Consider the following 120,613-nt stretch of genomic DNA (forward strand, 5'->3'; position numbering starts at 1 on the left):
TGCTCGGCCGCATGACGACGGCCGGCGCGCAGGACGGGGGACAAGTTGGTTGGGAGGGGGAGGATACGAAGATCGGGAGCCAGGGTGGCAATAGGACAAGTAAACGGGGAGATTGGAATGGGCAAGATACCCACTTGAGTAAATAACCACTGACCCTGACAGGTAAGGGAAAGTTGGGCAAGCGGCGAGTCATGATGGATAGCGAGACGAGAACGGAGAGGATGGAAGAGGCCTGTGGAAAAGCTTAGCGGTAGAGGTAGTGATAAGGAGGTTGAGAGAGAGAGAGAGAGAGAGAGAAAAAAAACTTTATTTACACAGGAATTCGGGGCACGCCCCAGGGTCCCCGCAGGACCCCACTGCACTCAAGTGTTTATGTTCCGAAGGTCCATAACACTGGCAGCAGGGCTGGTGGCGATGGTCTGCACGGCCGGGTCCTCCGAGCGCAGCACGGTCTCCCAGTCCTCCCAGGTCTTGAGGTTCTCTAGTCCCCGCGGGGGAGGGTCCGCCGGGCAGAGGGAAATGATGTGCAGGGAAGAGGCGAAGGGTTCTGGGCATAGAGCGCATGCCGGAGTGGGGAAGGAGGGATGATAGTGGGCTAGGTTAAGGGGTGAAGGGAGAGTGTGTGTCTGTAGTCTGCGCCAGAGTGTTGCGTGTTTGTTATCTAGGGAGGGGTGGGGCGGGGGGTAGAGCTGGTGTAAGGCTCTGTATGCCTGGGTCAGCTCACTGAATGAGTGCATGCGCTCCTTCGTGAATCCGCGATCAGAGGCTAACTCAGCCCGGTTTAAAGAACCTCGGGCTTAAAGGTATTTTACTCTAAGGAGGTTGAGAGCTGCCTTGTAGAGGCCCACAAGGGCAGTCTCGAGAGCGTTAAGTTGCGTCTGAGTGAAGGAAGCGTAGGGTGCAAAGTACAAGACCTTGCTGAGGGCCAGCGCGTGGGCAACTTGGCACGCATGAGCCTCGTGGAGACTTGAGCGTAGTGATGCAAATCTATCGGAAAATTGGCTATCGACAGTATCGATAGTTTCTTTTAAACTATTTAAACAGTTTCTTTTAAACTATGGATAGTGTAAAAAAACTATCGATAGTATTATCAAGGTTCAAGGTTCGTTTATTGCATGTTTATTGTTTATCGACAGCCTACTATCGATGGTGTATTACTAGCGATAGTCCCACTATAGTATTACTAGCGATAGTACCGCTACAGTATTGCTAGCAATGGTACCGCTATCGATAGCAAGACTACCGATAGTTAGTTTATGGGCGTTTAAAGCCCCAAAGCGACTCAATCGCTGTGGCTATGACTATCGATAGTGAAACTGTCGATGGTAAAACTATTGATAGTAACAATATTGATAATATGCATTTGTTGGCCAGCGATAAAATCAAAACATTTGCGATACCTGATTGGTTTCAATGTCTCATGAGGCTTAACGTTCCAAAGAGACACAAGCTATGAGGGATGCCGTAGTGGAGGCCTGCGGGTAAATTTCAACCAGCTGTGGTTCTTTAATGTGCACTGGGACAGTTCGGAAAAATACCTGGAACTGCGTCCGATGAAAGAACAAACAGCACAAATTGCGCTGGCTTACACGACACCATCGTGCACTGCAGACGTCGTCTTGCTGACGTAACCGCTGCAGGAATACTTTTCGCGCTCTTACTTCGCAGCTAGGATATTCACACGCTAACATTTTACCCAGCAACTTTACGTAGGGAACATCTGCAGAGCTCGGTGACGCGCAGGCCGCAAGAACGGGCGAGTACTGTCAGTTACTCGTGCCATCACCTCCATACCACACACTCGGGAAACGAAGTTTATGATGCGGTTGGTACGCGTGGTTTATTTTATAGTATCGATTGTACTTTACATAACGAGTAGTATCAATACGGTATCGATAGTACTCTCAATAGAACTATCGAAAGTACTATCGATTATGCACAATCGATATTCTTTTTTGCCATCGATAGTTCGATAGCGACTCAACTATCGATACTATCGATAGTACCATCGATAGCTTTGCATCACTAGGGGAACCCCGAAGGCGCGGTACTTTACCCGCTGCTCTTCAATTCGGCTATGATGCACCTGCCGGCGCAGCTCAGTGGTGTCGCCAGCGTGAAGCACGCCCTGTACGCCGATGACATCGTTCTGTGGGCCACGCAGGGCAGCACAGAGGACACTGAGATCACCCTGCAAACAGCGGCGACGATAGTAGACCGCTACGCCCGACACTGCGGTCTTCAATGTTCCCCTCAAAAAACGGGATTGGTGCACCTCCACCCCTCTCAAAAGTGCACAACTAAAATATCTCTTTCTATTGAGAGTGGTCCCATACGCGACACTAATGAGATACGGCTACTCGGACGCTACATCCACAAACATACGGCCAGACACTACATTGGCCAGACTGCATGGGCCGCATGGTCCGCCGGGTTTCCAACAAACACGGGGTGTTACGAAGTCAGGATGTCTTGCGGCTGGAAAGGCCTTCGTAACAAGTCGAATTTTCTATTCAACTCCTCATCTCCACCTACGAAAACAAGAGAAGGATTCCTTGAGGTCATCCTTCACAAAATTGTTAATGCCCTTTACCTCCTCCATAAATACTTCAAACAGCCGGCTTATGGCCCATGCGGTGGTGAATACTTTCCGGGAGCTCCGGGAGGAGCACCTTCCAAACTAATACACGCGCTTGCCGCAAACGGAGTCGGGTCGCCGCCTTCTTCCTCGAATCCTCGAATCCACAAGACGCGGAACTTCAACAGTTGAAGTTCCGCGTCTTGTCCTGTGCTTTCCTCTCTTCGTCCCTTGTCGTTTTACGTGGTTGCAATATGCCTTCCCTTCAAATTGTCTTCTTTGCCCGGGACACATCACGCTCTTTATGCAGATAACATTACAATCTAGGCCACGCAAGGTAACCTGGGCCACATGGAATCCTGCCTGCAAGCAGCGGCGACCCTAGTTGACGACTACGCGGCCTACTGCGGACTCCAGTGCGCCCCATCTAAATCAGAATTTCTGCACATACGTCCCTCCCCTCGGGACACAACTCCGCTTTGCATCAGCCTCCCCTCGGGACCGATCCGGGAGTCCAAGGAGATCCGCGTCCTTGGTCTCATACACCATCAACGCAGGGTCGACACTACCCTAGCCAAACTTCGCACAGTGGAAAACCAGGTGGGCCGCATGGTCCGCCGGGTCTCCAACAAGCGGGGAGGATTACGAAGCAAGGATGCACTGCGGCTTGCCCATGCTTTCGTAACGAGTAGAATCCTCTACTCAACCCCCTACTTGCACCTGCTCAAACATGATGATGACCAACTGGAGGTCATCCACCGGAAAGTGATCAAGCGGGCTCTCGACCTCCCGGTCACCACGTCCAACAAGCGACTTCTGGCCTTGGGCGTGGTAAACACATTCCGGGAGCTTCGAGAAGCCCACTTAGTCAACCAATACACGCGTCTTGCACAGACCACGTCCGGTCGCCGCCTCTTGGACCGGCTACACATCAAACATGACTACCATATTGAGGAAAGGGAGAGAGTGCCAGAACCCTGGAGACGCGCCCTCCTGGTCCGACCCCTTCCCCGCAACATGTCCAGATATGACCATAGCGGTCGTCGCCAGGCGCGCGCGGAAGCGTTGGCGCGATACTATGGTAACCAACCATACGTGTATTACGTGGACGTTGCCGGCCCACACCACGGGGTGTGGTACACGGCCGCAGTCGTAATGGGCTCACTTTCAAAGCCTACAGCGCAACACACGCGGAGGAGATTTCCATTGCTCTGGCTCTCACTACTCCCAAGTCTAAACACATCATCACCGACTCGCGAGGGGCCTGTCGGAACTATCAGTTGGGCTGGGCTCTCCCGCTTGAAAGGCGCATATTGGAATATAGCTGCCGATGCGAAGATCCAACTCCACGCAACCTGATTTGGGCCCCCGGTCACCAGGGCCTCCAGGGAAACGAACAGGCCTATCAGGCCGCCCGCGCACTCTCTCCCCGGGCTATCTCCCTGTCCTTGGACGCCTACTCCCAATCAGACAATCTGGCCCTTACATTCAAACACATCACCGATTACTACAAGGAGGAGCATCGACGCTACCCGGCCGATTGTAAGGGACTGGATCGCGCTGACGAGCGCCTCCTCATCAAAATTCTTACTGACACTGTACTGTGCCCGGCGGTACTTAAACATTTCAACGCATCCTTTGATGGCACTTGCCAGTTCTGTGGGGAGGTGGCTGACACCTTCCACATGGTTTGGGCGTGTCAATCAAACCCATATATTCCCCCCAACCCCACCAGAGAGGACTGGGAGGCGGCCCTGCTCGGCTGTCAGGACCTAAAGACCCAAAAGGCCTTGGTTCACCGGACGCGGGCGGCGTTGCTTGCCAATGGGGCCCCAGAATAGGGGCTCCACCTAGTATTGTTAGGGGTAAGGGCCAATAGGGCCTACCCCAATCACCTCTCTGTAAATATTTATTGCACTATAAATGTTTTTCACCACCACCACTCCCGTGGAAGGCAGGTTTCATGTCCCAGAACTGCGGAGACGCGCCCTCCATGTGGGACCTCTTCCAGCCAACATTTCACACGAAAACCATATTGGTCGGCAGCTGGCACGAGCACAAGCCTAGTCCGACATTATGGCAACAAAACAGGTGTATACTACATGGAAGCCTCCGACCATCACCACGGGAGATGGTACACGGCCGCGGTAGTTCACAACAGCAACACAGTTAACGACCTCACCTTCAGAGCCCGCAGTGCGGCACAAGCAGAAGAGGTCGCGACTGCTCTCGCGGCCTCACATTCCCATTCAAAATACATAATCACCAAATCGCGAGACGCCTGTCGGAACGTCGAACAAGGCTGCACTCCCTTCCTAGCCTATCGAATCTACCAAAATTGCATACGGGATACGGACCTTGCACACCGTTACCTTATATGGGCCCCTTCTCATACCAGGTTGGCAGGAAACCAGGCAGCAGACGCAGCCGCCGCGCGCGCTGTCTCACCGGGCTGTTTTCTCCTCCCCAGCCGAGCAGGAACCCGACTTTAATCCGGTCTATACGTTCAAAGCTATTACATCCTACTAGAGATGTGAAGGCCTGAAAAAAACACTGCAATTTTGGAAAAAAACCGGTTTTTTTCGTTTTTTTCAGACGAGGGAAAATGGAAAAAAACATTAAAAATTTCACAATGCAATTTCAAGGTTTTACGATTGCTTGCTTTTAGTTCAGGTTTTTGTTTTTGCTTTGAAAACAATTACAGCGTGCATCTTTGAACGATTGGAGGGCAGTCGTCATCGCCGGTGCAGGTAATGCCTTTTAAAAACGTTCGTGCTACGAGTACGTGGGTTGAATGCCAGGTCACATATAAGATCCATGCTTGACTTAAAAACACACTAATACTTGAACTCACGGCTGAAGTAGAACAAAACGGCTGCAAACTCTATAGCACTACACACACGGCATAAATAACATAGGCTGCTGTGCACGAAAGCGGTTTTAGCCACATACAAGCCTAGCCTCTTGATTTCCAACATAGCAGCGTACAGAACATCCGCAGGAATTTGGTACAGGACAGGGGTCTTCAGCGAAGCACGTGACCCCATCTACCTGGTGGCAAGGCCTTTACCCCAGTCGCTAACTTGTTTGGCTTGCCGACTGCTGCAGATACCACCATCATCCGCCAGATGCGAACAAGCTGGTCACGTTTCGGGAATGTCCATACAAGGATTCGCAACAGGCTTTCAGGGTAACGCGTTCGAAAGCTTGTGTATGTGCAGGCGAACCTAGCTGTGGACACAGCTTCAATCCATGCTGCTGCGCGTAGTGCCGCATCCAGCGACAGTGATTCTGAGTCCCATATGGAGTGACTTATAGATCAGTTTTCATGTTCCCTTTCTCGGTGCAATAGAACAAGAAGTTCGTTCCACAAATATGATATTTATACCTCCATATTCGCATGAAGTGCAAATCATTTATTATCTTCTCGGTGCAATAGAACCAGAAGTTCGTTTCACAATATGACATCTATAACTGCATATTCGACTGAAATTCGGAGCATTATTATTGATTGCAAAAAAATCTGTTTTGTCATGTTTTGCAAAATTTCCAATTTTTCATGAAAAAAACCCTGAAAAGAACGGTTTTTTTCACGCCATTCAAATTTTCCTGAAATTTTACATCTCTACATCCTACTATCAAAATAGTCATCGCCTTTACCCTCGCCCATGTAAAGGCCTCAAGAAGGCGGATGAGCGGCTCCTTCTCCGCCTCCTCACCAATACATTGCTATGCCCGGTAGCACTAAAACATTTTGATCGCTCCTTTAGCGGCAGCTGCCCGCACTGTACTGCGGTGTCTTCGGACACCTGTCACATGGTGTGGGCCTGCCCCTCCAGCCCGTCCATTACCCCCATCCCCAACCCAACCCGGGAGGACTGGGAGGCAACCATGCTCGGCTTCCGCGACTCACGGGCCCAACAAGCCTTAGCCGGGCGAGCCCGGGCGGCGGCCACCGCCGCTTGGGTCCCAAACTAGGGACCTCCACCTAGTGCTTGTAAGGATCGGTCCCTTACGGGCTGATCCAAACATATCTCCTGTCCCTTCCTAATTAACGACTTCATTACCCACCACCACCGCCGCGCTTGGTAAATTGGTTTTTTGGGGAAAGCAAATGGCACAGTATCTCTCTAACATAACTCGGTGGACACCTGAATCGCCCCATATGGGAAGGGAGGAAGGTGGGAGTGAAAGAAGAAAGAGGTGCTGTAGTGGGAGTCTTCGGAATAATTTCCACCACCTGGGGATCTTTAACATTCACTCACATTGCACAGCCCACGGGAGCCTTTTTCGTTCCGCCTACATAAAAACGCTGCCTCCGCGGTCGGGTTCGAACCCGGGCACTCCAGCTCGGTAGACGATCGCCTCAAGCACTGAGCCACCGCGGCACTCGCTTGCTGAAAAAAATCAAATCCTGAACCATCTGAAACTCCTACTGAATGGAGACACCATCTACAGCCGTTGTTTCAGCTATGCAGCACACGAACTGAACTTTTTTGCGCTGTTTTTACAGTCATTACTGTTTTTGACGTCACCACTGAGTCCAGCGAAGCACTGGTTCCGGCCACGCAGCCCAATTTTGGCTAACTGGTTTTACCGTGTTGAAATGGCATAACTCGGCATTTTTAGAAACGATCTATTAAAGAGTTGTCGGGCTAAGAAATATTAGCTGACCATGAACACAAAAATGAAGCCGATGGAAGCCATTTAAGGGAAGTTCAGCACTAATTTGAGTTGGCTTATATTCATCGATTAGTTTAGTTTATGGTGTTTAACACCCCAAAGCGACTCAGGTTATAAGGGACGGCCCAGTGAAAGGATGCGGAAATTTCGACCACCTGAAGTTCCTTAACGTGCACTGACATCGCACATACACGGACCTCTGGAATTTCGCCTCCATCGAGATTCAACCACCGCGGCTGGGATCGAACCCGCGTCTTTTGGGTCGGCAGCCGAGCGCCATAACCACTGAGCCACAGCGGCGACTATATTCATTGATTGTCGCAATCTAATAATGAAGCGAGCTTTTGTAAATTAAAAAATGGTAAACGATGAAAAAGTGTCTGAATTTGGATTTGGTTAAACCGATTATACTGCCAAAGCAAGGAGCAGTATTGATTGGCGAAGAAGATGCACAGCGTGATATTTGGATGAAGATTTATTTATATATTTATTTGCTGTTTTTGTTACGTTCTATATAAGTTATTCTAACCTTCACCGCTTTGTTTCCTCCATTTTCATTCCTATCTCCTCAAAATCTCTCAAAATTCATTGTACGCTTTCCCAGACTCCCCACCTTTACTTACAAACCGCTCCAGATAAGACTGGATAAATTTTTCTCGTGTTTGGATCTGCATCAAAATCAGTCAAATCCCCCTCCGTGGGCAAGTGCCTTTGCTCCAGAGGCAGCAACAACACCAGGCGTGTTGAGTGCTCGCGCGGAGCTGCCTGAAAACCTGATTTGTTCGGACCGCCGCAGCTTCGAATCCCCGCCGTGGATATTGATTTGATTCCTTCTTAAGCCTAATATGTCGCTGCTGTTGCTAGACAACGGCACAAGATCGAAAGATAACAATATTCTTGATCGGTGTTGGTGCGCGTATGATTGCTTTCGCACCAAAACTGATAATGCCACCACGTGCCGTTTAAACACGGAAACTTCCATCGCACTCATATGTGACTCTTCCAGGTTGCCACCAGCCATAGTCAGTTTCACACCAGCAATCATGGAGTCCATTATTATCTTGGAAGCAAATACTTGCCCTCGGTACACCCAGTTCTTTACGACAATGCTCGGCCGCATGGGAGCGCGCACTGATGCTTTCAGACAAGGAAACTGGTCGCAGCTTATTCCCAAAGATCAGAATACCAGACTACCAGTAAATTTCCACAGGTTCTTTACCTTCCTTGCACCGGAGGTGCCCCCGCCAGAGACGGGTTGGTTTCAACTCGAAGACTGAAGCTCTTCGCACTAGGGGTGCCCGTCAGAGACGGTCTTGTGTTCAGTTGAGACGCAGGGGAAAGGCGAACACTTCAAATTTTATGTACAGTATTTACAATAGATACAGGTTAAGGCACTAGACACATTAAACGGCAAAAAGGACAAACCAAACAACAAAAAGGTGGATCTGGCTAATACTAGGGGAGGCCCCTACTCGGCGTTGCCGAAGATGCGTTGCATCTCACCTTAGCGCAGAACCTCGCTTCCAGCTCCGGGGCCCGGTTTTAAAGCCCTAAAGGCCCGGCCCACATTCGGTAACTTCCAATCATGTTGCGCTCTTAACATGGTTGGTTCATCCAGGGCATGGCCAGCCCTCCAGCTTCCGTAAGGTAGAGCGCTCTCTCCACCACAAAATAAAACAAAAACACAAATATACATTCGTGCCAGAACGTGCTCTAATCGGTTCCGCGGGGCGGGTGGACACCCGTACTTCCCGGCGCGTTCGCGAGCGGCCGCGTTCCAAGAAAGGAGACGCTCCGTTTTGAGTGCCCCCAGCCGCGTTCCAATGACCCCCGCGAACGCTACCGATACCTTACACGCCCTTCCCAAGATTCTACAAAGGGCTCAAATGCCACTTTTAGAATTACAAACAAAAGGGATCGGTGTCTGACACGAAACTACCCTTCGGGTGACATAACATAAACAAAACGTACACATTCAAATGCGCGTTTCACACCTGTAAAACCAGCGCATTCACCGAAGTCCAAGCTGTCGCGCTGCGACCAGTTGCACGAACAAAACCAAAAACAACAAAATGCACACGGGCACCAACACAACATCACGCAAAATGCACACTTAAATACACACAGTGGCATGCCTGCCGTTCGCCGTAACACAGCGTCCAAGTTGGTGCGTTGCACCCAGTTCGCCTGCATGCACGCCGTCGTCCTGCTCGCGAATGAGCACACAGACACAGACACTCGCGACTGGAGCGTTCACAGCACTCGCCCAATGCTCACGTGAGCCTCCTTAGTCGCACCGAGCGTCCCTGTGTACATTCGAGCCACCACGTGTTGTCAGTAACACAATTAACGCCTAAACGGTAACTCACTCATTAGGCTGGTGCCACAACGGGGCGAGAGCTCGAAAGCCGGTGCCCTCCTGGATCAAAAACGTCGCGGTACTCGATGGGTCCAAATCCCTGACCACGCGACGTCCTTGAGGGCACGCTCTCTCCGGCGCTCTGCCCGGTCGGCCCAGCAAGCCCGCCTCCGTTCCCTGGCTCGCATGGAACGCTCTTTCCATCAATGACGCTACGGGGCCCTTCATGCCCTATGACCGACACAGTGTGCGGTTCCAGCAACGCTAGACTTTCTCCTGTCACTAGGTCCGCGATCTGACATCTGTCGTCGCTGGCCGTTCCCTGCTGAGCTAAATGCTCTTTTCCGCAGCTTGCTTGAGACTGCGTTTTTGGAATTGTGAGACTCACTTCCAACAACCCTGAGCACGCGTCCGCGTCCCTGGTGTCATTTGGGATTGAGCTAACCTGGGCGGCCGTGTCGTCGGCGTGCGCGTTCACCGCCTCTGATACCGCGACGCTGCGTTCCGTCAGGCTGTTTTCTTGAACTGCGACTCCAGCTTCGCAGAAATCTGGCTCACCCTTTACCTCTGCCCGGCTGTCCTCTTGACCTGCGCCCGGCAGGCATATGCCGTTGCCTTCCCGCACTGGCGACCTCTCTGCTCGTGACTCGGAGCAGTTCTCCCTGGCTAGTTGGCTAGCTCTCCTAGACTCCTTGATCTTAGAAATCTCGAGCTCTACCTGCTGGCGTCTCGCTTCTAATCCCCCCAAGACATACTTAACATCCTGAGGTTCTTCCTCGCGAAGAAGCGCCTTTCCGCCATTTACTTTCGCAAGTTGAGCCTGAAGGTCCGCCAAGCGCGCCTTCGCTAACTCAACTTGGTACCTCACATCGAGCGAGGGCCGGCTTGGATAGCTTTCCATACCGCCTTCCGTACCCCTCAGCTGTCCTACCGGCTCGAACACAGGGACGTGAACAATGCGACCAAGGAAACTCACGGTTTCGATGCGTCGATCCGCATTGCCAGCTCCTTGGCGTCGGAGTCCACCGCCACTTTCCCCGGACGCTGCGATGAGCTGTCGCACGCCGCTGCTCCGCCGCCGGTGATCGTCGAGTTCCCGACGCGCTGCTTCCTTGACCGGACGCAGTCCCGCGTCGCTGGACTACTGCCGTGGTCCTTGCGTCCTTGCCGCCGTGTCTCCGCAGGTCCGTTCACGAACGCTGACCTGTCGCCTTGTCGTCACCTTTCTCCCTGCCTTGTCTTCTTCCTGCGCCGTCTTCCGATGGCCGCAGGATCCTGTCGACTGCGCCAGTAAATTTCAGGTTCTTTTTCTTCTTGCACCACAGGTGCACCGCCAGAGACGGTTGGTAACTCGAACTGAAGCTCTTCGCACCAGGGGTGCCACGTCAGAGACGCTCGTGTGATCAGTTGACGCGCAGGGATAAAAAAAAAGGCAATGACTGAGGTTTATGTACAGATATTTACAGCGTACAGAAGTTTAGACACTCGAGACAAATTAACGGCAAAAGGACAAAACAAAAGGTGGATCTGGCTAATCACTAGGGGAGGCCCCTAACTCGGCGTTGCCGAAGATGCGTTGCATCTGACCTTAGCGCAGAACCTCGCTTCCAGCTCCGGGGCCCGGTTTTAAAGCCCTAAAGGCCCGGCCCACATTCGGTAACTTCCAATCATGTTGCGCTCTTAACATGGTTGGTTCATCCAGGGCATGGCCAGCCCTCCAGCTTCCGTAAGGTAGAGCGCTCTCTCCACCACAAAATAAAACAAAAACACAAATATACATTCGTGCCAGAACGTGCTCTAATCGGTTCCGCGGGGCGGGTGGACACCCGTACTTCCCGGCGCGTTCGCGAGCGGCCGCGTTCCAAGAAAGGAGACGCTCCGTTTTGAGTGCCCCCAGCCGCGTTCCAATGACCCCCGCGAACGCTACCGATACCTTACACTACCACAACAAGAACAGACTAGAGGAACAAGAAGAACAGGAACAGACTACCAGTAACGCTGCTTTATCCCGTGTGGTGAAGACGAGGAGAGAGAAGAACACCCGGCAAGTTTTCTCGGGCTCGAGAAAAGCACACTCTTTATGCCGACGATATCACCCTGTGGACCACCCACGGCAGTGACGGCGACATAGAGAACACCTTACAGGAAGCAGCCACCCTCACCCAAAATTACGCACGGACCATCGGACTGTCTTGCTCCCCAGAGAAGTCCGAACTGCTCCTCATCCGGCCTAACAACCACCGCTGTCCCCGCTCCCCCATTGCCATTGAATTGAATGGTTACCCGGTACCTGAGGTTGGCACCCTCCGTGTATTGGGCTTGCACATCCAGAACGATGGCAAAAACACCACTACCCTCAAGAAACTCAAGCAGGTTGCAGGCGCGATATCGCACCTCATCAGCAGGGTTTCGGGACATCATAGAGGCATGAAGGAGCGCGACCTATGTCGCCTCATTCATGCCTTTGTCCTCAGCCGTGTACTGTACACTACCCCATACTTACAACTATCCAAACATGACATAAACGCTTTGGATGCTTTGATTCGCAAGGCATTCAAGGTAGCACTTCATCTTCCCCTCAACACACCCACAGACAGATTACTAGGCCTGGGCCTCCACAACACGATTGGGGAACTGGTGGAGGCCCACCGACAGGCCCAATACATCAGGCTCACAAAAACTTCCACAGGTCGGTATATCCTGGACTCCCTCGGAATCAAAATACCGGCCAACGACCCAACCCTTCTCGCCATCCCACGATCCCTTCACCGAGAGCTTCTCATCAGGCCGCTCCCGAGGAATATGCACCCGTCCCACCATGAGCAGCGCCGCAGAGCCCGTGCGAAGGCACTCCATCCAGCGTACGGCCCCCAGCCGGACGCCGTATGGGTGGACGCTGCCTGCACGGGTGATGAAGCGACAGCAGCTGCGGTGGACTCCTCTTCATCCACCCTCCTCACACTACCTCTCCCTCCAGATACGTCCCCAGAGGCTGCAGAGGAAGCCGCCATTGCACTTGCTATAACCCGCACGGAAGCCCGGTATATTTTAACTGACTCTAAAACTGCGATTCTAAATTTTACTCGAGGCCGAGTTCATGTCCCTGCTTTTGGCATACTAGACTCGCCCGATGCACCCCCGCCCCGCCAAGTGGAGCTGATATGGGTGCCTGCGCACTCCGGGAATCCCGGAAACGAGGCCGCCAACCTTTTAGCCCGAGGTTCTTTAAACCGGGCTCAGGTGGCCTCGGATCGGGGATTCACGAAGGATCGCATGCACTCATTCAGTGAGCTGACCCAGGCATACAGAGCCTCTCGCCAGCTCTACCCCCCGCCCCACCCCTCCCTAGATAACAGACACGCAACACTCTGGCGCAGATTACAAACACATACTCTCCCCTCGCCCCTTACCCTAACCTACTATCATCCCTCCTTCCCCACTCCTGCTTGCGCCCTATGCCCAGAACCCTTCGCTTCTTCCCTCCACATCCTTTCCCTCTGCCCGGCGGACCCTCCCCCGCGGGACCTAGAGAACCTCAAGACCTGGGAGGACTGGGAGACCCTGCTGCACTCGGAGGGCCCGGCCGTGCAGACCATCGCCACCGGCCGTGCTGCCAGTGTTATGGACCTCAGGAACATAAACACTTGAGTGCAGTGGGGTCGTGCGGGGACCCTGTGGCGTGCCCCGAATTCCTTTGTAAATAAAGTTTTCTCTCTCTCTCTCTTCTCGGGCTCGAGGCATCGCGCGTTGCGGTGTAGAAGAAGAAGAACCATCCCCCCACATGGGTATGTGCCATTATAAAGAGGTGAAGAAGAAGATGAAGAAGAAGCGTACGCGGCAGCCATCATGACGACGTCGAGCCGGCAGCAGTGGAAAAGCCCGACCGAGTTCCTGTTCGCCTCCGTCGGCATGATCGTGGGCCTCTCGAACCTCCTCAGGTTCCCCTTCGTCGTGTACAACAACGGAGGCCGTGAGTACAGTGCGGCAGTAAGCATGCATGCTGTAAATTGCGGTCAGCCCTCGAGAGCCGCAACTTTCCTATTCACGACATTAGAGAATAGAAATGTTAACAGAAAATCATCCCCGATATCCGAAGACTGCACATCGAGACTACAGAATAGACACTGTAGCAGCCTGCAGGTTAGACAGAAACGCGCCGAAAAAGCAGGCACTGGGGACCACCAAAGTACAGAACGTGCCCTGTGCGTTTCTTTCATGGTGAGCTGCATACTCTCGTCCAAGGTAGTATTCTGAAGGCATGGAAGAGGAATGGAAATGCAGGTGAACATTTGCAATGCTTGAGAGCTCAGATCGATAGTCAGCAGAAAAGTGTTCGATCAATTCTTTCATGCGTTGGCATGGATCGCAAAGCCGCAACTCGAAAATTTATTTTTTTTTTTCTGACGGGGGCTCGAAAATGATGTTTCGCGGCTTTTGTTTGGTTTATTTGGCTTTAACTTCCCACAGCGACTCAGGCTATGAGGGACACCGTAGTGAAGGTCTCCGGAAATTTCGACCACCTGGGGTGCGCGTTAAAGAACCCCAGAGGGTCGAAATTTCCGGAGTCCTTCCCTACGGCGTCCTTCATAGCCTCAGTCGATTTGCGACGTTAAGCCCAAATAAACCAAACCAAAGCCGCGAACTGGTAAGTCTGGGACACCGCAATTAAAAGGATGCAGTACACATCTCACCGTCACCACCACCAAAAAAGCATCATTTTTGAGCAGCACGGCGAGTCAAACGCAATTCCTGGCGTGCTTCTTCCAGATGCCAATGATTTGAATGCCACGGTTTTGTGCCCCACGGAATTCGCCCGCCTTTCCAAAGAAGTAGTCTCAGAAGTGCAAAATATGGTTAATGGGTATAAAAGTAACATATCTCCACTCCAGGTTCATTTTAAAGCTCAGAGTTTTGAAAACCTGTGAATCAGACGGGGGATGTATAACAAGATCCGATTGCAAGCAGAGTACGATCTTCTATTCGGCCCAATATTTAGTCTCCAGCGGCGACAACCGGTTTTCCTGAAAGTAAGAGGAGAAGGTGTATTAGAACGAGATAAAATTGCAGCTCAAACTGGCAAATCAGGAGTTGGAAGCTGCAAGCCTCTCGCACGTAACAAAGGGTTGTCACTGAAGTGCGATCCTCTCTTCCCATTGAGTTTAGTACCAAAAGTGGCAAAGCGACACACACCATTGTAACGCGTGAATGGCATGGACAGTCGTCCATTTAGTGTTGACGCCGGGTGCAGCTTTCACTGTGTGCCAAGTAACTATGCGCAAGCAGTACATGCTTGAATGCGCCTCACCTATCGGGACAGGGTACCAGTATTGGGAGGCTCCCATTAAGGTGTTCGAAGTCCCGACCTCTTTGCACTCAAAGGCAGCGATCGGCGCTTTTATTCGTTACAAATTATAATTGAACTGTAATTATATTTGAGAGCTCATGTAAAGGTACTGCGTCCAATATTTCAGTTTTCCTTTAAGGGTAAATTAATGCAATATCTATTCAGTTTAATTTTCGGAGACAAGCAGTAAATGAAATCCCATTACACTCTGCCCGCCAGTAAGAGTACCGTCCGGCACCAATCACTAACACATAATACAACAGAACCACTTTGGCCACTTTCCCGTGGCTACTCTGTATACCTATAACTTGCGGGAGGTTGAAAAGATAGGCGTCAGGTGATATAAAATTAGTACCTCGCACTGAGAAACAAACGCATAACCCTTGCGTATTGCTCTTTCTTCAGAACGTACATCAGCTCTGGATGCAACTTTCGTGCAAAGTGCGAGTATACTTTGCATCGTGAAAAAAGGCAATACTTTTGTGGCGTTCCCAGTGGTCTTCATGATGGTGTACGTGTTCCTAATGGTGGTCGTCGCGGTGCCCATGACTTACCTGGAAATCTTCTTGGGCCAGTTCAGCAGCTGCAGTGGACCAGGAGCCTTCAGAGGATTCCCCATGGCCAAAGGTCGGCGCATATGCGTAAATAATTTGTAGAGGGTCGGCGTACTTGTAATTCTATTGAACGCAACGTTATTTTCTTGTGGTCGTGATAACGAAGACATTAATGCTCCTCAAAACGTATCTGGTGGGCAATTTGCTACCTTAATTGAACCTTGATGCATAGGCAGCTACCGCAAAGCTACCTGTCTCTGTCACGTATGTGCTGTAATTTTGCTGTCTTAATTGTGGCTCCAGCGGTGCAAACGCTTTTCAGGTGTTTAGAAAGTTCTCAGAAATATTCTGGCAAAAACTGTCCGCAGCAAAACTTGAGCCTCAGGAAGCGCCAAATATTAAAATGTTGGATTTGGGGCATTGTGACGAAGACCAACGCCAACATCCTTACTTTCTAGCTTCAATTTCCGCACCGGACCGGTGCTTCCCTTCACCAGTGGGCGTCACTTTCCATTCCTGTTTCGGATATCTTTTGCGTAACTTGGTTTTGGTTGTACTCGGTGGAAGACAGCATTTGTTTCTTCTTTGTTCGTTTTCCTGGTAGCTGGGATTTTCAGCGGAGGCAGTGATGTAGTCAAGAGACGCGACGAATCTCGGCACATCACCAGAAAGTCCTAACGTCGGTACCACATCTCGCGTAATTTAAGAAAAGGGGACAGACACAAACTTTGGAACGCAAACAATATGATTTGTTTCCTTGGCTTAAGGAGATGTCTTCCAGCAAGTTTCAGCTGCAGGAGTTGAGTGGACGATAATTTTAAGAGCCGCTCGGCATTTACGTCTGCATCGAGTGACTTAAAGGTGTACTTGCCCCAATTATTGTGACGTCACCGAACTCAGCGGTTGTCTGTATAAATAACCAGTGCTTCGCAACTGGTTATTCTTGGCGACGTCGTCAAGAATTTTGTAGACCCAGGTTGGCCGGTCGATCATGACGTCGAAGTGCACTTCAGTGCTGGTGCCGACCGGCACTGAAACTTCCGCGACAAAATCGTTTTTATTAATTTTGAGCGGTACGCACTAACAGTTTCAGCAAAATTTGATGATTCTTATGACCATAGGCCTCTTTCAAGGCAAATAAACCGACACCTGAAAACTTCGTGTCTCCATTTATTTAAGCCGACGTACGTGGCTCATCGTTACATCAGCAATACATAATGGAAGAAACGGTGCGCGAGAAATAATAATCAGATAGGTTAACGAAGTTCGAGCGCCTTGTAATACAACGACAAGACGTGCGGAATTTTAGGGATTAATTGAAAACTTACACTCGGGATGCCGTTTAGAAGCGTGAGCTTTGAAACCATCTTCAAAAATCGGCCACTCCTTGCTCACAACAACCACAGGGAACGGTGCCACCATCTTTAAACAAAGGCATTTATAGCGAGCACCTTTTAAGTTCTTCTTCATTTTCAAAGGCTCATATTGGTTTATGAATGGCGTTCTCTACATAGCTCCTAACTAAACCACGATGTTCAACAGATTGGCATTACTCAGCACCTAAACGTGTGGTCGTCAGTAGGTGAAAGCATTTCCATAATGGATGCGCATCAAGTTTTACAACCATACAAGCACACCAGAGATATGCATTCAGGTGCTTTTCACCTTAAAAACCAAGCAATTACCATAATGGTTGTTTGTTTGAAGATAGGAAGACTACAGCCTGCTAGAACTGCGACGCACAATGACGAGGTTGTTATCCCTGCATTATTTCGGTTCCAGCATTCGCCTAGGAATCATGAAGAGGCGCGTGGGTTCGAAGGAAAATGCCAGTTTGTGATATCTACATGAAAACCAAGTGTTAAAAGAGAGCTTGATCTAGGCTAGTGCAGCACAAAACAGCTTTTCAGCACTTTCTCAGAGTAACAGAGCGGATTCCAGTGCGCCGTAAAACCTCCATAAGGAGGCATAGAACGGCGTAGAGATATGTGTTTGGAATGTGCTGCTTAAGTGCATCCGTGGCAGGATTTTGGGGTGAAACCATCCGTTCCGTACAGTGCACAACGTGGCAGATGATGATCCTGACCTCCTTTCAGGTATCGCCTGGAGCATGCTCTACATCAACCTGTCGTCATGCGTGAGCTACATGAATACAGTCGTCCACGCTTTTCTTTATCTCTTCTACTCCTTCTCACCAACACTGCCGTGGATAAGCTGTAACAACTCCTGGAGTGACGCCAACTGCTTCATAAGGGATTACAGGATCGTAAGTGAAACCATTGCCTGAGCTCTTCAGAAATGACACGCTTGTCGTAGTGCACTGTACTATACTGTTTTTTACGTGGCAATATCTTCGTGCATGGGTCATTCTTGCAAATGTGCTTCTCTAATCATTCAGCCTAAACACAGCTGTGCTGTATTTTTAAGCATGATATGCTTTTAGCTCCCGTTGTCGGCAGTGTGGTGACGTCACACCGAGACCGAGAGCCAACATCCGGGCACTGAATTCCACTCATCCGGGCTGTTTTCTCCTCCCCATCCGATCAGGAACCCGATTTTAATCCGGTCTATGCATTCAAAGATATTCCAACATATCAAAATTGTCATCGCCTTTACCCTAGCCCATGTAAAGGCCTGAAGAAGGCGGATGAGCGGCTCCTTCTCCGCCTTCTCACCAATACATTGCTGTGCCCGGCAGCACTAAAACATTTTGACCCCTCCTTTAGCGGCAGCTGCCCACACTGTAGTGCAGTGTCTTCTGACACCTATCACATGGTGTGGGCCTGCCCCTCCAACCCCGCTATTCCCCCCATCCCCAACCCAACCCGGGAGGACTGGGAGGCGACCCTGCTCGGCTGCCACGACTTACAGGCCCAACAAGCCTTAGTCGGGCGCGCCCGGGCGGCGGCAACCGCCACTGGGGTCCCATACTAGGGAGCTCCACCTAGTGTTTGTAAGGATCGGTCCCTTACGGGCTGATCCAAACATACCACCTGCTCATTCGTAATAAATGTTTTCACCACCACCCACTGAATTCCATTCATCCGGGCACTGAAACGGGAGCACCCGGGCACCAAACGAGATTTAACGAGACTCTAAGCCCTCCTACAGGACCGGCATACAAGCGCCGGTAGCTTCGCTCCGAACTGGTGGTGGCGTTCCTCCCTTCCTTACGGTGCGGTTCGGGTGTCCACCGAGATGACAAAGAATTTCTGTTCCATTTCCTTTCCTCAAAAAGCCTTGCGTTCAAAGGGCAAGCCATCGCGCCAAACGGGTGGTGGCGTTCCTCCCTTCCTGTACGGTACGGTTCCGGTGTCCGCCGAGATGACAGAATTACTGCGTAATTTCCTTTCCTCAAAAAGCGTCGCGTTCAAAGGACAAGGCATCGCGCCGAACGAGTGGTGGCATTCCGTGGACTGCATGGCAGCGCTACAACACGCTTTCGCGTTCCACTCCTAAAGGCGAAGCTTAAGCGTCATTAATTAGCAGTTAATTTTATTTAGTAATTAATCAGTAATCAGTCACTAATTAGTAATTTGTCATTACTTCGTCATCAATTATGTGCGACGTAATCCAGTGGTGACGTCACCAGTGTCCCATAGGCAAAGTGGTGCGGAAAACGCTTTCGCCTCTACGCACTTAGCAGTTTCGAACGCGCTGCATATACATTCTTGTGAGGCCTGCGTCTCGTCGTGTCCGCGTAGGCTTCGTGTTATGCCCGTTTTCATGCTTACTCTACTCTTGGTTACGGGAGAGGCAGATATTTTTTTCAACGCTTGCATGGATGCTTCTATAACATGTTAAGTTAGCGTGGAAAAGAACTCCGCAAAATCGTGTAGCCCTCAGACCATCACAAAGAAGTTATCGTTCGAAATACTTATCGAGCTTTTCTCCTCATGCTGCTAGACACTGAAGGATGCTATCGGTTCACCAAAATAAGTTTAATGGTTCCTAACGTATGCATTAGAGTGGTGCAAAGAAACTGTGGTAATGAAAGCAATACTGCGGAATTTAAGTTTTGATGCCGGCGGCAGGGTGCCGGCTGTCACGCCATTAGCCTGTATGAAATGCACCAAAAAGATATCCCTGTTCGCATCGACCTACAAACCGGCGACCGCAATAGCATGCTGTGCAATCTGCTCAACACCATCCATCTTGCGAACGCATGCCACGCCACTGAGAGTGACGTTTAGCCAAAGTTTGTTTTGAACAGTTCTGCTATTCGGGCCAATTCCGTTTGTTCTAGATGCTAAATGAAAGATCCCTTGAACCGTTTGCTGTTTCTGTACACGGGTAGCACATATTGTAAGGACAAAATGTCGAGAACAGAAGCTGCAGCTGTCCGTAATAAGCTTGTCCTACCATGTTCCGCGTCAATGCAAAAGGAGTTTCTCGCGCCACTTTAGCTTTGCCTGCTTCATCCCGTCTGCAGGTGCCGTGCTTCCGCATCAACGCCACCCTCGCGCGTAAGTACTCCTCGAGCAACTACACCGAGAAGGACGCCCTCGCCGTGCCGGGCATCGGACCAGGCAACACTTCCGTGATGGTGCCCGCGAGCGAGTACGACGCCATGCGCAGCACCTGCCTCAACGCCACGCAGACCTCCACTGAGCAGTTCCTGCTGTGAGGAACCGCTTACGCACTCTGTCTTCGTACTGTTACATTGGTGTAGCTTTAGCCTCAGGGTGCTCGTCAATATTGCACTGTATACGCGCATCTTCTCTGAAAAGAAGTAGTCCGATTATTTCTGAAGCGCGAAAAAAAAGAACCCGATGTTCCTATTTATAAGGGATTTTCCTCTCGGATAGAGCCCCAAGTAGTCTGGCCAAATTTGTGTAATTTTTTTGCGCCAATCATCCATTTTTCAGTACAAAATTGGATATTGTGTTTACCTGAATAAATTTCTATGCGCACCGGTTTTCCAGAGGATAATTTTTCGAAGGAGATTCTTGCAAATAACAAATAGCTACGAGACCGTTTTAAAAGATGAATTAATTATTGGGCTTTTGGTGGTGGAGAGTTATAAAAACGGTGCTCTAAGTTTTCATCAAATACAGGCGCGCCAATTACATTCCTTGTTTAGCACCAAGATGGGTCTCTCACTCACAGACACAACATTGACAGCGTAAATGCCTTTTCATCCCGCTATCGGCAAACGCGTCGGCCCGCTGTCGTGGCTTGCGAACCTTGTGGGGGAAGAATTTTGGTAACGCGCTGCCGCTGGCAGATCTTGTCATCGTCGTCATTCGAGAACCTTCGAATCCACGCACTGCGTGCTTCCCTTTACGGCTCGCCGTTTGGTTAGGTACGAGCCAAACTGCAGGTATCGTTCGGACGGAAATTTTGTAATAATTCGGGGCAACGCTCGTCGTCGGTTTCGAACAACGTTCGCCTTGGTCGACTGCGAGTGGTAGCTTAAAGCGGGGTGTCGTGTCTTTCAGCCAATAATGCAAGTACAGCAACCCAATCAGTCGTGAAGTTCTTTACAACTAAGTGTGCCCTAATCATCCGACGGCTTCGTCGTCCTCAATGTAGACACTCGCGTAGATGCACGCGCTTCTAGGCAGACGTGTGCGATACGCATAACTCCTCTGTCTTAATTCAGCATTGCAGATATGTAGTACACGAGGGGCGCTGTATCGTTCCTGATAGCGGCGCTCTCTGACAAGGAAGCGCCGATCCAAACTGATGGAGCACCCTGTTCTCTCTTTTGACACAGTTGACGGCGGAACGTCAACGCCGCTGGCACAGCAACTCTTGTCAGGCAAGAATCCGTCTGTCGGACAGTGAGCAATTTCTCAGGGGTAGTAGTAAACATTTTCATCTCGACGGCGACGCCAGACGCACGCGCCTCGGGTCGTCTGAACCCGAACCTTGAGATACACTGGTCCACATACTTTCGATCGCAGGCGCGGCGGTCGAATTTCGATACAGGCGAAATTCCAGAAGCCCGTGTACTGCACGATATCGGTGCACGTTAAAGAACCCCAGGTGGTCCATGTGGTCGACATTTCCGAAGCCCTTCACTATAGCGGCCCCATAACCTGAGTTGCTTTGGGACGTTAAACCCCCCTAAGCCATACACCATTCTTCCCGTATTGTTCCCTTAACCCACTTTGCAGACCCATGCCAGTTACATACGAGGGCCTCGACTGGCACGTTGAAATTTTTCTCTGGGGTGCCTCATTGAGAGGAAAGCACGGACTGTTACTTTCTCCCCGACCGAAAGCTTGATGGCATTGAGACTTGTGCGAAGTCGTCTGCCGAAGAACTGGTTGGCTCTAATTTCCTTTGTAGTGCATGGGCGGTAAATAAGTAAAAACACTCGTGCAGTCATTTCTAGAGCGTCTCGCTCTCGCCTCTTTCAAAATGGTGACTTCACTGAATGAATAAGCCTCTCACCGAGGCAGTTGGTAGTCGGATGGTGGGGCGCGGCTGAGGTGGGTCGATCTCCCAGGTTCCTGATGAAGGTATTGAATTGAGAGGAGACAAACTGTGGTCCTTTTTATCGTCCTGACCATGACCACTTCGACCTGCGGCCAGTACGAGTGTGCGTTCATTCATCCGTTAACATATGAAAGCAGTTCGTAGTCACACCGGTGGAGCGTGCGCCGCAGCATCACGGTAGTGGCAAAAATTGCACGATATTGATGTCGAAATGACAAATGTAGCATAGCAAATATGTTCTATCCAACAACGCACCTCGAAGCCCCAAGCCTACTGATGGGCCTCAACACTATCTGCCGTTGACTTGTGGTGCATAAACATCCAGGCATCGTTAGAGTTAGATGACTTGACAAGTACACTGCTTTGGCCACCGTGTCATCTCGACAGTTATTGCAGTTCACAAGCGTCTACCAGAGAGAGAAAAACAACTGGAGGGTACACTTAAGCCCCACCATGAAGGTATGAGCGATAGCGTTAATTGGTTTATTCACATACGCCCGTAAATGGTCACTCGCTACTTTACAATGTATAGATCGCAGGGGCTCATCATATCCCCTTCTATCCCCGTGGTTCAGCGGTTAAGCGATGCGCCACTGCCCTACGTTGCCAGGTGCGGCCACCAGTGAGGCTTGTCAAACCCAGGTCGCTCTTCCCGTGCTACCTCTCGCCACCAGTCAAACTGCCACCTGCTACGGTGGGCACTTTGCTCACATTCCGATGGGGAGGTCGGGATGACGCCACAAAAGTGGCCCACCTGCCATCTAGTTTGCTTCTCTGGTCATTTTTCTTGACTTTTTTTGCTCATGGCCAATGAGGCCGACGACGACGTCGGCTTTTCCATGCCACGGGACTATTTGCGCTGTCGCGTTAAAATGTTTGGCAATTCCTCCGAAGCTTTCCAGGTATGACAACTCAGACATACAATAGCCCTTCGCTTTTATCGAGTACACATGAAAGTGGTGAACGATAGGAGCTTCGACTTATTATCGCACCGAACTAGAAAGAAGAGATCAATAAATTTACGCTACCAAGCGAAAGCAGAGCTGTGTGGACCTCTTTTAGCATCAGGCGCGCCAACTAGACCGAACATGACCATGTCCCTGATTTCTCCATTACACATGCTGGCAAGTTTTCAATACCAACTTGCGCCCTAAAAGTAGTAGTTAAAAGGCATATTTGAGAAAAATAGCTAAATGACTAAGTATGCAAGCGCCGTAAATGTACAGGACAATCATGGACACACATCATAATAGAATGAAATGATACCAATATAAAAATAATGTACGCACAGGTAATATACATTCGTGCAACTGCGTGTAGGGGACTTTTATTTCTTGTAATCTTAAACTGAGACTTGAGGCCGCGCTACATGTGGCCAATAACAATATGCGGTCGGGAGAGAGCGAGCGACCTCGACCTGGGCGACTTGAGCATGAAATATTCCGCCCACTCTTTCCTCAATTCATCTCGCTCATTCTTTTGCGCTATCATTGATGAGCTCCATCTATTAACGTTAACCGCGTACCTAATAAACCTGTCACACTATTCGCAGGAAAGAAATCCTACACCTAACCTCAGGCATTGAGGAAATCGGCACCCTTCATCGGGACGTTCTCCTCGTGAGCGGCATCCTCTGGTTGGCGGGCTTTTTTACGATCTTCAAGGGCATCCGAAGCTGTGCGAAGGTACGGCTGCTCGATAAGGCCTACAATATTCCTTTTAATAAGCCTTGCCGGCAATCTACAAACCAACCCTCACCTTCGACATACAGTCTATGCCGTTGATATCATGTCTCGCGAGAACCACCACTGGCAGACACATCCTACACGCTCTCGGTATCCGAATACAAGCCACGGACCCCACACAGCTCCCGGTCTCCCGCAATTTTAACCGCGAAGTACTTGTCAAACCTCTCCCTATAAACACTTACCACGAACCCCGACGCAGAGCTCGCGCTCGGGCGCTCCACAAACACTATGGCATGGAACCGTAAGCCGTTTGGGTAGATGCCGCATGCACAGGCGAGGACGCGGTTGTAGCCATCACAAACCCTTCCCTCCAACCGATTGCCAACCTTCACATATCCCCCGCTGCCACTTCGGAGGAGGCCGAAGAGGCCGCCATTGCCCCGGCCATCACAAGCACGGAGGCACGATATATACTATCTGATTCTAGAACTGCCATACTAAATTTTGCTCGTGCGAGAGTTCACGTCCATGCATTTCGCATACTGAACTCCCTCGCCGCATACCCGCTCCGCCACGTGGAGCTGATATGGGTGCCTGCCCACTCCGGGAATCCCGTAAATGAGGCCGCCAACGCTTTAGCCCAAGGTTCTCTTAACCGGGCACCGGCGACCTCCGATCGGGTTTTCGCGGGAGCGCATGCACTTATTCAGTGAAATGACGCAGGCCTGCAAAGCCGAGCGTCGACTCTACCCCCCACCCCATCCCTCCCTCGACAATTACCAACAGACACTTTGGAGGCGACTCCAAACACGCACTTTGCCCTCCCCATATATACGCTCGCGCTATCACCAAGTCCACACAAGCCCCTCCTGTACCCTCTGCCACCAACCCAAAGCCACTCTCGCCCATATCCTTTTCCTCTGCCCGGCGGATCCTCCCCCGCGGGGCCTGGAGCACCTTACCACTTGGGAGGCATGGGAGACCCTACTGCGCTCCGAGGACCCGGCCAAACAAGCCATCGCCGTAGGCCGGGCTGCCTGCGTCATGAGCCTCCGGGACATGAACGTTTGAGTGCAGTGGGGCCGTGCGGGGGCCCAAGGACTTACGTGTCCCAAACTCCCCAGTTTCAAATAAAGTTCTCACCACCACCACCACCGAAGAAGGGTGTTTGTCACAGGCGGGCGTACGGGATGACGACGACGACACAGAAGGCGAAGCGGACACCATGGGCAACTAGTCTCATACAGCAAGCGCTTTAATCATATACCTAGAAGGCAACAACACGAGCTTGCACAAAGATTCGGAGTCAACGCGTTTCAGGAACCATATCTGTCAAATTTTGGCAAGCGTTCACTTTCAAACTATTCTTTAGGCAGTTTTCAAGACTGATTTTGATCATTTTTATGATGCACTTACATCTGTGACCAGAGGGTGCTTGGCACAATGTATTTTCCTCTGTTCAAGGCAGGGCCAAAGACGTTCTAAGCATTTGCCAAGGAATAGGCCACGGGAAAGCTTGTACACATTGTATAACCGGTTGGTACCCGGAGGTACGGTGGATCGAACACCGCATCTCCCGCATGCGAGGAGGATGCTCAAACCATTAGACCTCCGCTGTGGTCGAGTTTTTAAGGCAGGTTTTGAAGCTGATTCAGGTGGACTTCACTGCACCTCTGCAAATCTGTCAGAACCCAGCAGAGTTTTGTCTTGCCGTAGACGTAACTGAACGGAAGGCAACGGTGATTGTGATGACAGCTGACCTTTGATTTCTGGCCACCATTCCAGGTGGCACTGTGCACTTCGTATACCACGTACGCGCTGCTGCTCGTGCTTCTCCTGTCCAGTGTGGTGCAGCGCGGCTCTATTCGGGGCCTCGCCGCATACTTCTCTCCCGACTGGGAAAAGCTCCTGGACCTCATGGTACATCCTGCATGTCGTGTTTTCTATCGTTGCTGAGTTGCTGGCAAGCCCGATGAACGGGAAACCTAAGCGGTTTCATGTATTAGGAAAGGAATCACTAAGAGCAAGCGTGTTATCAGAGCTTAGCTTACTCTTGGATCCAATAATTCAGTGTAGAAATGCAATACGCAATTCAGAGATGAAAAAGCACTGCGGGAACTCTGCACAATATTAATGCTCATCCTTTGGCGCGGTAAGGAAAAAGATCAGCGGCTCATTACGCAACTTCAAATTTCAACCTTTTTAGTTGTGGATAACGTGTTTGGCAACACTGGATGCTAATGCCTCCACGTACTGAGCAGAAGCTTTGCCTCGGCCGCAACGCATGACACCGCTGAACTCTCTTCTTAACTCATAAACGAGTAAGGCGGAATCTTTATTAGCAAAGGTCATAAACGACTAAGAGTGTGTCTCTATTAGCAATATAAATGTTGAAAAGAAATTGCAGCGACTAGGAGATGATTTGTGGCGTTTGGATGCAGATTAGCGGAGCAATGGTAAATCACTGAGCATAAACCATACGTTGTGAGGCGATGAAACGCTTCACTGCTAGTGCTGAGCGGTGTTGCTGACACGAGCTTAGTCGCAGGACTGTAATCGACGTACATTGGCTTCGCTGAACCACCACTGCGAATCGAATTTTCTTAGCATAGAAAGCTTCAGGTGTCCATTGGAAAGCTGTCACCTGCCCTCTAAAGGCATTAATGTTACGGTTCCTTACGGGAAAGCTTGAATGTTGGACGAGCAAAATAGGCACAATGACTCCTCACACATCGGTAGTCCTCTCACATTCGCTCGTTCGGGTGGGAATTATGTAGGTGGAGGTGCATGATTAGGACTCATTTCTCTTCGTCCCGTGACAGACGTGGCGAGCGGCGTCGCAGCAGCTTCTCTTCAGCATGGGGCTGGCACTGGGCACGCTGACATGCTACGGCAGCTACAAGCGCTTCCAGTGGCCCCTCTCAATGTAAGCGGGCTGCTCTCTCAGGGAGTCAAGAAGACGTTCCCCTACGCTGGTGCGTCATTTAAAAATTGCTAGGGAGATGTTCTGGTCCTCGCAAATTTGCCGGTACCAGTTTTCGCGAATAGAATAAATTAAAATGGAGAAAAACCGACGTATAGTGCTCTGTTTACACTGCTTGGAAGAACGCGTGCTTTGCCTTGTTTCCTGTCGAGAGGCCGGAGCCCCATTCCACAACCAGAAGCTTGTTACCAGGCGGTTGAAGACACTTCAGCGTCGTCTTTTTCACGTTGCTGGCGAACTGCCCCTCTTTACTCGTCTCGACAACCTCCATCGCATGCTTTGATCCCTTGCTTGCGAAGTGTGCTGACCTCGCGTGCAGAAACAACAATGAAGCCTTCTTTTGAGGCTCGTCATTTTCGGACGCTCGTCGCATGCCACTCGCACTCATATTTCCATGCCAGAGCTCATGTATTGCTCGCCCTAATGGTCGCACGCTAAGCTGTCCGGCGCGCACTCTCCAGCATTAAAGCGTCCAGTGTCCCCTTGCGATGAAGACGCCATCGTGCGATGCGTATACACTTCACACGACGAAGACGCATGGCCTTCACCACCTCAGTGCCCAAGTTAATCAAGGCGCAATCTATATCACAGGTCTCGGGCCCAGAGTGCGACGCTGAGTTATGGTTTTTCGTACAGACCGTAGCTTAGTTTTCTAATTACTACCGTGATCTTGGGAACTAGTTCCCGGACGGCTCTGAAAGAAGCTTCCAACATGGCGGTCTTCACTTTGACAGCCATGTACGTAAGAAATGCTGACCCTGTACTTCCGAAAATTGGACCCAGTTCTTCCGACGGCCGTACTGTTGGAGCCCTGGAATGTAATTAATAAACTTAATTTTTTTCGCGAAAGAGTGTAAGAGTGTTTTATAAGAAACGTTCTCGAAACCACAAGTTGTGACGATTAAATTCCTTCGATAGTACTCTGTTTTGAACCTCCGCCGTAACCACAGGAATAACTGGTGATTGTAAGGGTGCGCTGTTAATTGAGAGTATGACAAATCTCGAAAAACACATTGTATAAGTAGAATTGAAAAAGTGGCAAAGCATTCCGGCCCGTGTAACTGTTGTGCGCACATTGCTCTGTCTTCATCATATCTCTACTGTAAAACAAAAACCTTGAATAAGCGCCTGCAATTCGTCGTATGTGACGAAGGATTGTATTTCATCACACTGCGAAAACAGGAACTGGATCGAATAAAGCTCCATTAAATTTACCCTCGCAAAAAATTTCGGTAACACACCTCTGGACTTGTCATGACCTAATCGGCGCTGGCGTTGCTTTCTGTCGACACTAGTGGTGTGAGTTTGTCACCGGTCAGTTTATGCCGGGTGCGCAGGAACATCCTGACGCTGATCGGGGCAGACTTTTCCTTCAGCTTCTTCTCTGGATGCATGGCCTTCGCCCTATACGGCCACGCCACCGTTTTATACGGCCTGGAGCTCGAAGACGTGGTTACCTCAGGTGGGTGTTCTCTTTGTGCAAACACCACTCAGCTTTCTGCATTTCTCAGTACCGAATCATAGAATCTCGCAGCGAACTGCTGTGGAACTCCTGCTTAAGGTACTGTATTTACCTCGCGGTCACCAGAAATATGGGAAGCTAAATGTTGCATAAAGCCTTTTCCCGCAAAAATATTAGAATACTGACTTCTATCTTTGACCGATAATCTTCACAATCTGTATATTAATGCAGTAAATGGCAATGTAACAACGTTCTGGACTTATTTCGCCTCACATAAAAGTAGTGGGTGTACTTACTGTGACTTTTATATTATTTGTTTCTTTTGGTCTATAGCAAACACTGATGTTTACTTGATGTAAACACTTATTGTCAAGTTTTCAAGTTGATATTGTTTCGTGGCGGTCACAACGCCGCGGACGGAAGAAGACGAGACTGAAGTGGTTCTTAAACTAAGTCTTTACTGGGCTTGGTTCCGACCACAAATAGCTTGGCGGCAATCATAGCAACAAATAAGCTCGGTGGTCGTTTGAAGACCAGAATTCCCGATGCTCTCGATCGCTAAACCACCAGCGATATTATTTTTGTATTGTTAATGATGCCTTGATTAAGGATGCACGATGCAAGTGCTTTCTACCGTTGCATGCGTTCCGAAATGGATTTCAAAGCCTCTGAAGTGTTACTTTCTACTCCTGACCAACACCTTCCGTCTCGACAGAAATAAATGTCTTCGTGCATTAGATGGACAGCTCCAAGTAGCTGGCTTCGTTATTCAGCTGCTGATCACAGGGCCATGGGACCGAATCCCGGCTGGCAGCAATTCGATAAGAGCGAGATGCGAAAACGCCCTTGTGCTGTGCGACGTTAGTGCAGGTTAAAGAACCTCTGGTGGCCTAATTTACTCCGTAGCCCTCCACCACGGCGTTCCTCACGGCACATGTTGAATCGGAACCGGGACATGAACCCTTACATATCTACCAAGTGGTGTGTCTAGCTTTTGTGACACAATCAAACCAGGACGGCAACTTTGCACAATGAGTATCTGGTGGCCAAATCGAGAGCGACTTGTGGCTTCCTTCCAATAAAGTTGCCTTTTCTGCTACGGTTGACTACACTTCAACAAAAGAGTAGGTGCTCATTGTATTATTTTATCGCTAGCTGAGTAGTATTTCTCCTGGGGTCGTTTGTTCTTTCAGCGATGTTGTAGCATTACTTACAGATACTGTTCGAGCTGAGACCATTTTGCGGCCCTGCTATACGTGACTTGTTTTAGTAAATAACCGTATGCGCATTTGGGAGAAGGTGAATACATTTCTCCCTGAACCCATACGCATCTCCCCATCCTGATTAAACAAGCAAGCAAATGATCCTAGGGGGCCCACACAGAAGAGAATGAACGGGAAAGGATTTCGCTGCTATTTAAACACATTTTTTACTCGTGTAAGCTCCAAACAGCCAGCGCCCAATTGGCCCCTGGTGATGTTAGTAAAAAGCTTCTTGCAAGCACCGTGACATCGAGCTGCCTACCCTTGACCTCGTTTGACGGGACCTCATTCCATTCTTAATTTCATGGTAGTTTGAGGTGCCATGTGACAGGGGTATGCCATCTGAATTGGCCGCCAGGAGGAAGCGACGTTTTTGGATCGCGACAAGCCTGCTCAGTCCACCCAAGCAAAGTTTCTCAACAAAACGTTGGTGCAAAAGTGGCACTGTTGGCGTTTAATGTTGACAGCATGGTTACAGTCAGGATTTTAAAGCCATCAGGCCACCTTTCTGCTACTACGGGATATAAGCTAACGCTAGTTGAAAACGAGAGACGAGTCATGTCATAATACGCCACTGGAGATGTATGCTTCTGGTTTTCGCAGATTTTCTTATTCATGTTGGGCATGCAATCCCTCTGACATTGTTTCTCTCTCTACGCAGGATACGATTACGCCTTCGTCACGTACCCCGAAAGTGTCAAGCACTTCAGCCACCCCCAGCTGTGGTGCATCGCATTCTACGCCCTCCTATGCATGCTGGCCTTCGATGGCGTGGTAAGGATGCAGGGTTAGGCCACGGTGCTGCCATGCACCGTACACCCGAATATAGCGACTGCAGGAAAAAGCCCTCTGCCCTTATTCAGAGCGTTAGAGGGGAGTTAAATAGGTCGCACAAGGATGTGCACCAAAAAGGAAAAAAAAGTTCTCCCTTGCTCCTACTGACCACAATGAAATGGACCCGCCATGAGGCGGATGTCTCCAAATATTGCGAGCTCTACAGGACCAAGACGTCTGCCCCTACTGAAAAATCCGGTATGAATTTTAAACCGGAACCGCATACCGGGTTATTGTACAGGATTTGCGATACCGGATTACCGGAATATCCTGTATAAAACAGGACAGTCCTGTATAATACAGGACTCTCCTGTTTTGTACAGGATACTCCGGTAATCCGGTATCGCAAATCCTGTACAATAACCCGGTATGCGGTTCCGGTTTAAAATTCATACCGGATTACAGGACAGTCCTGTATTCTACAGGCTAGGCCCGTATTATACAGGAGGGCCCTGTATCACAGGACAAAGGCAGGAATAAAATGCTTCAAATATATTCCACTTGGACTAAATCTGCCCAAAAACTGGGGCCATAAGTGTACATGCCAAATGCTGCAATATACAGAGCCTCAGAAACTGGTAATCTGCGATTATCAGTGACTCGTATTGCAGTCGATGTGCAATTGTGTTATTTGCTCCCAGCTTTTACCAAGTATTGGTAGCTTGGTGAGTATTATAATGCATCAAAAGCTCAAAAAGATGTTTATTTTTTTCGCATGTCTTGAACCAGCTCACTGAGGTAATAATTTAACTCTTTGCGACGATCTACCGGCGCTGGTGTCTCTACAGGGTGCTGGCCAATGAAGTAGTGAAAAGCACATGCAGAAAAGAAAATATGATTGGTAGTACATAATGCCCCCACCTTATCATTTAATTGGGCACTGACACACAACATAATGCGTTGAGCACTGTGACATGCAACTTACGGCCAATGGCTTGTAGCTTTTCAGGGGTCATTGGCTTCCTGCCCACTGTCGAGGCTTCTGACTTGGCAAGCTTGGCAAGCTTGCCCTGTAAGCTTGCCCTGTAACGCTCCTTTCCAGGAGTTGTGGAGGCGTCCAAAGGCTGCGTCCTTGCAGAAACGCGAATCTTTGGGTGCCAACAAACTGCTGCCCACGTTGCCGAAGGAATAAAAATTCCATTCCCGAGGTGGACCTGTATGCAATAATTACAAATCCATTCCCCAGTAGCACAAACGGGGCTCTGAATTGCGGGCCCTCGTGGGCCCAGACAAGCCACAGACAAGCAAGGCGTCTCAAGACGCCAGGCCGTGAGCATTGGCAATGCTCAGTATCGTGAATGCACCTCACGCCTTCCATATTTGAATCAATAATGTATTGAAAATCTGCGTCGTAACATTGTTGGTGTGTAAACAGTTTGCTCGGACGATTCCGATGCTTGCGTGGTCATCCTCCATTATTTACGGCACATACCGCAGCATCGATGCTATGCTTGATGTTTGTTCAACGGCTTGAGCCGCTCCCCCTCAGGACGCTTATCGATGATTGCTCTCGCACGTGTACACCACATGCCTCTGTAAAGAATACAAACTATAAAACTAATTTTAGTCGTGTTATCATGAAGGACAAGCAATTCCGGTATGTAACTGAAAGAAAATTTTGCGCTATTTCGTCCCTTTACGCTGTGCAATCTACAAAGTTTTAGTTAAAAAGACACTGGACAGTTGGAACGTTTCTGTTGACGCCGAGCATATACCCGAGTCGGAGGCAGTACTTAAAGAACAGAGTGATTTAAAATGCGTACTTACGTCCTAGCAGCACGACGTCGCCGTCATAAAATCCGCCTTCACCTCCGTGGCCTCCACCGGTCAAATGTTCCCCACTCACGTCTTTCGGAGCGAAGTCATTCATCACTGAGACAAGGATGATAGGGTTCCACCTTATTTGCACTGGACGTACAGGCGCGAGCAAAAAATATTAGCACAGATCATTGGGGATCAGAATTTGTATATCTCACCACGCGGCGCTGCGGTACGCAGACCTGTCTAACGGGCCGTTTCCATGTTTGCAGCGTAGGGGGGGACGGCATGAAGTAAGCTTTATCAAGCGTGCACCGCCCGAGCGTTGAAGTGCCGACCCTACGTGACTGTGCTTGCGGCATTTATTTTGGCTCGGTTATCATGAGCAAAGATGGCCTCTTTTTATTACCTTTTTTTTTCATGTCCGCGATGGTTTGTCAAAAGGAACTCGCGGGAGCAATAGATGATAGCGCTGCTTTTAGCCAGTAATTTTGCTGTCCGTGGCAGTCCGCTGAACCCCCCTAATACTGTAGAATGGCAACGGCCCGGCACTCTCGTTATCAGCCTCTTCGCCACCCGCAGCGCCACGCGTTGTCATTCCGGCGCTCCGATGTTCGGTCGCGTGTGCTAATCTTTTTTACCCGCGACTGTACGCATGAAAGGCGTTGTCATCTTTGATCATGGATTGATCAAGGCAACACGAAGAAAGGCGCAAAAAATTGTATAACACAAATTCAACGCCAACGAGCGAGTGCCAGCGTGTTTTCGCAGCTACCTTCATCGCTTGACACTCGACCCAGCCGCAGGAGAGAAAAACCTGTTCCAAACTAACGCAGGAAAGGCGGGGGAGGACTTCTGCATAAAGTCACCGCGCTGCGACCGGGCACAGTGAACTAGCAGAATCGGAACCTCCTCGCCACTTCATGGAAGCCTCGCGGGGAGCGTGGTCGGGAGGGCGGCTTAAAATGCTCGGTCGTGGGTTGTAGAGTGAGCGCTTCCGCGCCGCTTCGGGAACGGCACTAGAAGGGACAGGACAGACACAAAGGAGCCCAAGGGGAAGGAACAAAGGCCGATAGAAAAGCCAGGAATGCGCAGGTTTTTTTTTTTGCGACCGGACCCAGGAAAAGCAAAGGCGGTGAGGAGAGAAAAGAAAAAAGCTTTAAAAAAAATTGCGCAAAGACGGGTTACTCGTGTAAGGTTTCTACAGGTGGTTTTTGTTTTTATTTTGTTCTCTCGAGCGCTGTATCTTTTAGCTAGCACGAAGCGTCGCCCTTAAGGGAACACCCCAAGCTGCCGGCTCCGTTGAATTAACCTTTTCTTGTTCGTCAATAGAAATGTTCTGGGCGATTTGTGATTAGTATGTTCCTGATAGAGTGAAGGGTCGGGCCGCTCGCGATGACGCTTGGACAAGTTGCGTTATCAATGGGCGATAACTTGAAGAAGAAGTGCAAAGAATTCCTGCACGAAAACCAAGAATTTTCTTTCTTCATCGATGCGTCGCTAGAGGCTGCCGCTAGCGAACATTAAGAAAGCTGCTGCAATGAACGCGACAGTAACAAACCTTTTTGAGCCTCTGGCGCAGTCACCGGAGGCTCGCCATGTTTATCAGCCAGTCTTGAAGTTCTGCACTGTTAAATCCAGAGTAATCTTCGAAGGACTTACGAGGGCTGCTGGCGGATATATACTAGCCGTTTGCCCGCACACAGCCGCCCTGGCTTTGTCAGGGTGCTGCACGGGAAGCCAATATGGCGGTTGCCCGCAATTCACCTTCATGCAGCCCCCGCCTTTCATGCACAAACTGCATGTTTTGCCACTGCGAAGCTCACGCTTAGCCCTTTTCTTTTCCTAGTCCTTTCAACAAAACCGTGTATGTGTTGATTATCGCACTTATGCGCACGCTGCCCCCCCCCCCGTTCCCCTAAAAAATATCTGCTGGCGTACAACAGTCAATCTGCAGACCAAGCACCAAAACCGCAGCACATATCGCTCTGAATACAGGCTGGTATGTCCGGTTTGAGCTCCGTACCGGACTAGTCTATCCGGTTTGAGCTCCGTACCGGACTGGTCTGTCCGATTTGAGCTTCGAACTGGGAATGGACTGCCCGGTATGAGCTCCGTACCGGAGCGGTCTGTCCGGTTTGGGATCGATACCGGACCGGTATGAACCGGTATAGCCATCAAACCGGAGGGCCGCCCCGGTGGCTTAGCGGTTATGGTGCTCGGCTGCTGACCCGAAAAACGCGGGTTCGATCCCGGCCGCGGCGGCTGGAATTTCTTTGGAGGAGAAATTCTAGAGGCCCGTGTACTGTGCGATGTCAGTGCACGTTAAAGAACCCCAGGTGGTCGAAATTTCCGGAGCCCTTCACTACGGCGTCTCTCATAGCCTCAGTCGCTTTGGGACGTTAAACCCCATGAACCAACCAACCATCAAACCGGACGGGTCTCGCCGGTATGAGAGTGATACCGGACCGGTATGAAACCGATATGTTCCGGTAAAATCCGGTTTGCCGCGATACCGGATTTTTCAATAGGGGCGTACCTGATTGGCTGCGGAGGTTTTCCTCAAGTATATAACTCTCGCCTTCGAGAACATTCGGAACGTGTTCGACGTACCTGAGATTCGCCACTCACAGCTACGAAACCAACTTGTCTTCTATACATCCCTGTTTTCGCAAGCATGTTCGGTGCTTCACCTGCTCGCGTTAGGTATTTGAGCCGCTCGGAAACCTCAGAGTATTCTCCACTTAACACTGCTTGACCGGTATCAAGTAATTCTGAAAACTGGTGAAAGCCGCTGTAGAAACTTGCGGCCCACACAAGGTTACCTTAGAGTATGCCGCGATAGCGTTAAATTGCCCATACAGTTTCTTTGGGATCCTCTGGTTCACGCCGTCGCCGACATCGACACGCTTGTTGTCAGCAAGTATTGGTTCACACATAATCGCCCATATTAATTGGTGACTCCTATTATTGACGTTAATTAGTGCCGTATCTAAGTACTATTCTAATGCAATTCGCCTACGCTGCGTTGTGAGGTGCTCGCACAAGCTGTCCATTTATCCCACTGTACGAATGCTCCTCAGTGGTTGGAAGCTGCGTGCCCGACTCCCGACGCAAAGGAAAGCGGTTCGGTTCCACTAAAGTGCCTTTTTATTGCGAAAGCAATACTACTTGCACTTTCACGCCTTTGCCGTGCCGCGGCGGTGACCACCATTGACCTTTGCGAAAGCAATACTACTTGCACTTTCACGCCTTTGCCGTAGCGCGGCGGTGACCACCAATGACCTTCATTTGACCTTGATTGATTCGATTCGATTAGATTGGATTAGGTTAGATTAGATTGGACTGGACTGGACTGGCTTACATTGAATTGGATTCGATAGGAGTGGATTGGATTGGAGTGGATTGGATTGGGTGGAGTGGATTGAATTGGATTGGATTTGATGGGAATGGTTTGGATTGGATTGGATTGTATAACCGATGCATCACCACAAGTCTAACCACAAGCACCACCACCAGCTACACTACCAGCTGTACCATGGCGTAGGTGCGGATATTGCTTTCGCAATTACCGGGCTTAACCAAGCTAAGCCACAGCGATTTTTTTTTTCATCTCTCAGGAACTGCTTTCTCACATCACTAACCTGTCAGCCAATCGGGATTTTCCATTCAAGCCTACACCAATTTTCGGCTTTCCGCCGAACGGGACCTTTCGTGCTATCGCATTAGCACACAATGCGTCGGGTCGCAGCACACCCCAGCGTCCCGAAAAGAGCCCGCAATGTTAATCGCCCTCGTAAGAAGATGTGATCATTGTCACGTATGCGTCGGTTCAAAAAACCTTCTTGACTTGTGGAATTCACATTTCGTAGCAAGTTAAACGCATAGCACTCTTCCACATCCCGATGCGGCAGCTTGCGGTGGCCATGGAGTTGCGCTGACGAGACCAAGTCCGCCGTTCAGTTCACGCGTGCGCTGGCCACAATTCTGTGCAGTCGAAGTGCTATACCGTCTATCTTTACGTAGCATGAAACTGCTCCGCTACCCTCGATTTCTCGAATGAGCTACAACATAAGTAGGCGTGAGTAGGTAACACTTTCAATAAATAGTAAACTCGTTTTTCTTGCGCCAGCGCTTTTTCAGAATTTCTGATGAACTGAAGCTTATTTTGAGTCCCAGTGCATGGAACAGGGCACAAAAAAAAGGTCACAAATACAGTTTCCTTGGCTCCAATTTCCAAGCGTATTATTATGTGCGCTGCTAAATGGCTATAGCAAAGAACCCATAATATAATGCTATTCCTTAACGCCATTCTTATAGTGCTAGGAGACAAAGGCGAGTGGTGTGTATTACTGAGACTGGGGAGCGCTATAGGTTCCAGACAAGGGAACAACACACACACAAAATGAACAATCCGAGTTGTGTATTTCTTGTTCCCTTGTCTGGAACCCAACGCTCCCCAATCTGAGTATGCACCACCAACTAGCCCCCTACAAATCTTTATTTTGTGTATTAGAGAATAAAGCCGGACAATATTCAAGAATAAAACCAGAAGCGTTGCCGTGCGAAAATGCCGTGTGAAAATTACTTCAGTATGAAGGCTGCGGCAGCCGGCTCACGACTGTATCAATACGCTGCCGCACTCTAGCGAGAAATATTCTCCTTTTTCTTAAAGCAGTGCTTTTATCGACTGGAAGAGGTCAAAGAATGAAATACGGACCCCATAAGCACCTTTTCAAGCCAAACTGAAATGACGTCAAGACGATTTATTTGTGCGCGAGAAGATTCCCATGTGTAGGCAGCTTTAAGATTCGTATGTATGCAGTGATCATGGAGTATTTTTCGGTCTTAAGGTGAGAAGTATGAATCCTCTGCCGGTAAAAACTTAATTTTTAGAGCCAACTTTTGCAGCAATAAATGGTTGCTTTGATCCTAAAACTTCGTGGTAATTATAAAGAGTCACGCAGTAGCTGTCCCTGCTGTAGCCGAGAGCGATGAGGCAGTAACGGTGACGAGCAACGTAGACACTTTATTGGCACGCCCGTGCCGAGCCGAGAATGCCGAACGCCCGTGGAACGCAGCGCTTATATAGCGCTGGGCGACGCGCTATCAATGTGACGTCACACGCGCTTCGCATGACACCACAGTCCCTAGTTACCTTTTAGCCCTGTTTATAGTGAAGACAATCATGACTCCGCGTTTGCTTTACCCTTACCTCGTGCTTTCTATTCCGCTGCAGGCGGCCTTTGTGGAGGTGGGAGTGTCCACCCTGGTGGACACCTACCCGTCGCTGCAGGGGCGACGCCTGCTCTGCACGGCCGCCGTGTGCGCCACCCTCTTCACGCTGTCAGTGCCTGCCGCCACAGGGGTGAGTGCAGAGGGCAGTGGGGAATGGCTCCCAGCATGCCATTTGCGATCTGCGTCCCATATCTGGCTACCCCTTTAGTTAGCCTGTCGTAAACAGTAGAAGGAGATGCTAAATCCAGGTAGACTAAGATACTCGAGCCCCGGATTGCAACTGCGCACGTTATTTCTTCAAAACAGAGCCCAGATAAGCAAGAAAATTACGTAAAAAAATCCAGGGACACTTTGGCTCTCTAAAGTGCTGCAAGGCGAAGGTCTTTCCTGACGCACTGTTTGGCATTGACTGCGAGATTGTTTGTGCTGTAGTAGTGCTTTATTTGACTACACATTACAAATACACACTTTGACTGCCGAATGTGACGGCTCCTTTAGCACGACTCTCTCTGTGCTTCGATGAGTTCGGTTGTATCCATGGCTCTGTTCGCAGTAATGAGGTATGTAATGTGGTCTCCTACGGACGCCTTGCGCCCCCTGTCAGAGCGGATGACAACTATTTTATTAGTTGTCGTGTGCTCCAAAAAGGGGCGTCAAACATCCGTGAGTGACCTCATTACTTCGAATCCGCGCACTCTGACGTCATAACCATTTCGACCAACCGAAAAGCGTGACACTTCTGCTGACAACCTTCTGTTGACATTGATGAGGCATTAAAGGCTTTCGCCTTAATAAGCGAAACATTGCTGCGACAGCCATCAAGAATTGCGATAACTGCGATCCGTCATATTCTCGCTGCGCCGTTCACGGTTTGCTCATCGCTTTAACATCCTGACGAGATATGCGAACAAAATAGGCTTCAAGCAGCGCGTCGAGTGACATTTATGCACGGGAATGGGAAGCGTCGCTCGTCTCGCACGCCACCCAGTCGGTCTACATGAAGTCGTCGTGCGCAGAAACTTCAGACACCAAAGTGGAGTACACGGTCATAGTGTTGTTATCGCTCTTTGAGGAAGGTAAGGCCACCATAAGGGTTGGTTCATAAACGGTGGTAAACTGCGTACCATGGGAAACAGTGGGTATGGTGGCGCCTGCTGGTAATAAATACTCCTAGTAATGACCGCTTGCACAACAGGTCAGGCGGTCGTGTCCAGCATTCTCAGAGAAAAATTTCGAAAATTACGAAATTGTAAGATATGGTTATGGAAATATTGAAAGTAACGGTCCATTCTTCTGATATGTAGGGAGGTATGTACATGATCAACTTGGTCGACTCCGTCACGTACCTGGACCTGGTCCCGTGGGTCGCGCTGGCAGAGATGATCCTCATCGTATACGGATACGGTGAGGGAGAGGAATTTCTTAATATTGTTTCTTTTTTTAGACGAGAATGAAACTCGCACCGCTTGTATCATTTAAACGGGCTCTAAGTACGGATAAAATGGCCTGAAACGATGGACTACCGCTATATAATGACAAGAGGATGAATTCCCTGAAAACGGATGTTTAATGAGCTGGAAAGCGTGCAAAACAAGATGCAGGTACCGTCACTAGCGGGCCGCATGTATGGCTAAATGGCATGGACGTTTGGGGAATTTTTTTTTTTGTATCGTAGAACAAAAGTTAGTGGAGTTCCTCGGGACGAATTACTAAGGTAACTTTATTGATTCGCAAGAGGCCATTACTATAGGAAGGCTACCACCGAAAGAATTACCAGGATAACCTTATTTATTAGTTAGCCTGCTTAGGCTGTGGCCATTACTGTGGGCGGGGTTTAGTTACAAATTATCTTGAAAAACGAAGGAATTAAAAATAAACACTCTAATACACAATTTAAAATTCAAAAAGGGAGTGAGAATAAGCAACATCAGTGGATACCTTGATGAACACTGAACATACCAATGATTCGTTCAAAGAACCATTTATCCATATAGCAGCAGTGGAAGAATACGCAGCCAGAAATTAGCTGCCGCGGCAAAAACCCAGAAAATGGCTGCTGTGGAAGGAGGATTATATGACGAAAGCGAAGGAATATGCACCTGAGGGTATTTACAAAGCAGGATGCAGGGCTATATTATTAAATCAAAGCAACGACAGCAGTCGCTCATTCATGCGCCAAGCCCGTAAGCCTAGTTCTGCGTTTTTTTTTGCCTTTGACGGTACAATCACCGTTTGTTTCCCGAACACAAATTAGCTTTTGTCAGAGCAGCAGTAGCAGCACGTTATTACTAATATGTTCAACGCATCAGTCATTGCGCTATATGACTTAGTTGCTCTTGCGCCGTAAGCACTCAGACCATCATAATCAGTCATTATTCTGTCTAAAGGGCCAAGGAGACAAAGTATAGGTACAGAGGCCACTACTCGCTATAGCCCTGGCAGGTGCTCGCACACTGGCGATGCAGTGCAGTTAAGGCCCTATTTTGTAGCGAAAGCTACATTGGCCACGAACTTGCGATTTCCCTGTGGCGGTGCTCCGAGGAGGCACAGAGACCGACCTTGAGCCGTTGCCTAGCAACCGCCGCAGCTGGCGGACGCCGCGCGCTCGCCGCGCCATCTGGCATGAAGTCACACCACGCGCCTCAGCTGGGAGGAGCCGCCGCCGCCGTTTGGTCTGACGTCTTACCGCCTGCCTTGTCGTTGCGCTGGTCCCCGCTCGCTTCGCCATGCTATGTCGCATGCCTGATAACATGTCGGAGGATTGACAAAGCTATGCCTTAGCTTTCGCTACGTATATCCTGGCATAGCCGAGCTAAGCCACTGCCAATTTTTCCTTTCAAGCCAGTGAAGGCAGCGCATGACAGCGAAAGCTGGAGTGGATCAGGAGGCAGCGGTCCTTCTTCCTTTTCCAGGTGCAATGCGACTTATTGAGGACATGCAGTTCATGACGGGAGACGTGCCGTCGACCTACCTCGTCGTCTGCTGGCGCTACATCTGCCCCTTGGCACTCTTGGTACGCATCAAGACAGATAAGCGACTCGCGCATTCTCAGTTGTTTCTTCTCGGTTGCGGCTACGGATCACTTGTGGCCTGGCTTTTTGAACAGTATGTTTCTCACTTGAACTGACTGTTGTGTATATTCTGCCTGCAGAAAAGGGCAAACACCTCTCCCAGGCACCACAGTGATACCGAAATAGTGCGAGGCACTTTGCAAAACAAGCGCAACTTTTAGTCCTCCTACACTTCTATGCACCCAACCGGCTCCTGGAAGGGCCTGTTTTTGTCAGCAAACGCATCAGAACATTTCGTGCCGCGCACTTAACTGCGAGTCATCATGGCTGTAGTACTGTGGCTACGTAAGCGCCCAAAATAGTACCTCCCAATTAAATCCCATAAAGGTACCGCCAGGCCGGAAAGGTAATTAGGTTTGGTTTATGGGGTTTAACGTCCCAAAGCAACTAAGGCTATGAGAGATGCCGGAGAGGTAATTAGGCACTGCTTTGCACGCCTTATTGTTACGAGTCGAATCTCTAGTATTTAAATGGCAACCTTATCGCATTCCAGTCACCTCGGCAAGCCGAACCTGCCAACAGAGAAAAACAACCTACAAGGTACGCGTCGTTTAACCGCGAAGAGACGCCACGTTTTGCGCAGGCACGTTGCCGTCGTTGTGGCGGCAAACCGAAACTTGAAATGAGGTAAAGAATTTCTAGACAGTCGAAGCGTTCATAGTTCATTACTGTCGGCGCAATTTCCCCGCACAAGTAAAGCGTACGGAACACATGCGCGTGTTGGATGGAAACAACACAGTCCGTTGGTTACCCGCATTCAGCCAACTGAAACCGAATCTTGTTGTGCATTCCATAATCAAGGCAAGCTAGTAGTCCGAGAGAGGCGCAGCGTACAGAAAGGGTTAACTGCCAAAGGTTCTCTCACTGCACACGTTTTATAAAAATAGACAGCGGTCACTGACTTTTACGTGTGAGAAAAGCCTCCTTTTTACTCGAGCCATGGGCTTCCAGGTAGTGGCTTTGCAGCACCATTTTGAGGACCCCATATACTTTTTCTCATTGCCATCCCCATCACACTGATCACCGTGGTTAGCATGATACGTGCAGCCAGGCTTACTGATGCGTTGAATGTAGAGACTTGGTCAGGCTCACATTCGTGCCAAAGCATCGGGCTGGGCAGTAAGCCTGACTCGGAACTTGATTCTGCTGAATCATGTTCAGAACAGCCAGAAACACCTGCTGCTACTAGAACGTTTTCCAGCAACACGAAGCGAAAAGTTGCCAGGATGCGACTTACATCTTATTCGGTATAAAGCAGGGTACACATGTGCGACAACTTGAGCGACGCGCCGCACCGATCGTCGCGTGCGAACTGCCTCCCCACAGCAAGCAGGGACGCACGGAGCGGTGAGCATCGCTGCGCCGCTCTACCTAAGCTCCGCCCACAACCGGTGTCGCACTTCGCCGCCATGCAGCCATGCCTGAGTGCTGCTTGGGATGGTGTACAAATATCACAAGAAAAGACAAGATCGCCTTGTTATCAGAAAGTCTGCTCGAGCAGCGACAAAGCCTGCCTGCTTATGTTGTGAGCTTTCGGCAACGGCACCGCTCGCGGGCGCTCCGGGCGACGAGCTCTGCTGCTGCCTGGCTGCCGTGGTCGTCGCTAGGCCTATAGCCTCTTCCGTATCGAAGCCGCAGCGGCCGGCGCTTCGGAAGTCGCCTGAGCTGTAATAAAAGGCCTACTCTACACATCGCTTTACTTAACAGCATCATCTAACAATAAAGTAATAGTATGGTCAATTTCCGCGACGCCTTCAGCAGCGAAGCGAGCCGGACCACAACGTCGGGCCAGCGGCAGCTGCGAGGCGGTTGTAGCAAGAAGTTTGCTCGTATCACAGTCGTTACCTTTACCAGCAGCTTAGTATTGGTCAGCGATCCTCAAAAATGACACGTTTTTCACATTTCTTATCCAAAGATTTATTATCTAATTCAAGAACACATTTTAGCTCGTTTTAATGACGCCGGAAGACGGGATCCAGGCTGCCCGGCTGGCCGGCCGGTATGCTCGGCGTAATTCACGTTCGCACAAGAAAATGCAAAACAGCCATGATACCAGACGTGATGCTTCCTAGATTCGAGCCACGACAATATGCCTGTGCAAAAGAGGATATTTCGTCAACGACACCGCTTACAGCCACGCCGGGCGACGAACTGCGCGCTGGTCCCAGGCTGCCCTAGTCATCGCTAGGCCTAGCTGGTTTCGCATCGAAGCTGAAGCTGAAGGCGCTTCGGAAGTCGCCTGTGCTATAATACAAGGCCTTCTATACACATCGCTTTACTGCGAACTCGTCTCATAATAAAAGATATGTTCGATTTCCACGACGCCTTAAGAAACGGAGCTAGCAGACGGCAGGCGAACCGCACCGAGTAGCAGCAGCACCGAAGCGTCTGGGGATGAAATTTGCTTGTATCGCCGTCATCACTTTTACCAGCAACTCGGTATTGGCCAACGACCGTCAGAAATGATGCATTTTTGACATGCATCTACCCCTGGGCTTGCTATGAACGTGAACAAACAATACTAGCGCGTTTTTCAGTCGCCGGCGGTCGGTATCGAAGCTGGCAGACCGGCCCGGCATGGCCGAGCGCCCTGAGCCTCGCGCTCTACGTCATCATGACGCTGCCGCTCTCCGCGCTCGCACTGGCTCCCGATTCCCGTCGTTGCGTTTGCCGCGCGCGGCTCGTCGTTGACATCCAGCAGGTTGGACTAGAGATGCAAAATTTCAAGAAATTTTGAATGGCATGAAAAAAACCATTCTTTTCAGGGTTTTTTTTTCATGAAAAATTGGAAATTTTGCAAAACGTGTTAAAAACAGATTTATTTGCAACAGCACAACGATCAATAATAATGATCCGAAGTTCAGTCGAATATGCAGTTATAGATGTCATATTCTTAAAACAGATTTATTTGCAACAGCACAACGATCAATAATAATGCTCCGAAGTTCAGTCGAATATGCAGTTATAGATGTCATATTCTGAAACGAACTTCTTGTTCTATTGCACCGAGAAGATAAAGAATGATTTGCACTCCAGGCGAATATGGAGATATAAATATCGTATTTGTGGAACGAACTTGTTCTATTGCGCCTACAAAGGGAATATGAAAACGGATCTATAAGACTATAAGTCACTCCGTATCGGATTCAGAGTCACTGCCGCTGGATGCGCCACTACGCGCAGCAGCATGGGTTGAAGTTGTGTCCACAGTTAGGTTCGACTGCACATACACGAGCTTTCGAACGCGGTCCCCTGAAAGCCTGCTGCGAATCCTTGTATGGATGTTTCCGAAACGTGACCAGTTTCGTTCGCAGCTGGCGGTTGATTATGGTATCTGCAGCAGTCGGCAAGCCAGAGGAGTTAGCGGCTGGTTGGTGCAAAGGCCTTGCCACCAGGTAGATGGGGCCACGTGCTTAGCTGAGTCCCAGACCCCTGTCCTGAATCAAATTCCTGCGGATGTCCTGTACTCTGCTACGTTGGAAATCAAGAAGCTAGGCCTGTATTTGGCTAGAACCGCTTACGTGCACAGCAGCCTATGTTATTTATGCCATGTGCGTAGCGCTGTAGAACTTGCAGCCAATTTGTTCTACTTCAGCCGTGAATTCAAGTATTAGTGTGTTTTTAAGTCAAGCCTGGATCTTATGTCACCTGGCCTCCAACCCGCGTACTCGCAGCACGAACGTTTTAAAAGCACTACCTGGTACCGGCGATGACGACTGCTCTCCAATCGTTCAACGATGCAAACTGTTATGGTTTTCAAAGCAAAAACAAGAACCTAAACTGAAAGCAAGAAATCACAGAAACTTGAAATTGCATTGTGAAATTTTCGATGTTTCTTTCCATTTTTTGTCATCTGAAAAAAAAAACGAAAAAAAAAAGTTTTTTTCCAAAATTGCAGTGTTTTTTTCAGGCCTTCACATCTCTAGGTTGGACGCATGCGACGAGCTGCGTTCCTCGTCGCAACAACGCGCCGCAGCGAATCACACGCACTTTTCGCACATGTGTTCCAGCCTTAAAGGGCCACTGCCCAGGGTCCGGACATTTTTGAAAAACAAGCCCACTGCATAGATGAGGCATCGAAGATAACCTCTGCCAAATACTAGAGCCATGCGCGCCCCGAAAAGCTGCGAAAATTCAAATCAAAGCCCGTTCGTTCTTTCCTTCCTTCAAAAACGGGCCCGGCCCACTACTCTGCACCCCGCTGACGTCAGGGGGGCTACTTCCGCTAAAGGCACTCCATTGGTGCATCGTTCTGACTGACGGGAGAAGGTTGGGCGTAGCCTTGGCGTCGCGTCGTCTGCACAAGGCTTTCCGCAGCGCCTTCTGTTCTGGCTCATGCCTACAAACCCGCATGAAGGAACAAAAAAAAAAAACTGCGGAGGGAGCGTGCGGCGACAGCCTTGAACCCTAGCCATAAAAAGTAAAAAAATAGTAAAACTGAGGGAGTTGGTTCGCCCCCCCCTCATCCCCCCCCCCCCCCCCCGCCGTGATCACGTCACGAGACGCTCTGCGTGCGCGCTCCCTTCTCAGTTTCTTTTCTTCTATGCGGGCCCCCCAAAACAAGGTTTTAATTAGTAGTGCAGCAGAGCCTTTCCCTCGCTCGCCCACTTGAGCGCTCCGCACACACACCGCTTATCTTTCGTGCATCTTGCGTACGCCTTGACTCCAATGAATGACATATGCTTTGGAGCGGAGAAAAGACACAAACACACAGAACACAAACACGCATGGAGAAAAGCAAACGGGCGGTTGCCGGGTCCGCGCTTCGCCGTGTGTTTCGAACACAACCGACTTCCGCCCCTCCGCTCGTGAAACGGTGGGGAGGCCTAAAAGAAAATGAAAAGGCGGCTCGTTAACTGGGAATGACAAACAGATGTATGAAAGGATGCGCTCGCTAACAAGTCTAGGTGGTCGAGCCGATCGCGCCTCTCGATCGTTCAGTGTGCGGAGAAAATGCAAAAACCAAGAAAAGAATTCTATTGAAGGCGGGGCCATGACGTCGCCCTGTGACGCACTCCACAGACACCACGCCTCCGGCTTACACCGGAGAACGAAGGGGTGATTTTGCCTTGCCGAGCCTACTCGACGAGGAGCGGGAGAGAAGAATTTCGAGGAGGGAATGGAAGGAGAGGAGGCTCGCTCAAAGAGAGGTAGAGAGTGTCTGCTGCGCTGGGGTGGGCACGGGGCCTTTAAGGCCACATTCTCACAGCCGGTTTTTCCCTTGCTCCGTCGCCTCCGTTGCGCCGGCAGCCGACGGAGGGGGCTGCTTTTGGACTGTTTTCCCCCCCACATCGGGCGGCCGGCGCCGCCGGGTCTTGCTCTACGTTTCCGTCGAGCGGCGGCGACGGAGCCCCGCCCCACGGAGAGCCCGCCAGTCACAGCGCGAGCTCGCTTCACGCCGCTTGCTTGCTGGGACCGAGGGATGGCGCTGGCGAGCGTCGCGGCTTCGGCGGTGATGCGCGTGGGTGCGCGGGCAGTGAGCAGCGAGCGCCCACCCAAACTGGTTTGCCGGTGTCCGGCGCCTCTTTCGATTAGAATACCACTCCGTTCCGTCGCGGCCGCGGTTCCCGCCTCCGTCGCCGCCGCGCCGTAGACGAGACCGTCTGTGAGAATCAGGCCTAAGACGAAAACAGCCCAATACTGCCACACACTTTTTGTTTCCCTGTCCCTAGCACTGGCGACTCAGCAAGTGCGCACATAGAAAGATATTTCAGTATTTTCTAGAGCCACTTACTTTAATTCCTCCTTACTTTAAGTCGCATTGCCATTTTACTCAAAACACTGTAGAGGAATGAAGGATATCTTTGCAGAACAGATGAACCGAGGACGACGACATCAACGTTCGCGCAATGAACGATAATCTCTCAGCCATCATAACGGAATGCGCAGTAGCAGTAAGCGGTTGGTTGGTTCGACAGGTTCCTGGCAAGCTGTCTCAGGGGGATGAAAGTTGTGATTAAAAAACGGCAAAGCATGAACGCGTTCAACACCACAAACAAAACACAACTGGCAGAGCAATGAGAGTTAACAAGCGCAAGGCAGCCGACATAAGGGAGTTTAATTCGAAGAGAATCGAACGTGCTCTAAGGAGGTAGCCTAAAGGAGTTAATGGAGAATACCTTATTAATATGCGATTCGCTGCCCTTGCGCTATTCAGGTCTTAATCATGACAGCTCTGATGACTTTGGACAGAAAATACAATGGTGAGTGGAACTGCAAAGGTGTCGCTCGAGTAAAAAATATAATTCGAGATTCAAAAAAGTCTCCTTCTCCTACAAGGAAAATTTTGCGTCGATATTTGGACCAACAGCCCGTGCGGCTAGTCAACGGTCGAAAACAAACAAAACAATGACACTTAGGTCAGCCAATGCAAATGCAATGACTATCAAATCTAAAGCGGCAACCATGCTGGTAATTCAAGAATGTCGCTTGCAGGTAAGGTTAAAATTTCTATCCTGTTAAATTTGAATAGCTAACGAAACCCGAAATTTTTCTCCACAAAATTCTACTCTGTTTCCTCTCTGCACATTCCGACAGGCAGGAAGATTAAAATTACCATTGCTGGCTTGCCTCGTGTTACGAGCGTGTATACAGAACGTATAAAGAGGCATGGGCAGCTCGTGTTGATGATATTGTTGACAGAAAGAGATATTTAGTAATCGAGTAAGGTGTATAGCAAGAGTTGTTGTCGGGCTAGTTTGTCTGATAGTTTTTTTTTTTGTTTATGGCGACAGTGCGCCTGCTGGCGTAACGTAATATCTACAAATGAAGATGTACATTGTACCCTCGAAACTATTCCAGTAACGGTCGGTTGTGCGGCCCAGAAATTCGTGCTACGGCGTGAAAGGTTTTTTTGCGCAAAAGCCTTTCATGGCGTTTCGAGTGTGGCGTACAACGACATTATTTGGTGGGCCCCAAACATGCTATTTCTAGTACTTCCAGAAGCAGTAGTCCTATGGTTAGCAAAGCACGTTTTTGCAGTTGAGCAATGGTGTAAATATCTTTCCTATCTTACTCCCCATGATTCACTGCAAAACTGATATAGGTGCGACACAACGAAGAATGCAGTGACCGATGATTACCATAATAATGATATAATATGATGAATGAATGATATAACGTGATTATTATAAAGCTATGACAGTGAAGATTATCACAGTAGTAATGATAATTGGTTTTGATAAACTGTGTCAACAATTTTGGACGGCGGAGCCGCGCCGGAGCCAAGTGATGAAAGGGGGGGAGTGCGGGTTGATAATAGTCCGAAATTTTCGCCGTAGCAGGGAACTTTGGCTACAATTCGGCCACTTAGAATTCTCACAATTACATCCGCGGCATGCGGGCGTTGTTGCGAGAAATTTCCGCGGCCGTGATTTTATTCTACGACCTTCGACGTAGCGGCTGAACGCTAAAGCCACACGCAGGGTAGTAGCTAAAGGCGGTGCGCATTTGCCTTCGCCTCCATTGCGTGCAGATCGTCTGCCTCGGCTCGGTGACCACCGAGAAGAACCAGCTGCTCGAGTACTCGTACCCTGCGTGGACCGGCATCGTCCGACTGGCGATCATCCTCAGCTGCATGGTGGTGATCTTCACGCAGGTCATGCAGACGTACGGCGACAACCACAATGTGAGTACGTTATTACGTGGACGACGGAAGCTTGAGTGTATTGTAGCCCTCCTGGAAATGCTTAGTAGTTATTTGATTTTGTAGTCAGCGGATGCCCAGCTGCACTATCTTAACGCTTCCGCTTATGTATCTCCCGCATGTCATGCACGTTCGCTGTGTATACATTGGGGTAAAGAGCACGTGGTTTGTGCCGCATTGTCGAAAATTCAGTAGTTCAGCTGAAACCGAAACTAAAACTCCCCAAAATCTATATTTATGTAGAGGGGCATAACCAAGGAAGGAGAGGAAAGTTTTATCAGTGGGAGAAGGAGGGCTAAAAAAATTGCTATGGTTTAGCTCTGGTTAAACCTGGTTGGTGGCGAAAGCAATAGAAGCAGTAGAGCAACTAGATTCAGACATAGTCTCTTCGTCGGTGAGACTCCTCGAGGAGCGCGGCACGGCCGGCTCCTTCTGGCTGCGCTGGAGAGAGCAAGCTGACGTCAAGCGTCGTCATAGGAATGGAGAGGCTGACGTCACACCATCTGTTAGGCGCGGCGGCGGTCCTCGATGAGCAGGGGGTTCCACGGACCACGCGACGAGCGGTTAGACCTGGCATAGTATTGCTTTCGCAATAAAACGTCTAACGAACGAAACTAGCAAACGCGAAGCTCTGGCGGTACGAAAAGAAGGCGACATGAGGCGCACCTGTCGCACAAGCTTATCGGCGTCAAGTTTGCCAGGACGTTCCCATGGTTGTAGCACAAAGCAGGTCGGTAGGAAACAGCCGCTCACTAGTGCGCATAGTGTCGCAGCTCGCCAGCCTTGCGTTAGTGTGCACGTAAGTACAGATCCTGCCTGCTTGTTGGGATTCGGAAGCAACGTCTGCTTTCTCAATAAGTGTTTCACTGTTGGCGAGAATTTCTAAGGCACCGAACTGAAAAAACTGTTACGAGTCATCACCGGCCCACGGAAGCTCAAATATTGCATTTTATTTATATCGCCAGCAATGCTTGCTCATTAGAACACCAGTAAATGGCGAACTAACGCTTGACCTGGAACCGTGTAAAGCGCACTGCTTCATCAACTGTTCTCGCATTTGTTTCACAACTTTCACTGTTTGTTTCGCAAGCAGTAAATGAAAAATTAATTGGTTTGTTTTAATGGAGTTCAACGTCCCAAAGCGTACTAAGGCTATGATGAACTCCGTAGGGGAGGACTTCGGATCATTTCGACCAACTGTGGTTCTTCCCTCCTGCTGAAAAAAAGTTCTATGATGCAATAACCTCATAGATCATTCATCATAGAATATCATACAATCTGTATGATATATCATACAATCTGTACGATATATCATACAATTCGTATGGTATTCTATGACATCTCTATGATGACTGTATGATTTTACCGAAATGTATGACACTTGAATGATCATTTTCTATGTTTTTAGTATGATAAACTGTATGAGATTATTGCATCATATAACTTTTTTCAGTAGGGTTAAAACGTGACCTGACATCGCACAGTAAACAGGCCTCTAGCATTTCGCCTTAGTAGAAATACCACCACCGCGGTAAGCATCCGAGCGCCATAACCACTGAAACACCGCGAAGGCACTAAAAAATAATCAGAAATATCAGAAACGCATTCTGCCATAAACATTTATCAATGTCTAACAATTGGCTACGCAGCAGCTTTGAGGCACCATGTGGTCATGTGTGGATGCCACGAAAATGTGCGATAATCTAACAAAAAAATTGAATATTTTGTTCACATCTGAATTCGAATAGGCATTCTGATTACGCTTTAAGCAATAAATATTTTTCCGCTCAGATTATTTTACTTCCGCTTGAAGATTATGTTGGGCATGGACCGATGAAGGGCGCTTCTTTCGGGTAGCGCGGCTGATGGCCGCAGGCCTTCATACTCTTGGTTTTCCTTCCTTTCTGTCATCTTGGCCGTGAACAGCATTCAAATTTTCCCTTGCCTTGATACAGGTGAACTGGATGTCAATCAGAATCTTAGCTTTAGCTTTGAACTTAGTCCACAGCCCATCTTTTTGTTTGTACAGATATTAGAGCGATTTTTTTCAGTGTTCTTGAGTTCACTTAAATTGAACAGTCCTATACAGACGTGATGGCAGTAAAGGCCACGTCTTGTGCGCCGATTTATTTATCTTTATTCTTCCCATGTCGCTTTAGGATGCTAAACTTCATATACCTACCATGCACAGCATACCATACCATACCATACCATACCATGCCACAAGATATTAAATAACAGAGTAAACAGAAGTTGCTAAAGTAGAATGGTAGACTGCATCAGCGTGACTTTTAATATTTTTCCAGGCAGAATTTTTTTCTTAAGTTCGAATCAGCGCTGGTTCCCACATTTTTGTGTCCGTGTCTTCATTACGACAGCTTAACCGTTCTGCGTGATTAGCCTTACTGCCTAAAAACCACGGTTGTCGTTTCACTCATGTCCAGTAAACATCGGCATTGCCAACTGTTCATCGCCGGTACTCGTGCGCCTCATACTGTGAATGGAGCCAGTGGTTACTAGACTTCAAATTTAACGAAATTGATCTCCTCGTAGTTTCCATACTTACGGAATGTGTTCTTGTTCTCACCTGAGATTCGTTTTGCTTTTGTATTTCGACATCCAGCAGTACTATTCGTTGAGCGGACTGCAGTACTGCACAGAATAAACAATAAATAGCAGTGTCCATGTTCCCTGCTCAATCACGCACGTCCTCTGATCCATGTTCCCCAGGATAGCGCAGCAATTTCGCCTTGTTGTCACTGCACCTCGAAACAAAAAGCGCGCCAACACCACACAGTGTAAAACGAGGTGCAGACATCGGACAGCGCTCGGGACAGAATAATGGGTAACGTCAATGTGAAGGGTGTGTTACAAGAAGAACAGGTAATCGATGGTCCCTTTGGATAACAGCAGAGTGAATCTATTGAGAAGGTAAGCATAGCAGGCGGCAGACGGAAGGTGATTGTTTCTATTTCATTGGAGCATTGGTGCCGTTGCCGAAGACCGCTGTGACTAACTGCTTTGGTCTGCTTAGTGTGAGGTCTAAACACCAATTTCTCCCGACATATCATACCAAGGAAGCCGAGCACAGAACAAGAAGATAGCTCGCACCCACTGGGAAACCGGCGGATTCACAGTGAAACAGACGATGAAACCTGGCAACTCCCGCAGTCGTGGCGGATGCTCAAATAATTAGGGGTCGGGTGAAAGTTCAGGCGGGGATAGGATAATTAAAAAATGTGCCCGTATAGATTGGCTGTAGACGACGGTGACTTGTGAATGGGGGAGGAATCTCAGCAAGCGCCTTCTGATTCGCAGGACATTTACTCAGCTATGGAACCCGAGCCGAAGTACGGTCCCGCCGACCCCGAAATCTTGGCGCGTTACCAGGCGACGCAGGCCGGGCACAACGTGATGCCCTCGGGCATCAAGACGAGCCGCCAGCACAGCATCCACTCCGGCGGTGTTTACCGCAGCTGGCCCGCAACCACGGCCACGTCGCACTGATGGCGGCTGACCGCCTGGCGGCCGCCCTCTGATAAGAGGCCGTGTGTCACGCACAAGCAAAGCTGCTTAGCAGATGTGACCACGGTCCATTAAACGATCATTATTCTATACAAAAATTATGCACCTAGGTTAAATATAAACACGGGGCGGTCATCACTGTCCAGGCTCAAATACAGTGTTATGCCTTGAGCTTTAATGTGAGTGCACTCTCGTGATCTTGCGCGGCCAGAGATTACATTTGTTCAAAATAAAACAAGGCAGATCTCGTTATGTAAGCGCAACCCCCGCTCGACGTCAAGGGCACTAGGTGGCGCCCGAAAGGTGGCTTACATCTCTATGGCTGTAGCGCGAATTTTGGCTTTACCAGCGGTGAGAGCTGATTAGTACTCTACAACGGCAGGCACGTATCCAAGGGAGGGTCCAAGGCCCCAACCCACACCCCGTCCTCCTAAAGTCACTCGTTAAGCATGCAACCCCCACTCCCCCCTTCCGGGGTATAATAGTCTTGGGCCCGGCCCCTCCTGATAAAAAATTTTGGCTACGTGCCTGTGCAGCAGGAAACTAAACCCTGGTCGTATTCTTACTGTACTCAGGCAAAAAGAAGAATGGTAATGAGAAAAATACAGAAAAATGCTCGACACTTATTCAGCACGCAGACGGAAATGTGAAAAAACAGAGCTAAGCTTGCCGGCTTAGCACACTACTCAGCGAATCAGGTTGGCAGTAGTGGCGTTCCCATCAGGTAAGGCGAGTTCGGCGCATGCATGCAACGGGGATGGTAGCGCTGGCACAAGCATCTTTCTATGCATTTTATGCACGCAGTCAGCCATCCTGACACACAAATAGCTACTTGGCTTTGCTTTTTCATTTCGCGCAATTTACTTGGCTTCGGCTCTCTTTTCGAGCATGTTGAGCTACTTGGCTTTGGCCTGTTTCTTTCGAGCACGTTTAGGTACTTGGCTTAGCCTATTTCGAACTGGTTTCGCCACTGCGCTTCGCCGCTTTATGAGCCAGCACCACCTCTAGCCGTGCGGGCTTGCACGTTCAGATCAATATGACATTCTTATTTGTTTAAGCACTTGCGGTATTTGGATGCAATCCGGCTAAATTTCACAAGATAAACTCAGAAGCTTATAAATCAAAGCGTAAACTATGTGACCAATATGCAGGTCGATACCATGTGGTACTACGCCTGCCAGGCTAACAGTTCCATAGCTTTAATAGAACAGCCAAAGTGGGAAGGATGGGAGGCACCCCTCTCCAGTTCGTACCTTGATCACCGAGCCCTCGTCGAAAGAACACGGATGGCAGCCTTTGTGAACCGAATCCAGGGCTGAAGACCCGACCACCTTTTCCTAATTCCTCCTCACTCTTTTCCTCATTAAACGTTTTCATCACCACCTCATCCATCTTGGATATCAACACGCTTTAGACTTTCACGTGAGAATAGAGAATATCCACTCATGGCGAAGCTGCGAGCATACCACGACATACGCCTCTTTCGAACAACCGTCGTGGACTCTTCTCAGCACCTCGTCGACTCGGCACTGAGCTCCGCAGCTGTGTCTCGCAGCTGCGTCTCGGTGACACCCTAACAGCAGCTACAGCCCTCGTTGCGAGGAGGACAGGGAAAAGGGAAAGGAGAGGGGGTAATAGCCCACCTCGTTCTGCTCGCAGTATAGGCAAAGCAGCATTTGCTTCAGCAGGAAGGTTCTACCGACCTCTGACGCGCAGCGACATACCTCCTAGGTATCGAGTGCCCTTAGCTGCAACAACACGCTCTTACTTTGAAGAGTACATGAAAGTAATACGTGAGAAATATCTTGCTAGCGCTTCTTTTCAAGCAGACAAAACGTTCATCTTTAAAATTTCAAGAGTCTGCCTGTAAGCCATGGCAACAGCAATATTATGGCGAAATTATTCGAGGCCTACGGTTGCCGCGGTTGCGATGAGTAATTTCATAGTTCGCGCACTTCAACCAAACGACGTTGGGCCAACGATGCAACCGGGGGATACGATGTTTGTCATGCTCGTAGCCGAACGAGCAGTTCATTGATGACGTTCTCGAAGTATTCACGCACCGAACTCCAACTGCTGCATTCTGGGCAGTAGGAAACTATTCTTGAAACAAAGTATAACGATTTCCTTGTAGATGGTAATCCAAGAAAGCTCCACCAGAACAAAATCCGACAGACGAGCGAGCATCAAATGGCAGAACCTACTCTGAAAAATAATGTCCGCGCCCGTCCGACTACATGACAAAAAAAATGTACCGAGTCCCTCCGCAGTACCTCCAGCCACCGCCAAGATTGAATAGCGATGGTCGCAGTAGTAAGCTCGCTATTTGCTGCGTGTCGTTATTTCCTGTGTGGGAACTAATCCCGCTGGTCCTCTATGGTTGGCTTCCCCGCAGTGCACCCTAGCTAGCCTATTTAACTTAACAAGGGAGGGCGCCGGCGTCACAGCGACACACGCGCCACGGATGGCGTGATTGCTGCGCGTGCGCGAGGGGTGGGGGGAGGGTGCACGAGATCTCTTTTCGGCTGGCGATTTTGGCGTGTACGGACGTGTCGGTGCGATTTTCCGCTGTTCGCCAGCGGGTTGAAGCCTCGTTTTCCAGCATCTCGTCCCACCCAGCCGTGGAGTATCTCCCCCGCCTTAGCGCGGGCAAACGTTCGCTCGGAACCTTGCTGGTAAGTCGGACGTTCTCAATTCCTTAGCGTATTTTGTTGCTAGCTGGCGTTATTGTTGTTGTAGCAATAAATCCCTGTTTGTATCAGCCAGAGTGTCTTTCCTTTGTTCCCTCAGAGGAAGATGGCTCCAAAATGCCGAAGACATATCCTGCACTTCCAATGGCACCAGTTTTCTTCTCACGCCACTCGAGATTAGCAGGTTGATCCGGCGATCAGATTAACACACAAAATGGCGGCATCGGTGTGCAAACTTCGATGACTGAAAGGCGCCATAGTAGAAGAAACAACTTCATTCATTGAAGCTTCCGCACCGATCCCGCCATTTTGTTTGTTAACCTGATGGCCGTAAAACAGCCAGTATCGAGTGGCATTGTATTGCTTGAGAAGAAAACTGGTGCCAGTGGAAGTAGAATCTATCTACGGCGTTTTGCAGCCGTCTTCAGGACACTTCTGGCGAGCACGCAAAACACTCAAGCCCGAGTGCCTTTGGTCCCATCCAGTGTGTTCGACTTCTGACCTCGATCGTCGCGCCGTTTTCATTACTGCGAGCGTCACTACTGCGAACGTCACCGCTTGCTCCCGGTTCCCGCAAGGGGGCTGAGGAAGACTGATGAACGCATACTAAGAAGATTGCAGGCCAATACCCTAATATGTGCCCCGCAATCACCAAACACTCATCCTCAATTCGACGGGTGGTGTCCGCACTGTGGGGAAGTTTGCGATAACTTCCACATTGCGTGTGCATGTAAGGGGAATCCTGCCATGCCCCTTCCCCCATTAGAGAGGCATGGGCGGCGGCCGTATCCAAATGATCGGGGCTGGGGTCTCAAAGGGCTCGAGTCGAACGGGCGCGGGTGGCGACCCTGTCCTGTGGCGTCCCGGACAAGCGATGCCTTTCGTTTAAAGGGCCATTTCCGGCTCGCGAACTCTCAAAATTTAATAAAAATTTCTCACCCCTACCACCACCACTGCGCCACCACAGTGGGTCCCTCTGGGATCCCTCCCTTCTATTTCGGCAAATTTGAGGTGTCCACTGAAAGAGAGACAGTTACTGAGCCTCTTATTTCCTCATTACCAATTCTGTTTCCACAGAGCGTAAGAGGTAGTAGCACCATACCTTTCCTCTTGCAGCCTCGTCCTTCAGTTACTGGGACCATTCCCCGCGCAATCGTCGACATCTTTTACGGTGGATCAGTGGTTAAGGGGCTCCGCTACCGAGCCGGACTTTCGACGGAGGCGAAACGCAAAAGGCCCCCGTGTGTTGTGCGATGTCAGTGAATGCTAAAGAACCCCAGGTGGTCGAAATTATTCCGGAGACCTCCACTACGGCACCTCTTTCTGTCTCTCTTCTTTCACTCCCTCCTTTATCCCTTCCGTTGCGGCGAGGTTCGGGTGTCCGCCGAGAAGTGAGACAATTACCGCGCCCTTCATTTCCTGATAACCTTTCATTTTTTATCATCATCAAAAACTTTATTAACAAACAAAAGAGTTTGGAGCACGCAGGCGCCCTGGCCCGCGCACGGCCCCACTGCTCTCAAGCGTTGTTCCTGCGGTCCATAGCGCTGGTAGCCCAGTCAGTAGTGGTGGTCTGCACGACCGGGCCCTCGGAGCGCCGCAGGGTCTCCCAGTCCTCCCAGGTCCTGAACTGATCTAGGCCCCGCGGGGGAGGATCCGCCGGGCATTGAGAAAGGAGATGGAGAGCAGAAGCGACAGGCTCAGGACGGATAGTGTAGGATGAAGTGAGGACAAGGGGGTTACGTGAGAAAAAGTGGGAGGAAAGATGAGAGTGTGTGTGTTCGCAAATTGCGCCAGGGTGTTGTCTGTCGATTGCTGAGGGGCTGTCGATTGCGGGGGTATAGCTAATGCGAGGCCTTGGAGGCCTGCGTCATCTAGCTGAAAGTTTGCGCGCTCTCCTTCGTGAGTCCCGAGTGGGAAGCCGCCAGAGCCCGGTTTAAAGAACCTCGGGCTAAGAAGATGGCGGCCTCTTTTTCGGGATTCCCGGAGTGCGAAGGCAGCCAAATCAGATCCACATGACGGGGCAGGAGTGCACCATTCTAGTCTAGTATGCAAAAACCAGGGACGAAGATTACGATTTCAATTTAAGACTGATGGCTAGTGGATGCCTAAGTGGATACCGATAAAATTAACACGGCACAACGAGATGGAAAGAAATGTAAACATCATGCATGGCCGTGCATAGAAATGTTCTGCTGGCTAATCAAGCAAAAGAGACGGTCAAGCTCGATTTCACCGTCACAGGTTCGAGCAACAAAAGCAGCCAAAGTCACCCTGCTGCATGCAGTAACTACGCACCCTCTCAGCGCTGCACTAGCTGCGATTAGCACTGCACCCCTCGAAACACTGTAGTGGCGCATCTGTTTCCTTCAGCTGAACGTCATAAATGGCGCAGTGGGAAGCTGCTGCATTCGGGTATATATAATGCGAGTCAAGGTGTCTTATAAGGTGGGCTGTGGTGCAGACGACGCCGCGAAGGACTACAACCAAGATGGCTCTACCGGTAATCATGCGCATGAACAGTGGGCTTTGTGAAACTGGTCTATCGGTTGAGGCACTTGGGCTCTAGCTCGCGTCCTCTAACCGCTTCGAGAAAGTTCAGGAAGGCCATCTAACATTGTTGCCAAGGCCCTACAGGTTCGCCTGGCGTAAGCAGGAACAGTGGGGGCACCAGAACGCTCCGACAGACAGGATTACGAAAGCACGGCTGTCGGAACGCGAACTACGCTAGAGTTGTCGACGCCATTCTGTGGTGTCCGGTATCTGGACGGAGGGAAAGGACATGTGCGGACGGTAGCTCAATGTAGGCTGTTTATTTCCAGTAGAGCGTTTTGATTCAAAGAAGAGAGAGAAGTGCTGATGATGGCAGTACAGGCCGTAGGGATAACGAAACAGCTTTGGCGACAACAGTAACTTTCTGTTATTTTTTTCTGTCGAATCGTACACGTTAGTTACTTTTTCGCTTCCTTGTCTTTCTCTTAATTTGTTAGTTTGTTTGTTTTTGAACGCCTCCTTGCCTATCCCTTTGTTTGTTTGTTTCGTATTCCGCTCGTTTGCACATTCAGCTTCTCGGTTGCTTGTTTTGTTTGCATGTTTGTTTCACGTAAGAGAGTTCGAATGCAACCAAACAATATACTAAGTGCTGTTCTTCGGATCCTCACGGAATGAACCCAACCACAGCTGCTCTGCTTTTTTTTCCTCCAACATGCAGGTGCACCTTTGCATATTTTCCGTGCTGCTAGTATTAATTTTGAGAGCGACTACTAATGTGGTATTTCCCCGCTTTCTTTCTGCTCTTGTAGCCGCTTGAGAAATCCTATCGCAGTCCTTGAAGGAGACACATCATCCAGGGGCGTAGCCGGGGGGGGGGGGGGGGGGGGGTTATGGGGCTTCAGCTTCCCCCCCCCCCCCTCCCCCCGAATTTTTTTTGAACTGTCACGCACCACTGACGAAAACAACCACCGGCGGCGGGGCAGTCATTCTGGATTTTGTCACCTACAATGTCTTTTTCAGACTAGAAAAGACATTTTGGCGCGAACATTGCTAACTCGAGTTGGATTTCGTGGCAACGCCCATGCACCTGCAGTCACGTAAGGCAAGCATCAGTTGGCATCATGATCAAAATTACGATGCGAATACGAAAATTTTGAGGTCATCAATAACCGATATTGATTGACCTTGCTTATTGAAAGCTCTGCCCACGCAACGTTTCCCAACATGCACACTCGGATATTGGTTATTTCTTCTTGCGGCATCATTCGTGGCATTCGTTTGTCCTTCTCTTTCCTTTTTAGCTAGCTGCTTTTATTTTTTCTTTGAACCAAAGGAATACCCTTCTGTAATTATGGGTGCAGAATAATTGTCGCCGTGCAGGCAGTTAAAAAATACGTACTTTCGTATTGTTCGTATTGAGGAGCATTGTTCCTCTATTATTCTAACCATATGGTTCTGTAGCGACCGCAGCTTGGCCCAAGTTCATATCGCTACTTCAGCTATCATAGTTTTGTTTTTGCCTGGATACTCTGGCTTTCCGTGTGCAAAATTTACTATCTCTGATTGCGCAAGATGTTTATTTGCCTTGTTTGACGCATTATCTAGAGTGACTTTTGCTTAGATACGTAGATTTAATTGAGACATACGTGTATTTAATTATGTTTTTGCGAGGTTTTGTGTATACACACAGTGACTTTGTTTCCACTGGCACTTTTTTTTCTTTATTAAGTTGTATATTCGCATATCTAATACTCCATTGTATCTTCGAATTTCTAATGAATATTTTGCAGAACTCCTCGTGTATACATGGGCTCGTTGTTGCGACTAAAATTTCTGCGCAATTATTCCCAATATATAACCGCGCTGCAGCTCCTACTGCGCAGTACACTGGAACGAAGGACAGCGTCGTTTATATTTTTTCCTGGTCGCTGGATATGTACAAAAAGTTGAGTTCTTGAACGACAAAGATTCATTAAAATAGTTGCCCTATATACTTGCCAATTTCATGGCATCATCGTTCTAAAAGAAAACTAAGATTGAACTCAAAAAAACTGTGGAGGTGCTGGGTATCGATCCCAGTACCTCTCGCATGCTAAGCGAGCGCTCTACCATCTGAGCTACACCCCTTTTTTTTTTCTTTATTACCGGACACTGACACATTACAAAATTGTACACGGAACAAATCAGCCAGCTCACAGCCAAATGTTCACGTAGAAATGATAGTCATAAGTAAGCTGTCATCCTTAGGTGGGATGACGTTGTCGTGTTAAAATTCACTCAAATGGATCAAGGGTTCTAATCTTGGCAGCCATTCGGGAACTGTAGGCTTCAATTTGTGCATTTCAACAAAGGCATGCATACTTTCACGAAAGTAGAGCCTTGCAGGGCGAGCATCGGGGTCTAAATGAAACCCAGCCATCCGGGACCGCCAGAGGCTGTGCAGACCGATTAACATGACGGTATCGAAAGGTACGCCATCTTCGTTATCTGTTGACAGGAACCTGATGCTACGTGTATCTAACGGCAAGTCTTTTTTAAGGGTTCTTTGCAGCACGTCCCAAAAATAAACCCCCTCCCAACAGTGTAGAAAAACATGATCTATTGTCTCAGGCTGTTTGCATATTAAACAAAGTGACCCCCATGGCAGAAAAAAGCCCCTGTCCTCAAGAAATGTTTTTACCGATAACGTTCCAGTATGCAGCTTAAAGAAAAACGTTTTTACTCCGGGGGAAACTGGCATCCTTTTTACCCGCTTCAATACATCTTGACCCGGATAGCCGCTGTACAAGGCTCTGTACACAGGAACGGAGAAAAAGTCATCGCATACATCCTTATACAATTTTTTCCTATTGACTGAGCACAAATATTCAACCGAAAAACGAGTTGTCAAAATTCTGACACTGTTTACGACCTCTCTTAAAAACCCAAAGAGGCGCCCTGGCATACTTTCTGTGGCAACAACAAAATTTGGCAACGAACGCACGAGCCTTACTTGGCAAACAGTGCGCAGAAATGGATCAGTGACTTCGCGGAAGAAAAGGAATCTGTTTACGAGCTGTCGTGCGAATAAGTGTGCTAGCCCAAGACCCCCGTCTTTGACACTCCGAAACAAGTTATCCCGTCTACACCTTTCCCAATTCGACGCCCAAACAAAAGCGGCAAATACCCGATGCAGCCTCTGGATGTTTAACCTGGAACAGTGAAGCGTTTGCATTACATACCACAACTTGGCCACAAAAAACAGATTACAGACCGTTGCGCGTGCAAAGATAGACAGCGGCACACCGCTCCATTTGTCAGCTTTCTCACGTATTTCTTGGGCTTGGTCGCGCCAAAATGGCTCACTGTCTTCATAACAGTCTAAAGGCACACCCAAATACTTAACCGGTGTTGTGACCCAAGCCACGTTGGCAAACATGCAAGGCGTCGATGGCCACTCTCCGTGCCAAAACCCTAGACACTTTCCCCAATTCACTGGACTTCCAGTGGCCGTGCTGAAATCTTTCACGGCATCGACTGCCACGCTAACGCTCTCTCTGTTCGCACAGAAGACGGCTACGTCATCGGCATACGCCAAAAGTTTGACCTCCGTCATGTGGACTTGGAAGCCCTGTGCATCTTCATTCTCAAGGATTGACAAGCACAAAGTTTCAATATAAATGCAGAACAGAAGCGGGCTGAGGGGGCAACCCTGACGCACCGAACGTCGCACGTTTACGGGTGCACGGAGTTCCTTGTTGACAATTAATCTTTTAGTGCAGTTTCGGTACGCCAAGGCCACGCCCCCAGATAACAGAACCCACATTAATGTAATCTAGAACTGCAAACAAGGCATCATGTGAAACACAATCAAACGCTTTTTCAAGGTCGAGCTGTAGAACCGCGACGCTACCGCATGTTGCGTCACAACACTCCAGTACGCATCTGGCCTTATGTATGTTGGTAGCAATGGCCCTTCCCTTAATGCCGCAAGTCTGGTGAGGCCCAACAATCTCCTTAATAACGGTCTGTAATCTGGCTGCTAGTACTTTCATTAGTATTTTTTAATCAACATTTGTTAGGGCTATTGGCCTGTATGACGTCACCAATCTCAATTTCTCAGTTTGTTCTGTTTTGGGGATTAGTATAGTATCTGACGACGCAAAAGAAGGCGGCAACATGTTAAGATCATACCCTTCGTTAAATACTGCAGCTAACAATGGGGACAACACTTTTTTAAATGCTTTATAAAAAGCCGCGCTCAAGCCGTCAGGCCCTGGCGACTTTCCTGGATTTAGATTATCAATGGCACGCTCCACTTCATGCTCCGAAATCGGCAGCTACAACCTTTCTGTGGTGTCAGCATCTAGTCGTGGCAAGGAAGAAAGAAACACGCGCTTAAACCTGTCCATGTTCATGTCGCGAAAAGCAAACAGTTGCTGATAGTATTCGTAAAACGCACGTGCAATGCCGTCTTTATCTGTCACGAGGTTGCCATTCCACTCTATTTCTTCTATGTCGTTTCGACGAGCATGCGCTTTCTCGAGCCGAGAGCCCGTTTAGTGGGCGTCTCGCCTGCTGCGCATCTTTCGGCCCTGGCGCGAACGAGCGCTCCTCGATAACGATCCTTTTCTAATAACTCAATTCTCTTTTTCAGTTTTCTAATATCCTCATTATAGACCCCTGGCTCTTTGCACTCGTGCGCTATTAACTGATTTAGTGTCGCCCTTAAACATGCTTCTTCTTGCTTTTCATCATGTCGAATACAACTGGCTCTTTCTATAGCTTTCATCTTAATTTCTTGTTTGCACCGTTCCCACTGCTCTCCAATGGTGGTGCACGGCCGTTGTTCTATCTCTTTAAGCTTCCCTGCAATTATTTCAACTAAAGCTTCATCTTCTAAGAGTTTGGAGTTTAGCTTCCACAGTCCCCACACAAATTTTTTCCTTCGGTTTCTAGGGCCGATTGTACATTTCACAAGACAGTGATCCGAAAAAGACACTGGCATAACGACATAATTTTGGCATTTCGCAATCGCATCCAACGATAAATAAATACGGCCGAGCCTGGCATGACTAGAACCTTGAAAATGCGTGTATTTCACGCTGCGCGCTCCCTCCAAACACTCCGCTATATTATCTAGAGCAAATTCGCCAACTAGCTGCGACAAAACATCCGTGCTTGCGTCTCTAAAGGCGCGGCTACTTGTCTTATCTCGAGCACTTAAGACAATTGAAATCGCCCATAACGACGAGTTGTCGCCCAGTATTTAGATATCGCTGGATGCTCACGAAAAAATTTAACCTTTCATCAGCCGGATTCGGTGCATAAACACAAAGAACGCGCCATTCACTGTTATGAAAAACGAAGTCACACACAATTAAGCGACCCTGCATACATGAAATCACTTCCTGCACTGTCAGTCCTGGCAACTTCTTAACGAACAGAAGGCACCCGGCCGATGTGCCAACCGCGTGACTAACAGCCACATCGTACCTCGACGTGAAACGCTGCACCATGCTCCCCGTGTCCTCTTCCCCTTCTATTTTGGTTTCCTGAACCGCCAACACGTCCACGTCCTGGTCCGTTAAAATACGGTATACTTGACTTTGCTTTCTTTTCGATGCAAACCCACGGACGTTAAGCGTTGCTACGCTCAGTGACTGTTCCATCGCCATTTTCGTACTTTAGAAGGACGTTGGGAGCATGGTGCTTACCTTTCGCGCCTAGCACGCCGCTAGACGCTTCCAGAAGTCCCGCCGCCATCGTAATTATCGGGCTCGACGTGCTGCGAGAGCGGCTTTTCGGCTGCCCTCCGGCCCGTCCCGATGTTAGGTTGCGGTCTGAAGGAAGGTCGTCGCCCCTGCACAGTTTTCGTAGGTGGTTCCTCGGCGTTGCCAGGGGCCTGCTTATCCGCCCCGTCACCGGCGTCGGCGTGCGGGCGCTTCGGCGCACTGCCAGCGCTCGTTGACCGGCCGCCGTTTTCCGCATTCGTGTTCTCAGCCGCCGATGTTTCCGGAGTACTTGTCCCTTGAAGGGGCGCTTCCTCGCTCACAGGCGCCTCCGAAACAACGGATGGCAGTGCCTGTGTCTTGTCCACGCCCTCGCACGCCTCCTTTTCCGTGGTCGTCGGAGTTGTCACGCTGGGGCCACCGCAGAGCTCTCCACACCATCGGTCCCTTTGCCTACCTCCTCAGCCTCGACGACGTCCATAATGTCTTCCGGTGTCTCCTCTCTGAGCGCTGGCACCGTTGCGGCAGCGTATGTGCGGACACACCCATCTTCGGAATGTCCGAAACGTCGGCAGCGTGAGCAGCGAGGTACCTTGCATTCACGTCGGACATGTCCGCTGCCCTGACAACGCAGACACTGCATGGGCCGCCCAGGCACGACCACAAGGGCCAGCTCACCGGCGACTCGTATCTGGTGGGGGAGGTCGTCCGCTTTCATTCCAGGCTTCAGCTTGAGCAGCACTATCCTTGTGGTGGAGCCCTTTTCTTTCACACCTTGCACACGCCAACGCTCACGGGTTACCTCTGTCACGTTCCCGAAGGCCGCAAACGCAGTCCGGATATCTTCGTCGGCGACGCCGTGCAGCATCCAGTGTAGCCGCAGTTTCAGCACCTGGTCCTCGGGGTCGAATATAACACACCGGCGTCCTTTAACTGGAAGCTCCTTGAAAGCCGCCAATCGCTTTGTTGCTTCAGCGCTGTTGAGAGTCACCGCCCAAACATGGTTGATTTGGTACGCCCCCAACGCCACTACGTCGGGGAGCGCACCCGCTTGGGCGAGGGCGTCACGAAAATCTTCGACCTTGTAAGGCCGCGCTCGCACGTCGCCGTGTAAAAACACGGTGTTGAGAACAACACGTCCTGTTGGAAGGTTCGGCAAAATAATCTCGTAATCCTTATCGGCTTCCATGTCGGACCTGTTTCCGCGGCCAGCAAGGGCCGCTATCGCCGCTCCACCGGAGCTCATGATTCTGCGACCGTTCACGACAGTGGCCGGAAGTAGAATGATGAGCTACACCCCCGACAAAGCACTAATTACAGGCAGGAGCTCTTGAGAGCTGACTCTCCTCAGTAATTGTGAAAACTGAGGTTTAAAAAAAAGTCGTGGAGGAGCTGGGTATCGATCCCAGTACCTCTCGCATGCTAAGCGAGCGCTCTACCATCTGAGCTACACCCCTTTTTTTTTTCTTTATTGCCTGACTTCGGCAAGAACCACAGTACACAAATACACTTACAGAGCACAATGAGCAATAATTAACAACACTGTCCGCCTGCGGGTGCGTGGCTTCGTCACGTTAAAACTCCTTAAGCGTCACCAAAGGCTCGACTCTTTCGAGCCACTCGGGAGCTTCAGGAGCAAGTTTCTGAACTTCAATATACTTATGCATGCACTCCCGATAATAGAGCCGTGCTGGCCGTGCATCAGGATCGCGATGATATCCTGCCATTCTGGAGCGCCAAATACAATGGAGGCCCATTAGCATAATGAGGTCGAATGGTGTCCCATCCTCACTCTCTACAGGCAAGTACCGAATACCATGAGCGTCGAGCGGAAATTCCTTTTTTAAAGTCCGTTGTAAGATGTCCCAAAAGTATACCCCCTCCCAACAGTGCAAAAAAACGTGGTCTATTGTTTCTGGTTGTTTACAAATTAAACAATGTGATCCCCAAGATAGAAATAACTGCTTCCTTTCCAAGAATTCCTTTACTGGTAGTGTTCTGGTATGTAATTTAAAGAAAAAAGTTTTTGCACTTGGCGGCACCTTCATCGCCTTCACACGCTTAAGTACGTCGCGTCCCAGGCCTCCATTGTATAAGGCCCTGTACATAGGTTGTGGAAGAACTACATCGCACAAATCTTTATACAACTTCTTCCTGCTAACAGAAGATAAATATTCATACGAAAATCGAACAGACAGGAATCGAACACTCGCGACAACCTCTCTAAAGTAACCAAAAATACGTCCCGAGAAACTTTCGGTTGTGACAACAAAGTCCGGCAGTGCATTTCCGAGCCTTAATTGGCACACAGTGCGCAAAAACGGATCGCTTACATCGCGCACAAAACAAAATCTGCTTACAATCTGCCGCAGAAATAAGTGTCCCAGACTCAGGCCGCCATCCTTCACCCGCCTAAACAAATTGGTCCGGCTGCAGCGTTCCCAGTCCGCAGCCCACACAAAAACGGCAAAGATCCGGTGCAGTCGCTGTACGTTCATCCTTGCACAACGCAACACTTGCATCACGTACCACAGCCTAGACATAAAAAACAGATTGCACACTGTGGCCCTTGCGAAAATTGAAAGGTGTCGCCCTTTCCACCTTTCCGCCTTTTCACGCGTGGCTTGCGTCTGTGCTTTCCAGTACGAATCGCTATCGCGATAACCGTCCAGTGGGACGCCTAAGTACTTTACTGGGGTCGTCACCCAGGACACGTTTGCAAAATTGCCGGGCTTCGTTAGCCATTCTCCGTGCCAAAGCCCCAGGGACTTTGACCAATTCACTTTACTACCGGTGACCTTGGTGAATTCTTTTACGCATGCCACGGCCTCGGTTATACCTTCCCGGTTCACTGTGAACACCGCGACATCATCCGCATAAGCCAGCAGCTTAACTTCTGCCGCCTGTAGCTGGAAGCCTCGAATTTTTTCACTTTCCATGATATTCAAACACAAAGCTTCAATATAAATGCAGAATAGAAGAGGGCTGAGGGGACAACCCTGGCGCACCGAACGCTGCAGGCTAATGGGGGCCCCCAAACTCTTATTTACAATTAATCTTGTCGTGCAGCTCCGGTACGCCAAGGTCACTCCCTCGCAAATAATGGACCCTACATTCACATGGTCGAGTATGCAGAACAGGATATCGTGCGAAACACAACCGAATGCCTTCTCAAGATCTAGCTGAAGGATGGCTACACAGCTATTTGTGTTATCACAACATTCCAGCACACACCTCGCTCTATGAATATTGGAAACAATAGAGCGTCCCTTGATCCCACACGTCTGGTGGGGACCGACTATATCCTGAATTACTGACTGTAGTCTACGGGCTAAAATCTTCATGACAACTTTATAATCTACGTTTGAGGACGATAGGACGATACGCTGTGACCTGCTTTAACTTTTCTGCGTCATTGGATTTAGGGATTAGCACTGTATGGGATTTACCATAAGACGGGGGCAATTCATTTTCTTTGTAGGCTTCGTTAAAAACTGCTGTCAGTAGTGGCACTATTTCGTGTTTATATGCTTTGTAAAAAGCGGCGCATAACCCATCAGGTCCAGGAGATTTTCCCAGGTTCAAATTTTCTATTGCTTGCTCGACCTCCGACGCAGTTATCGACAGCTCCAGCCTTTCTTTTTGTTCGTCATCTAATCGCGGCAAAGCGCCAAGAAACTTTTCCTTGAATGCGCTCACATCCACTTCTTCCTTTGCAAACAGCGCCTGATAATGTTAAAGAAATGCCTGCTGGATATGCCCGCTTTCTCCAGATAACGCCCCGCCCCATTCAATCTGTTCAATGTGGTTTCGTTGAGCATGCGTTTTTTCCATTCCTAGCGCTCGTTTTGAAGGTGTCTCCCCATCAGCTATATCTTGCGCCCTAGCCCGCACCAGTGCGCCACGATAGCGTTCTTCTTCAAAGAGTTCAATCTTATTTTTTTATTTTCCTAATGTCATCCATCCATTTGCCAGGCTCTTCGCTTTCTCTTTCGAGAAGTCTAGCTAGTAAAGATCTTAAATTGTCCTCCTCACGCTTCTCCTCTTGTCGTATGCAACTTGACCTTTCGATTGCTGCTATTTTTATTTGTTGTTTGCAAAGTTCCCACTGCTGCCATACTTTCAGTTCCCCGCTCGGCTTTAATTTACTGATTTCTTCGTTTACTTTCCTGCTAAAGATGTCGTCTGTAATGAGCTTATTATTTAATTTCCACATCTCCCAAGAAAACTGATTTCCTCGTTTCTTTGTCCCTATCCCACACTTCACTAAACAATGATCCGAAAATGATACCGGTACTACATTGTAGCTACTGCATTTTGAAATAACGTTCGGTGACACATAAATGCGATCTAGCCGTGCATGGCTTGACCGTTGAAAATGTGTGAGTCTCACACAACGCTCGCCTTCTAAACATTCGGCCACATCATCGAGGTTGCACGTGTCTATAATTTCTGAGAGTACTTCAGTGCTTCTGTCCCTAAATGCCCTTGCACTGGTTTTGTCACAGCCTCTCAGGACGCAATTGAAGTCACCCATGACGATCAGGCATTTCTCATCACTGAAGTGCTTTTGTACGCGTTGAAAAAACGATGTCCTCTCATCCACCGCATTTGGGGCGTACACACAAATGATGCGCCAATATGTTTTGTCGTACAGGAGGTCAACCAAAACAAATCGACCCGAAGGACACGCCGTATATGCCTGAACCTCAAGTCCCGGTACATTCTTTACAAAGATGACACAACCCGCAGACGTTCCTACAGCGTGGGCGACAACTGCAAAAAACCTAGACGTGAAACGTCGCACCATGCTCCCGGTCTCCTCTTCCCCGTCAATTTTCGTTTCCTGCACTGCCAGGACGTCAATGTCGGGCTCAGTTAAAAGGCGGTACACCTGGCTCTGCTTCTTCTTACTTGCCAGTCCCCTGACATTAAGTGTACCGACTTTCATGGGGAACGCATGAGCCATTTTCATGCAGAAGAAAGAGGCCGGGAACATGGTGCTTACCCTTCACGTCTAGCGCTTGGCTAGACGACATCATTGACACCGGAGCCATCCGGTGCTGGTGCCAGGCCTGGCAGCGGGGGCGGCTTGTCAAGGGCTCTCCTCTCCGTCGACACATTTGGTCGTGGCCGGATGGACGACCGCCGTCCTTGGGTCGTTTTTGCCGGCGGCTCTTCGACGCTGGGGGCTTCCGCCTTGTCGTCTTCGGTTCCGGTCTGGGCGTGTGGCCGCTTCGCTGGGGCAGGGACGCCGGTCGTGCGGGCGCCGCTCTGGTCAAGGTTCTCCTCGGTCAGAGTCGCTGGCTCGGTTTCTTGGAGCGCTGGCACGCTTACTTCACCGCTCGACGCCTCCGTCTCCTTTCTAGTAGGTTCTGCCCCTTGAGGCTTGCGTCCGGCATCGCTGCTGGAGGGTCCCGAAGAGCCCGTCGATCCTGCTTGCTTTTCGGGTTCCTCTATGCCTTTCTCAGATTCTTCGGCCTCGACTACATCCATCAGGAGTTCCGCAGAGTCGTCTTTCGACGCCCCGCCCGTAGCCACCGCGTAAGTGCGGACACACTCGTTATCCGCGTGGCCGTACCGCCGGCATTTCGTACAGCGGGGAACCTTGCATTCGCGCCGCACGTGGCCTGTACCATGGCAGCGCAAGCACTGCATTGGACGCCCAGGCGCCACGACAAGAGCCAACTCTCCGGCGACACGTACCTGGTGTGGCAGGTCATCCACTTTCAAGCCGGGCTTCAACTTCAGTAGGACCGTTCTTGTCGTTGAGCTCTTGTCATTGACGCCTTGTATCCGCCACCGCTCACGCGTAACGTCGGTCACTTTGCCAAACGCCGCGAATGCCGTCCGGATGTCGTCGTCGGCCACACCGTGAAGCATCCAGTGTAGCCGCAGCTTTACCTGCTGGTCTTCCGGGTCGATAATGAGGCAGCGGCGTTTCTTAACTTGCAGCTCGTTGAAGGCGAGCAACTTCTTTGCTGCCTCCGTGTTCCGCAGGGTAACTGCCCACACGTGGTTGATTTGGTACGCCCCCAACGCGACCACGTCGGGGAGCGTACCGGTCTCGGCCAGGGCGTCACGGAAATCCTCGACCCGGAACGGCCTCGCTCGCACGTCGCCGTGAAGAAAAACGGTGTTGAAAACAACACGTCCTGTTGGCAGTGTCGGCAAAATAATCTGGTAATCCTTATCACCGCAGTCATCGATCCTGTTTCCGCGGCCGTCAAAGGCCGCTATCGCCGCTCCGCTGGAGCCCATGACCCTGCGATCCGTTCAGCTCGGCTGCCGGAAGCAGAAATCTGAGCTACACCCCCGACAAAGCACTAATTACAGGCAGGAGCTCTTGAGAGCTGACTCTCCTCAGTAATTGTGAAAACTGAGGTTTAAAAAAAAGTCGTGGAGGTGCTGGGTATCGATCCCAGTACCTCTCGCATGCTAAGCGAGCGCTCTACCATCTGAGCTACACTTTTTTTTTCTTTATTGCCAGTCTCCGACAGTGAGCAGTAATACAGGACGATACACTAAAACAAAAACAGAAAGAAACAAAAAAAAGCAGTAGCACTCAGCTTTGCACTGACATTGTCGCATTAAAATTCCTTCAGCGCTGTCAAGGCTTCTACTCTCGGCAACCACTGTGGTACACACTGAAGCAATTTCTGAACTTCAACAAATCTGGATATACTCTCGCGAAAATACATCCGTGCGGGCCTCGCATCCGGATCGCAATGGAAACCGGCCATGCGAGAACGCCATACAGAGTGGAGGCCAGCCAGCATTATGAGGTCAAATGGAATCCCGTCTTCATTATTTACTGCTAGGTATCTAATGCCGTGAGGGTCCTATGGGAAATCCTTTTTGACCGTTCTCTGTAGAACATCCCAAAAGTACACACCTTCCCAGCAATGCAGAAAAACATGGTCTATAGTTTCGGGCTGTTTGCATATCAGACAGTCAGCTCCCCACGGTAAGAAAAAACCCCGTTGCTCTAGAAATTTCTTTACTGGCAGTGTTTCCGTATGTAGCTTGAAGAAAAAGGATTTCATGCCGGGTGTCACCTGCATTCTCTTTACCTTTTTTAAAACATTCTGACCGGGCTGTCCACTATGCAAGGCTCTGTACAATGGTTCTGGAAAAATGTTGTCACATACATCTTTGTGCAGTGTTGTTCTTTTCACTGAAAAAAGATAATCATTTGAAAAACGCGTCGACAAAAACCGTATACTAGTCACCACCTCTTTGAAAAATCCTGAAATGGGTCCGGGCATCCCATTTGTGCCAACAATAAAACTAGGCAGCGCACATCTTAATCTAACTTGGCACACTGTGCGCAAAAAAGGATCGCTTGTGTCACGAAAAAACATAAACCTATTTACCAGTTGTCGCACAAAGAGATGCGACAGACTGAGACCACCATCCTTCACCCTTCTGAACAAATTCGTTCGGCTACACCTTTCCCATTGCGATGCCCATATAAAGGTTGCGAACACTCTGTGCAGCCTTTGCACATTCACCGCGAGCAGTGCAGTACCTGCATCAGATACCATAGCTTACTTACAAAAAAAAGGTTACACACCGTGGCCCTGGCAAAGAACGATAAAGGAACCCCCTTCCACCTGTCTGCTTTTTCTCGCGTTTCCTGCAGCTGGCTTAGCCAGAGGTCGTCATTGTTTTTGTAGAATTCCAATGGGACACCCAGGTACTTCGCTGGGGTGTTCACCCACGTCACGCCAGCGAATGTGTCTGGGGTCGTCGGCCATTCTCCATGCCATAATCCCAGGCATTTACCCCAGTTAATTAAACTGCCCGTGAGATCCCGGAAACACTTCACTACTTCAACCGTTGCTGTAATACTTCCTAGGTCGATGCAGCATACGGCGACATCGTCGGCATATGCTAAGAGCTTTACTTCAGACGCTTGCAGATGAAACCCACGAATTGAATCATTCTGAATGATAACCAAGCATAGCGTTTCAATGTACAGACAAAATAAAAGTGGGCTGAGGGGGCAGCCCTGGCGCACCGAACGCTTCACCGCAATGGGGGCCCCCAATGACTTGTTTATGATTAGCTGCGTGGTGCAATTTCTGTACGCCATGACCACTCCCTCTTTGATAATCGAGCCGACATTAATATGATCAAGAATAGCGAACAAAATAACATGTGGGACGCAGTCAAAGGCCTTCTCTAGGTCGAGCTGCAGCACAGCGACACAAGCTTTCATGATGTCACAGCACTCAAGCACGCACCGTATCTTATGTATGTTAGTGACTATAGACCTGCCCCTGATTCCACATGTCTGGTGGCAGCCTACTAGGTCTTTAATCACTGTTTGGAGTCTGCTCGCTAAAACTTTCATTAAAATTTTGTAGTCTACGTTAGTTAAAGAGATTGGTCTGTAATAAGTCACAAGTCTAAGTTTTTCCTCATCATCAGTCTTAGGGATAAGAACAGTGTGTGATGTACTATAGGACTGTGGTAGAGCTTTCATTCGGTACGCCTCATTGAACACTTCCGTGAGCACTGCAGACAGCTTTTCTTTGAAAAACTTATAAAAGGAGGCGGACAAGCCATCGGGCCCAGGCGACTTTCCGTTGTTTAAGTTTTCAATGGCAAGGCACACTTCACCTTCAGTTATTGGTCGCTCCAAAAATTCTCTTATCTGATCGTCCAATCTCGGCATGTGGGCAAGAAACGTCTTTTTAAACCCGTCCAGGTCGGCAGGATGGAACGCAAATAGCGCCTGATAATGCTCAGAGAACTCTCGCCCAATGCCCTCGTTGTCATTCACAACGACGCCATTCCGCTCCATCTCTGCTATGTGATTTCGTCTGGCGTTTGTCTTTTCAAATTCTAAAGCCCGCTTCGTAGGCACCTCGCCTGCTTTCAGTGAATTTGTTCTCGCACGCACCAGCGCACCCCGATAACGTTCTTCTTCAATCAACTGCAGTTTCTGCTTTAGATTTCTGACGTCATCTATGAAAATACCGGGCGTTTTGCACTCCTCTGCTATCAGTTTCTGCAATGTTGTTCGCAGCTCGGTTTCCTTCATTTTTTCGTGGTAGCGAATCGCACTGGCCCTGTCAATTGCTGTGACTTTAATCTGCTGCTTGCATAGTTCCCACTGCTGACCGAGATTCAGGCTACTGTTTGGTTTTAGTCTGTTAATTTCTGCTAATGCTTTTGCTACGAATTGTTCGTCGCCAAGTAGCTCAGAATTCATTTTCCACATGTCCCATACAAAGTGTTTCATTTGTTTCTTTGTTCCTATAGCGCATTTAACCAGGCAGTGATCAGTAAAACACATCGGTACAACGTCGTAACCACGGCACCTCGGGATCACATCCAGAGAGACGTAGATCCGATCCAGGCGTGCGTGGCTAGCACCCTGGAAATGAGTGTACTTTACAGCGCGTGCGCTCTGCAGGCATTCAGCTACATCTGTTAATTCCGCTTCGGCAATGACCTCTGCTAATAAATCTGTACTCTTGTCTCGGAAAGCTGTGCAACTGGTTTTGTCTGCAGACCTAAGCACGCAGTTAAAGTCACCCAAAATAATGAGGCGTTTTTCAGGCATCACGTACTGTCGGACATAGGCAAAGAAATTATGTCTTTCCTCCACTGTATTAGGCACATAAACACAAATCACCCGATATTTCGCTTCACACAGAAGGAAGTCACACACTATTAATCTCCCAGACGGGCATGACATGATGCTTTGAAAGTAAGACCGGGCAACTTTTTCACAAACAGTACACATCCTGCTGACAACCCAACAGCGTGGCTAACGACGGCGTAGTACCTCGCTGTGAAACGCAGCACCATGCTCGCAGTCTCCCCCTCTCCCTCGACTTTTGTCTCCTGAACAGCTAGAATGTCAATGTCCTTCTCTGTTACCAGCCGATACAATTGACTTTGTTTTCGTTTTTGTGCTAACCCTCTGACATTTAAAGTAGCTACACATAGAGACGGTTCAGGAGCCATTTAGGTTTGCAGTAGGAGGGAGGCCCAGAGCATGGTGCTTACCTTTAGCATCTAGCAAACCGCTAGACGCCTCCGGGGCCGTCCGGTTGGCTGCTGTCGCTTTTCGACGGGGGAGGCTTGTCCGCAGGCTTCCTGTCCACGTTGACGTTTGGTCGCGGCTTGAAGGTAGCCCGCCGTCCTTGCGCCGCTTTCACTGGCGGCTCGTCAACGCTGCCTGCGAGCACCTTGTCGTCGTGGTCCCCGGAGACTTCGTGGGGGCGTTTCGTTGCCGTACCGGTACCCGTTGTAACGGAAGCGCCGTTGATTGGTGCATCCTGTCCCTTAGATGATAGAGGCGGTTGCGCTTGACGACTCGCGCCGCTTTTATCAAGGTCCTGCTGCACCGGTGGTGGACTAGCCACCGGCTGACTGGGATGGTCTGCGCTTGTGTCCTGCGGTCCACCAGCGAGGGCTGATAGTTCTGCCACTGCACTAGGCACCGGCTCACCCGTTCCTTCCGCCGCGTCCTCTGCTTCGGTCGCGTCCATTAAGTGCTCGGTTTCTTCCCTTGCACTCGGTTTCATTGCCGAGGCATACGTACGGATACACTGGGAGTCCTCGTGTCCGAAACGCCTGCAGCTCGAGCAGCGCGGCACCTTGCACTCTCTCCTGACGTGACCGGTGCCGTGACAGCGCAAGCACTGCATCGGACGGCCGGGTGCGACGACTAAGGCCAACTCTCCTCCAACCCGTATTTGATGCGGCAAGTCTTCAACTGTCATGCCCCTCTTTAGCTTCAGAACGACGGTCCTCGTCGTGGAACCCTTGTCGCTCACACCTTGCACACGCCACCGCTCCCTACTAACGTCCATGACGGTCCCAAACGCCGCTAACGCGGTCCGCACGTCGTCGTCAGCCACACCGTGCAACAGCCAGTGAAGCCTAAGCCTCACCTGCTGATCCTGTGGGTCGATGATGACGCAGCGACGCTTCTTCACGTTTAGTTCCTTAAAGGCCAGAAGCCGCTTCGTAGCCTCCGCGCCATTAAGGGTGACTGCCCACACGTGATTGACCTGGTAGACTCCCAGAGCCACCACGTCCGGCAGCAAACCAGTCGGCAGGAGGGCGTCTCTTAAATCTTCCACCCTGTAGGGCCGCGCTCACACGTCGCCATGCAAAAACACGGTGTTCAGAACGATGTTTCCTGTTGGCAGTTGGGGCAGTATAAGCTGATAATCGCCGTCATCGCTATCGGTGATCTTGTTTCCGCGGCCAGCCAAGGCCGCTATCGCCGCTCCACCGGAGCTCATGATTCTGCGACCGTTCACGACAGTGGCCGGAAGTGGAATGACCATCTGAGCTACACCCCCGACAAAGCACTAATTACAGGCAGGAGCTCTTGAGAGCTGACTCTCCTCAGTAATTATGAAAACTGAGGTTTAAAAAAAAGTCGTGGAGGTGCTGGGTATCGATCCCAGTACCTCTCGCGTGCTAAGCGAGCGCTCTACCATCTGAGCTACACCCCCTTTTTTTTTATTTATTGCCTGACTTCGGCAAGAACCACAGTACACAAATACACTTACAGAGCGCAATGAGCAATAATTAACAACACTATCCGCCCGGGGGTGCGTGGCTTCATCATATTAAAACTCCTTAAGCGTCACCAAAGGCTCGACTCTTTCGAGCCACTCGGGAGCTTCAGGAGCAAGTTTCTGAACTTCAATATACTTATGCATGCACTCCCGAAAATAGATCCGTGCTGGCCGTGCATCAGGATCGCAATGATATCCTGCCATTCACGACAGTGGCCGGAAGTGGAATGACCATCTGAGCTACACCCCCGACAAAGCACTAATTACAGGCAGGAGCTCTTGAGAGCTGACTCTCCTCAGTAATTGTGAAAACTGTTTAAAAAAAAGTCGTGGAGGTGCTGGGTATCGATCCCAGTACCTCTCGCATGCTAAGCGAGCGCTCTACTATCTGAGCTACACCCCCTTTCTTTATGGTCCTTTGTAACACGTCCCAAAAATAAACCCCTTCCCAGCAGTGCAAAAAAACATGGTCTATTGTTTCAGGCTGTTTACAAATTAAGCAGTTCGATCCCCACGGTAAAAAGAAATCCTTTCCCTCTAGAAACTTTTTAACTGGTAACGTCCCGGTATGTAACTTAAAAAAGAAAGTCTTTACTCCTGGTGGCACCTGCATTTTCTTCACCCTTTTTAAAACATCCCCTCCCGGGCCTCCACTGTACAAGGCCCTGTACATGGGCTCTGGGAAAACAATACCACAAAGATCATTGTACAACTTTTTCCTTTTGCTTTTCCACAAATAATCGGTGGAAAAACGAGCCGAAAGAAACCGAACGCTTGCTACAATCTCTTTGTAGTAACCAAAAGTTCCACCAGAGAACTCTTCTGTGGATACCACAAACTCCGGCAGCAATCGCCGCAGCTTCACTTGGCACACGGTGCGCAAGAACGGGTCTGTGACGTCGCGAAAAAACAAAAAACGGTTCACCAGCTGCCTTAAAAAGAGGTGCCCTAGCCCTAGCCCCCCATCTTTTACCCTCCGGAACAGGTTCGTTCTGCTACAACGTTCCCATTCGGACGCCCATATGAAAACTGCAAAAATCCTGTGTAGCTTCTGAACGTTCACACGCGAGCAATGGAAAGGCACCAGCCTTTCAATTTTCGCCAGAGCTACAGTCTGCAATCTTTTTTTTATTAGCAAACTCTGGTATGTGATGCAGGTTTTGCATCTGAGCTACACCCCCTTTTTTTTCTTTATTACCGGACACTGACACATTACAAAATTGTACACGGAACAAATCAGCCAGCTCACAGCCAAATGTTCACGTAGAAATTATAGTAATAAGTAAGCTGTCATCCTTAGGTGGGATGACGTTGTCGTGTTAAGGCGGCGGTACCACGCTAGCGGCGGTCAGCAGCCGTTTTTCGTCATGTTTGTGTGAGCGGTGTGGCTCATCCGTTTGCGCTAGAAAAATGATATTGAGCGCATTGTAAAGATAATTGTATATTCTTTGCGATGGTATGTGTCGCTAAAAGCTATTCACGTTAGTATAATAGCAGTGAGCAACAGAGCGAGGGGCATAAAACGATATTTTTGCTCGACTTGCCTGCGTTTGCCTTGCTGTTTACGAAAACTACTGCTCCGAAAAGAAAACTGCTTCTGCAGCTTTTAGATGAAGTGTGACTCGAGGACCTTGCATCAAGTTATTGAGTTATATTGGGTAGTTATTTAGAACTGGTGCCATAAAAAAGAGTGAAATTTAAAAGAATGACGCATTAATAACTCCTAGTCCAATTCATAAATCACAAACATATTTAGCAGGATTGTAGATAGTACCCATGTTGTTAATTCTTGAAAATTTCATTAAGCTACATGTCATAATTTTTTAGTTTTCATTGTTCAAAGTTGGTCGTAACCTAGAAACTGCGCTTTTTTGATCTGAGCTTTAGAAGCAAGTAAACGTCGTATAGAGAACTAATTTGGCACGCGAAATATTTAGGAAACATTCAAGGACCTGCTCAAGGCGGAATTTCGCTATGACAAACAGAACGGTATTACTGCGCCATTCAATTGCGCCATTTTTTGGTGCGCCGTAACCTCCGCAAAATACATCCAGCGCGAAAGATCACTGTTATATTCCAGGATTTTTTGACAGGAACTGAAGTCGCTGGTCTTAATACTACCAGTGATGCAAATTTGGGTATGATAAACGACTCATGTTAGCTCTCACTCGCCCCTTTGTTGGTCGACGGGGCTGCTGCATTTGAATCTCGCGGGCGTTTTGACTCAACAATGGAGTTCCGCCGGTCAACGACAGTGGCGCTGTCAAACATTTTGAAGCAAGACTTATGAGACAGACGACTGACTTCGCTGAAACCTGTCCTGCCTTTCGGTCGTTTCTTCGGCTGCTCAGCAGGCTGTCATCGGCGTATCGTGCTGTTTTGCTTGTTGGTGTTTTTTTTACTGTGCTTTTGTATTTGTGTGCAGCGCCGTTTTTTATCACTTTATCTTGCCAGTTTTTTGTGTGTAAAAGTGTCAAATGGGGAATCGGCGGAAACACCTTCAGCGCAAAAGGTCGACGATGACAAAGCCTCGTACGCGCATGGCTGAAGACAGTGCCAAACGCAGGTGAGCCATTCGGACCGCAATTTTGTTATTAGTATGTGCATTGAAGTACCTGTGTCGCGTGCGTGAGCTACCTCGTAGTGTGTGTTATCGAGTGCGGTTTTTAATGAACGCGTGTGCAAGATTACCAGTGTCACGGCACTGTGATATTTCGTAAGGCGAGAGCAGAAATCTGCTGCATAATTATTTGTTCCTTAGCTGGGGGCCTGTAGAAGTGGCTCTAAATTGGAGAGTTGAGGGGCTTGTGTTTAGAAATAAGCGATGAGTTTTAAAAGACACAGAGGGCATTGAGAGATATTTTATGTATATGACGACTCTCGTCCTGAGCATGCGCACGTCGCGGGTTGGATCCAGATGTGGCAGATGGAATTTTTTTCTTCATTCCGCTCTGAAGTAAGTCTATAAACTGTTGGCATTTCTAAAAAATCTACTCCAGCTTATCTAGGGCGATAAAATCACCTGCTGATTCTGCATTGCGCAAAATATTTCGCGTTTGCGTTTTGCATTCCTCCTGAGCTCGTTAGGAGCTCGCAGTGCGTGGAAGCGGCAGTTTGCGTTGTGGGGGATGGACACCTTTCTATGCGAGTGGCATTTGGCAGCTTATGTGTAGATTATGATGAGGGAGGGGCAAAGCGTGATGAAAAATCGTACAAGCGCACTGCGAGCCGTAGCTACTGCAGATACCTTAGTACCGGTGAAAAACTGTAGTTCTTAGCACTTACAATTTTTTGCTGAGGACGTTCAATTTTCTTCATTCATGCACCTAGCACGCGCCTATGATGCTGATTATCTTCTAGTTTCGTGCTAGGAGGGCGGTGCTTTTAAAGAAATATAATTGTGCTCGTGAAATTCACTGCATAACTGTGGCTAGAGAAATGCGCTAGTCAGTGCATGCTTCTGTTTCGTATTCACTGCAAGTAAATTTTTCTTCTCCTACTTCGCTGCAAGAATAAGTTGCTTGTGTGTATACCTCTTCAGTTAATCATCCCGGTTTATTGCGATCGTGAAGTACAATTTAGGGATGTCGAAGAAGCCCAACTTCTCATTTTTTATTGTCTGTAGTGTTGAAAAGGGGCCAGAGAGCAAAACTTGTGTTGCTTTTGAGCACTGACATTTCCTGTCACTTCCTGAAAATAGACTCGCATATTTATTTATTTATTTATTTATTTATTTATTTATTTATTTATTTATTCATATGACATTGGTATGGATTGTTTGCTTTCAGGCAGCCACCATGATGTGCGGGGGAGTTGTGCAAGGCATCTGAACGTGCTTAGCAGATGCTGCAATAAAATGGTCCTGTTTTTATAAGGAACATGCGTTTGTCTTTTGAAAATGCACATCAATGGAAGTGAATGAAGCCTTCCGCTTTTGCCTCTACCAGTGGCGAAGTGCATGTGTGGACAGTGCGATTTCACTAGCATTGTAGTGAATGCAAAATCATGCCCCCAAAATTATATGTCAATCACACACTGCAAGAAAAAAAGAATGCACGGATAACATTCTTGAAAGGTATATGGGAGCGTAGCTGGTGATATGCACGCGCACAATGCAGCAAAAACAATGCCAGTATCTCTTGCCATTGTTCGCACTGCATGAAATACCAGTACCTTCCCTCAGTGGTGTGCAAACCACGGATACCGAAATCGTTAGAAATGCAATTAGTTGTCAGTCTCGGCTACAGGGTATTATGATTCAAAACTAGCTCTTGTAAATGGCGCGGTTTCCGGAAGAGCTGCTCCGCAATAGTACAGCGACATTTACTGCGCATGGCGCTGCACGAATGCGCGTGTAGTGTCTAGATAGGAGTAGGTGAGTTGCATAAATATGGAAGTCTGCTATGGTGCGCTTGCTGCTCGCACCGCTGGCACTTCCTCTATGTGCACGTGCCAACCTGCTCGCGGGTGCTCAAAAGGGGTGGTGTCCCTCGTTGTTAGTCATGGCTGGAATTCCGCTCCGGTCAAGAATGGAGAAAATTGTGCTGCGGGCATGCGGGGCAGCTTGGTGCATGCGAGTGAAAGGGGGAGCTTGCGGAGCGGGCGAGCATAGTGTCTGTGGTGTGTGTGTGTGTGAGAGAGAGAGAGAGAGAGCGCGCTCGCCCTCTCCCGAAGTGCGCGCCTCACGTGTCAGGTCGCCTGCAACGCGAGGCTGCTGAAACCTTTCACGGTCCTCCCCACTGGCTGTATCGCCTCGCGTAATGGAAATACAAGCAGGTGGGAAGGTATTCCCTCCTCTTCCCCTCTCTCTGTACCCTTTGTTTTCCCCCTCACTCTCATCTCGCTTTCCATTTCCTTCCCCCAGCCCAAGCTCAGGTGCTTCTAGACATGATAGCAGATGCCGGTGCTGGCAAGAATCCTTTTACCTTCCCTTTCATTTACAATAAAAGCCACTTACTACTGCTACTCAGGATAGTTCCGTGAACACGAGGGGCCGAGAGCTTCCGGTGAAATTTCTTGGAAACCGGTATGAAGTCCTTTGGCTGCGTGGTCTGTGGATGGCATTGGTGAAAACATTTCGTCTAAGAGCTATTTTTCAGCAGATTTCGAAGCCCTCTCACCTACACCATCAAGGACTTCAGGATAATTCAGCAAGGTTATGCGGGAAGCAGGTTTTACATGGCAAATTGTTTTTTGACCTGGTTTACAAAGCGGGGAACATAAATTGACGTTAGTGTCGATCCGTATTCATAAATTAGAAGAAAGACTATAAATATTTTAAAAATGGTGCTTGTCTACCTGATAAACATTTACGGCCAGATTTTCATTAGCGTGGTTATAAAAAAAAACCTAACTGGAAGGGGCCGGAACTCTACATTTCACCAGATCTGACGAACGCTTCAGCCTCTTGCTCAGGACGATTCATCATGCTTGTTTACAAAAAAGCATACAGCAGCAGCATGCTTGCATTGTCTTCGCATTCCGGCCTTGAAATAGCATTTGCCACGGCGGTTGCTTTTGTGTGCATGATCATGAAACGTGAAAAAAATCTGCCATCATTTACACAGACATCTATTTTCCTGAATATTTCATGAAATTCTAAGATATTACGGGAGTAGGCATTGCAGTGGTGTTTGTAATAAAAATCTTTAGCGCGGCACCGAACCCTTGCTCTCACCGTCGTGGTGAAGCGGTGCGTTGCGCGTTTCTTTCCAGGAACGACGCTTGCTCGGTCAACAACTGCGGGGGTGGGGGGAATGTACACCGCCCGGTATGCCTGCTCATGGATGCAGCTGCGGACATATAACAAGACGAAAATAGCTACACACACACAAATACGCGAGGCCTTGCGAGCCTTGCGCGAGTGCGTTTGTTGAGTCCATGTGGAGAAAGAAAACAAAGCAGTGTGCAGGGGCGTTATTGTTTATTTCCCCTATCCCCCTAGCTGTCAGAGTCCCATTATCTAAAAGCGACCGTCCACCCGGAAAGGCGTGTAGTCGATTTTTTTTTTTTTTTCGGCAGCAGTGAAGAGAAATGACGGCTGAGAGCCTACATGTTGCGCCGCCGGGGTGGGGGGTGTGTGTGCGCTGCAGGAAATCCAGAAATATGAGTTTACCGTAGGAACTTCGTCCAGCGTACTTGTATATACGTGACGATAATTAACGGTTTTAAACCCTAATTTCTGAATATGAAGTGGCATCATGTTTGAGTAGTAATTGCTACATTTTGATAGTTTTCAAATGCAATTTAGTGACTTTTCAAAAATGGTTTACCGTGTATGATCACACAAGTCAAAGCTGTTTTTGAAACCGTGCCATTTTCCGTGTTTGTGCGCGTGCGTGCGGGGATTTATACCCCTGTCACACGGGCAACTTTAGTGATACTTTCACGAAGTGCACTCCCCATGAACGAATGGCACTTCCATTGCGCTGTCACATGGCAAAATAGGTGCTATTTGAAAATCATGATAGTGACGATGGGTGTTGCAGGTAGTGACGATCGGTGCTGCAGCACATTGTGAAAATTAGTTTGTTTTCGCAAATACTTGGAGAATATTTCATAGCAAATGTAATTGCTAAACGAACAGAGCCATGTTTCCGCTGATGAAAAACCTTTGAAATGTCGCCATGTAACTTCGAGAGTACTCCTAGGGAGCTATCGAGAAAGTACAATAGTACAATTTAGGGGTTCGCAGCCGACCTTCTGTAGCAAGGCAGCAGAGGCTAGGCAGGAAATGAAAAGAAACTGGCTTTGCGCTCGTGACGGCAGGAGTGGTTTACCCCATAATCAGCGCATAAAAAGCTTTCTTGACTGACCGTCGCCCCGACTGCTTTCCTTCGCCACTTCGTACCAGAGCCCGAACAATGACCAGCCCACTTGCCACTGCGCAGTGACAAAGATCAGTCTCCTTCAATACATGGTACATTGCTGACGACACGCTGTCGCTCCGCCACAGAATAGTCTTGGAGTAGAACGCCTCCGCTTATTTTTCATGCAGACTACTTCCGTACCTTCGTGCCGGCTTGCAACCTTTCTCGGCCACGAGACAGCTCAGCGGTTTGTGTACACGTAATGGGCGTATAAAAAGCACCAATGCGAAAAGAGGCATGGTGAATGCTTTGCGGATTGTGCAGTTGGTGTGGTGTATGAAATTCGCAGCATGAGAGCACTCAAAATCGCTAGAAAAGGGAACTGGATCTAATTTACCTCTTCACTGCGCAGAGTGGAAATGTGAGCCGGCGCTTGACAGCATCAAGGTTCTTGGCAGGAGTCGCGAATAAGACAGCGCGCGAGGTTCTTTGGGGCTTTTCTCATTGCACAGGAGCCGCATGTTGTAGTGATTGTTCTGCTGCACTTCGAAATAAGTAACCCGCATTCATTATATGTTTTTTTCATAATCACCAGGCCTTGATAGCAAATGACTTCTAATAAAGAAGTCCTTTCTGCGTGTTATGGATTTATTGTTATGCGCTGAAAGCGTTCTGTCGCTTTTGTTGTTTCTTGTTTGTTGTTCTTTTTGGCGATTTATTGTATATCACTGTATTTTGCCATGATTTTCTGACGCTGCTTCTGCAAAGATACTTTTGTACAATAAGCAGGAAACCGGAACTTGGAGATCGACGGTCAGATTGAAGATGCTGAAGTCGTTGCAAACTGTGATTCCACGAAGGAGGGTTGATGTGATAGCAGTTGTGCGCGGATCATGTGACTGAGTGCCCTGTATATATTTGAGCCCCAGACTTGCGAATAAACAATTGGTAGTCCAGCCACTTTATTGTCTGTTTCTCTTTTCCGGTTTTTATATTTTTGGATGGTTATTTATTTCTCATAATAAAGAGTTTTAGTTGCTGCAGTTTTTGTGTCACGCAGGAGTGCTGAAGCGGGCACAGCTCTCATCATGAGAAATTAGTTGCTAAGTTGAGCTTTGCGTTTCGAGTAGACATGTAGTATGCAGTCTTCCTGGACTAGCCTGGCTTCCAGGACTATTGAGGATTTGAGGGCTCTAGGAGGCTCGTTTGTGGCAACCCTGTATCCCGGTAGCCGATCAACGTGCACATCGTACAAAGCTGTTAGGGCACGTGCCCTAACAGTGCTCATAAGGCATCAACTGGAGGGTACTGACAAACTATGCCCCTCGTGTGCCTCTGGAGTGGATGCCATTATCAAATTTTCTGGGCAAGTGGCTTATCACGCTTTTGTCACGTGAATAACCTTTATAACAACTATACAGTCAGGTGTGGCTGAAGAAGCAGGTTCGACATCTGTGCGCGTGGTTGGTAGATTATGTTATTTTTTCAAAATGTTGATATGATCTGTTTAGACTTATGCCTTCGCTCCACTGTTGTTTCTTTTGGAACAGGCATGTTTCTTCAGAAAAATAGTTGCCGCTACGAATGTCGAGTATGCTGCTGTGCCGGCCCAAGATGGCTCGCACATGACGTTAGAGACTCCGGCGTACCGCGTGTCGCTGCCAAGGCGCAGGGGTTAGCGCATCAGGTGACTACTACACTTCGTGAAAAAGTAAAAAAATAAAACCATACTGCCAGTTGGCGTATTTATTTCTCGCTTCCAGGGTATTTTTTCGCGCAGTTTTTTGAACACGATAGACGAAATAAGTGTTACTGCAAAATTTGCAGTTGGACTGCAGTTGGACCCTTGAGGCCTCTTACTCAAGCGCTTTTTGAACGTACTATCACGATCAAAAGAAATGCGATCAGAGCGCAGGTCGAGCTGAGTATTCGAAAGAGCAACTTTTGAGAAGGAAAACCGAGACTCCTCTACTCTCTTCCTCGATTTTTTTTTTCACATTCCCTCAAAATGCGGACTCAACTCGACTTCTGTCCGGCTCATGTATCCACGGGACGAATACCCTGTGTTGGCTGACGCTCTGACAAACGGTTCCGTTGCGCAGTTTCGACAGCTATTCTAAAAGAATTTTTTTTTTTTTTTTCAGCGAGAGAGCTGCCGGGCGCTCCGTTTTAGAAGGAGCACAGGGAACGCTGCGAGTAGCGAGAGAGGAGGCGGCCAGAGATGATTATCCTAGGGCGAAGACACGATCTTGCACCCCTGCCTCGCGCTATGGCTCATCGGTTGAGAAGCGCTATCCTGAAACGCCGCCATATATTTCGCATCGGCTCCTGGACAATGCAGACCACTGGGAGGCCAGATCTGCGAATTTCCGCTACCTATCACCGAAATTCACTTATTGTGCAAGGATCGATTTGCCCGAGACCTCAGCGTGAGCACAAAATGTTTTCTTATGCTAGAGCAAACACGAAACAGAGCAGCAGAAGCGATTTCAGTTGAAAAGTGACGTGAAAGCAAAAGTCCACTGATTTTGCGGACATCAGCTAGAGGACTACCACGGTGCGTATAGCTCTGACTTCCCGCATTCCCCGGAATGGAGAAAAAATGAGCCTTGTAATATACAAATTTAATACACAAACAGTGTCAGTACAAAAAGATGGGAGGGGGTTGGGGGGTAGTGCAATATCCACATTCGATCGCTTATTTTCTAGACAGATGCTGCCGCACGCTCACATCCGTGTTCACAAGACAGCAGGGAATCAGAACTGTTGGAATTATCAGAATTTCGTGCTGATCACTAACGATATCAGAAAAGCAGGAACGTTGCCTCGTGTGGCAACAAAATGCAGTTCCAATGAATGGATGGAAATGCTATGCTAAGGCCACAGTAGAGAGAAACTCGACGCGATTGTAATGAGTACTTATTAGCTCTTGCCAGCTATGTCCCGCAGACTCCAGTCGAAGTTTCACAGGCAGTGTTTCCTTTTCGTTTTTCGAACCTTGGTGGTGGTAGTAGTTTATTTGACAATAAAAAGTGAACGAAAAGAATGTTGCCGGCTGCGGCCGTAAGCGCTTTCGGGATTTTTGTTATCATGCATGGATGCGCGGGCGGAAAAAAAAAATTCAGCATTACTTGAAACGCATCTCAACGTCACAGACTACCTCTCCCAAGCTATTATCGGGAACGGGTGGGAGATGAAGGGGGCTAACACACTGTGATATTGCTTTCTTTTCCTCTCCGCAGCTACTGACCCAACGACTTGAACGCAATATGTTTGTACCTTTCTGATACGCCTTATTCTGCCACTTTTCTCTTATTTACTGTTACCATATCAGCTTTCTCTTAGAATTCTACATAGCACTGGCAGTGTGTGAGTAAACAATAAAAACACTCGCCATGCTTCGAAATCTCGGGTTGATGTTTCCCTCCAGGTGTTTTTCCTGGAATTGCGAAATAAACGTTTGCATGGCGAACGGGAATCAATAGCACACAAGCTACGCGCCACGCGCCTTTGACGGCAGAAAAGGCTGTGACAACACACATGGCAACCGCCCTTTGAAACCAAGAGGTCATCTACTATTCCGCTGCATTCATTTCGACATCATCCATAGTTTTACGAAGGCCATAGCCCATAGATGCCTTGTGGCCCTTTGTTATGGATGCCAGTGGAACCTACGAAGCTTTATTTTGTAATATTGTTTGCCGTGGCTGCCGCTGCTAGTCATCAAAACATTTTTCAGGGTCGTGAGAAAAGAATAACTACAAAACAACGTGTACAACTCTGGAAAAAATGGAAACAAAATATAATTTCTGTAAATGTCAAAGATATAGAGACTTTGTGTTCAGGAAAGTAAACACAGCGCTAATTTCTACACAAAACACATAGAAAGACGGACAGGACGGGCGCTGACTCCAACTGAACACAATGTCACAGCAACTAGCCCCGCAAAAGGTCACATACGAAATAGTACCTCCTAAAAAAGAATCGCCAGGCACCATGGCAGGGCTGGTAAAGGGGTGCGTGGGGGCGAAAGAAGCAGTACGAGTGTGCCAAACACGTTCGAGCGCGGTCGGTCGTCATTGTCGGGGCGTCTATCCCCCCTCCGTGACTAACCGCCTCCTTCTGCCACCATGCGAGCGAGAGGAGGTCAAGGTAACGCAGAGAGGAGGATCAGACCGTCTCGGAGGAGCGCTTTTTCGCTTCCACGGACAAGTGGAGCCGCCCTGGTGGTTGAACTAACGTCTTGTCCAAGATGGCCGCCGTGGTACCCCCGCCTTAAAATTCTCTCAAATGGATCAAGGGTTCTAATCCTGGCAGCCATTCGGGAACTGTACGCTTCAATTTGTGCATTTCAACAAACGCATGCATACTTTCACGAAAGTAGAGCCTTGCAGGGCGAGCATCGGGTCTAAATGAAACCCAGCCATCCGGGACCGCCAGAGGCTGTGCAGACCGATTAACATGACGGTATCCAAAAGCACGCCATCTTCGTTATCTGTTGACAGGAACCTGATGCTACGTGTATCTAACGGTAAGTCTTTTTTAAGGGTTCTTTGCAGCACGTCCCAAAAATAAACCCCCTCCCAACAGTGTAGAAAAACATGATCTATTGTCTCAGGCTGTTTGCATATTAAACAAAGTGACCCCCATGGCAGAAAAAAGCCCCTGTCCTCAAGAAATGTTTTTACCGATAACGTTCCAGTATGCAGCTTAAAGAAAAACGTTTTTACTCCGGGGGAAACTGGCATCCTTTTTACCCGCTTCAATACATCTTCACCCGGATAGCCGCTGTACAAGGCTCTGTACACAGGAACGGAGAAAAAGTCATCGCATACATCCTTATACATTTTTTTTCCTATTGACTGAGCACAAATATTCAACCGAAAAACGAGTTGTCAAAATTCTGACACTGTTTACGACCTCTCTTAAAAAACCAAAGAGGCGCCCTGGCATACTTTCTGTGGCAACAACAAAATTTGGCAACGCCCGCACAAGCCTTACTTGGCAAACAGTGCGCAGAAATGGATCAGTGACGTCGCGGAAGAAAAGGAATCTGTTTACGAGCTGTCGTGCGAATAAGTGTGCTAGCCCAAGACCCCCGTCTTTGACACTCCGAAACAAGTTATCCCGTCTACACCTTTCCCAATTCGACGCCCAAACAAAAGCTACAAACACCCGATGCAGCCTTTGAATGTTTAACCTGGAACAGTGAAGCGTTTGCATTACATACCACAACTTGGCCACAAAAAAACATATTACAGACCGTTGCGCGTGCAAAGATAGACAGCGGCACACCGCTCCATTTGTCAGCCTTCTCACGTATTTCTTGGGCTTGGTCGCGCCAAAATGGCTCACTGTCTTCATAACAGTCTAAAGGCACACCCAAATACTTAACCGGTGTTGTGACCCAAGCCACGTTGGCAAACGTGCAAGGCGTCGATGGCCACTCTCCGTGCCAAAACCCTAGACACTTTCCCCAATTCACTGGACTTCCAGTGGCCGTGCTGAAATCTTTCACGGCATCGACTGCCACGCTAACGCTCTCTCTGTTCGCACAGAAGACGGCTACGTCATCGGCATACGCCAAAAGTTTGACCTCCGTCATGTGGACTTGGAAGCCCTGTGCATCTTCATTCTCAAGGATTGACAAGCACAAAGTTTCAATATAAATGCAGAACAGAAGCGGGCTGAGGGGGCAACCCTGACGCACCGAACGTCGCACGTTTACGGGTGCACGGAGTTCCTTGTTGACAATTAATCTTTTAGTGCAGTTTCGGTACGCCAAGGCCACGCCCCCAGATAACAGAACCCACATTAATGTAATCTAGAACTGCAAACAAGGCATCATGTGAAACACAATCAAACGCTTTTTCAAGGTCGAGCTGTAGAACCGCGACGCTACCGCATGTTGCGTCACAACACTCCAGTACGCATCTGGCCTTATGTATGTTGGTAGCAATGGCCCTTCCCTTAATGCCGCAAGTCTGGTGAGGCCCAACAATCTCCTTAATAACGGTCTGTAATCTGGCTGCTAGTACTTTCATTAGTATTTTTTAATCAACATTTGTTAGGGCTATTGGCCTGTATGACGTCACCAATCTCAATTTCTCAGTTTGTTCTGTTTTGGGGATTAGTATAGTATCTGACGACGCAAAAGAAGGCGGCAACATGTTAAGATCATACCCTTCGTTAAATACTGCAGCTAACAATGGGGACAACACTTTTTTAAATGCTTTATAAAAAGCCGCGCTCAAGCCGTCAGGCCCTGGCGACTTTCCTGGATTTAGATTATCAATGGCACGCTGAACTTCATGCTCGGAAATCGGCAGCTCCAACCTTTCTGTGGTGTCAGCATCTAGTCGTGGCAAGGAAGAAAGAAACACGCGCTTAAACCTGTCCATGTTCATGTCGCGAAAAGCAAACAGTTGCTGATAGTATTCGTAAAACGCACGTGCAATGCCGTCTTTATCTGTCGCGAGGTTGCTGTTCCACTCCATTTCTTCTATGTCGTTTCGACGAGCATGCGCTTTCTCGAGACCGAGAGCACGTTTAGTGGGCGTCTCGCCTGCTGCGCATCTTTCGGCCCTGGCGCGAACGAGCGCTCCTCGATAACGATCCTCTTCTAATAACTCAATTCTCTTTTTCAGTTTTCTAATATCCTCATTATAGACCCCTGGCTCTTTGCACTCGTGCGCTATTAACTGATTTAGTGTCGCCCTTAAACATGCTTCTTGCTTTTCATCATGTCGAATACAACTGGCTCTTTCTATAGCTTTCATCTTAATTTCTTGTTTGCACCATTCCCACTGCTCTCCAATGGTGGTGCACGGCCGTTCTATCTCTTTAAGCTTCCCTGCAATTATTTCAACTAAAGCTTCATCTTCTAAGAGTTTGGAGTTTAGCTTCCACAGTCCCCACACAAATTATTTCCTTCGGTTTCTAGGGCCGATTGTACATTTCACAAGACAGTGATCCGAAAAAGACACTGGCATAACGACATAATTTTGGCATTTCGGAATCGCATCCAACGATAAATAAATACGGTCGAGCCTGGCATGACTATAACCTTGAAAATGCGTGTATTTCACGCTGCGCGCTCCCTCCAAACACTCCGCTACATCATCTAGAGCAAATTCGCCAACTAGCTGCGACAAAACATCCGTGCTTGCGTCTCTAAAGGCGCGGCTACTTGTCTTATCTCGAGCACTTAAGACACAATTGAAATCGCCCATAACGACGAGTTGTCGCCCAGTATTTAGATATCGCTGGATGCTCACGAAAAAATTCAACCTTTCATCAGCCGCATTCGGTGCATAAACACAAAGAACGCGCCATTCACTGTTATGAAAAACGAAGTCACACACAATAAAGCGACCCTGCATACATGAAATCACTTCCTGCACTGTCAGTCCTGGCAACTTCTTAACGAACAGAAGGCACCCGGCCGATGTGCCAACCGCGTGACTAACAGCCACATCGTACCTCGACGTGAAACGCTGCACCATGCTCCCCGTGTCCTCTTCCCCTTCTATTTTGGTTTCCTGAACCGCCAACACGTCCACGTCCTGGTCCGTTAAAATACGGTATACTTGACTTTGCTTTCTTTTCGATGCAAACCCACGGACGTTAAGCGTTGCTACGCTCAGTGACTGTTGCATCGCCATTTTCGTACTTTAGAAGGACGCTGGGAGCATGGTGCTTACCTTTCGCGCCTAGCACGTCGCTAGACGCTTCCAGAAGTCCCGCCGCCATCGTAATTATCGGGCTCGACGTGCTGCGAGAGCGGCTTTTCGGCTGCCCTCCGGCCCGTTACGATGTTAGGTTGCGGTTTGAAGGAAGGTCGTCGCCCCTGCACAGTTTTCGTAGGTGGTTCCTCGGCGTTGCCAGGGGCCTGCTTATCCGCCCCGTCACCGGCGTCGGCGTGCGGGCGCTTCGGCGCACTGCCAGCGCTCGTTGACCGGCCGCCGTTTTCCGCATTCGTGTTCTCAGCCGCCGATGTTTCCGGAGTACTTGTCCCTTGAAGGGGCGCTTCCTCGCTCACAGGCGCCTCCGAAACAACGGATGGCAGTGCCTGTGTCTTGTCCACGCCCTCGCACGCCTCCTTTTCCGTGGTCGTCGGAGTTGTCACGCTGGGGGCCACCGCAGAGCTCTCCACACCATCGGTCCCTTTGGCTGCCTCCTCAGCCTCGACGACGTCGATAATGTCTTCCGGTGTCTCCTCTCTGAGCGCTGGCACCGTTGCGGCAGCGTATGTGCGGACACACCCATCTTCGGAATGTCCGAGACGTCGGCAGCGTGAGCAACGAGGTACCTTGCATTCACGTCGGATATGTCCGCTGCCCTGACAACGCAGACACTGCATGGGCCGCCCAGGCACGACCACAAGGGCCAGCTCACCGGCGACTCGTATCTGGTGGGGGAGGTCGTCCGCTTTCATTCCAGGCTTCAGCTTGAGCAGCACTATCCTTGTGGTGGAGCCCTTTTCTTTCACACCTTGCACACGCCAACGCTCACGGGTTACCTCTGTCACGTTCCCGAAGGCCGCAAACGCAGTCCGGATATCTTCGTCGGCGACGCCGTGCAGCATCCAGTGTAGCCGCAGTTTCAGCATCTGGTCCTCGGGGTCGAATATAACACACCGGCGTCCTTTAACTGGAAGCTCCTTGAAAGCCGCCAATCGCTTTGTTGCTTCAGCGCTGTTGAGAGTCACCGCCCAAACATGGTTGATTTGGTACGCCCCCAACGCCACTACGTCGGGGAGCGCACCCGCTTGGGCGAAGGCGTCACGAAAATCTTCGACCTTGTAAGGCAGCGCTCGCACGTCGCCGTGCAAAAACACGGTGTTGAGAACAACACGTCCTGTTGGCAGGTTCGGCAAAATAATCTCGTAATCCTTATCCGCTTCCATGTCGGACCTGTTTCCGCGGCCAGCAAGGGCCGCTATCGCCGCTCCACCGGAGCTCATGATTCTGCGACCGTTCACGACAGTGGCCGGAAGTAGAATGATGAGCTACACCCCCGACAAAGCACTAATTACAGGCAGGAGCTCTTGAGAGCTGACTCTCCTCAGTAATTGTGAAAACTGAGGTTTAAAAAAAAGTCGTGGAGGTGCTGGGTATCGATCCCAGTACCTCTCGCATGCTAAGCGAGCGCTCTACCATCTGAGCTACACCCCCGACAAAGCACTAATTACAGGCAGGAGCTCTTGAGAGCTGACTCTCCTCAGTAATTGTGAAAACTGAGGTTTAAAAAAAAGTCGTGGAGGTGCTGGGTATCGATCCCAGTACCTCTCGCATGCTAAGCGAGCGCTCTACCATCTGAGCTACACCCCCGACGAAGCACTAATTACAGGCAGGAGCTCTTGAGAGCTGACTCTCCTCAGTAATTGTGAAAACTGAGGTTTAAAAAAAGTCGTGGAGGTGCTGGGTATCGATCCCAGTACCTCTCGCATGCTAAGCGAGCGCTCTACCATCTGAGCTACACCCCCGACGCAGTTCGAATAGCAGTCAAAAGATCTTGAGCTGACTGCCTTGCCGCATCGTTCGCGCCGATGACCCAGATGGGATCCGGTTCAGAGCAGAGCCCCTTCGACGTTGAGCAACCGATCGCAGCGGACGCTTGTAAATCTCGCCTCCATTAACCAGTCCAAGCATACGCACGCACAGCTCCTGCTCCTTGAACGCCGGAATGCTAGGTGTACCGCGTCATCAATCTCTTGAAGAGGCAAGCGTCTCGAGAACCAGAACGCGTCTTGTCACAAGCAAGCTTTCGCAGAAAGCGCCTCGGCTTCAAACGAACATGAAGTGTCTTTTTTTCGTGGCAGTATTTCCCAAAGAGAGAAGCACCCCTCAGGATGCCCGTTATGGCAACAATTTTAAAGTACAAAATGACAGTGACGTGCTTATCGCCGCTAGCAAGTACCGATGATAGTTCGGGTACAGATAATACGCTCTCCAAGCAGTCGAGCCAATGTCTCGAATAAAAGCGAAGTAATGTTCACCTATACTGGTCTAATTAATATTCGAAGCTTGAGGAACTTGTGCGCGGCTAAGAAACAGCGTAGACGGGAGTGTAGCAATGTAACAGGAATGCATGATCGCGACCAGCTTCTGCAGTGACTAAACAGTAATCTTTCTCTGCCACTCCATTCACTTCTTCCGCTGCGTAGTGTCAGTTGAGGGCAATGGTAAGGTTTTCAGGGATCGCTTCAAGGTGCACTGAGGACAACTGCAGCAAACTTTCATTCTGGGTCACATTCTGTAGTTTGGCTTTTGATAGCGCTACTGGCATGTCTTCGGCAACAAGAAACGCATTTATTGCTGACGTATTTGGAACTTATCTAGGAGTACAGTTTTAAGCGAAGCATACTACTTTAGCTACCACTTCAGCCCTTCACCGTGGTTATGCGCCTCCAAATCACGCGATACATGACGTCACACCACGTGACACGATGACGTCACGACAGTAGAGAAACGGGGGCCCACCTCACGCCGTCGCTGTGCTTGTGCGCCTCCAAATTACGTTACACGATGATGCCACACCGCGTGACACGATGACGTCACGACAGTGGAGAAACGGGTGGCCACCTCGCGCCGTCGCTGTGCGCCTCCAAATCACGTGATATATGACGTCACACCACGTGACACGATGACGTCACGACAGTGGAGAAACGGGGGCCCACCTCGCGCCGCCGCTGTGGTTGTGCGCCTCCAAATCACGTGATACATGATGCCACACCACGTGACACGATGACGTCACGGCAGTTGAGAAACGGGGGCCCACCTCGCGCCGTCGCTGTGGTTGTGCGCCTCCAAATTACGCGACACGATGATGCTTCGCATTCTCCAGGCTTAACCAAGTTAAGCCTCAGCCATTTTTTCTCACACACTCACCTACGTGGCACAGACAACTAGTAATGTGCATTATCTCTCTCTCCACTATGCCCAAGAGGCATGCACGCGTAGACAGAGTGTAGAGGAACGACGGCGGGCACCTTGTGTACCGTTGTCTACGTGCACCGTGTCACGCCAAGTACAGTACAGTAGGATATAACTTAAAAGAACAGCAGTTGATAAGAATGGGTCACGGTCCGCGGCGTCCTATATTACTCCGCTGACCAGTCGCAACAGTTAACGAAATCAGCTTTTTCATGGCAGTATCAAACAAGGAAACGGTATAAAAATTCTTTCTTTGTTATAACTTCATATGGATGGTATGGTTTTTTGTTTAGGTTTTCGCGTAGGCAGAAAAAGGAAAACAGAGGACTCCTTTTTGTGGCGGAGGAATTCTGCGCGGCGCGCTCACTGCAGGCTTAATTTGCATCCGACTGAAGCTCACAGAAGCGTGCTTCCTCACTCAAATGGCTGCGTTGGAAGAAGCGGTTGGGTAAAGAAGAAATCTTGGAGCATGTACAGGCACGGACAAGAGTAAACGGAGCACGCAACTGTCTTCAAGATAATCACTTTATCGCGAACTTTTGCCGCTTTTTAAGCGATGCTTGTTTGCACTCCTTTTTATAACTTCCTTTCCCTTTTTCATTATGCCTAATGGCAAACAGCTCGAATAAAAAAAAACTGTCTTCGAATATTTTTCACGCGTCACCTAATCGAAATTTCCAGCAGTGGTACGCGCATGCTGGTAGCGGAGGTTGTTGGGCCTTCTTATAGAGAAATAACGCTTCTTCATTTCCAATTGAGAAGGCGTGATTGCACTTGAAACGGAATAGTGGGCTCCGTTTACTTGTGCCCGCGCCTGCACGTAGCACAGATTTAGAAGTGCTGGCATCTGTCACTGCAGCAGGCGACCTGCCATCGGGAGAATTATCCGTCAGTCAAGCGTTACCATACCTGAGGAGATTTCATTACTGAAACAATGCAACACGGTTTGTTTTCATCCTCACATACTTGACGTAACAGCTCAAATGGCTTGTTCTCACACACACACCTCAAGGGTTATCACAAATTAAATCCAGCATCGGTGCCCCATTTGATCAGATGTTTTCCAGGCTACATTTTCCAGAAAACTTTCCAGGCGCGCCCACGTGATGCAATTAAAACATTCCATGGGGCTCGCACTGGACATTGGTATACTCTAGCTACTGCCTTTACAGAACACAATCGAGAGTTCTGGCGTCTAATATGCGCAAATATATGCAGAGGCTCACCTACCAGTGGTGGTGGTGTGAATGCACAGGCGGGATTACCTTTATAGTGGCCTGTTAGCAATTTCTCCGCCGAGTAAGTGATTTCAATGATTGTGTCTCTACCACTGATGCATAAAGCCAGCGTCGTCTAAAAACTTCAAGAGTAATTTTCGCACTTATCATCGCTCAATGAGCCCTGGCAGGAATTCATATTTTTAATTCGAGTTCATTTCCATCCAAGCGATCTAATTTCGCATTATACGCTGTCAGCGCAGTTGGACGAGGATTAAATGTATCTTTAGGTATCATGCATCCTGGAATTTCCTAGACCATGTATTTTTTTTAGTCACATGTGCGCTCCTTCAAGTGTCCCGGTGTCGCGCGAATTTTGGACAACCTTGACTTTTCGATCTGCACCGCCATCAGTCATAGCTTCTATTCCTTCCATAGTTTTCTTTTCCCAGTGATGCAAATTGAGGATTGCTCTTTCGGAGAACCTGCTTGTCCTCCCCCCCCCCCCCCCCCTCCACCGTTTCACTTCTCTGGCACAGTATATTATTTACAGAAACGAAAGTCGACATGACGGACGAGGTCCATCCCGATTGCGAAGCGCGGGAGTGGCCATCATGAATTAATATCGGGTTCAGCATGAGCACTAGAGTGATCGCAAGGAGGATGCCAGCGAAAAACTCCACTGGTAAGTTAACGCTGCACAAAAAAATACAGGTGTTAGCACTCACAAACAGCCCGGCCGCGGAGAATAGTTGCGTTTTCGTAACACACCCACGGGTTTCGCCATCCACATCATGCAATCAATATCACCAGGCACATAGGCGGGCTTCAGTTTTGTCTTCTGCTTCGTTACTACTTTTTCCTATGCAGCTATGCGAGTTCACATGCACTGCGAACCCTCCCTCAGTTCTAACAGTTCCAACTTTCCCTTGCATTCCTCTCTGCATTTAGAGTATTTTTATGGCGCCCTTCTCACCTCACAATGCACTGTGTTCACTAATGCTCTGTTTGTTCATTACAACAGAAAGCGGTAGTCGTTAAGGTGCTTCTGCGGCGCGCAGTTTAGTGAAGAGGCTGACGGCATGCAGATGTAATGTTTAAGATGGAAATGTAAGCAGCAGCCTGATAATTGGTCATAGCTTTGGGAGAATCCCACAAAACTGGAGTACATTAGTAATAAGGTAGCAAATTATCCATTGGCATCAACCCAAGCGCAGCCATACGGCTTCAAAGCAAAGCTAGACAGCTTTCATAGAAACTTCGTAGTTATAGAAAAATTCGTCGTGATCCAGGGTTCGAACCCGGGACCACCGTTTCACCGGAGCAGTCGCTCTGCCAACTGAGCTAACCGCGATAATTAGTGATGACGTGCATAAAATGCAGTTTCTATTTTTTTTGTAAATTGAGACAACTACTGCGACGCCGTTATCGGCCCTCATTTCTGCTAGTCGAGAGCATGCATGTAATGCATACGCTGCTTCCGTTAAGCCTTTGTGGCAATGCGCAGCCCGGCGCGCGGCAGAGCACACATGGGCTAAGTTATCACAGATTTAATAAGTGGCTTTATTCTTAGCGTAACATCAAGAGCCCAGCAAGCCGGTGGCTTGCCAGATTCGCGCCAGCTGATCATCCAATTGGGACGAAGCCAACCATGTACGCCAGCAAGGTGTGAAGCGATGAAGGAAATCGCGGTATTGCAGGAGAATATGCGTCGGCGCATGAAAAACACAAAGTTCCAAATTAGCTTATAGGGAAAGGCTGCATGAGGGCTCTGAACGGAAGGGAGACGGCACGGGCAGAGACGGGCAGTACTGATGAGAGAGTCCGTCTCGATTTTATCAAGAATGTGTGATTCAGGTTCAGTGGGGAATGGGCAATGGTAGGAGTTTAACGTAGTTAAAACCGAGTAGACGTGTGAATCCAAGTGTCAATTCTTCAACTGGAGGGTACACTTAAGCTCCGCCTTATGGGTATTTGTTTGTTTGTTTGTTTGTTTGTTTGTTTGTTTGTTTGTTTGTTTGTTTGTTTGTTTGTTTGTTTGTTTGTTTGTTTGTTTGTTTGTTTGTTTGTTTGTTGGGTTTAACGTCCCAAAGCGACTAAGGCTATGAGAGACGCCGTAGTGGAGGGCTCCGGAAATGAGGAAGAAGCTTATAGCTTCCTCATAGCTCCGGAGGGCTATGAGGAAGAAGCGCGGAGTGAATCGCTCGTGCGCCCGGCCGCGACCACTTGGACTGTCTCTGGCGCCTGCCCTCCTGTGGTCCTGGTCTTCCAGTGTCCCCAAGACCCGCGTCTTTTGAGCGACCCGTGACATTCTGGGTATGACGGGATATGTTTAGTGCTTTAATGCCCACATATGCAGAATTGTTTATTCTCTACTTAAAGTTCATAGATGGCGACGATTACTCATACCACTGTCAGTGCAGTAGCACAGCGGTTAAGCTATGCGGCACTGCACTGGCCGGTGGCTGTTTCTCTCACAGCCACCCGTCGGGATTGTGCGACCCATGTTGCTCTTCCCGAGCAACCTCTCGCGCAGGTGGCGCGACGCTCCTCCGAACTTACCCGAGCTACCCGAGTATCTTTTTTATTCGAGGTGTTTTCCATTAGGCATAATGTGAGGATAAAAACCAACAGTATTTTTCAGCCACTCAATAAACAACTCCACGGAGCCGAACCGTTTGTAGAACAGCGGACTACGACGGTGCTTCAGAGTAAGCCATCGGAGCACCTGTGGCCCGATGGCACCTGTGGCTTACCCGAGCTTACCCGAGTAAGCTCGGGTTGTAACTCGGGTTGCTAGGCAAAAGCACAAGATCGTGCGGCGAACGTACGGGCAGTGACAAGATTCCTTGTCGCTGTTGGTGACTGTATGCGCACTAAAACTGTTCTGTTCAAACGGCCTTCGCAGCTAAAAAGCATCGTGGCAAGCAGTGCTTTGGAGATGCTTGTGCGCATCTCCAAAGCTTGTGGCGTTTTTGTTTTACTCGCTTCAGTATATCTTTACCTGAGCCTCCACAGTACACCGTCCTATACAGTAGGGTGGGCAGCATGTTGTCAACTCAGTCTGCGTACAGTTGTTTCTTTGTTACTCAGGACAAATGCTCCAAGGAAAAACGTGCACAAAGTATCCTAAAGGAAGCAACTACTTTTCGACAGCAGCCGGTCACTCTTGTACTGGCAACATTGGATGTAGAAGCAACAACCTCAGGCTGTGTTTTTGCCAATCTCGCCTGGATGACTATACGGATAAAATCGTTGCTTTCATCACGCAGGAAGAAGAATCGCGAAACGATCTGTCGTATGAACAAGTGTGATAGCCCAATCCCACCATCGCGAACTTTGCGAAAAAGGTTTGTACGACTGGTCCGCTCCCAAGTGGAGTTCCAGATAAAGACAGCGAACACTCCGTGCATCTTTTGCACGTTTATACGAGGCATGAACAACACGTGCATCATATACCACACTTTGGCAATCAAAAGAACATTGCACGCTGCGGCACGCGCGAGCACCGACAATCCGCAATCCTGCCATCCTTTTGTTTTTTTTCCCTCAACTCTTCTGTTTGTTCACTCCAGAACTGCGTCGAGTCCCTATAGTGCTGAAGGGGCACCCCGAGATAACGTGCAGGCACTGTAGTCCACTGTATACCCGCGAAATTGGCGGGTGTCGTATTCCAGCTCCCACGTCATATGCCCACACTTTTTCCGAAGTTAATCCGAGCACCAGTACAGCAACAGAAATTCCTTGCAATGAGCACAGCCTCTAGCACGCTTTCTCTGTCCTCGCAGAAGACTGAAACGTCATCTGCATAACTTTTAACTTCAGCGGCGTGCAGTCTAAAACCACGTATGTTTGCATCATCGATGACTGCCCTACATAAAGGTTCGAGGTATACGACAAAAAGTAGAGACAAAGGACACCCTTGCCTCACAGAGGAGCGGACTAGCACCTTTGAACTAAGACACTTGTTGATGATAATCTGCATTGAACATTCTTCATAACCCATTTTGACGACGTCTAAAGATATGCTCCAAACATTACAGTGCTGCAGTATACTGAAAAGCACCTCGTGCGACACCCCGTCAAAAGCCTTCACAAGGTCAAGCTGTAACATGGCCACTCGACCCTCAAGGGCATCACAACATTCTAGTACACTTCTTGCGATGTGGGTGTTCTTTGAGATTGTGCGCTCTCTTATGCCGCACGTCTGATGTAGCCCTACTAGCTCCCTAATTACCCGTTGTAATCGTCCAGTTTGTACTTTCATAAAGATTTTGTAGTCTGTATTGATGAGAGATATTGGTCTATATGAGCCTACAAGGAGCTTTTCCGGATTATCGGTTTTCGGAATCAGCACTGTGTGTGATGTCTGGAAGGAAGGAGGGACTTTTTTTTACTTTATACACTTCTGACAGTAGTTTATGCAAAATACACGCCAATCCTTGACCGAATGTTTTGTAAAAAGCGGCGCCTAGGCCGTCCGGCCCTGGCGATTTGCCCGACGGCAGCTTCTCTATCGCTGTTTTGATCTCGCTCACACTTATTGGCATTCCTAGGCTTTCCTTAACGTCGTCATCCAGCCTTGGCATTCCCATCATGAAATCGCTGTCGAAGCCTGGCTCGAAGCGTGTGACATTGCCGAACACATCGTGATAATGGTCAGCAAAAGCGTTCTCTACAACCGAGGGATCTGACGTCACTTCGTTTTGCAAACGTATATGCTTGATCTCATTTCTTGACGCCTATCAGAGCTACACCCCCGACATATTCCGAATTACAGTCGTAATCTCTTGAGAGCTGACTCCATTGACTCTCCTCAATAATTGTGAAAACTGAGGTTAAAAAAATCGTGGAGGTGCTGGGTATCGATCCCAGTACCTCTCGCATGCTAAGCGAGCGCACTACCATCTGAGCTACACCCCCGACATATTACGAATTACAGTTGGAAGCTCTTGAGAGCTAACTCTCCTCACTCTCCTCAATAACTGTGAAAACTGCGGTTAAAAAAAGTTGTGGAGGTGCTGGGTATCGATCTCAGTACCTCTCGCATGCTAAGCGAGCGCTCTACCATCTGAGCTACACCCATTTTTTTATTGCCTTCTCAGACACATACATCACAAGAAAACAAGAGAAGTATACACACACTTAAGGACATGGTACATGGCGTTGGTATGGGCTAAAACCATCAACCAAACCTTGGCTGACGTAAGGCGCTAAAAGCGTTTCGTATGTACAAGAGGCTCAATTCTCGGTACCCATTCAGGCACTTGTTTCAAAGTTTTGTAGGTTTCCAAGAATCTGCCTACAGATTCGCGAAAGTACTCCTGCGCCGGCCTTGCATCGATGTCAGCATGTCGGGCCGCCATGCAGGCCTTCCAAATACAGTGCAATCCCATGAGCATTACTGCGTCAAACGGTACACCTTTTTCATTTTCCACTGCTAGGAAACGAATCCCACGGGGGTCAAGGGGCAGGTCTTTTTTCAGTGTTCTTTGAAGAATGTCCCAAAAGAACACTCCTCCCCAGCAGTCCAAAAAAACATGCTCGATAGTTTCTGGCTTTCTACATATAAAGCAATGATCACCCCATGGAGCATACAATCCTTTCTCTGCCATTCAAGTTTTTACCTCTAACGTTCCGGGGTGCAGCCTGAAGAAAAAGGACTTGGCTCCCGGAGCTACATACATTTGCTTCACACGCTTTAAAACATCGCTGCCTGGATGGGTGCTGTACATAGTTCGATACAGTGGCACAGGAAAAACCAGGTCTGTAAGGTCCTTGTATAGCTGTATGCGTTTTACTCTTGCAAGATATTGGTACGAAAATCGTGCGCTCAGGAAGTTACAGGAAACCGCAACCTCCTTCAGGAATCCAAAAACACCTCCTGGTATACAGTGGGTAGATACCACAAGATCCGGCAAAAGTCTGCTCAATCTGATCTGTACTACAGTACGCAAAAACGGGTCCTTCACATCTAGAAGGAAACAAAAATGGTTGACCACTTGCCTCAGGAATAAATGATAAATGCGACAAGCCCAGGCCTCCTTGACTAACTCTCCGGAAGAGGTTGGTACGGCTTGTCCTCTATCATACCGACCCCCCCACAAAGATGGCCAATACACGGTACAACGTTTGTACATTGGCGCCTGAGCAGTGCAAAACACTTAGCACATACCACAGTTTGGTAACAAAAAACACATTGCACACAGTGCTGCGCGCAAACATAGACAAGTCCCCTCCTTTAACCTTCTCCGTTCTTTCACGCACTTCTGCAACTTGGCTCCGCCAGTAGGGCTCACTGTCGCGGTAAAACTCTAAAGGAGCGCCTAGGTACCTCGCTGGTGTATCAGCCCATTGCATGTTGGCGAAATTGCCTGGTTTCGTCGCCCAAGAACCATGCCAGCATCCAAGGCACTTTCCCCAGTTAACAGCGCTGCCGCTGGCATCACAGAAACGCTTAACAATTTCCACTGTTTTCAAGATGCTCTCATGGTCAACGCAGAAAACCGCCACATCATCCGCGTATGCCAACAGTTTCACTTCGGTTAGCTGTAATTTAAAGCCTTTTATGTAGCTGGTGTCTATTATACTAAGGCAGAAGGGTTCAATATATAAGGCAAAAAGTAATGGTGAGAGGGGGCAGCCCTGTCGCACGGATCGTTGCACCTCGATGGGTGCTCCTACCGATTTGTTGATTACTAGGCGCGTTGTGCATCCCCTGAAAGCCATTGCGACACCCTCTGTGATAACTGCTCCCACGTTGACGTGTTGCAAAAGTGTAAACAAGATTTCATGTGGTACACGATCGAACGCTTTCTCCAAATCGAGCTGGAGCATTGCGACGTTCATGTTTAGTGCATCGCAGCACTCCAGCACGCATCTCGCCGTGTGAATGTTAGTGAATATTGACCGCTCCCTTGTACCGCAAGTCTCGTGTGGTCCAACAATTTCTTTTATAATCGTTTGAAGTCTTTTAGCCAGTACTTTCATATTGCCACGTATTATTGTAGCGTCTGTTCGTTCGCGCAAGGCCGCAGGAAAGGGGTGTTATCATTTTTGTTCGTGACGCGAGAAGCGACCGGACTAATCTCGATTGATCCCAGCCATGAAGAGCTGTATCTACGTGTTTACAGATTACTCTAGATTATCTCGACCTGTTATCTCGAAGTTTCCTTGCCGGCTTTAAATTGAACGGTGCCGCGAGCAGCAAGCATTCGTAGTTCGACGATCGACGAGCACGCTTGTTGCTTACGCCGCCACCGCCACATACTTTATCGTCCTGCGCGGCGGTCGAGTGTCGGCTTTCTTACTGCCATACTGACATGCTCAGTGCTGCGTCACTGCGCATGTGCTTGAAAGATCAGACTTCAGTTCAACTGTTTTGTTTCGTATTTTTGTTCCTTTAGAAAAAAATAAACTTCTCTTTCCACGCCGCCACCGAGTGAGTCAGTTCTTTTGCGGGCGCAAGTCAGCCCAAATAAAGAGCTTCGTTTGCAAGTATTTCTGGTGTCTTCCTGACCGCTGGACTGCCGTCACTACAACGTGACATCTGGTGGAGGTGCGGGGTACCTTCTATGTACCGGACACCCCCAGCAAGTCGTGACGCCAGCCCTTTGAGTTATTCACCGGAAGACCTGACTCCAGTCTACCACGCAGCATCTGGAGCCTCGAGCCATGACTTACGCCGCAGCAGTGCGCCGTCCTGTACCTCGACGACGGGACCCAAGCCCCTATCGCCATTAGCCAGCTGCGCTGGAGCGCCGCCCTCTCGCCCCAACTCGCCCGTCCTACGAGCGTCGCACACGGCCTAGGAAATGCGACGAGTGGAGAACTCCCGACCAGCGCCGCCCACTATGCTTCCACTGCGGAGATGCCCGTCACATTCTCCGGTACTGCCCATACAGGAGAATAGGCATCCGAGGGTTCTCTTACGACGCCCCACGAACCCGACCCGGCCAGCGACCAGCCGAAATCGAAGAGTTTTTGCGTCGGGAAGAATGCTCATCGCCGAGCCGCCTATCACGTTCCCCGTCGCCATCGTCACCGCGCTATGTATCTCCTAGCCGAGGCTACGCAGTGCGTGGACGCTCCCCCAGCCCCCGAAAGGTTAAACTGAATAAAGCAGCCTCTGGAGGTGAGGTTGCTTCTGAGCGCAAGAACTAAGATCCTCCATCGACGAAAACACAAGACTATGCCTCAACTACAAAGAGAACTACGACGACCCCTACGATGACGACGACCCCTACGATGACGACGACCCCTACGACGACGATGACGACCCCTACGACGACGACGACAACTACGACGACGACGACGAAAACTATACGACACCACCGACGACGACACAGCCAGACTTGAAGCTTTACCGCTGCCCTTAAACCTTATTATGAACGCTAAAAGGACTCGAAGTTCGCATTCTCCGTGTTTATTTTCATTTTCAAGCATCGAGACGATGCTTCTTTGAGAGGGGGGTAATGCCACATATTATTGTAGTGTCTGTTCGTTCGCGCAAGGCCGCAGGAAAGGGGTGTTATCATTTTTGTTCGTGACGCGAGAAGCGATCGGACTAATCTCGATTGATCCCAGCCATGAAGAGCTGTATCTACGTGTTTACAGATTACTCTAGATGATCTCGACCTGTCATCTCGAAGTTTCCTTGTCGGCTTTAAATTGAACGGTGCCGCGAGCAGCAAGCATTCGTAGTTCGACGATTGACGAGCACGCTTGTTGCTTACGCCGCCACCGAATGAGTGAGTTCTTTTGCGGGCGCAAGTCAGCCCAAATAAAGAGCTTCGTTTGCAAGTATTTCTGGTGTCTTCCTGACCGCTGGACTGCCATCACTACAACGTGACAATATAGATCTTGTAGTCGACGTTCGTTAAGCTGATTGGACGATAGGACTTTACTTGCCTTAAAGCGATTCGATCCTCTGTTTTGGGGATGAGAACTGTATGCGTGGCCAGGAAAGAAGGCGGTAGGCGCTTCCGTTCATATGCGTCTTCTAAAAGGGGGGCTATTATAGGGGCTAATTCATTCTTGAAAGTCTTGTAGAATTCAGCGCCTGATCCATCTGGTCCTGGTGACCTCCCTCGTTTTAAGTCATCGATAGCCAACTCTATTTCAGCGACAGTAATCGGGCGCTCTAACACCTCTTTTGAGTTGTCATTAATCCTAGGCATTAAAGCCAGGAATTCTGTCCTGAAGACTTCTAAGTCTACCGCTCTACGCGCTAAAAGACCTTTGTAAAACAGGGTGAAAGCGTTTTCGATGTCGTTCTGTTCGTTCAAAACAATGCCGTCTTGTTCAACTTCGGAAATCGCATTCTTGCGGGCCCATTTTCTTTCCCTTGCCAGTGCTCTTTTAGTTGGTGCCTCACCGGTTATCTCTTTATCGGCTCTGACTCGTACAAGCGCACCGCGGTATCGGTCGATATCAAACTGTTCGAGCTTATGTTTGAGCGAACAGATGTCAGCCTTGAACGTGCCGGGAGCTGAGGTTTCTTGATTTATTCGCATTTGCAGGCTCTTGCACAAGTTCGTCTCATACTTATTATTCTCATACTTTATAGCGCTAGCTCGTTCCAACGCTTTCATTTTAGTTTTTTGCTTGAAAGTCTCCCATTGTTCGCAAACCACTGTGGCTGTATCATTCTTAATTTCTTCAAGCGTACTTTACACTTGTTCCTTGAAAACGACGTCATCCAAAATCTTCGCGTTAAACTTCCGTAACTCCCATGTGAATTTGTCTTTATTTTCTATCTTGTTCTTAATATCAAACCGGACAAGACAGTGGTCGCTAAATGACACAGACTGCACATGATACTCTCGGCAAAGCGCTGTCAATTCGGCCGAAACGTACATTCTATCAAGCCGGGCGTGACTGGCTCCTTGGAAATGCGTAAAGCGAACGCAGTGGTCGTCTTCCAAGCATTCCGCTACGCCTTCGAGCCCAAATTCATAGATTAAGCTTCGAAGTTCTGCCGCGCTGGCGTCTCTGTACGGTGTATCGTTCGCTTTATCTCGCGCCGCTAAAACACAATTAAAGTATCCCATCAGTACTAGTTTCCGATCGACATCGCAATAATTTTTGAGTCCCTCAAACATCTGTCGTCTTTCCTCGAGTACATTAGGAGCATACAAGCATATCACCCGCCACAGCACTGAACCAAAACTAAAATCGCAAAGAACCATACGTCCTGCAATGTCCGACCGTACGGCCTGCACCTCAAGCCCCAAATGTTGGCGCACAAAACGAACACAGCCTGCGGATCTCCCAACCGCATGGCTCACACACGCGTAGTAATGTGACATGAAAGGCAGCACCACACTCTCGGTCTCAACATCTCCTTCAATTTTTGTCTCTTGTACGGCAATAATATCTAAATCTTTTTCCGTTGACAACCTATATAACTGCCGTTGCCTCCTCCTCGCACATAGCCCTCGGACATTGATTGTGGCGAATCGCAAAGCTCTATCTGGCAGCGCCATTGTAGTATGGAAGGTTGTGTTGTGTTGTGTTGGGTTTAATGGCACATAGGCATCTAAGGCCATCATGCGCCAAACACAAGGTAATAGGGAATGTTTTCTGTGTGATTTAATAAAAATGTGGTGTAAAGGGCCTAAAAATTTTAACTCGCTAGTAATAACAGACAAAACGAGATTTGAGAATGGCTAATGGTAAAAGCTTTAAAAAAAGGTCAGGCAACCTCAGCGGCCATCCTTGGCTGGCCAAGGATGTTGAGGATCCCGACCAATCAAATAAAAGCCTCAGCTTTCTTCTCAGGAATGAAAAAGCGGCTGAGGTGTATCATGCAATAAAGCGAGCCAGTGTTTCAATGTTTACAGTTTTTCGAGTAAGCCTGCTTCTTTTAAAAAGTTAGAAATAGAAGGTATGTTAACAATGGCATTATCATGCAAGAGCAGTGCTGGATGGAAAGGAATGCATTCTTTATAAAATTGACTGAAGTACTTTTTTCTTAGTTTTTCAAGTTTAACACAAGAGATTAAAATATGGTTAACCGTAAGTTCGTCTCCGCATTCTTCGCAAATAGGTTTGTCTTGTTTGGTTAGTAGAAAGTTGTGGGTAATGTGTGTGTGTCCAATACGTAAACGACATAAAATAACTTCAAAGACTGTGGTTTTATTAAGTGTACTTGTTATTTATCTGACTATTCCATATGCTCAGCCATTTGTTTCTCAGTCTGCTCTGAACTAGCTTCATACAATCATTATGTGGCATGCTTATTTTCTGTATTTCCTTGTTGTGGGCTTCAGAGGCGCATGCGTCCGCTCTCTCGTTACCATCAATTCCAACATGGCTTGGAACCCAACATAATTTTATGTTATGTCCTTGTGTTATGATCCTTATTATGTTGTGTATGACAGTACCTATTGATGGCATGACTGCATTTCTGGACTGTAGTGCTTTCAGTACACTGAGGGAGTCTGTGTAGATAATACTGTTTTCGATGTTCTTGCTTATTATTTTCTCCGTAGCAAGAAACACAGCGTAATACTCGGCTGTAAAAACTGATGCACACTGAGGAAGCCTTACTATTTTTTCCCAGTTCCCTTCCACTACTGCACTTCCAACATAACCTGTAGTTTTAGATCCGTCTGTGTAGAACTCCATGTAGCTATCGTATTTTCCCTGTAGTGTAAGGAACTCTTGTGTGATGTGTTCTCCTAGAGATTGTCTCTTGTTGAACTGTGCAAGACTTATATCACAGACCGACGGAAAGCTGTACCAAGGGCCAAATGCGCCACAACGTTCTGCAACATTTGGTAATGTTTCTGATAAGTCAAGTTCTCGGCAGATCTCCTCAAATCGCATTAGCAAAGGCCTGGTTGCTTGGGGCTTATTTGTAAATATTATTCGAGAAGGGCATGTTGTGACGATTGAATAACACACGTGTTTTGGTCGCGACCTTATTCTAAGAATGTATGAACATGCAAGTGCTTTCCTTCTATCTTCTAATGATGGCTCATTTGCTTCAACATGAAGGCTCATTACCGGAGACGTTCGGTATGCTCCACAAGAAAGGCGGAGACCTAGATTATGAACTGGATCTAATCTTTTTAGATATGAAGGCCTTGCCAAGCCGTACACTATACTCCCATAATCTAGACATGAGCGCACTAGAGAACGGTAGATGTGAAGGAGGCATGCTCTGTCAGATCCCCAGCGTTTCCTTGAGAGTACTTTAAGGATATTCATTTCACGGGAGGCCTTTACTTTCAAGTTGTTTATGTGCGGCAGAAATGTAAGTTTTTTATCAAATGTTATTCCTAAAAATTTATGTTCTTGTTTTACCGGTAGTGTGGCTCCATTTAGGGGAAAGTTCGGATCGATCTGCAAGCCTCTTTTAAGCGAGAAAACAACAGCCACTGTTTTGCTGTGGAGAGAACTTGAACCCATTTTTGCTTGCCCAGATTGCTAGCTTGTTTAATGTGAGTTGTACCTGCCTCTCACAGGCTGACAGGCTGGAGGACGTGCAAGCAATCTGAAGGTCGTCGACATACACGGAATACATAATGGAGTTGGGAATTATTTTCGCTATAGAATTCATTTTCACTACAAAAAGAGTGGTACTTAGGATACAGCCCTGCGGTACCCCATTCTCCTGGACAAAGCTCTGCGAAAGGGTTGCACCCAGGCGCACCTGAAAAGACCAGTCGGACAGGAAATCCTTCAGGCAGTTCAACATCCTACCCCGGATGCCAAGATCTGCCAAGTCGCTAGAATGCCATATCTCCATGTGGTATCATATGCCTTCTCCATGTCAAAGAAGACTGCCAGACAGTGTGGTTGATGTATGAATGCCTCTCGGACTGCGTTTTCTAAGCGGACGAGATGGTCAGTTGCCGAACATCCTTTTTTAAATCCGCACTGGTTGATGTCAAGGAGTTCGCGTGATTCAAGAATGAACATGAGCATAATGTTGAGCACACTTTCAAATGATTTTCCTATACAACTTGTAAGAGCTATGGGCCTATAATTATTTGGGGAGGTGGGCGGCTTTCCAGGTTTTAAGAACGGTACGATAACTGCTTTTTTCCAAGCCTTCGGCATCTTTCCGGACACCCATATTTTGTTCAAAAATTGCGAAAGTGCCCCTACAGCAGCTTCGGAAGGTGGGCAAGCATTTCATAATGTACACCATCCCGGCCAGGTGCTGTCTGTTTACCGGAGGACAGTACATTTTTGATTTCCTGAATTGTAAATAATGTATTGTATGTTTCGTTTGTACTGCCAGTCGTTGGAAGTTTCTGTTTTTCAGTTGTGTTTTTGTGTTTTAAGAATGACTGTGTGTAGTGTGAAGAGCTTGAAACGTCAGAGAAATGTTGTCCTGGTATGTCAGCCTGTTCATCTATACTTGTTTGTGTTCCAGGGGCTGTTAGAAATGGTACTGTAAAGGGAGAGAATTTGCCGTCTAATTTATGCACCTGTTCCCACATCTTTTTTGATGTAATTGAACTATTGATAGATGATACATAGTTTTTCCAGGAGGTCTTCTCGGCATTGCGACGGATACGACGTGCATTTGCTCTCGCCTTTTTAAAGTTTATAAGGTTCTCATGTGTGGGCTATCTTCTAAAAATTCCCCAGGCTGTATTTTGCACCTTCTTCGCTTCTCTATATTCTCTGCCATACCACACCTTGTGGTTGTGTCCAACCACCCCAGAGGACTGAGGGATAGCCAGGTGTGCCGCAGAAATTATGCAGGATGTCATCATTTCATTTAGTTGATCTAAATTAAGGTGATCTGCAAATATTTTTTCTAGAGAGGCTTTTTCCCGAAACAGCTCCCAATCCGCTATGTGAAGTTTCCATCGACGTGGTTTGCTAGGGATGATTGATGGTGATGACGACAAGGTGATTACTACTGGCAGATGGTCGCTTCCGTAGGGGTTGTCAAGGACATCCCATTTAAAATCCATAAAAATAGATGGTGAGCTAAAAGACAAGTCTATACAGCTCATTTTTCCCGAGCTTGGAGAACAGTATGTGTGTTTGCCTGTATTGAGCAGGCAGAGATTATTTGACAGAATAAAATCTTCTAAAATACGACCCCTAGTATCTGTTTGTGTCCTTCCCCAAAAATTAGAGTGAGCATTAGAATCACCGACTACCAGATATGGCTCTGGCAGCTGTTGTAAAAGTGTTTCTAAGTCATGAAGTGTTACTGATAGATGTGGCTGTAGATATAGAGAGCATATGGTGATGGTTTTAAAATCAATTTATTTAGCATTTCTTTCAATACAGAAATAAATGCAAGGATAAGAACAAAAAACTGCTTCTCGAGCAGCTTGACAACGGTTCTTACCCCTTGTTTTCTCTTGGCAACGGATAACAGCAGAAATAATACAAAGCTGCGATTAAAATTGTACGAAGATAAGAGCATGCAGTGTACATAGAAACTGTAAACACAAAATATATAGTAAACACAAAATGCATAATATACATAGTAATTCCAAACACAAAATGCCGCATATTAGTAAAAAGTAATAATACCGGTTCAATGTAACTGATAGACATGGATTCAATAAGACGAATACTAATACTTAATCACCAATATTTTGCACACTGAAGAACATCTAACGGCGAAATTGGCATATGGCTATACAGGACTAAAAACATTTTCTGCTACATTTGCAGGCATAGAAGCACAGACCACAGTTTTACCACACACAGGTGTAATGCAGCCACCATTAAAAATACGTGCACAAAAGGCTGCAATAATAAAACAAGATTTCAAAACATTGACGTTACCTCCCTAAATTGTGAGTGAACAAACGCTTAAGGTGTTGTTTCGATAGTGTGTGGATGTCCGTGTTTGAATTATGATAGTTGTTAAGTAAAGTAGGCATAATGTATTGTAGTCTGTTGTGACCATGATTCGTGCGGGAAAACGGCACCAACCATACTTCTCTTGTTCTTATATTGTACGGCACCTCGGGTGGTTTTGTTAAATTACATAATCGTAGAAAAGACATCCGATTAAATTTCAGGGAATATTTGTATTTTAATAGGGCATTCAGCTCGTACATATGTGTCACAGGAACAACACCAAGTAAGGGGAACAGGTCACTTGTGTGAGCGTCGTATGGAACATCTGCTATGTGACGGAGAGCTCTTTTTTGTAAAAGAAGGAGTTTGTTGATGTACGTTAGTGATGTAGTTTCCCATACAAGATTACAATAGTTTAGGTGAGGATTGAAAATAGCATTATAAAGTAGCAGCTTTATTTTGAGTGGAAGAACTTGTCTAAATCGGCAAAGTATCTCGCAAGCCCTGGCCAGACATTTAATCACACAATCTACATGGATATCCCAGATCAAGTTCTCGTGAAAGGTGACACCGAGCGTTTTCACTTCTTTTGTTATTTCTATCTTCTCAGATCCTAAATAGAAATTAAGATTACGGTCAACAAATTTTTGTGATGGCGAGAAAATGACAGCCTTTGTTTTTTTATTGTTTATTGCTAAAGAATTAATTTTGCTCCATTCTGACAATTTATTCAGGGTAATATTTCCTAATTTCTCGAGTTCCGTCGTATCGTCACATTGAATGAAAAAGCTCGTGTCGTCTGCATAAATTACCAAAGAGGCTTCTGGGGATACCCGTGTTATATCATTAATGTATATATTGAAGAGTACCGGTCCGAGGACACTGCCCTGTGGTACTCCGCATGTTATGCTTCGTAATGTGGACTGCTCTTCTCCGATAGAAACGCATTGTTTTCTGTTTTCTAAATAATATCTTAGGAGAGCAAGGACAATGCCACGAAAACCGTAGTGCTCTAATTTAGCGAAAAGAGTTTGATGATTAATTCTGTCGAAAGCCTTTGAAAAGTCAACGTAAACACCTAATGTTATTTTTCTTTGTTCGAATCCTTTGATAATGAAATCTTTTTGTGTTAGAAGAGCCAGTTCCGTAGACATATTTTGGCGGAAACCAAACTGGCGCTCCGACAAAACATTATGCTTATTACAAAATGACATAATCCTTTTACAGATGACTTTTTCAAATCCCTTTGAGATAACTGGCAGCACCAAAACTGGGCGGAAGTTCGAAAGCTCATTTTTGTTTCCAGATTTGTACAGGACAGTCACTTTAGCCCTCTGCATGTTCACTGGAAAGACACCAGTGGCTAGACACACATTGAAAATATCGGCAATAACGTCTACCAGGAGGTCGACAACAAACTTAATAGGCCTGATTTCCAGCCCGTCTATATCTCGTGCTTTGCTGTTTTTGCAGGACATAAAAACTGAGTGAATTTCCTGTGGTGTAATAGGTTCAAAAAAAGAAGAGTTTGCATTAGGTGCACCTAAAAAGAGTTTTGCATTTTCATTATAGTTGCTATTTGCAAGAGTTGTGAAGTATTCGTTAAAATGAGATGCTAATTGCGTACCAGTTAATTGCTGATCGTTGATTGTGATTTTCAGACTATCATTCTCTTTTGTACCTTGTTTCAATAAATGATTTATTTCACGCCATACGAGGTCACTGCGGCCAGATGCCTCATTAAAAACATGTTCGTAGTAATCTTTCTTAGATTTCCGCAAGAGCTTCGTCACTTTATTTCTGTATTTTTTAAAAGCAGAAAAGTCTGCGGGATTTCTAGTTTTCACGAAATGAAAGTACATTATCTTTTTCGCGTATCATTTCGAGGCACTCATCTGTGAGCCATGGCTTGCGAATTTTTTTTGAACTCTTTACTCTTTTCACATGAAAACAACTATCGTAAACATTCTTAAGGACAGTCATAATCGTGTCATATGCTAGATTTCCATCTGTGCATTCATATACAGAGGTCCAGTTTGTGCATTCCACCCGACTTCGAAAAAGATTGAGAGTTTTCAGGTTAATATTTCGTGTAAGAAAAGACATTGGGGGATTGGCACAGTTTTTCAAAACACCATTTTGTTTGCAGATCAGATAAATTGGCAAATGATCACTTAGCTGTGCAGCAACGACACCTGATTTGGTGCACTCCGTTGTTTTGTTTGTGATAAGCAAGTCAAGAAGACTTTCAGAACAGGAGGTGATGCGTGTGGGTTCTGTTATGACGTTACTGCAGTGAAAGGAATCCAGAAGTGTTTGAAACTCATGGGAGCTGGAAGTATCTTCAAGAAAATTTATGTTACAGTCGCCACCAATAATGAGATTCAATTGATTGGAACATGTGAAGTTTAATAACTTATCTAGAAACGTGAAAAAGAGGTCAGGTTTACCGTCCGGTGGGCGGTATATAACGGAAAAAACAGTGTTTTGGCTTTGTAGTGTTAACACTTCATAATCAGCTGTCATGGCAGAGAATTCGGAGAGCATATTGCAAGTAAGGCGGTTGGAGACAAGTTGCAGTACGCCGCCACCTCGGCGTCGGCATCTGTTTAAGTAGAAGCTGTTGAAGCCATCCATTCTAAGTACGTCTTCTTGTGAAGTGTACCAGGTTTCTGTTACCATGATGACGTCAAATTTGAAACTAAAGCTGTCAAAGAAAGCTGTCAGTTCGTCATTCTTATTTTTTGCAGACTGCGCATTGCAGTGCAAAAAACTAAGATAACCATTTTTGCGAAAGACGTGGGTTCGATCCCGGCCGCGGCGGCTGAATTTCTTTGGAGGAGAAATTCGAGGCCCGTGTACTGTGCGATGTCAGTGCACGTTAAAGAACCCCAGGTGGTCGAAATTTCCGGAGCCCTCCACTACGGCGTCTCTCATAGCCTTAGTCGCTTTGGGACGTTAAACCCCATAAACCAACCAAACCAACCATTTTTGTTTGGGAGTGTGACATCGCGTGTTGCGGTCATCGCGAAAATCGGTAAGATAAGCTAGCACATTTGAGGGTGGCACTTCAAGATATCTTTGCTAAGTTAGCTTCGCATGTGATTGGGACGACAGTGGAAGTTTCTGTTTTCCGCGCAAAAATCTTTCCGCCCTTCGACCAGGCAAATTTCCAGCCCATTTCCTTTTTCTTTCTGATAGTTTCTCCGAGCAGTTTTTTCAGTTGCGGGCACAGGTGCTCATTTACAAACACTGATTGGGTGGGGGAAAATCCCAAGTCTTCAGTCGTGAACCTCGTCTTTTTTGCCTTCTTGACAACCGCATCACGTTTTGCTCTGCGGTTGAAAGCCACAACAATGTTTTGGCCCTCAGATGGATTCCATGCACGTACGCGATGGCATGCCTCAACATCCTCCTGTGTTATTGGCTCACCAAGAGTGTCGCCAATTTTGCCAATTATATCAATCAAGTTTTCACTTTTGTTTAGTGGTATTCCCTTGATTTCTATATTTCTGTTTCTTGAATACTGGTTCTTGGTTCTTGAGGATGGTGACTGCAACAGCTTCATATTTGGTTTTAATCTTGATTTCACGTGTTGCAACTCCACTCTGCACAACAATAGCAACAACTCCCGATAGCCTGTTAGCCTGCTCTCGGTCGCACCGAAACACTTTGTACTTCTTTAGGATATTCTGCTGTTTGGGACCTAAGTTTGTCTCCTGTAGGCATAGAGCCACAGGGGAAAGTGTGTTTAGAAGTTCTTTTATGTCCGAATAATTATTTAATACTCCACGGCAGTTCCAGTGTATAAGGAAAGCCATGTTGGACAATTTTGGGGAGTGTAGTTAAGAAGTTACGATACTGGTTTTGGGGGTGCCATTACTGGGCTCTCATCTTTTCTTTTCTTTCAAGAGAGCTGCGCCGCCGCTGCAGCGGAGGCGAGCTCTCCGTTGTGTCCATCGCCTCGCTAGAGGCTCTGGAGGCCCGCGGAGATCCCGCGGGTGTGCAGTTTACAGGCCTCTCCCGACTGGGGGAAGCCTTGCGGGCAGCCGACTGAGGGGCCGGCGGGCCCTTTTTGAGAGGTGGCAGGGCAGCCTTGGCTGCGCCTGCCGGGGACGGGGAAGGCCCTGCCTGAGGTTTTGCCTGGGCATTGGCCGGAGACCGGTGTGGTGTGCCGCCCCTGCGCACCACATCAGCAAAATTTGTTCCTGCAGTGAAGGAGAATGTATTGATGTGTGACAGTCGATTACGAGCTTCTTTGAATTAAATGTTTTCTTTTGTTTTTAGAGTGATTATTTCTTTTTCAGTTTTCCATCTTGGGCAGGATCTTGAGTAGGCCTTCACAGTTTGCGCCGCACAGGGCTGCGGCTTCACAGTTCTCAGAAACATGCTCGTGTGAGGCGCATTTTGCGCAGATTTGTCGACCACGGCAACTCAGCGACCCATGGCCATATCGCTGACAGTTGAAACACCTTCTGGGGTTTGGGATGTAATGTCGGACTTTGATCTTCAAGTAACCTACTTTGATGTATTCAGGGAGGGTGCTGGAGTTGAAAGTGAGGACGAGATGTTTGGTTGGTATTTCTTTGTTTTCTTTTCTGATTTTGATGCGAAGTACATTTGTGACATTTTCGTCTTTGAGACCCTCAAGCATTTCATCTTCAGTCAGGTCGAGGAAGTCAAACTCCGATATCACACCACGAACGGTGTTCAAGGATCGGTGTGCAGTTGTTGTGACAGGAGTGTCCCCTATTAAAACTATGCTGGAAAGTTTGGAGTGCTGGTTGCTGTCTTTAATTTCCAGAAGCAGGTCACCGCTAGGCATTTTTGACAACTTGTAGCCCGTGCCCAAGGCATCGGTCAGACATTTGGAAACTATGAAGGGAGACAATTTTCTGGCAGTTTTTTCAGTTTCACTGTGGATGACGTGGTATTTTGGAAACGTTTGTTTCGTTTTTTGAAAGCACTGGGCTGTAATGTCCTCGGTCCGCACTCTTTTTGGAGTGCGATCATTGTTTGATGTAAGCGATGCCATAAAAATTATGTTCTTCGGCCATGGTGCCAGCCACCCACCATGGAGCCCAACAAGGGGACGCGACAGGAACTTGAAAGCAAGTCCTGCCCACGCCAGCTGTACACCACTGCTATAACCAAATATGGGCAACTCAGGGTAGTTACACCACACAAGGCTAACCCTAGCCGCCTATGAAAAGTGAGAACACCGAGAAAAGAGGAGGAAACAGGAGAGTTGTAAGAAAGAGACAGGAAAGTGAAAGATAGAGGGGAGGATAGAAAAAGGCGACTGCCGATTTCCCCCGGTCGGGTCAGGCCGGAGGTGCCGTCTACAGGAAGCTGGGGCCAAAGTGGTGTGTTGCCTCCGCCGAGGGGCCTTAAGGGTCCAAACTCTCGGCATCGGCTCAACCACCAGGATCCCCTTTTCCCCGGACACGGCAATGCCACGCACGGCTAAGCGCGGGTGCTCGGGTCCGTGGTGGAGCACTGTTCACCATCATCCCCCTGCGGGGATGTTCCTGCGGATGCTCAGGCACCCATGGTGTCGCAACTCACCATCGTCTGCATGAATCAGACGCCCCTGCGGGGAGTATGGAAGGAGACCAAGAGGATGGTGCTTACCGTTGACAAGAAGCATCCTCAGCGCCAGAATAAGCGCTCGTCTAGTCACAAAACTTACAACTTCGAGGCCGCCGGCGGCGGCGGCGGCGTTGGCGGCGGCGGCGGCGGCGGCGTTGGCGGCGGCGGCGGCGGCGGCGTCGTCGCCCTCGTCGTCGTCCTCCGGTCTGGAGGGATGTTTGGCCGAGGTCGCAACGCCGATCGACGCACGGGAGCTGCTTTTGACGGTGGCTCTCCGTTGACAAGCGGGCCAGACGATGTGTCATCTTCCTCGACTACTTCGTGCGAGCGTTTAGTCTCCGCGGCGGCGGTGCCCTCGTTTGATGTGTCCATGTTCTGCTCCCCCTCGCTGGCGCTTCCCACCGATGTCGCGCTTATCTTCTCGTCCTGAACCAACCTCGCCGTCGATTGGTCTTCTGTTCTCGCATGTGTGCCATTTTCTTCGAGGTTCGGAGGGCCTTGGCGTACTGATTCGCCCGAGGCTTGCTCAGCCGGCTCATTTCCAGCCGCAGCTTTGTCTTCTGACCCCGCCTTGGCTTCTGCTTCAGCATCAGCTTCATCCATTAGGAGCTCCGAGTTATCGTCACTCCTCGCGGGCCCTGCGACGCTGGCGTAGGTACGCACGCACTCGGTCTCGTCGTGGCCAAAGCGACGACATAGCACACAGCGCGGTACCTTGTAGTCGCGACGTATGTGGCCTGTGCTCTGGCATCGCAAGCAGAGGGGTGCCCTGCCCGGCACCACGACAAGGGCCAGCTCACCAGCGATCCTAAGCTGATGTGGTATATCTTCCGGCTTCACACCGGCCTTGAGCTTAAAGTCACGGTCCGGGTCGTCGAGCTCTTGTCAGACACACCATTCACCCTCCAGCGCTCCTTGACCACATCTGTCGCCTTTCCGTACACTAGCAAAGCCGCCCGCACATCGTCGTCGGGGACGGTGGGCAGCAGCCAGTGCAGTTTCAACCGTACGTCCTGGTGAGACGGGTCGATGAGAACGCAGCGATGGTTCTTCACTTGCACTTCGTTGTTCGCGAGCATTCTCTGCACACCTGCGTCACACTTGAAGGTAACTGCCCACACGTGATTCATTTGATACGCCCCCAAGGCCGTAAGGAGCAGATTCAAATTCACCAGCGTATCCCTGAAGTCTTCTACTCAGTAGGGCCGTGCTCTCACGTCCGCATGCATAAAAACGGTATTCAAAACCAAACGCCCGGAAGGCAGACTAGGCAAAACAACACGATACTCATCATCCGATGCAGAAGAAAACCTGTTACCGCGGCCGGACACGGCCGCTGATACCGCTCCAACGGAGCCCATTTCACACGCGTCCGTTCGCTATCGCGGCCGGAAGTTGAATCATCTGAGCTACACCCCCGACACATTCCGAATTACAGTCGTAAGCTCTTGAGAGCTCACTCCATTGACTCTCCTCAATAATTGTGAAAACTGAGGTTAAAAAAATCGTGCAGGTGCTGGGTATCGATCCCAATACCTCTCGCATGCTAAGCGAGCGCTCTACCATCTGAGCTACACCTTTTTTTTTCTTTATTGCATTTTCACAACGGGTACAAAGAAGTAAAACTTGTCAGCAACACTTGCACTAACACGGCAGGTTAAAATTTTTTCAGTTCAACCAAGTCATCCAACACATTTAACCAAGTTGGCTGATCAGGCATTGCCTGATACACTTCCCTCAGACGCATGACACCTTCAATGAAATGCTCGCGTGGAGATCTCACAACTACTTCTGCATTGTTGAATTGTGTCCTTGTTTTCCATAAACTATGGAGGCTAAGGAGCATAATAGTGTCATAAGGGATGTCCTGTTTTCCTACCGGTAAGAACCTGATGCCATGCGGGTGTAGCGGTAAATCTTTCTTTAATGTTCTTTGAAGCACATCCCAGAAAAAAAACGCATCCCAACAATGTATAAAAACGTGATCTATTGTTTCAGATTTTTTACATAGAAAGCAATCTGTTGACCAAGGGACAAAGAGTCCTTAATCATGCATCCATGTTTTGACCGACAGAGTTCCGGTATGAAGTTTGAAGAAGGAAGTTTGCAAAGATGGGTAAACTGGCATTTTTTAACCCTTTTGAGCACATCTGCTCCTGGGCCTCCGCAGTTTGACAATCGGTAAATGGGTACAAGGAGCATTGATTCAATTAAATCTTTATACAGATTTTTCTACTGTAATTCGTAATATGTCGGGGGTGTAGCTCAGATGGTTTGTACTTCCATCTGAGCTACACCCCCGACATTTTACGAATTACAGTTTGAAGCTCTTGAGAGCTGACTCTCCTCACACTCCTCAATAATTGTCGAAACTGCGGTTAAAAAAAGTTGTGGAGGTGCTGGGTATCGATCCCAGTACCTCTCGCATGCTAAGCGAGCGCTCTACCATCTGAGCTACACCCCCGACGCAGTTTTCAACACAGTCGGAAGTTCTTGAGAGCTGACTCCCATGTCGCGTCGCTCTCGCCGATGACCCAGATGGGATCCGGTTGGGAGCAGAGCCCATTCGCCATTGAGCAGCCGATCAGAGCGCAGGATAGTAAACTTCGTCCCGCTGCGTTAATCAAGCTGAAGATGCGCTGTGCCATCAGTTTCTTCCGCTTAACTTTAAGGCGAAAGGCAGGTTCCAAGATGCGCCAGGGCGTTGACAGCTTGCACTCATTTTGTCGTCCTAAGCTGGCCTTTGTGAATGGCATCTTGCTTCGAAATATGTGTATGAAGAGGGTACAGCTTTCTTTAGCGGCGGTTTCCGAAAAGTTGAGCCCGCTTTACACGTTACTATCAGCTATTTATGCAGCAAATGTTGACATCCGGCGGATTCGGCGCATGTAAATTCAATGTCTCGGGAAAGCTCTTCGTGTCACGTCACTGGGACTGTGTACCGTCTAGCCGCAGTTTGCCTTGTATGTGCGCGCGAAATACAGGCGTTGTGCGCTTTCTTGATACGCTTCGAGGGAGGGCCACTCTAGGAGGACCTTGCAATAGGCGCTTCGTCGGGGACTGGGAAAGCTCTTCAAGCAATGTCGGGGCTGCTTCGTGTTGTTGTGCTCCTAATTATTTTCCTTCTTTCTCTTGTCTCTTAAGTGTTTATCGTTTACCTTTTGTTTTCGTCGTCACCCAGTTTTTAACTCCCTCTAGATCGCCTCTCGGGTTGTTCACTGTTTCTTCCCCGCTACTTGCTGCTTTCGTTATTTGGTGTGCATTTAAATTCCATTAGAAGAACTCTTATCCACTGCTTCCACCACGCTCTGCTTTCACTAATGCCCTGTTTGTTACACAAAAAGCGGTAGTCGTTACGATGCTCTGCAGTCCGAGCGCTCTCACGCTTTTTGAAGGGCAACTGCAGCACTTTTTTTTCAAATTTCGCGATATTCAAGAATTCAAATCTATATAGGCTGCAGGCAAAGCATGCCAAGTGTTTCTGCTCTAGCATGTAAAATAGTGACGTAATCGACGAATGAATTTTTTCCTTCTACTCACTGCACCGCAGGAGTGCAGGGAAATTCAGCGCGACGTCATGGAAGGTATGATTTCAAATTACCGCTGCCGTCAGCCACACCCTGCCCTGAGTCGTTAGGCGCTGCCAAACAACTATCGGCAGGGTTGGCCTTCGGTGGCATTGGTTTTTTTTCCTTCAAAACAGGCGTTTGCGTCTTGGAAATCTACCGATACTTTCGATGACGTCATCATGCGCCTCTCACTTGGCGTTGTGCGCTGCGGAGAAGCTTGAAGGGCGTCCCGATTTTAATCGGCGATTACTTCACTATTTCAAGTGCTAGCCCAAAAAGACTTCACATGCTTTACCTGCAAGTTTCACACATTCGACCCTCTTAAGCTCGTTGATTTCTAAAACCTATGCAGTTTCCCTTTAAGCGATATGGGCCTTGTCTCGCGTTTGTAATGTCAGCAAGTGCGCCTTGTCTTTTGTCATCTGCCTCCTCCCATCATCATCATCCCCCATCGTGACCCTCTTTTTTCTCCTCTCCCCATTCCCCAGTGCAGAGTAGTAGGCCAGATATTCATTTTTCAGGCGAACCTCTCTGCCTTTCCCGTCAACAAACCTTTTCTCTCTCTTTCTCTCCAACACTAAAGATGAAGTCAAAACAAACAGTTACGCTCCCTAACAGCTCCTGCCAGAAGAAGAGGGCATTAGTGAATCGTAATATATTGAGAAGAAGCAGATGGGTGTTTTATAACTGTTATATATTACATTTATACAAAAAAATGAAAATATCACATCTTTTTCTTCACTACTGTATCTGCAGTGATTGCAACAGCAGTAATTTCGATGAACATCATCAAGCCTAATTTACTTGCAACCGAATGAAACTAAACCACCGCCTCCTTCTCCACAAGCATCATAGAGAAGTTAAAACTGCCTCTGATTGTCCGTGAACCCTACAATGCAATCTGCGTACGTCACTCTTGGGAGACCTCGATACATCAACATATCTCGTTATTAGAACATTGACTTATTTTCAACCTATCGTATACTATATCGCGAATAGCAGCAACGGTGATAGTTGACAACACTGCCGCAGACCTATCTTGGTCTCTGGGGACGCTTCCTTATTTATCCCTTCCTATGGCATAGGAACTTCGCTGCACATGCAAGTTTCCTACTGATGAGCTCTATATACCCTCAACATCCATGCAATGTCTTCAGATACGCCATAAATGTTTTCTTCTGACGTTGTCCCACGTGCCCCGTGATGTCCCGGAAAGCCAACATGGCACTGTTATTTGCCGCGGCTACTCCTATTCATTGTGCAAGCACCAACAGGTCATAATCTACTCGTCTACCCACCCTGAAACCATTCTGCAGTTCTCCTGAAGGGCAGCATTGTTCTGTCCAATCCTCATGTATTTAATTTATTTTTTATTTTATTTACATGATACTGCAGACCTTTTTGGTCCAAGCAGGAAGGGCAAAAGCAAATTGCACAAGAAATGGTTACAGAACATCTAACGTACATACATATGTTTAAAATTCATGCATGCAGATATAAAAGCACTCCGATATACATCTTCGTCACATATAAAATAGTCAATTGCTCCAATTATACGCTCCAATTATACGCAATAATCAACGATATTTTTTAATGATCCCTGATTCAAAATTGTCTTGTGTTCCTTAGCTTCACTGACGTTTATTGACTAGATTTTTTTCAACGAAAATACCAAAGCTCCTTTCCCAGATGGCCTCATCCAGCTAGATCAAGGCCAGATTGACCGAGTGGACTTCGTGGGCGGTGTCGATGAAATTTTTAACGCCTATATGCTGTGCTCCAAATTATTTTAAGGCAAAAGCCTTTAATGCCTCATCGTTGTCGACAGAAGGCTGTCAGCAGAGGTGTCACGCTTTCGGCGGGTGTCCACCGAGATATGTGAGACAGTTACTGCGTAATCCCCGTTCCTGAAATACAATTTTCAGTTTCTTCATTACGGGCCCTCTTTGTCTTCTTTCACTCCCACTTCCCCCCTTCCTGTACGGTGCGGTTCGGGTGTCCACCGAGATGACAGAGATTACTGCGCCATTTCCTTTCCTCAAAAAGCGTTGCGTTCAAAGGGCAAGGCATCGCGCCGAATGAGTGGTGGCGTTCTGTGGACTGCCTGGCAGCGCTACAACACACTGTCGCACTCCACTCCTAAACGCTAAGCTTAAACGTCATAAATTAGTATTTAGTCATTAATCAGTAATTAGCCATGAATTATTAATTATCGTTACTTAGTGATTACTCATTAATTTTGTGTGACGTCATCCAGTGGTGGCGTCACCAGTGCCACAGAGGCAGTCAAAGTGGTGCGGAAAACGCTTTCCCCTCTACGCACTTTAGACAGTCAAAGTGCCCCTCGAATTTTTCCCTCTTTCTCTTACCTTTTAGTGTTTCATTTTACCTTTTTCTTACGTTGTCACCCTTTTTTTAACTCCCTTTAGATCGCTTCTCTGATTGCTCACTATTTCCTCCCCGCTACTTGCTGCTTTCGGTATTTGGCGTCCATTTAAATTCAAATAAAACGATTCTGTTCTCTTTCACCAGCAAAGCCCCCGTTTATGATCGCTGATCGATCATAAACATATGATCAAGTAATGCGTTTATGGCCGGTGACTTTTGAGGAAACTCTTCTTTTCTGCTTTCACCGCGCACTGCGTTCAGTAATGCCCTGTTTGTTACACAAAAAGGGGTAGTCGTTACGATGCTTCTGCGCCGCGCAGATTAGTGAGGAGGCTGCCAGCGTGTACATGGCACGATCGATATAGGAATCTAAGCAGCAACAGCCTGATATTACTAAAGGCACCCAAAAATTGTAGAGCTTTCTTGTTTAGATTGAGTTTACTATTGCGACGCAGTTTTCGGCCCTGATTTCTGGTACTTGAGTGAAGACGTGCTTCTGATGCATGCGCTGCTTCCTTTGAGCCTGTATAGCAGTTTACAGCCTGGCGCGCGACAGAGCACACGTGGACTTCGTTATTAAGAAAATTGGCAGTGGTCTAGCTCTGGTTAAACCTGGAGCATTGCGAAAGCAACGAGGAGAGAGAGAGAGGCGATGGAGAGCGCGCGGCAGCGGCGGCGGCCCCGGCACGCTAGCTATGCGCCGCTACTGCGCATGCGCAACTGGCGAGCGCGGCGGCAGCGGCGGCACCTCCCGCGCAGCTAGAGTCCCTAGCGCAGCGACGGCGGCGGCGCTCCAGCTGTGCGTCGTGTGACGTCACTGCTCCTCGCGCATGCGCAGTATGGCCTTTCCTCGGCTCCTCGAAATGGCTCGGCGACTCGCGTAGTGTTGCTTTCGCGACAAAAATCGCTTTATTCATAGCTCAATAGCCGAGCAAGTCGACTGCTTGCCTGATTAGCGTCAGCTTGCCACCCTGTTGGGCTGACGCCAGGAACGCCAACAAGGTGGGAATCGGTGAGCAAAATGGCGGTTTGATACTCGTCAGGTCACGAAATACACAGTGTTAAAAATTAGCCTATAGGGAAAGGCAGCATGAGGGGTCTGAACGGAATGGAGGCGGCAGGGGCAGAGACGGGCAGAGCTCATCAGAGTGTCTGTCTGAATTTTGCGAAGGATGTGTGATTCAAGTAGAGTGAGGCCAGAATGAGTGTTATCAAAACTTATTTCTGAAACTAACTTCGCAGCAAGAAAGCAAAGTGATGAGCACAGTTTTTGGGATGCTTGTGAACAGATAACAACCACAGGTGTCCGGATGGCTTGTTCTGAAGCATTGTGGCACTCTGCAGTTCTACAATTGGTTTTGTGCTGTGGAGCTGTCGACTGGGTCCCTGAAAAATATTCTTCGTTTTCATGGTTGACTTTGTGTCCTTCCG

General features: G+C 48.6%; 2 protein-coding genes, 9 non-coding genes and 1 pseudogene across 11 annotated transcripts; 1 reads left to right on the plus strand and 11 right to left on the minus strand.

Annotated features, from left to right (window-relative positions):
- Nucleotides 1–13,466: 13,466 nt before the first annotated feature.
- On the plus strand, nucleotides 13,467–51,523 carry LOC149370625 (creatine transporter-like). The gene is made up of 14 exons (XM_089583853.1): nucleotides 13,467–13,590; nucleotides 15,460–15,591; nucleotides 17,615–17,784; nucleotides 19,951–20,141; nucleotides 23,518–23,650; nucleotides 25,439–25,573; nucleotides 26,476–26,579; nucleotides 27,974–28,098; nucleotides 30,022–30,134; nucleotides 37,192–37,320; nucleotides 38,495–38,594; nucleotides 40,103–40,203; nucleotides 47,736–47,888; nucleotides 51,225–51,523. Exons 1-14 carry the CDS (start codon nucleotides 13,467–13,469, stop codon nucleotides 51,411–51,413), a joined length of 1,899 nt encoding a protein of 632 aa, XP_089439979.1. The 3' UTR covers nucleotides 51,414–51,523.
- Nucleotides 51,524–58,668: 7,145 nt separating this feature from the next.
- TRNAA-AGC (transfer RNA alanine (anticodon AGC)) lies at nucleotides 58,669–58,741 on the minus strand. Its single transcript has one exon. It is a non-coding gene; the product is annotated as a tRNA-Ala (tRNA).
- Nucleotides 58,742–62,731: 3,990 nt separating this feature from the next.
- LOC149370627 (uncharacterized) lies at nucleotides 62,732–63,571 on the minus strand. The gene has a single exon (XM_089578259.1). The coding sequence runs from the start codon at nucleotides 63,569–63,571 to the stop codon at nucleotides 62,732–62,734; it is 840 nt and encodes a 279-aa protein (XP_089434385.1).
- A 138-nt stretch (nucleotides 63,572–63,709) lies between these two features.
- TRNAA-AGC (transfer RNA alanine (anticodon AGC)) lies at nucleotides 63,710–63,782 on the minus strand. The gene has a single exon. It is a non-coding gene; the product is annotated as a tRNA-Ala (tRNA).
- Nucleotides 63,783–72,371: 8,589 nt separating this feature from the next.
- On the minus strand, nucleotides 72,372–73,598 carry LOC149370629 (uncharacterized; annotated as a pseudogene).
- A 143-nt stretch (nucleotides 73,599–73,741) lies between these two features.
- Nucleotides 73,742–73,814, minus strand: TRNAA-AGC (transfer RNA alanine (anticodon AGC)). The gene has a single exon. It is a non-coding gene; the product is annotated as a tRNA-Ala (tRNA).
- Nucleotides 73,815–74,210: 396 nt separating this feature from the next.
- On the minus strand, nucleotides 74,211–74,283 carry TRNAA-AGC (transfer RNA alanine (anticodon AGC)). The gene has a single exon. It is a non-coding gene; the product is annotated as a tRNA-Ala (tRNA).
- A 15,509-nt stretch (nucleotides 74,284–89,792) lies between these two features.
- Nucleotides 89,793–89,865, minus strand: TRNAA-AGC (transfer RNA alanine (anticodon AGC)). The gene has a single exon. It is a non-coding gene; the product is annotated as a tRNA-Ala (tRNA).
- An 83-nt stretch (nucleotides 89,866–89,948) lies between these two features.
- On the minus strand, nucleotides 89,949–90,021 carry TRNAA-AGC (transfer RNA alanine (anticodon AGC)). Its single transcript has one exon. It is a non-coding gene; the product is annotated as a tRNA-Ala (tRNA).
- An 82-nt stretch (nucleotides 90,022–90,103) lies between these two features.
- Nucleotides 90,104–90,176, minus strand: TRNAA-AGC (transfer RNA alanine (anticodon AGC)). The gene has a single exon. It is a non-coding gene; the product is annotated as a tRNA-Ala (tRNA).
- A 7,517-nt stretch (nucleotides 90,177–97,693) lies between these two features.
- On the minus strand, nucleotides 97,694–97,766 carry TRNAA-AGC (transfer RNA alanine (anticodon AGC)). Its single transcript has one exon. It is a non-coding gene; the product is annotated as a tRNA-Ala (tRNA).
- Nucleotides 97,767–115,616: 17,850 nt separating this feature from the next.
- TRNAA-AGC (transfer RNA alanine (anticodon AGC)) lies at nucleotides 115,617–115,689 on the minus strand. Its single transcript has one exon. It is a non-coding gene; the product is annotated as a tRNA-Ala (tRNA).
- Between the last annotated feature and the right edge of the window lie 4,924 nt (nucleotides 115,690–120,613).

This window comes from Amblyomma mixtum, chromosome 1 (assembly GCF_055824585.1).
Source record: "Amblyomma mixtum isolate Tamu chromosome 1, ASM5582458v1, whole genome shotgun sequence".
Taxonomy (NCBI): domain Eukaryota; kingdom Metazoa; phylum Arthropoda; class Arachnida; order Ixodida; family Ixodidae; genus Amblyomma; species Amblyomma mixtum.

Excerpts from the sequence above, each read along its gene's own strand:
- LOC149370627 (XM_089578259.1), bottom strand. The coding sequence starts at position 63,571 with ATGAGCTCCGGTGGAGCGGCGATAGCGGCCCTTGCTGGCCGCGGAAAC.
- LOC149370625 (XM_089583853.1), top strand. The coding sequence starts at position 13,467 with ATGACGACGTCGAGCCGGCAGCAGTGGAAAAGCCCGACCGAGTTCCTG. Across the intron at positions 17,785-19,950 it reads TCATAAGGGATTACAGGATC|GTGCCGTGCTTCCGCATCAA; the intron begins GTAAGTGAAACC and ends TCCCGTCTGCAG. Across the intron at positions 47,889-51,224 it reads CGTACGGCGACAACCACAAT|GACATTTACTCAGCTATGGA; the intron begins GTGAGTACGTTA and ends TCTGATTCGCAG.